This window comes from Microcebus murinus, chromosome 18 (genome assembly GCF_040939455.1).
Source record: "Microcebus murinus isolate Inina chromosome 18, M.murinus_Inina_mat1.0, whole genome shotgun sequence".
In the NCBI taxonomy this organism is placed as follows: Eukaryota; Metazoa; Chordata; class Mammalia; order Primates; family Cheirogaleidae; genus Microcebus; species Microcebus murinus.
Genome location: NC_134121.1, coordinates 58,847,325 through 58,987,816, shown reverse-complemented (window position 1 = coordinate 58,987,816; position 140,492 = coordinate 58,847,325). Strand labels below are relative to the sequence as shown.

General features: G+C 57.8%; 1 protein-coding gene across 2 annotated transcripts; it reads right to left on the bottom strand.

Annotated features, from left to right (window-relative positions):
• Nucleotides 1-72,683: 72,683 nt before the first annotated feature.
• Nucleotides 72,684-138,972, bottom strand: MGAT5B (alpha-1,6-mannosylglycoprotein 6-beta-N-acetylglucosaminyltransferase B). Of its 2 annotated transcripts, XM_012778919.3 has the most exons (18): nt 138,778-138,972; nt 134,543-134,655; nt 125,504-125,654; nt 113,824-113,939; nt 113,164-113,237; nt 112,136-112,306; nt 111,207-111,371; nt 110,477-110,646; nt 94,152-94,283; nt 92,677-92,810; nt 88,149-88,279; nt 87,659-87,664; nt 82,862-83,017; nt 81,677-81,823; nt 81,392-81,508; nt 76,458-76,532; nt 74,834-75,090; nt 72,684-74,315 (listed from the first exon to the last, which is right to left on the bottom strand). In XM_012778919.3, the coding sequence occupies exons 1-18, from the start codon at nt 138,843-138,845 to the stop codon at nt 74,117-74,119; spliced, it is 2,382 nt and encodes a 793-aa protein (XP_012634373.3). In that variant the 5' UTR covers nt 138,846-138,972; the 3' UTR covers nt 72,684-74,116. The 2 variants fall into 2 exon arrangements, with proteins under 2 accessions (XP_012634373.3, XP_075850904.1); XM_075994789.1 differs by lacking the exons at nt 87,659-87,664; nt 138,778-138,972 and having other exon boundaries at nt 134,543-134,699.
• Between the last annotated feature and the right edge of the window lie 1,520 nt (nt 138,973-140,492).

The following is a 140,492-nucleotide window of genomic DNA, read 5'->3' as shown; positions in this document are numbered from 1 at the left end:
CCTGATCTGAGGTTTGAAAGCTCAGGAGCATCTTAGCTGGCCCTGACTTGGGGGAAGCTGGCCCTGACTTGGGGGAGTCTACCTGGGCTCCCCACTTTGAAGCAGGCGGCTTTCCAGAGCCCCAGGTGTTCCTCATGGGGATTACCTGGCCAGAGGCTGCTTGGTCAGACTGTGCCCACCTGCGTGTCAGGCCAAGGAGACCCAGGGGGATGGCAGGGAGTCCCAGCGGCAGGTCTGAGTGGGTCCCCTGGGAGTGGGGGTGGGGGACGCTTAGGGGTTAGGTCAGCAGCCTGGGTGTCCCTTCCTCGGGCTGCTGTTTATCGTTCACACTCAATAAATGCTGAAAGAGAGAGGCGCTCTGGTAACTTTGAGCATAGTGCCTTCTATTCAGCCAGAATCCTTCTGGATTAGTTAGTTCATGCAGAGTTTTGGAGATTTTGGGAGAGAAGCATCAATTGTCACTTGCCTGCAAGCCTGGCCATGTCCAGTTTCCCTGAGTTGAAATCACAACCATCCTGCAAGACACTTCACAGGCAGCCCAGACCTGGTGTTGACAATGACCAAAAGGCAAAAGATGGGTTAGGGAAGACTTTTTAGCTCTTTAAAAAAAATTACTATAATAATAACTAAAATTTATCAAGTGTATATGATGGGCCAAGCATTTTGCGTGTGTTGCAACAAAAACCCTCTGAGATAAGAAACAAAATGAAGAAGAAACCAAGGTTCAGAGAGGCTCAGAGACTGACATGATATCACAAATCAGAAAGTCTTGGAGTTGGGGCTCAAAGCAGGGTCTGGCTCTGTGTCGCTCACTCTGTCTAAGAAAGATGATCCCCAAGAGAAAGAGTTTAGAAGAAAGACTGAAATGTTTAGGTTGCAGAGATTGCTCATGCTGCAGTTCCACTTTCCTGATGTATCTTTGGTGGAATCATAGGAAAGGGCTTTAAAAGGGTTCCATGGCTAAGACAGTTTGGGAAATGCTGGGTTACGTAAAGTGCACCAAGCTTCTTTGGGGCAGTCCTTCCTAGGTGTTCCTTAAAGCCCACGTGGCTCTGAGAGAGGAGGATGGGGAGGGATGACTCTTACAAAAGCTGTTTGACTACAGCACCCTCCTCCCCACCACCAGCTGGTGAGACCTGGGTTCCAAAGGACACACTTTGGGAAACGCTGCTCCATTAGAACTTGGAAGATTAACTCTTACCGTGGTTGGCAAAATAACACCCGCACCCCAAAGATGTCCATTCCCTAATCCCCGGAATCCCTGAGTATGTCAGTTAAACAGTGTGCAGTAAGACATTGACCTTGCCCAAAGAGAGGTTTGGCCCTGGCTCCCGGGAAGGAAACGCTAAGCCCTTGGAATGTCCTGCCTGATAAGAACATCTTTGTTTACCTGGGATCTTGGGCCACCCCAGTCTATGCTTCAATGTGACATGGTGGGGGCTCGGGCCAGGCTGACTCTGGAGGGCTGGAGACTGAGGTCAGTCCAGTCTACGTGACCCAGACCCAGTACAGCTTGGATGCCAAGGATTGTGTGAACTCCGTGGGCAACACCCGGTGTGTGTGGTCCTGCCTCATCCCTGGGACAGCAGGCACTGTTTGCACAGCTAGGAGGGGGCAGATGCAGCTCCACGCTGGTCTCTCCTGGACCCTGCCCTGTGTACCTCTTCCCATGGTGGGTTTTAACTCTTACACTTCCTGTAATAAACCATAATTGTGAGTATAACAAACTTTTTCTTATTAGGGTGAGTTTTTTTTTATTTTAGCGAATTATCAAAACTAAGAGTGATCTTGGGGACTCTAGAATTTTGCATATGGCAAAAGGGACTTTGCAGACATAATTAAGATCAGAGATCTTAAAATAGGGAGATTGTTTTGGATTAACTGGGGGCAGGGCGCAAGCTAATCACACGAGCAACCCTTAAAAGCAGGGAACTTTGTTCCAGTGAAGTCAAAAGACAAAGGCAGAGAGATGTGTAGTGTGACGGGGACTCAACCTGCCATTGGCGGAGGAGGGCCGTGGGCAGCCCTAGGGACAGAGCGGCCCCTGCTCACAGCCCCCAAGGAGGAGGAGCCTCAGTCCTACAACCTCCAGGGACTGAGTTTGGTGACAATGTGATGCTGGTGGGAATGGATTCTCACTAACCCCCTAGGAGAGTCCAACCTGGCTGACACTTTGCCTTTGACCTTGGAAAACCTGGGTCAGAGAAACCAGCTGAGCCAGCCTGGACTTCTGACCTGTGAGCTCATTAATATGTTTGTGGGGTTTTAAGCTGCTAAAGCTGGGGCGATCTGTGACAGCAGCAGGAAGTTCGCACACCCGCCCATCGCGGGTCCTCGTTCCTGGATAAAGCTGTGTGATCACTGGCCCTCCAGGTGCAGCGTCTCACCCCATCCCAGGTGTCCCCGGGGCAGTCACTCGCTGCCCAGGTGCAAAGGGGAGGCCCGAGGTCAAAGTTCAAAGGTCCTTTTTTAAAAATTTTAAATAACTTTATTGAGACTCAAAGGTCCTTTTGAAGATGTTGGTTCTCAGAGGTCTGAAAGTGTGAGGGAGGGAAGGAGGGAGAGAGGAAGGGAGACAGGCAAAGACGTGCTTGGCCAAACAAAAGCCATTTTGAATTCAACATAAAGATTCCAAACCTAGAAGCCTTCTCCAGGACACAGATTGCATGGAAAATTGAAGTCGCTTAAAAATAATTATTTGGCTTTATGCTGAGTTAAAGAAGCCAGACACAAAAGAGTACATTCTTTTCTTTTGCTTGAATCCCCTTTCAAGAAAAAACAAAAGAGGACATTCTGTGAAGTTCTAGAATAGGCAAGACTAATCTCTGTTGACAGAAACTGGAATAGCCATGGCTTCTGGGGAGGGTGATGGGGAAGGGATGGGGAACTTTCTGGAGCGAGGGAAGTGTTCTGGGTTTGGACAGCTGTGCGGGACGTGCATTTGTCAAAACTCATGAAATTGTATACTTAACGGATGTACATTTCAACGCACATTACACTTCATTTATAAATTAGAAAAAAATAAAAGTAATTGCTTAGAAAAAGGTAATTGGGTGTCATGACGACCATTTGCTGTTGTGGGGAAGGTGTGCCCGCTTTGCAGACAGAGAGTTTCTCCCCAGCGTCCCAGTGACACACTCCCACAGGGGGATTGGCCGTGGGGTCAGCAGAGGCTGACAGATACTGCTCCGTTTCTGCAGCGCTCAGTCCCCAGCGGGTCCTGGCCGTATAGGAAGTTCATCAATGTGTCGCTGGCTGAGAAAGGTGGGGGAAGGCCGGTATCCGATGCAGGCCTACCCGGAGAAGGGGGCTGGAACAGAGGACCTTCTGAGGCGCCCGTCAGGTGTCGACCTGTGGCACTCACCAAAGCCAACCGCCATTTGCGCACAGGAGGGACACTGGCCAGTAATGCAGGGTGACAGGTGCTCAGAGGGTTAGCCGAGTGTTGAGAAAACACTTCCTAGGCCACTGTGAGGCTTTCCCTGGGGCGCTGCAGTCCCGGATGCTGTCTGCCAGGATTAGCCAGTCGGGGATGGCTTTGCCAGCTCGCTGGGGGTGGGGTGGGGTCCCTGCAAGGGCGGGGAGCAGAGAGCTCTGGCGGCCCTGCAGCTCCTCTGGGCGCTGGCTCTAACTGCAGGAAGAGGGAAGGATGTATCTGACCTCCCTTGCCAGACATGCCTTTGGGCTCTGGCCCGGGCTGGGGTGGGGTTTTGATAAGAGCGTGTGGATGCTGGGGGATGGGGGTGGTGGCTCAAGGCTGCCAGACAGGGGGCCTGGCAGAATCCAAGACCCCAGAGAGACCAGGGTAGCGGGGCCATTGCTATCACCCATCCTAAGGGCTCGAGGTGGGGACTCGAAGTGCAGGGCGCACTGAGACAAGCAGAGGGGCTGAGGGCGGGAGGCCAAGTCGGGAAGAGTTCCCGAGCAGAGGGAGCCTTTGGGAGGAGCTGGGCAGCCGTGGGAGGGTGCAGGGGACTGGCGAGGGTGCTGTATCAGGTGCAGTCACACGTGAGGTCTCTGCTGAGAAGGCTTGGTTTCAACGTGGAGTCTCTGTTCCCGGTGAACCCAGCACTGGCATTTGACATTATTGTTTTTTTTAACCTTGAGACCCAAGGGTGTATTGGTAAATTTGAACAACTGGTTCTCGGGAGGAGGGGGCATGATTTCTAGCATTTACTGCTCTCGTGGTGAACACCCTGCCCACGACTGGTTTCAAGTTGCCTTGGTGACATCGCTGATCACAGAGTTCTCACACCATCATCTCATCTCCCCACCCTACAGACACAATCCAGTCAATGGCCTCAGGGCATAGGTAGCAACAAAATATAGTAAAATAATTAGGAAGTGATACATTTTGTGTATTTATTATCTTTTAATTTATGTATGCAACTGTAAGTTAATATTTTTTTATTTATTTTTATTTATTTATTTATTTATTTTTTTGTTTATTTATTTATTTATTTATTTTGAGACAGTCTCACTTTGTTGCCCAGGCTAGAGTGAGTGCCATGGTGTCAGCCTAGCTCACAGCAACCTCAATCTCCTGGCTCAAGCAATCCTGCCTCAGCCTCCCAAGTAGCTGGGACTACAGGCATGCGCCACCATGCCCGGCTAATTTTTATATATATATATTAGTTGGCCAATTAGTTTCTTTCTATTTATAGTAGAGACAGGGTCTCGCTCTTGCTCAGGCTGGTTTCAAACTCCTGACCTCGAGCAATCCGCCCGCCTCAGCCTCCCAGAGAGCTAGAATTACAGCCGTGAGCCACCACACCCAGCCCATTTTTTTATTTTTTTGAGACAGAGTCTTACTCTGTTGCCTGGACTAGAGCCTAGCTCACAGCAACGTCAAACTCCTGGGCTCAATTGATCCTCCTGCCTCAGCCTCCTGAGTAGCTGGGACTACAGGTATGTGCCACTGCGCCCAGCTAATTTGTTCTGTTTTTTTAGTTGTTTGGCTAATTTCTTTCTATTCTTAGTAGAGATGGGGTCTCACTCTTGCTCAGGATGGTCTTGAACCCCTGAGCTCAAGCAGTCCTCCTGCCTCGGCCTCCCAGAGTGCTAGGATTACAGGAGTGAGCCACCATGCCCGGCCATCGTAATTTATTTTTAATTAATGGTCCTATGTAACAATCGGGTTATCAAAGTCCTGAACTGTAAACAGTCTTGTGAGCTGGTGTGAGCTGGTGTGAGCTGGTGTGAGCAGGTGTGAACTGGTGTGAGCTCCAGAACCTCACTATTGAGACTGAGTCTGAGGGAGACAAAAGCCAGCGCAGCTCCGAGCCAAGGGCCCGGGGCAGTCGTGGGCCATGGAGAAGTCAAGTTGGAAGAAGACGATTTTTCTGTGTGATGCCCATCGCTAAGACAACACAGCCCCTGCGAGTGTCATGAACAGAATAGGCCCTTAGTAAGTGCTGGCCCAGGGGACAGGCACCAGCCCTTCATCAGCTCTGTCCCCACTGGTTCTTTGTGTGTGATCTCAGTATCTTGTGTCTTTATGCCCCGATTGACAGTTTCAGTCGATTTTCACATCTTTCCTGATGGTTTTGACCTGATTTCTGCGTCCTCTGCACGAAATTCAGTGTCTCAAGGCCAGTCTGAGATTTTCAGCTCCTAGATGTCCAGTTCTATTTGTCAGTGGTCCTCAACCCTGGCTGAACGCCAAGATCAGCTGGGAGGCTTTTAGAAATGCTGAGCCTGGCCCCGCCCCCGCCCTCGATTCAGAATTAAGTGCTTCAGGTGCAGCTGGCACAGGACCGTTCAAAAGCACCCCAGGTGACTCTAATAGCCCAGCTTGAGACGTGATTCCTACATCAGCCAATTCATTCATTCATTCATTCATTCATTCATCCATCCATCTAACACTGACTAGGTTTTGTTCATTCATTGAACACTGGCAAGATCCCTCCTATGTGCCAAGTCCTTGAGATGACCCCAGCATTGGAGAAACAGAGTGAAGAATGTTGTCCCAGCCCTTGAAGAGTATGCGGTGAAAGCCAGGTGGGGAAAATAAACAAGCCACCACATAGAACAGTCTTGGTGGCCGATTCCCCACATCCATTGCAAAACGTGGCCCTGCGTCCCTCCACCCTGCACATACATCCCATTGCCACATGGCCTTGCAAATCCTTCTGCCGAGAGACAGAATCTACTCTGCCCCTCTGGACATGGTCTGGCCTTGCCACTTGCTTTGGCCAATAGGTTGTGGCAGAAGTGACGCAGAAGGGAGTTCAGGCAAACTGCACAGGTTGAGGGCACAGTCCCCACGAGACAGCCCTCCCTTCAGACCAGCTGGCTACAGATTAGGGAACTCCCATGACCACCCTCAGGTTTGATAATTCTCTAGGAGGACTCACAGAACTCAGGACGGTGCTATACTTGCGACTGCAGTCATTATGGTGAAAGGACACAAATTAGAACCAGCCACGGGGTGAGTCGAATGGGGTGAAGTCTGGGGGGATCCGGACGTGCAGCCTCTGGTCATCTCCTCTCCTCATGGAGTCCTGGACGCCCTCACCTGGCCCATGACTCGTGATGACACTCAAGAGTGTGGCCAACCGGGGAACTTCTTCCAAGCCTTCGGTGCCCAGAGTTCCTCCCTAGGCTCTGTCACATACTGCCTGTGTCACCAGTCCCTCTGGAGGTCAAGACTGACGGGGAGTGTCCCAAAGCCCCCATCATAAACCACATTGCTAGACTGTCCAGTGACTAAGGCTCTTGTCAAGCAGGACACTGCGAAGGCCTAGAGATCAGGTCATCTCCCGGTAGCGGAGGGCAAAGGCCAGACCTCTCTTTGGGTCAGGTTGGTTCTTCACTCTACAGAGGTCATGTGACTTCTGAGCCCAGACCTCCAGGGCCCTTGCAGCTGCCACTCTCGCCTTCTGGGGTGCTCCTGTCACCATGTGAAGACGCCCAGGCAAATCTTGAGGATGAGAGACAATGAGGAGGAAGATGTCCCCTGACAGTCAACAGCCTCCTTGGGCTGTCCAGCACCTGTGGGGCCCCCTGGTGACCACAGCTGCGTGAGTCAGCGAGGCTGCCCGATAAAATCCAGGGTGCCCAGTTAAAATTGGATTTCAGATGATCAACAAATAATTTTTTAGTATCAATTATTGTCTAGGGTGTATTTATATTACAAACTTATTTCTTGTTTATTTGAAGTTAAAATTCAGCTGGATACCCTGTATTTTTATCTGCTAAACCTGGCAATCCCACTCTAGGTGAGGCTAGAACTGCCCAGCAGAGCCCAGCCCAGATTGTTCACTTACAGTCAGGAGCAAGTAAAGTCATTGCTACTTTAAACCACTAAGTCTGGGCTGGTTTATCTCACAGCAGTAGATAACGATGCATCATCCCAAATGATTAGTTTAAACCAACTGTTCTCAAACTTTACCATGCAACACAATCACCTGGAACACCTATTAACATGTAGTTTTAACAAAAAAAGCCAATAGCATTTCAGGCCTCACTTAGATAAACTGGTTTTTATATAAAATCACGTGCCTTTCCTTTTGTAAAATTTCCAATTGTAAAATTGGGCATTTCTATTTAGGAAATCTTCATTTTGCGTCATCTTAGGAATTTACATGAGCTCTTGTTCTGTTGAACAGTGGTTAAACCGTAGTAATTATTCTAGCTAAGAAAACACAACATAGTTTAGAAAATGCAGTTTGCTAAGGCCCATCCTCAGAATTTCTGATTCACTGGTTCTGGAGTGGGGTCAAAGAATTTGTATTTCTAGCAGGTTCTCAGCTGATACTGATGCTGCTGGTCTAGGTACCTTACTTTGAGAACCACCGGTGTACACTGATCCGGGGACCCTATCTCCACAGCCGGTGGCCGGTCAGGAATGGACCTGTGGCTCCCTCCTGACCAATGCGGGCTGAGGGGAGTCTGCTGGAGCACTCCTGGGAGCGGTCTTCACTACTCTTTCCTTCCTTCGGATGTTGCTGGGTCAGGGTTCGATGCCTGGCACAGCCTCCACCACCTGGAGACCCTGAGAGGAGCCAGCCGGGGGCCATGGCCAGCCCTGGGGTTAGGGGGCAGGGAGACACTGCAGGTCAGCGGACGCAGCCCTCCCTGCCCTTCCTGCACAGCCCTGCTCGGTGGGTATTGACAAAGCCGTGTGGATTCAGAGTCTCCACCATTGCGGCCAAAGGCACCTAAATGGGTCTACCAAGAAGCAGTGGCCCAAACAGTGTGACAGGTGCCCATCTGGTGCCACACTCGAGGCTCAGCCCGGCCCACTTTGTGCTGCAGGAACATGTGGGGGTGCAGATGCAGGGCGTGGGGGCAGGGGGAATGCAAACCTCTTTCCTGTGTCCCAGTCCCCTCCAGGTCAGAACGATGAGACGCAGGGACGACGGGACAGCCATATCTGCAGCCAGCGAGCCCCGGGCTGCGACACACCTGAAGGTTGCAGGGGTGAGTGTCCCCGGGGTAGGGGTGCCCCTGAGTAATGAGGAGACTGCAGGGGAGAGGAGTGGCGGGTGGGGGGGGCTCTCCAAGCTCCCATGAGCGCCCATGGAGTGGGGCGGATGAGTGAGGTTCCTGACCGATTTCATGAGAGGAGACTCCTTTACCGTCTTCGGGGAGAATTAAAAGGGATTTCCGTTGCTGGTTGTGGCTTAAGGAGACAAACAAATCCTCTGATATTGGATTAGCCTCACCGAGGAGCGACCGAGCCCCGTTTTTCCGGCACCGTGTGAGCAGGGCGGACGCTGGAGAGCTTGGCCGCTGTCCAGACCCTGCCTCGGGCCGCGTGGGCCTTTCGTTTCCTGTGGACACGGCCTGAAAGATGAAGTCCAACATCTTCAGCAAAGGCCATGCGGACCCCACATGGGGACGGAAGTCCTTTCTGTGACAGACACAGTCCCGGGCCCGAGTGTGGGGAGGAGCAGGAGGAGGATGACAGGAGGGGCCGCAGTGAGACTCGGGGCTGCGTCGTGCAAAGCCAGCGCCTCTGGTGCAGGCTCTGGGCGCTGGGCAGCGAGACCGGAGGAAGTGATTTGACCACAGAGGGATAATTTGTGTGAAAGCCTGGCTTGACAGGAGCCATTGGTATCTCTCTCTTGTTTTTTTTAATTGGAGTACAACTCACATAACATAAAATTAACCACCCTACAGCGAGCGAGGAAGTGGTGTTTGGTACATTCACAATGTCATGCGACCATCACCTCTCTCCGGTGCCAAAGCATCTTCCTGACCCCCAAAGCACACCTGCTGCACACTACGCAGTCGCGCCCCCTCCCCGCCGCCCCCAGTGGCCGCGGATCCCTATGGACCTGCCCACCCTGGATGCGTCATATGCAAAGTTCCTGGTTTCTTTCACTCACCATGATGCTTCCGAGGTTCATCCCTGCTGCAGCGTGTGTCAGTCAGCACCTCACTCCTTTTTATAGCTGAATAATCTCCCGTCTCATGCTCGTACCCCATTTTTTTTATCCTTTCTTCTGTTCATGGACATCTGGGCTGTTTCTGCCCTCGGCTACTGCGCATAGTGCGTGTGTTTGTTTCAGTTGTTTTCGATTCTCTTGCACAGATTCTTAGGGAGCTATGAGTTCTTACAGGGCAAGTCTAAACATTGGGGCACACACGCATGTTCACACATGTGCATGCACACACACATGCCTGAGACCCCCACAGGTGGGGGGTTTGGGAAACCACCACTGCTCTTACACCCTGTCGGTACACAAGCAGGCTACAGGGCCAGGGTCACAGGAGCCCCGTGAGGTCCCAGCACACAGGCTTTCTGTAGGAAAAGCAGAAAATTCCCCTGAGAATGGTCGAATAGATGATAGTACCTCTAGCAGGTGGAATACAATGCAGCCATTAAGAGTATTTTCCAAGACTAATGACCCTGCATCGTGAGGTTATATTAAGCCGGAAAGGCAGAAGTGTAATATGTGGTCTGGTCCTGTTTTGTTCACAATCCACACGCACAAATGAGCAACTGAGAGGAGATGCATGATGGGACTGTGGGCTTTATTTTCCGTCTTTGTAATTTCGTATTTTACCAATTTTCTACATTGAAAATGTCAGGAGGATTAAATGAGTTAATGTGTCTAATAGACCGGGAGCAGGGCTTGCTGCAGGGGGAGTGCCATGTTGGCATTTGCTCTCCTTACAATGATTTCTGCTTATAATCAGAATTTTTTTTTTGAGACAGAGTTTTACTTTGTTGCCCAGGCTAGAGTGAGTGCCGTGGCGTCAGCCTAGCTCACAGCCACCTCAAACTCCTGGGCTCAAGCCATCTTGCTGCCTCAGCCTCCCGAGTAGCTGGGACTACAGGCATGTGCCACCATGCCTGGCACATTTGTTTTCTATATACAGTAGTTGGCCAATTAATTTCCTTCTGTTTATAGTAGAGACGGGGTCTCGCTCTTGCTCAGGCTGGTTTTGAACTCCTGAGCTCAAGCAGTCCGCCCGCCTTGGCCTCCCAGAGTGCTGGGATTACAGGCGTGAGCCACCGCGCCCGGCCATAATCAGAAATGTTTTAGGGAAAAAAAACCTCTTTCTTTCTGTCCTTCCTCAAAATTGGCACATGCTGCCTCTGAGAGGGAGAGAGGGTCCAGCCGGGCCTGGAAGGGCAGGGGCTGGCCCCGTGGGTGGTGGGGTAGCCCTTCCCGTTCCTGGCGACTGCCCTGGACGTGGTGAGACACCCCCCCAATCCCCATCCATTCTAAACATTCTGCAAAGAGCGCTCAAAGTGCTCCCAGAGGATGGCTGCTATGACAGTTTTCCCTGAGGGCGGCACTGGTCCTGGGGGAGGTATCCTGTTTCCAGGTATCCGAGGGCCTCTGCTGGGTGGAGAGCATCCAAGTTCAGGCTTTTTCCCTCAGCACCGAGGACTCTGGAAGGAGGAGGAAGATCAGCCGGGACAGGAGGATATGGGCTTCTGTCCCCAACCTCCTTTCAGGTGTGGGGAAGGCACCTGGACCCCAGGTGTCCCAGCCGCCGTGTCCTCGGAGCTTGGCCACAAGGGGGCGCGCGGGGCACCGCTGGGAGCGTCCCTGTGCTGCTCCTTATGGAAAAGCAGGACAATGACGCTCTGGAGAGAGGCAGGGATCGCAGGGCTGGGAGGGGACGAGGAGCTAGCTGGTCTGGAGCAGTTGCTCTCTGCTGGGGCCAGGACAAGTCCTGGAGGGCGGTGGGGAGGACTGGCCCCTTCTGCAGAGGCCACTTGCTGTCCCTGCAGGAGCGGTAGCTGCTGGGGCCAGGGGAGGAGACGTGGGCCCCCAGCTCCCCCGCTGCACGGCCTGGGGGCTCCCGGGGGGCCACCAGCGAGCAGAGCAGCGCTGCAGGGGCTCTTGGGGAAGGCAGGGCGGGTGTCTGCTGGAATGGGGCCTGGGGCTGTGGCTGCGTGCCTCCTGCCCCATGGTGCGTGTGATGTGAGTGTGTGAATGCGTGTGACCCTGTGTGTCGTGCCACACGCGCTGTGTGTTCTGCCCGTCCACAGACGGCCTCGATGTGGGAGGCATGTTTCTATCCTGGGCTCTCTGAGGAGAGACTTGATCTCATCCCTGCCGAGACTCTCCGCCCGGAGCTTGTGAACACTTGCACACGCTTGTACACGTGCACACACATGCCTGCAGAGGCACATGCAAACACACACAGAGACGTGTGCACACATGCACAAGCATGCACACATAGACATGCACACCTGTACACGTGCATGTTCATACCCAGGTGCACACAGATGCACACACAAATGCACATAGACACACATAGGTGTGAGCACACAGACACACGCACACGTGCACACACGTACCCCTCTCCCAGTTAGAGATAACGTGACAAGACACTCCAGGATCAATAAGGCCATTTCGAGGATGGTACCAGCCAAGCCTCCAGCTTCCTGGTTAGCTGTAGTCACCTCACTGAGCGTGACTGAAGCAGAAAACCAGTGATTTGCAGGTTGACAGGAAGTGGCCCTCAGGTCTGCTGCTCCTAAGGGGCTGGTTGTGCTTTTCTGGTGGCTCAGCAAAGGCAGGGAAGCAGGGCCCTGGGAGGAGGGGTGGACCTGGGCTTGGCCAGGCTGAATGTGCTGGCACAGCCGAGGGCAATCCCAGTGGCCACCTGGGAGGTGGCAGAGACGGAGGGTGACATTACCCAGGTGACCAGCTGCCTGGAGCCCCACGCCTTCTGCTGGCCTGCACGCCCATGGCCTCCACCTGGCTCTGCTCAGGGCCTCGGAAAGGGCTGGGAGTTTTTATTTTCAGCTTGGGTGCTGTGGGGCCACCACCCCGCCCGGGGAAGCACTGTGCCATCCTCGGATTTGGAGACTGGTCTCCTCCGCATCTGGCAGTGCTGTCACCAGCCTGCGTCCCTGTGAACTTGCTGACTGAGTCCACTCTGCTCTGCAGCCCCTGAGCATACCTAGGCCCACCCTGCTCTTGGGCTTTGTCTGTGCACACGCGGGCACACGCACGCCCGCCCCACGCCCCCTCCCCCATCTCCCAGAATCTGCCCACCCTTGAACATGCTATCGTCTATCCCGGCAGTTCATACACTTTTTTTTTTAATAGGCCTTTTTTCTCACAAATTTTGCCCTTTCTTCTCTCTTTCTGCCCGCCCCATCCTGGGAGGGGCCCTCTGAACAGATAGAGCAGGGGGCCGCTTCCTTTGCACAAGTCTCTGTCCAGGGGCGGATGACTGTCTATTTGACAGAGTTGAGTCCCCAGAATGCCCTGCAGGAACTAGCAGCCTGCAGGATCTAACTGCAGGAGGGAGCTGGGAGCCTAGGAAGGGGAGAGTGGAGGAAGGGAAGGCAGAGAGAGAGAGAGAGAGAGAGAGAGAGAGACACGGAGGCCAGACAGGAGGGCCTCCCAGTATGACGCGGATGCAAGGGGACGGCAGGTGACAGATGGGGAAATGCAGGAATATTTGTGGTCTGGTCTCTGTGCATGCTGGGGGGGGGCGTCAATAGCAAGACTTTCTCCCCAGAGTGACTTCACACCACTCTGCCTGGATGCTACAGAGCTAAGCAGGGGTGAGACGCAGCTAGACTGGGGCCTGGCATCTGGGGCCTTGCTCACTTGGCCTCCTGAGTGTCCCAGCGTTACCTGGGGCTTCCCCAGTCCCAGACCTCTGCCTGGGGTTCCTTAGGTGCCCTCTGTCCCGGGGCAGGAGAAGGTGCAGACAGGTGATCCATGCCCATCGCAGGTGGAAAGGGAAGAATGGTGGGCAGAGCCCAGCCCGGGTGAGCAGGACAGCCCGGCCTCCGGAGACGTCCACTCCAGACAGCTGCTGTGGGTGCGAAGGTGCCCTGGCCGTCCAGTGAGAGGCCTCACAGCCCCTGGGAGGGTGGCCTGGACCTGCCCTGCTGATGGCCCTGAGCCACCGTTACCCAGTTCCCCTTTGGCACTCAGGAGGAAGCCCAGGTGCCTTGACACCAGGCTTGCTCCGAGATTGTCCCCTGTCAGGCTGGCCACTGAGCAGGCCCCGTGCTCAGTCCTGTGGCCAAGTCCACATGACAAGTGACAGCAGAGTTGGGATTTGAACACAGGCCTCCCTGACTCCAAGCTCCGTCCCTGCCATCGATACAATGCCAACTGTGCTGGTGGTGGTGGTGGCTGGGGGATGTGGGGTGATTCCCTGGGGCCCGCCTCTGCCACCTCTGTTCTAGATGCTTCCCCAGTATTGCACCTCTGGTCCGCGCACAACCAGCGAGCCAGGCGCTGTTTGTGTCACTGGTTTATGGACAAGGAAACTGAGTCAGATTTCCAGATGGAGGATTGGGAGACATGTATTTCAGGCAGGGGAGGAGCAAGGAGATGGTGAAGGCATTTGTGCAACGGACACCACCAGGTGCAGCAGCCGGGACCTGTGTCAGGTGTGGGGCCCAGGAAGGCAGAAGACACAGGGGGTCCCTGAGCCCGAGGAACTTCCGACACAGAAGTGCCATAGGGTGGCTGGCAGGGGTGACGGGGTGTGGGGAGGAGCTGCCAGCAGGGAGGACTCACAGGTCACACTGAGGAGTCTGGGCATTTGCTGTGAGCGCAGGAGCCATCAGAGCACGGGAGGGACGACCAGCAGATGGACCCCTTCTCCCCACGCCCCTCCCACCCCAGCACCTCGGAGACAGCTCGTTCCTTCTGCAGTGGGAAGAATAAAATTGACACTGAAAATAAACATTAAATGAAGCCCTGAGTGTCCCTGGAAGGAGGCGTAACCCATCCCTGGGGGGAGGGGCGGCTACATAAGGGCTAAGATTCTCGCCTGGTGCATGCGCTGCCATGGTGGCTGGAGCACCCTCCAACAGCTTCCATAGGAGTGAGTGGGAGGTGACTTTCTGGTGACTCTGCCATCCTCCGGCACACAGGGTCCTGCTCTGCCGAGGGCTCATCCCGGCTCCCTCCACCATCCAGAGGGACAAAGTCACCCAAAGCCACAGCCAGGCAGGATCTGAGTTGTGGGGTTCCAAGAGCCCCGAGAGGAGGACACACTGCAGGTTCTCAGCCTCCTGCACCTGCCTGGGGCTCGTCCTGGCTGTCCTTGCCTAACAGGTGACTCCCTGCCTTCCCAGCTACCCCGCCCAAGCGCTAAGCACCCATTTCGTGGTACATGACCCCCACAGGAACATCTGGGGGGGCTCCTGCCTTGGGCACTGGCCGGGGACGTCCAGCCTGGGGGAGCCTCACACTCACAGTGGCCACAGATTCCCCCAATCCCTGATGTTCTCTAACTGCAAAAGAAAATCCCACCCCTGCCCGCGTGCAGCCCGCTTCCCTCCCACACCTGCCTCAGGGCTGCGTCACGAGGCAGCTAAGGTGGAGAGGCCCTGAGCTGGGAGCCAGAGGCCGGGACTGGAATCCCCTGGCCTCCCCCAAACCCGGCAACCACGCGAGAGCCACTCAGCCCCATTTCACGGGGATCGATAGACACTTTCCATGGCGCTGTGATGCTCAAAGGAGAACCTGCACAAAAGGGTGTCTGTGGTGTCTGAAGACCACATAGAGTTTGGGGTTACTGTTACTCTTGAAGGGGTCAACTACAGAAAAAAAAGTTTCGAAAGAATTAAAGTCAGTTTTATTTAGAAGCCTTTTTGGTTATGTATTTAATTTTCTTAGAAATGGGGTCCCTGTTGTGCTGCCCAGGCTGGACTTGAACTCCTGGGCTCAGGGATCCTCCCGCCTTAGCCTTCTGAGCAGCTGGGACTGCAGGTGCATGACACTGTGCCCAAATTACCTACGAGTCTTACTGGGGACCACAGACTGAGCCTGCAGCTGGGTCGCAGCCCCTTAGAGAGGTGATATTGGACTGATCTGACCCGGTATTTTAACTCCATATTTATATATGGGCTGTGGGGGTTTGCACGTGTAAAATTATATTAAATTTGTTTAGAAACTGTATTAAAGTAGAAGTGCATTAAGGTTTGAGTGTAAGAGTGTATCTGGGTACAGACGACAGAGGGTCGTTATTAATCTGGAGCAGGGTCCTGGCGTCAGTGTTGTTTAAGCTCCCGGAGACTCCTGGCGTGTGGTCGGGGTCGAGAGACCCCTGCACTTAGGCGCCCCGAGGGGACGATTTTCTGCTCTGGCTGGGCATTCACGTTCCCCTGGGGGGCCGTCACGAAACACTGAGGTCAGAACCCCCACCCCCCCCAAGCTGGATTTACTCGCTCTGGGGCAGAAGCTGCCCAGGTGGCTCCACCGCGCAGGCGGGCCGAGGACACCTTCTCCACGGCCTGCACTGCCCTTCGCTGAGGTCCCCGGAAACGAGCTGTCGGGGCTGAGGGTGGGCAGCTTGCGACCCACGACCCACGGAGCTGTAGGATGGGAAACTCACCTCACCTGGAGGAGCCAAGGGGAGCTGATGTCGCCTCCTGGCTGCTGCTTCTGCCTCCAGCGCAGCTGCTGCTGCTGCGGTTCCCTCCCAGCCATCGCCTCCAGCGTCGCCCTGCCGCAGCAGAGCCCTCGCAGGCGCGGCTGGCAGAGCGCAGCCTTCCCGGCCAGCGGGAAAGTCGCAAAGCGGGGGGCGGGGTGGGCTGCAGGGTGCAGTTCCTGGACGGGAGTCTGCCGCCCCCCCCCCCCCCGAGGTTGAGGGGTCAGCCTGGAATTGGAATCTGGGGACATGAAGACTGAGCACAGAACGTCTTACCGCCCCACCCGTGAACAGACCACGATGATGGCGCGGTCACTCGGAGTGGAAGACACCTTTTCCCCGGAGGGAGATTAGGGAAAGGGGGTTTGTCCTCCTGCAGAGACCTTGCTGGCTGTTGGAGGTCGCTGGCCGACTGTGTCCAGGTGTACGAAGGGGTCGTAAATCCAGTCACTCTCCAGGTCCACAGAGGACCGCGGCCTGCAGCAGGGCAGCGGGGGCTGGGTGTTACTTCCTGACCATTTGGACGCCTGTATCCAGCATGGTCCTCCTTGTGAGCTACCGGATTTGCTCTCCCGGAATCAATGGCGTCAGCGCCAGGCCCCACTGAACCGTCTTCACAGTGCTGCCTTCAGGACCGACCTCCGACCCCTCCCCCCCCCCCGGCCCCCCAGGGCCATGCCAGCTGCAGCCCCGGCCAGAGGCTCAGAACGGAGGCGATGGACTCTGTGTGGCTTTTTCACTCACTGTTGACCCCAGACTTTGGACAGTGGCTTTCTAAACTGTCAAATGGGATGCATGATAGTTATCTGTTCTACTTAGGGTTTTCTGAGGCTCAAATATGATAATGTGAGCAAATTGGCTTTGAAAGGCATTTCCAAGGTGTCTAAATGAGAGTTTATATATAGGGCCAGGGCCTCCTGGCTCTCTGGTGCCGCGAAGCTGTGTGCGCAGCCATGCTCCCCTGTGGACTGGAGGACCGTGGAATTAATTGCCTGCAGAAGCTCGATCTGCTGTGTGCGCACTCGGCCAAGAGGAGCGGGGGAGCCCGGCCTTTGCCTTTTACGGCAGGCTGGGAACTTGAAACGCTCAAACCCATCGTTCTCCAAAAGCTTTTTATAGTCCTCAGAAGTGCACGTCTCTGCACAGCCACACATCACCAAGAGCTAGACGGGTGCAAGGCTAGACGCGGCTTATTAAATCATGAGCTAATGCAGGGGCTAATTAAATGCTTCTGACACTTGCTACCATCTGCTGAGGTTGGGGGGAAGTCGGAAAGTTCTGCGTGTTTTATGGAAGCCCGGGAGTCACCACCGCCCCGGGGTGCTGAGCGCTCCTGGTTTAAGCCCCAGAACCACGGAAACACTATTGAAGATGGATTCGGCCCTTAACGGATTTCCATTTTAAGACAGAAGCTGTGGGGATTATTACAAAATTACTTCAGTTAATTAAAAAAGAGAAAAGCTTCAAAGTAATTTACTAGCGTTTGTGCATTTTGTCTCGGAGTGGTCTCTGGGGACGTGCTCAGTTCCAGGACTGTGTGGCTTCCCTTATCGCTGGCTGCAACAAGGAGACTCTAAGATTAATTGTTGACTTTGATTTTTTTCATCATTGATGAAGTGCTTACCGACTCCGAAGAACCTCGGTTAGGCAGGCTTGGAAGACCCGTCTACTGGCCTCTCCAGAGTAGTGGAGTACTTCCCCAGTAAACACGGGAACGTTCACTTCCTCGGTTGAGGGGCCACTGACGTGTCACTTCGTTCCTCCCCATTCACTCGCTTTCCAAACGCCGGCTAAGCCTCCTCTGTTAATTGATTGTCTTTTCTTTTTCTTTTTTTCTTTTATTGAGACAGAGTCTCACTCTGTTGCCCAGGCTAGAGTGAGTGCCGTGGCGTCAGTCTAGCTCACAGCAACCTCAAACTCCTGGGCTCAAGTGATCCTGCTGCCTCGGCCTCCCGAGTAGCTGGGACTACAGGCATGCGCCACCATGCCCGGCTAATTTTTCTATCTATTTTTAGTTGGCCAATTAATTTCTTTCTATTTTAGGTAGAGACAGGGTCTCACTCTTGCTCAGGCTGGTTTTGAACTCCTGACCTTGAGTGATCCGCCCGCCTCGCCCTCCCAGAGTGCTAGGATCACAGGCGTGAGCCGCCGCGCCCGGCCTTGTTAATTGATTTTCATGTTCCGATTCAGTTCTAGGAGAAAGGGATTAGAAACTTTTTATTCAAAAGAAGTGGTTCGTCACCCCTGGTGGGGTGTTCACCTTTTCCCTTAATGATTCGTAAGGGTTCCTGATGCATTCCGGACACAAATCCCACGTGGAATACATGCATTGCATGTCTCCTTTGACTCTACAGGCTGCCAACTCCTAATAAACAATCATCACCAGCTGCCCACCTTGCGAAAAAGAGAGAGAATGGGGCATTGCAGACGAGTGGTGAAGACGACTGAGGAAGGTGTCACCAACACGTCACACTAACCGTGCTGCCTGCTCCAGCCTCCAAACCGCGGGGAGCTCGGGGGTGGAGGAACGTGGAAACCACACCACGGGTGTGAGCTCCAGGCTGCGGGACTCTCTGCAGAACAGATTATCCTCCTTTTCAACAAATAAGCTGCGAGGAAAACTGGCAGATTAAAAGACATTTAAGAAACATACCAACCAATTATAGTGTTTGAAACTTGTTTGGATCCTGATTAAAATAAAACTGTAAAAAAATTCAAGGCACTTAGAAAAATGTGAACACTGACTGGATATTGGATGTTACAGAAAAATTAAGACAGATTTCGTGAAAGTGTGATGATAGTGTCGTGTCTTTTGTTTCTCAAGCCTCCTTCTTTTTTTCAGAGCTGCGTCTACCTGTGGATGGTGTTGAGGATTCGCTTAAATATATAATCTGATGGGGGGCAGGGGGTGGGGGTTGGGATGAGACTGAATTCACCAAGGGTTGATAATTTTATTTTATTTTATTTTTTGAGACGGAGTCTCGATTTGTTGCCCAGGCTAGAGTGAGTGTCGTGGCGTCAGCCTAGCTCACAGCAACCTCAGACTCCTGGGCTCAAGCGATCCTCCTGCCTCAGCCTCCCGAGTAGCTGGGACTACAGGCATGCACCACCATGCCCGGCTAATTTTTTCTATATATATTAGTTGGCCAATTAATTTCTTTCTATTTATAGTAGAGACAGCGTCTTGCTCTTGCTCAGGCTAGTTTCGAACTCCTGACCTCGAGCAATCCGCCTACCTCGGCCTCCCAGAGTGCTAGGATCACAGGCGTGAGCCACCGCGCCCGGCCGATAATTTTATATTAAAGCTACGTGATGAGTATGTGGATCTTCATTATGTATCTTTCTGTGCAACTATTTGAAATTTCTACAATAAAAAGCACTTTTTAAAGCAAATGGTTAACTTGCTTAAATCTCAAACATCACTAAAGTCCCCAAAGCAGCAAGACCCTGTCCACCCCATGCATCCTCTTCACAAGCCACCAGTCCTTAGGAACCAGCCCTGCTATTTACGGGCACCTTCATTGAGGACGGTGTAAAAGTTTCTGGTTGCCTAGCGCTGGCTGGCAGCAGATCGATCTCCTGCTCTGCAGCACAGTAGTCGAATATTGATTATCTGGGTGATTTGAGGATTCAACTCTGTGGATGAACAAATTTTTTTTTTCCTGGGCAGTTGATCAGGACCGTGACAGGGGATGAGCTGAGGGAAGAGACATGGAAGAGAGGAGCTGGGATATGGGGATACAGGTGGAGGGAAAGAGAGGGGTCAGGAGAGGTGGGGAGGAGCAGCCTCTGGGTGTCTGCAAGGTCAGGGATGTCGCTGAGTACTCTCTCCAAGACCTTTCAGAGAGAGAGCGAGCCTGCTCTTGAGTCAGCACCTCCGCAGCTGGACAGCGCCTCGGGGAGACCAGGTTTCTAAGGCCCGGCCTCATACTGCAGTCCCGAGCAGGGGGATGGTCTCTGTCACCAGCTGGGTAGCACATGCTGTTAAGGAGGCCAAGGCCCCAGCCTTGAGCCAGGCATTGAGCAGTTGGCTTGAGCAGCTGAACTGGCTTTGCTCCACTTATGACCATATTGATAAGCACTGAGGGGTGGGGAGCCTGGGCAAGATCGTGGGTGTAGCTCCATGAAATGGGACTCCCCCCCCATTCCTGGCAAAGCCACTCCAAGTTTATGTTCTTCTTTAGGGAGGATCAGCAATGATACTTGCTTCCAAGTTAACAGTCAAAAGAACAGCTAGGGAGAATGTGGAAGAAGAGGAAGCCTGCCCCCTGGAATGAGTCATCTATTGCTGCTTAACAAACAATTCCAAAACTCAGTGGCCTGCAACAACGAGCATGTATTTCTCCCTCCTTTGTCTGGAGGTCAGTGAGGGTTTGGCTCGGCTAGAGTGGACTCCAGGCTGCAAGAGGGTGAAGGCTGATCCACGTGCTTTCATCCCAGTGGCACCCGGTTTACTCAGGGCACATGCTACTCACAGTGGAAGGCAGGTGGCAAGAACGTGAACTCATGCACACAAGCACGCTTCAACCCGCTGCTCATATCGTGTCTGCTAACGTTTCACTGGCCAAAGCAAGTCCCAAGGTTAAGCTCAATGTCAATGGGGCAGGGAAGCACAGGCCGCCCAGTGTACACAGGGCGCTGATGGGAGAAACTCTGACGGGCGGGGAGCAAAGCGACAGTGCACGCCTTCCAGCCACCACTGGTGCAGGCAGCGCCTGACCCTCCTGTGCCTCAACAGGTCCCTGGGGCGGTGGGAAGTAGGCGACTGGTGCTGGAACCCAGAAGCTGCTGGCTGCCATCGTGGGGGCCAAGGGAGCCCCTGGAGGCTGGGAAAATGCGCCTGCCGCTCGTGTAAGCTGGGCGGTTTTGCAGCATTGGAGGTTCTGCTCTGTGTGCGTGCGTGTGCGCCTCTCTCCCTCTATTTATAGACTCCGGAGGGGGCAGGGATAAGTAAGGTCTGCATGACCACCAGGCAAAGGAAGGCAAAGGGACTGTCGAGCCTGTCAAAGCTGCGTTGACGACGCGGCCGTGTTTGCACCAGACTCTGTGGCGTGTAATAAAGGCTGGGAAGAGCGAGGAGCCGGGCGAGAAAACACAGGCTGGCTGGTTACTAAATACACTGTTTGCTGGGAGGAGTTGGCAGCTGTTTGAATCCCAGAGCGTAGAATAGCTTGTGATTCTGTCTTACTGACGTGGCAACTACACAGAGCTTGGCTGGTTGCTGCCACCGTCCCTGGAAAGGCAAACGTGTCCGCAGAGTCCCAGGTTGTGCAAACAGCAGGTGGGCCCAGGGAGCAGTTGGCTGGTTCCCGAAGCTGAACATCAAAGGGCAGAGAGGCTCTCCCTCCTCCTTTCTGGAGGAAAGTGAGGATGATGCCCACAGGATGATGCCTGGCGCACAGGGGAGCCACGGGCCCCTTCTCTGCCAGACCCTCAGTGCCACGAGCCGTGCCCGGATCCGCACGGGCACTTGGGACACGAGTGCGGGATTGACCGAGACCTGTCTGGGCATTTGGGCATGGAATTCAGGGAGAGTCCTGGCCTGGGGTCAGGATTTGGGGTCACTGCAGTAGCTGGGGACCAACTTCTCCATGAGAGTCCTTCACGGACTGGCCTTTGTCACGGCCACTGCAGCCAGTGGTGGTTTTTCCATCTAAATATTTTCTTCCCCACGTTGGAGAGTCCCCATGTCTCCAGCGTGGCATCCCCGACCCTCTGCGATCTGTCCCCTTCTGCCTCCCCAGTGCCTGGAGGCCACCCCCTCCCTGCACCTTGTTCTTCTGCACAGGGGACTCTTGGCTTCGAAGCCCTCGCTGTCATTCTTATGTCCTGCAATACCATTCCCCCTCCAGGCCAGCCTCATTGCCTCACCCCCAAAGGAAGAGCTCGTCCACCCCACACCCCACCCCCTCATTCCCAGCTTGATTGCAGCTCCTGTATCGTGAGCTCCAGACCAAGAGCAAGAGTCAGTGCTGCTTCGACATCTCCGAGCTTCACGGGCCCCAGAGGCCTGGCTGTGTGTCCCCAGCTCTCTTCAGATGTGCCCCATGTGCTCCCACCTGGCTGGTCCCCGTGTCAGCCAGATCGGCTGCACCCCACCTGTCCTTAACCTCATGGTCCCTGTCCTGCCTGCCAGCCAGTAGGATCATTCAAACAAGCCAGTCCCATCTTCTTGCGGGAACCAGGAGGCAGCTCCTGGTTGTTGTTAGGACAAAGCGTCCTCCCACGTGCACCCCCACGTGGCCCCTCGTGGTCTGCGGTGTCTGCCTCCCCCGGAACGCCTGCTATTGATAAGCTGTTGCCAATCTCATGTGCCCAGTATTGGGTGTCATGGGTTTGGCCACCCCCTACTATTTAATGTGGGGGCTCCTCCCTCCCCAGGAGGTGACCAGGACGCGGTCAGAGCACCTCCCTTCCCGCCCTTGTCAGGCCTTGGCTTCGGTAGGTGCGTTTGCGCCCCACTCCATCTGTCCCTCAAGGTCAGAGGCTACGTGGCTTCGTCTCGGTGGCCTGCCTGGCTCATGGAAGGGCTCGGGGGCCGTGTTGCCAGATGGTTCCTTCTACTCCCCCCACCCCCGATGCCTCCCCACCTCCCCAGCGCCCCTCCCCCAAGCTCCCCACACCTCCTCCACGACTCATGGTGCGAAATACATGCTTGTGATTCTGGGCTATATCTTGCTTTCTGAGTCTTCTCTGTCCATGTCTAGACTGAGTCGGGGGATTTGGGGCAAACATTTCTAGACCACCAGGAGTCCCTGCAAAGATTTCCTCCGGAATCAATACCCCGAGGCCATTTGGGTATTGCCTGAAACCAAGCCAGTGCCCCGCTCGTCTCCCTTGCTCAGCTCCAAATGATGTTTAATTTTTCTATAAATTAACTTGCACAATGTCACACCACATTACTGCACCTTGGAACATTCCTATTCCGATCTGCGAGCAGCTGACACGCCGGGTGATGGCACGATTTCCTCCGGGGACATTTCCCTGTAATGTGACTGATTAAAATATAGCTGGCTGCGGGAGAAGCCGAGGCGCGCCAGCCGGCCGTGGGTGAGCCAGCGAAACCCAGAGATAATGAATAATGGTTTGTGGCAAAACTGATAATGCACCCGCTATTATATCGACTGAGGCTGCGGCTTCAGTTAATCGCGCTAAATTGCCAGGCTGGAGCCGTGTTCCGCCGAGCTTGGCCGCTGCCTTCCTCTTTTGAAAATTTCCATTTGTCTGAAGTTGGGTTCTTGCTGCTTCCTCCTGTAACTCCATTCAAATGAGCTGGCTATTTTTGCTGGCGGCTGCCCGTGGGAGTGTGAGCTTGGAATGCATGAGAGCCTGGACTCCATCTGTCGGCCTGCGTGCACACCTTCCCATCCGAGCGCACACGTGTGCCGCGCGCGCTGCGCGGGGATCTGGGGCTGGGCCGGTAGCTGTCGTGCCCCCCAGAAGCTGCTTGTCCAGGGGAGAGGCGGACGCTGCACCCCCAATTTCCGCACCGCCAGGCAAGGGCTCCGTGCCGGCCGCAGTCGGATGCAAGGAGTCTGCGCAAATCCCACCTCCTCTGCTTTCGAGCCACGTGACCTCGAGCCCCAGCTCCTGTCTGTACAGGTGATACTCAGGACCCTGTCCACAGTGTGGGGGTGCCCAATGGACCCCATGCGTGAACCGTCCACTAAACGGTCCTTGCCCTCGTGACAGAGGCCCGTGCAAAGGGCGGCAGGACGCAGAGGCAGGAGCGACCAGCGCACTGGAAGGTCAGGGCAGCTGCACAGAGGAGGTGGCTCAGGAGTCGGGAGCTGTAGGGGGCAGAGGAGCAGAAGGAAGGGCTGGGCGAAGGCGTGCAGGTCTGGTGTGTCCAGAGACGGCAGAGGGGCTGTGACTGAAGGTGGATGAAAAGGGGTAGCAAATGCCCGGCTGGCCTCTGATTTCAGCCCAGGCCGTGGGGACTGTGGTGCTGCCTGGGCCATCCCCTCCACCAGCCCACACACACTCAGAGCAGCCCCAAAGTGCAGAGGTGCCAACGTGCCCAGAGACAGCCCAGGAGCACAGGGGCCCGGACCTGCAGCCTCCAGTCCTGGGGTGGCCAACTGTGGGCCCATCCCACGCGGTTCCTGGGGCGTCCCCAGCAGGCCTGAGCCTCAGGCTCCTAGCACAGCCTTCGAGGGCTTGTCCGTCATTCCTGCTTCCTGGGTCACCCCCAAAAACGGATCCAAATCCACGTCCTTGCCTCGGGTCCTGCTTCCAGGGGATCCCGAGCAGGGTGACAGGCACACGCCTCCCCACCCCGCCCCACCAACGCTGCCCTCCCCCAGCCAAATCTTGAGAAGGGGAAATTCGGGACCCCAGGCCCTCTCCATGACACCCACAGCGGGTGGGCTGGTGCCCGAGAAGCCACATGGCAAAGGAGAGTGGAGCGATTCCTGCCCCCACCCTTCCTCTCTGTCCTGAAGGCAAAGCCTGGCAGGGGCTGTGAGCTGCCTGGGAGAGCAATGGGGGTCTCCCCACAGCTGCGGCTGTCTCAGCTCTGTCTCCCCGCAGACCTCAGCACCTGGCGCCCGGGGCCTTTCCTCAAAGTCAAACCCACCAGAAGGAGCCCGCGTGCAAGAGCCGCCTCGCTGCCGTTGGACCCGCTGGCTCCCCTGAGGCCAGCTCTGTTCAGATCCAGGTGCGCCCGCGACTCCTGCCCAGCGATGCTGAGTAACAACGCCGCCCTCGCAGCTCTCGGCACTGCACGTTTGCCTTTGCTCGCAGGGAGTCTGCGGTTGGCAGGGTGGTTCTGCGGATCCGGGCTGGGCTTGGCGAGACTCAGTGGGCTCTCGCGTGCGTTGCTGTCAGTCAGCAGGCTGGTGGGGACCCGCTGCCGGTCTAGGACAGCCACAGCTGGGGGCCGCATCTCGGCCATCCTCCCCCGTGATGCCTGGGCTCACTTTCTCCGTGGGGATGGGCTCCCAGGAGGGAGCGGAGGCCTAGGCTTGCCGGAATGCCGCCAGTATCGCCACAGCCTCTTAGCCAAAGCAAGCCAGGGGGCCAGCCCAGGCTCAAGGGGTGGGCGATGGACTCCACACGGGACACGCTGCATTGTCGCAGTGCAAAGGACGTGGGGAAAGGGGAGGGCAGAGGCCTGGGGCCATGCTTGCAGTCAATCTACCCCACTGAAGTGTAGAGCAGCTGCTTGTGGAGGGAAAGAACCAGGTCTGGTCCTGCTCCGCCCCTCCTGGCTGTGTGGCCTTGGGCTGGACGCCGGGACTCCTCTGAGCATCAGTTTTATCATCTGCAAAAGGAGAGCAAACCTGTCACCAGGGTTCTTGTGTGGGGCCGGGGCAATTCATTCATTTGCCCAGCGTGGATTGATCGATCCCAGGCGTGAAGCTACTGGGGACGTGAGCACGTGGATATCAGGAAAAGGCATCCGGACCGAGGGAACAGCCAGTGCAAAGGCCCCGGGGCAAGAGGTGGGCTGGAGCAGAGTTCGAAAGGGGGCATGGGAGGAGGTGACGGCCAGGAGGTGCAGAGCCTGGGGGCCACCATGAGGAGTCCCCGGAGGGCCCTGAGCCTGTGGCTGCTCGGTGTGGGGGCTCCTCTTGCTTCCCGGCCAGAAGGCACTGCGGGGAAGGGGTGGTAAGAACAACAGAAATGAGACCAGTTAGGAGGTGACAAGGTGGTCTGGGAGGGTGGGGGGGCAGTGGAGGGGGTGGCAGGGTGGCAGAGGGCTGGCTGCACTCTGGGCAAGTTCATAGAGAGAGGAAGCAGATGTTTGCAAAAGGCCTCAGTCTAGGACGGTGAGGCGACTGCCAGCATAGGCCTGAGTGCGAGTCCTCCTCCACTGCTCCCGAGCTGTGTGACCTTGGACAAGTCACGGCCCTCTCTGTGCCTCTTTGTAAAATGAGGGATTACAAGGGGCATCTTCCTCGCCAGGGTCTTATGCGCTCAAAAGGAGCTAAAGTCTGCGGCACCAAGAGCAGGACCCTCACCGGGTAAATGCTGGGAACGGCTGCACGGGAGCCGGGCCAGGGCCGGCGCTAGGAGTGAGGCTGTGGCCTGGTGCTGGGGGCCCGGCGGGTGCTGCCTGAACCCCTCAGCCTCCGCTGCCTCCATCTCTCCTGGCCCAGGGAGGCAGGGGCCTGGGCCAGGCCCCCGACAGAGCCCTGTCCTGGGGGAGCCCCTTAGAGGTCGCACGGGCTGGCGGTCAGTCTTGGCGTGAGACCCGTCTGCGGAGATGCCCGGTCTGTGGATGGTTTCTCACCTTCACGGCCAGCTCTGCGAGTCCCGACTCCACACTGCGCCTGCCGGAGCTGGCGCCTCAGGGGCTGCTCCTCCGCAGAGCCCTCCCCTGGCTCCCTTTGGGGACCCCCTCCCCCGCCCCTCCCTGAATGCCGCCCGTCCGGCTGGCGAGTGCCCTCAGCGGTCAGGGCCTCCTTCTGCTCCTCGGCGGCAATTCATTAAATGGACAATCAAATGTGAATTAATGTGCGCGCTTTCTGTAAGGCTTTTTATACAAGTAAATGGCTAAATCAGGAAAACATCTCTGGGCAGACCATCTGTCTCAATTTGAGCTTTGAAAAATCTGGTCACCTAGCAATGTTCCCGTGTCAGGCCCTGAAAACGAGAAAGCAGGCAGGCAAGCGAACATCGCTCGCGCTCTGCAAATGGGCTGCCTCCTGACCCCGGCGGCACTGACGCCTCCCTGCCGGCTGCCCGGGGGAGGGCTGGCCGGGGCAGGGGCCGGGGCAGGGGCCGGGGCAGGGGCCGGGCCGGGGCTGCTGAGCCTCGGTCTGCCCACGCGGCCGCACTCGCACATGCACACACGGTTGCAGCAGCGCTCTCGCCGTGGCCAAACGGGGCTGGCCTTTGGGGCACGTGGCGGGCCCCGGCCGAGCCGTCCCTAGGCAACAGCCCACCTCCTCGGCACCCCAGCCCTCGCGATGCAGAAATCTGGGTGCCACGGGGCAGCTCTGGAGAGGATGGAGGCAGCCCAGCACTAGGGGAGCCTGGAGGGCGGCGGAGGAGCGGTGAGCCTGGGGCGGAGGCGCAACGGCGCAGGGAGACGGCCGGGGTGAGAGCGTGTCCGGGAGATTCGACAGTGAAGCCCGGGCTGCACCCAGCACTCTTTTATAATGTTTTAACTCCTGTGACCTTTTTCTTTTGCTCATTATATTATTTGAGTATCCCTGAGGGTCCAGGCACTCTGGGTATTTAAATCAGAGGGAATTTGATAAGGGAAGGTGGGGCAAGCTGGACTCGGGGTGCAGTCTTGGGACCCCTGCAAGGTCACATAAGGACGGGCCTCGGGCCTGGGGCATTTCCTTACAAAGAAACAGAGACCTCTCCTCACGCCTGTGCCGGGCGTGTCTCTGGGGATACCTTTCCCTGTTGTGGACTCGACGCGTCATTTGTTTGCTTGAGGGTTCGCGTCCGGTGGCACCTGGCCGCCCACTGCCGTGTCGGTTCTGTGGGGAGGGGCGAGAGGGGTACGCGCAGACCCCCTCCCTGCGTCGGGCGATGGGGGCGGTCCCCATGGAAGCTGGTCTTGCTCTGTCTCTTCTCCATGTAGCAAAGCGTCGCTCCACCCAGCGCCTGCGGGAATCGCGCCTGTCTCGGTGACCCCAACACCTGCAAACCACGCAGGGGGTTGACACCCCAGGGCTGTTGCTCTCGGTGGTAAGACCCTCCACACGCAGGGCTCCCGTCCTGGAGCAGGTAACAGGTGCCACTTGCTCCACACTTGGTGATGGCGTGGATGACGGAAGAGTGAAGAACTTAGAGGGGGCCGTGGGGCAGCCTCGTGGTTGGCAGGGACAGGAAGCTGCCGTCACCTGGGGCGGGAGGGACAAAGGGGATAAGTGGAGCTACCAGGACCTCAGGCTGAGGGTCTCGGGTGGAGAGCCACCGGGGGAGACGCCCGGCCAGCAGAGACACCTCCCTGCTGAGGTGCAGCCCCAGGCAGAGAGGAAGAGGAGGGACTCCCAGAATTCCCACCGGTGTGTCCTGCGCACTGGAGCCAGTCGGAGCCGACGGACGTGGAAGCCGGGAAATAGCCCCTGGGCGTGGGTCAGCGCCCCAGAGCGTGGCCACGGAAGGGGAGGACCAGATCCGAGGACAAGGGGGCTCGGGATGGGCCTGGACACACACACGCCGTGGACTCAGGACAAAACTCGAAGGCGCTGAAATAGTCTCCTGGGGCTGCCGATTGTTCTCCCGCAGCTCTGGGGGCCAGACGCCCAAAATGAGCGTCCGCGGGCCGGCAGCAAGGTGTGGGCAGGTCGCGCTGCCTCCGAGGCTCTAGGAGAACCTGTGTTCTCGCCCTTTCTGCTTCTGGAGCTTCCGGTTCCGAGAAGCCCCTTCCTCCTCCACCGTGAGCCAGCAGGGCGGCATCGTCACCCCGCTCTGCCGTGGTCCTCATGTCACCTTCCCTGCTCCTTGCGGTTAGATCTCCCTCCGCCTCCCTCTTCTAAGGACGCCTGTGCCTACAAGTAGGGCCCGCCCAGGAAGGACAGGGTAATCCCTCCCTCCCAAGACCCTAACTCAGTCACCCCCTCCAGTTCCTCTCTCCGTGCAAGGCGGGTTCACAGGCTCTGCGGGCCGCTGTTCAGCCTTTCGTGGGAACACAAGTGTCTCCTTTCTGTAACGGCCATCTCTCACTGTGTAACAGATTAGCCCCAAATACAGCAGCGCAAACAACAAACATTTTTTTTTATCTCATGCAACTTCTGTGGATCAGATATTTTGGAACCACGCAGCCCTGTGGTTGTGCCTCAGGTCTCCCGTGACGTGGCAGCCAAAAGCGGCCGGCCAGGGCTGCAGCCACCCGAAGGCCGGGCGGGCCGGGGCTGGAGAACCACCCCCTCCACGGTGGCTGCTGGCAGGTGCTCCCGCCGTGGGCTGTCTCTCAGGCTGGTGCGTGTCCTCCCAGCAGGGCCGCCGGCCGGCCTCCCCTCGCTGTGTGTTTAGAGCACGAGAGCAGGCAGGGAGCCGCCCTGCCCGTCACGGCCCAGCCTGCGTTCGCTTGCTGGGGCCACCGTAACCAAGAACCACGGGCTGGGTGCTGACACAACAGAAATATCTTATCTCACCATTCTGGAAGCTATTGATAGAGGTCTGAGACCAAGGTTTCAGAGGACTGGTTTCTTCTGAGGCCTCGAAGACTTCCTGAGTCTTCCCTACAGGCAATTGCCTGCCTGAGCCTGCGCACAATCTTCCCTCTGCACGTGTCTGTGTCCTGGCTTCCTCTTCTCACAAGGACACCGGCTGAGATGGGTTGGGGCCCCTGCATGTGACCCCATATTACCTTAATTATAACTTCCGAGGCCTTGTCTCTGGATACAGTCACGTTTGACGTGTGAGTTTATGTGGGGACGTGATTCAGCCCACAGCGTAGCGTCAGAGCGATTTGCTTCCGCTCTGTGCTCCGGGCCACAGGGGCCAGTCCTGCTACAACGAGAGGGGGCACACACAGGGCGTGCGTGCCAGGAGGGGAGCTCACTGGGGACTTCTTGGAGGCCGCCCCCTCCCCCGTCACCCCAAGAGCAGTGCATGCTAGTTCTGGTGTATCTTTGTGGGGATACTCCACGTGTGTACAGCCGTGTGTGTGCGTGTGTGTCCTTTATGCACACGTGCAAGTGAAGTTTACCAACGCCGCATCCTCACCTTGCTGTCTTCACTGCGCAAGCCCTCACAGCTGCCTCGTTTTTATGGAGCAAACCTCCATGCACTTGTGTCCTTGCTCGTGTGTGCTGGGACATTTATAGGATAAGCACCTGCTGCGGAATTGCTGGGTCAGAGGCTACGAGCCTCCGATCGATGCCGGCGGACGGCAACGCGGCTCTCCCATCCGCACTCCTGTGAGCAGGTGCAGGGGACTGTCCCCGCAGCCTGGGGCCAGCACTTTCGCACTTGCCTATCTGATGAGTAAATGTGGCATCTCAGTGCAGTTTAAAAAATGTATATATTTTTAATTGAGGTGGAATTTACGTAACATAAAATTAACCATCTTAAAATGAACAATTCAGTGCCATTAAGCACATTCACAATGTTATGCAATCACCACCTCTATCTAGTTCCAACACATTTTTGTCATCCCCAAAATAGAACCCCACACCCATTAGGCATCACTGTCCACTTCCTTCTCCTCCCAGCCCCTGGCAACCACCAATCTGCTCTCTGTCTCTAGGCATTTGCCTGCTCTGGACATTTTACATAAACGGGATTCTGCAATAAGGGGCCCTCTGTAAATGCTTCTTTTGCTGGGCATAAGTGTTTGAGTTTCATCCGTGTTGTGGCATGCACAGTCCCTCCTTTTATGGCTGAGCAATAGCCCATTGCAGGGACACACCACGTGGTGTTTATGCAGTCACTTGCCCATGGACCTTTGGGCTGTCTCCATTTCAGGGTGGTTTTAATTTGCATTTCCCTAGTTATGCGTGAGGTTGAGGTGCTCTGTAGGGTCCCCTCCAAATCAGGGGCAGGATGAGTGAGAGACAGGATGATGCTGGGGGGGGGGATCAGAGCTGCATGGAAGTGTCCTGTTCCCATCCTCGGGGCTCCAGGGCATTCTGGGTGTCAGAGGAGAGCAGCTTCCCTCGGGATGGCCATGCCTGGGTGTCTGAATCTGATGGCAGAGGGAGCGCCCAGCGAGTGGACTGTAACAAGCCACGATTTATTATGCATTTGCTGTGTGCCTGGCCCTCCTGTAAGCACTGCATATATTATTATTACCTCCTTGAACCCCTACAGCAGCTCCAGGTTGATTTATGCCTCCCTTCTGTAGTTAAGGGAACTGACACCAGATGCGCATTTTGTAAGGTGCCCTTAAGCCGGGGCTGCAGAGCAGGTGCAGGTGCAGGACTCATCGGCAGGACTGCTTGCCATGCACCCCATGCACCTGCAAAGTCTCTCCCCAAAGGGTTGCCCAGGGTAACTCATCCTGCCTCTCCCTCCCCAGCACCCTCCAGGGAAACGGTGGGTCAGGAATCGGGGAGTGGCTCAGCTGGGGCAGTTTCTGGCTCAGGTTCTCTCCTGAGGTTGCAGTCGGGCTGTCAGCTGGAGCTCTAGTCATTTGAAGGTCCATGTGGGGCTGGAGGGTGCATTTCCAAGTTGGCTCCCTCGCACATCTGTCAACTGGAGGCCCCATTTCCACCCCGGCTGTGGGCAGGAGGCCTTAGCTCCTGGCCACAGGGATCTCTGCGTAGGGTTCATTGAGTGTCCTCACAACATGGCGGCTCTCTTCCCCAGAGTGAGTGATTCAAGAAAGAGAGCAAGGAGGAAGTTGCAGTGACTTTTGCGACTTATTCTCAGAAGTGACACACGATCATTTCTGCCGCATTCCATTTGTTAGAGGTCTCCCAGCCCATCCTACACTCAAAGGGAGGGAAGGAAGCTTCACCTCTTGAAGGGAGGCATATGGAAGCATTTGCATTTGTGTTCCTTTGTCTTGCTCTGGGTCCTGAGTCTGTTGGACAGGTGTCTGGGGTTTGGTTATAGGCAGAGGTGGTGGCCATAACCCAGGGGCTGGTGGATTGGGGTTTTGGACCCCATGATGGGGTAAGATAGGCAACCATTGCCTCACTTATCTGGAATCGGGATGGTTGGCAGGTCTTCCTCAGTCTCAACCATTCTCTTCCCTTAATTTGTTTTCTCTGGGCAAAAAGATGGAAGCCATTCCTGCTCCCCGCCCCCTCCCCTGAAGATAGTCTGGGGAGGGTCACAGCAGAGGGTGGCAGGCGGTTAACAGTGTAGAGGTGGGGTTTGGAACCTGGCATGCAAGGACCCCACAGGATTTTTGGAAAGAATTTTGGGAGTCCATGAACTTGGAATGGGAAAAAAAATTACTTCTTTGTTTACACAAACCTGTGCCTGATATTTCACATTTCCGTCAATTACAAATACAGTCTACAAAACCACAGTAATATCAGACATCCTTTGACTTTGTCACCAAAAACCAATTACAGATATTTTCATGTCCCCTCACAGCTGTTGCAGAAATCTTGAAATGATCACTTATGCGTGTCACTACTGCACAGGGACAGTGGCTGTGGGGCCGCCCCCGGGTCCTGCTACTGAACGTGTTGGTGACAATGTCCAGAGCTCTCTGCATCACAGATTTGGTTTTGTAAAACATTTTGATATCTGCATTCCAATATAGCTCCCCTTCTTGTGATTCTGCGTACTTACAAACAACGCTCTGAGAAGGGGCCGAAGGCTTCTCTAGACCGCAGGGGTCTACGGTATTGCTAAGGTCCCTGAACTGCTGGGTCGAGGGAGCGTTTGGGGGAAGACTGGAACCAATCAAATTCAGGAGATTTGCCCATTGAGAGCTGCTGGCGACCTTTGGCAGGGCAAGGGTGGCAGAGGGAATGGAGTGGTAGACTCTGGGGAACCACTGCCAGGAAAGGAACGTGAGGCTTCACCCCCACGGAAGGCTGTCTGCCTCTTGGGAGGCCAGTCATGAGCAGCTCCTTCCTACTGTCCCTCACTGTGGGCCCAGGAGTGCACCCGCCTACACCACCACCCCGTCCCTCTGTGGGCACAATGCCAGAGACAGTCAGCCCACCCTCCGCCACTCCACCACTCCGGGCTCACCCACTCCCTTCTGCAAACTCGCTGCACCTGTTTGCCCACCATTTCCTTTCCCAGCAACAAGCTCTTCCCCTGGCACCAGGCGACTCCTACTCCTACTCATCCTTCAAAACCTCGCACCCATTGCACTCACGACGCTCCCAGACCTCCATAGGCGCCTGTGATGGTCATTTCACAATTACATTTCCCTCAGGAGGCTGAGAGCTCGCCAGGTGCCTCAGTTTACCCAGTTTTGAAATTCCCATTCCTGGTACGTCATCTGATACTTAAGGAACAAATGTTCTAAAAGTGTGGAGTTTGAGTAGAAAATTAGCACAATACCTGTCTACACCAAAAGAGCGTGTGGAAGGCAGGCACCCGTCCCCTTACTCAGACAAATGTACCTTTTTAATTCATACAACACACACTTGGAGTTTGGGGAATTTGGGGCTAGTTTGGTAATTTCTCCGGAAGCATCCATGATGAATAGCCTAACTGCATTTTTTTTTTTTTTTTTTGAGACAGAGTCTCATTCTGTTACCCGTGCTAGAGTGAGTGCCATGGCGTCAGCCTAGCTCACAGCAACCTCAAACTCCTGGGCTCAACTTCAAATTCCTGCCTCAGCTTCCTGAGTAGCTGGGACTACAGGCATGAGCCACCATGCCCGGCTAATTTTTTTCTATATATTTTTAGTTGTCCGGCTAATTTCTTTTTATTTTTTAGTAGAGATGGGGTCTCGCTCTTGCTCAGGCTGGTCTTAAACTCCTGACCTTAAGCAATCCTCCTGCCTTGGCCTCCCAGAGTGCTAGGATTACAGGCGTGAGCCACCGCGCCCGGCAGACTTAACCTCCTTAATCCTTAGATTCTCCATCTGTTAACTCAGAGTGAGAACCGCCTACACAGAGTCGGTGTGAGGAGCAGAGGGGACGTGTGTGCAAAGTGCTTGGTGCAGTACGTGCTCAATACAGGGGAGCTGTGGGTCTTAATCCCACAAGGCTGCCAGAAATCACAATAAGGTGCTGTGGAAACATGACGGGGGCTGCCCGGTGGAGACAGGAAGGCCCTTTCCAGGGAGGGACAGGGCACGGCGGCGGGTCTGGGCTGCCGTGGACCGTACCAGCCGAATAAACATGAACTTTTTCATCTTCATCAAGCATTTCATTCAAACATCACAAAAATGTTGATTGCAAATTGTGTCTCTCCATTCATTCCAGAAGCTAGCAAGACATTTGACTAGGCAGATTCTATTTTGTTAGCTACATTGCTATGTGTATTTTTAAAGTTCTTTTAAAAATTGTCCAACCATCTATAATTCAGTCTTTTGCCTTAGTAAGACAGAGATGACCCCGATTAGTCTAAATTCGGTGAGGTTCAGAAGATGGAAGCCGACAGCCACTTTCGGGGATCGCCTACCGTCTCTGTTCTCTATTCGGAGATTACCCGAGTGGCATCTGGATGTCGCCAGCCTCTGCTCAGGTGTACACGCTCGGACTTCATGGAAAGCTCTGGCCTCTCCAGACAAACTGCTACTCCTAAGGCTCAGTTATGTGTCCTCATCCTTTTATAAACGTCTGTGAGCCAGCCGTGATTCCAGGTGCCAGGGGCACACAGGTGTTCCCAGTCTGGGCCATGCCCCCAAAGCTGGTGGCCTGTGGCTGGCCTCAGTCCTCAGTGTGATGGCCCTTCCCCCTCCCCCTTCGCCCACCACCTCTGTCCACATTTCCTCCTCCTGTTCTGCAAGCTCAGGCAATTTCATCTCGCATAGGGCCATGGGATGTGGTGGTTAAGAGGCAGCAGTGCAGGCCGGGCGTGGTGGCTCACGCCTGTAATCCTAGCACTCTGGGAGGCCGAGGCAGATAGATTGCTCAAGGTCAGGAGTTCGAAACCAGCCTGAGCAAGAGCAAGACCCTGTCTCTACTATAAGTAGAAAGAAATTCATTGGGCAACTAATATATATACAAAAAATCAGCCGGGCATGGTGGTGCATGCCCGTAGTCCCAGCTACTTGGGAGGCTGAGGCAAGAGGATTGCTTGAGCCCAGGAGTTTGAGGTTGCTATGAGCTAGGCTGACACCACGGCACTCACTCTAGCCTGGGCAACAAAGCAAGACTCTGTCTCAAAAAAAAAAAAAGGGTCAGCAGCCCGGTTCTAGTCCTAGCTTCTGTCCCCTATTGGATACGGGAGCTTGAACAGGTCTCTTAGCCCCTGTGCCTCAGCTTACCCATCTGTACAATGGATATAATCATGGTATCAGAAGTTTCACAAGGTTATTATGAGCATTTGTTAGATTCATAATTGTAAATTTTGTAGAACAGAGCCTGGGCCCGGGGAAGTTCTATCTAAATGTCTGTTAGATTATATTCATTTATTATTCATTCATCCATTCATTATTTATTAACATTACCCCACTCTTTCACTCTTATGATGTTTCCGCTTAGCATTCATTCAATTATTATTATTCATTTGTTCCACGGGCACCGAGCAGCTGCGGAAGGCCCCGCCCTGGCTTCACTAATAGGGACACAGAGATGAGCAGGGGCCGTGCGCACACCCCATCCGCACCACCTTGCAAGAAGTGCACCTGGGGGGCTCTGAGACGTCTGGCGCCCCATCTGGGCTGCCTGGGGCAGACGCCAGCCACAGGAGGAGTGGGGTCTTGGCGGGGGGTGACGGAGGGAGCTGTCTGGAGTCCGTCCTCAGGCCCCGGATTCCAGAGAGGCAGCTGGGGAAGCCAGGCGCGGGGCAAACTGCCGGAGCAGCCTGCAGGGCGTTACGGCAGAGACGCTGACCGCGTGCAGGATCAGCTGTCCCCTTGGCGCTCAACACTGTGACTGCGTTGCAGAGCCTTCACTCCGTGGAGAGCAGAGGGGCCAACGTCCATGAGAATGACGTCATGGGCTGGACGTTTGTGTTCCCCGAAATTCATGCCCTGAACCCTAGTCCTCAGGGTGACGGTGTCGGCAGGTGGGGCCCGTGGGGAGTGACGAGGTCTCTAGGCAGAGCCCTCGTAAACGGGGTGAGAGCCCAGGAGCCACCTAGGCCCTCCTGCCACCTGAGGACACAGTGAGGAGCTGCAGTCATTGGACCGGGAAGGTCCCCTCGCCCCTGTACTGGGTTGAATACTGCCCCGCCCCCAATTCTTGCCCACACGGAGCCTCAGAATGTGACCTTATTTGGACACAGGGTCTCTGCAGGTGTGATGGGAAGTGTAAGAGGAGGGCACACTGGATTAGAGAGGACCCCGATCCATTATGGCATGTGTCCCTGTAAGAAGAGGAGCGGACACCCAGAGACACACAGAAAAAGGCGGCAGAGGCGGAGGTCGGAGTGATGCTGCCATAAGCCCAGGGGTACCAGGGGTTGCCAGCAGCCCCCAGAGCTGGAACGGAGGCCTGGGACAGAGCCCCCTCAGGGCCTCCAGCAGGAATCTGAACCTTGATCTCAGACTTCCAGCCTCGAGCACCGGGAGAGCATAAACTTCTATTGTGTTAAGTCCTCCCAGTTTGTGGCACTTTGTTATGGCAGCCCCAGGACACTCAGAGGCCCTGCTCCACCTCAGCACACAGCGGGGCCAGTAGCGTTGGCCACAGAGGGACCTGTCTGTCCCATCCTTTGGATCCGCTGTGTCCCGCTGTCTACGCTGCCCGCCCATTCGTAACTTAGCGGCCATCTCAGTGATCAGATCAAGAGACCATAGCGTATGTGGGGTTGGATACTATTCACGGCGTCAGGCACCCACTGGGGATCTGGGGACGTCACCCCCTAGATAAGGTGGGGCTACTGTGCATTATTATTTTCTACATATTCCTCTATATGCACATGGTCTGCATGTTTTGATTTTTTTCTTTTATCTCCGGGCGCGTTCCAGCTTGCTAAAACACCAGTCAGTATTTGCTTAGCCGCAGCCCAGTTTGGGGCTAATGCTTTTGCCAAAGATCTTTCTGCATTGAGGGAACCAGAATTCCCGAGCAACAGGCACAAGGACAGTAGGACAGCAGCACCCCGTGGAAATGGGCCTGGGACTGTTTTAACTTGTTAGTGCCCAGAAAGCAGCTCCAGCGAGAACCGGCAAACCGATTTCAGGACAAACGTTGGCACACAATAGCGTCGCGGTCACCAAGCATGTGAATTAACTAGCTTGTGCTTCCCGCCCACGCTTGTTTCTGCATGTAGGTCTGGCATTTCTCAGCGTTGGGACTCAGCCTGCCCCAGCCCCCTGCCTTGCACGGGGGCTCCTCGGTCAGCGACGTGCAGCGAACGGCTAACAGGGGACTGGGCGGCGGGTCCGGCCTCCACTTCAGCCACCAGAGCATCAGAGGGTGCCCTTCCCCCACCAAGAGGTAAATGCCAACAGCCAGGACAAACAGCAGACCCCAGCAAGCGCGAGCTCCGGGAGGGCCTGCAGCAGCGGACAGGAGTGGGACCGTGTGAAATTTACATCCGTGGTCGGGAGAGGTCTGGGGGCTGCTCTGCACCACCTGGGGCTCAGCTGCTGGAGGGACCCAGGGCTGGTGCAGCCGACGACATGAGCCTCCTGAAATAGACATCCCCCCCAAGATCCCTTCTTTCTGCCCCCAAGGGGCTGAGGCGCCAACAGGTTCCGTGGCTTCCAGACACTCAGCGCCCCCTTCCCATGGCCAGCACTTCCGCTCGTGCAGCCGGACCTGCAGGCCTCCTGGGCCCGGGTGGGCGGGTCCCAAGCCTGGACACTCCCGACCTGGAGAGCCCGTCATGGCAACTGGCAACATAACTCACCCCTGCCTGTGAGCCGCAGCGGCCCAGGCCTGTGCCCCCAAATTCATGCGTGGCAGCCCTGACTCCCAAGGAGAAATGGGGCCTTTGGGAGGGGATTAGGGTGCACTGAGGTCATGAGGGTGGGATTAGCGCTTTTGTAAGAAAAGACACCACCTGTAATCCTAGCTCTCTGGGAGGCCGAGGCGGGCGGATTGCTCGAGGTCAGGAGTTCAAAACCAGCCTGAGCAAGAGGGAGAACCCGTCTCTACTATAAATAGAAAGAAATTAATTGGCCAACTAATATATATAGAAAAAATGAGCCGGGCATGGTGGCACATGCCTGTAGTCCCAGCTACTCAGGAGGCTGAGGCAGCAGGATTGCTTGAGCCCAGGAGTTTGAGGTTGCTGTAAGCTAGGCTGATGCCACAGCACTCACTCTAGCCTGGGCAACGAAGTGAGACTGTCTCAAAAAAAATAAATAAATAAAAATAAAAAATAAAAATAAAGAAAGAAAGAAAAGAAACCAGAAAAACCAAAAATAGCTGGTACCACGGGACGACATACCTTCACGGCACCACCTCCAGCAGTGTCCGATGACATCACTGGGCACTACAGCCCGGCCCGGGTGACCCATAAGACTGACTGGCACAGTGACCTGCTGTGAGCCCTTCTTCACAAGTGTGGGCTGGCGCTTTCTTACAAAAGCGCTAACAAAAAAAGACAAGACAGCACCGAGCCCGAGGCCCCCTCTCTGCCGAGTGAGAAGGCGGCAGGCTGCAAGCCAGGGGGCCCTCACCGGAACCCGACACGCGGCACCCTGAGCTTGGGCTTGCAGCCTCCAGAATTGCGAGAAATGAATGTCTGTCGTTTAGGCGGCCCGTCTGCGGCATTTTGTGATGGCAGCCCGAGCCAGGACACCCCCCAGCGTTAGGCAGGTGTTGTGGGCCGACTGGCGTCCCCCACCCCCACTCATATGTTGAAGTCTTAATCCCTGGGACCACAGAATTTGACTGTATCTGGAGATACAGCCTTTACAGAGGTAATTAAGATATGGGACAAATTAGGATGGAGAATCAGAATAAGAAAAAAATAAAGTAATTAATTTAAAAGAATTAACATTAAAAAAAACAAATTAAAAAAATTAAGACGAGGTCACCAGGATGGGCCCTAATCCAATACGACTGGTGTTCTCATAAGAAGAGATCAAGCCGGGGCGCGGTGGCTCACGCCTGTAATCCTAGCACTTTGGGAGGCCGAGGCGGGCGGATTGCTCGAGGTCAGGAGTCCGAGACCAGCCTGAGTGATACCCCATCTCTACCAAAAATAGAAAGAAATTAATTGACCAACTAAAAATATATATACAAAAAATTAGCCGGGCATGGTGGCGCATGCCTGTAGTCCCAGCTACTCGGGAGGCTGAGGCAGGAGGATCGCTTGAGCCCAGGAGATTGAGGTTGCTGTGAGCCAGGCTGACGCCACGGCACTCACTCTAGCCTGGGCAACAAAGCGAGACTCTGTCTCAGAAAAAAAAAAAAAAAAGAAGAAGAAGACATCAGGACACAGACGCACACCGAGAGACCATTATCCAGCCAAAGAGAGAGGACTCAAGAAACCAACCCTGGCGACTCCTTGATCTCGGACTTCAAGCCTCCAGACCCGTGAGAACACAGATTTCTGTTATTTGAACCTCCCAGGCTGCGGCGCTTTGCCGCGGCCACCCCAGGACACTGGGATGGCAGGGCCGCCTCCGGGCTGGCCTCCAACGACCCCGGTCCCACACCCATGGCTGTGCCGGGCAGGCGCCCCAGGCAGCAGAATCCACAGGGCGCACATGTGTATGCGGTAACAGGCTTATTTTAAGGAACCGGCTCACGCAGCCGCGGAGCTGGCAAGTCTGAGATCCGCAGGGCAGGCGGCCAGGCCGGAAACCCGGGCTGATGGGACTGCAGCTGGTACCACGGGACGACATACCTTCACGGCACCACCTCCAGCAGTGTCCGATGACATCACTGGGCACTACAGCCCGGCCCGGGTGACCCATAAGACTGACTGGCACAGTGACCTGCTGTGAGCCCTTCTTCACAAGTGTGGGCTGGACCTGGTGACTCACTTCCTCCTGGCGACCCCCCATCTACTCTGAGGGAAGCCACCTGCTGTGTTGTGAGGTCAGCGGTGGAGTGGCCCACGTGGCAGGGAGGACTCTGGCCACCACCAACAAAGACCTGGATCCTGCCCACAGCCACACGAGTGGCAGGTCCTCCCCGACCCAGGCCTGGAGGTGACTGTGGCCACACCAACACCCCGACTGCAGCCCACGAGAGACCCTGCAGCAGAGGGACCCAGCAGGGCTGCAGCGGGTTCCTGGCCACGGAAGCTGAGACAATACATGGGGCTGCTTTAAGCTGCAGAGAGGTGGGTGACAAGACAGCAACGGCCAACGGACCCACCACCCCAGGGCCCTTGGCATTCCTCTCCAGCTAAACCGAGCTGCTCGCCGGCCCTAGGTAACCAGAGCCTCTCCCTTCTCCACGCCTTCAGGGGCTGCTGTCTGCCTGGATGACCTGTCCCTGGTCCAGCCTTTTCCCACCTGGCGACAACTTTTCATTTTTTAAGACCCTGATGTTATCTCTGGGATAACAGATTTTTAAAGCTGTCTCCTCATCCCCACACTGAAGCCGGTCCCTCACCTGTCCCTTCTGCCCCTGCCTGGTTAGATGCAGCTCTACAAGCGCCCGGCCTCCCTGGCCTCCAGCCGGGGGAACCCGTGCTTGGCTCGATGCTCCGCTGTCACTGTCTTGGAATTCTTAGTGAATTTCGAGCATGGACCTGCATTTTCATTTTGCACCAGGGGCTGCAAATTGTGCAGCTGGTCCTGCTCCTTCCACGTTGCATTGTCTGTTTTCTGTCACCCCTGAGGATGGGGACTCTGCTTTACTCACGCCTGGGTGCCCAGGAGGAGCGTGCCGTGCAACAGGGACGCGTGACTGCGATGGAGCGAATGGTGTTTTCAAGCAGAGTCTGCGTGCAAAGCCAGGTCGGGCAGATTTAACCCTAACCCTAAGCTGGTGCTTTCCCTGGCTGGAGGCCAGAGAAGACCCCGTCTGTCCGCGGGCTCCGCGCGGCGTCTCTCACAGTGCTCTGGGGCGCTCGCTGCACGCCACGGCCACTGCTGTGAGTATCTGGTCTGGAGCTCCACTCCCGGGGGGCACGGGGGGTGGGGGGACTTAGCAGCTGGGTTGGCATTTGAATATTCCAAAACCACTACTACAGGATTAGCCTGGGGTAGATGTTCACACATACAAACGGAATGTGACTTGGCGCACGGAGAGAGCTTGGCGGCGAGCCGGGCGTGCGAGGCCCGTGGGCAGGAGACGCGGCTGCTCCAGAGCAGAGGGGCCCGTGGGGGGCGAGGGGCAGCCTCTTCTTTTCCATCGGATGAAGCAGGTGCAGGTGACGAACTAGCACCCGAGCATGCTCTGCTAGGACTTGGTGCCAGGTGCCAAAAATAAGGTACAAATAAAAATAAATCCTCGGTTTTGACACTTTAATTCCATCCTCTTCTCCTGAGGCTCCCGGCTGAGCAGCTGTTCACCGGGAAGCGGCAACAGCAAGGGTCGGGGGAGGGGTGTAACTGGGTTAACCATGTTTCTGGCTTCCGGGAACTTGGTGTTTTAACATCTGCTCGACGTGCTTGTGCTGGGCACGCCCCGCTCTGCACAGCCCCGGGATGTGCGTGAGTCACAGCCTCCGGTCTCCCTCCTCTCTCCCTGACTCCCCCTCCCAGGGGGAGTCCTACCCCCCTTCTTAAGCACAGACCCCCCAATCCAGAGCCCATGCCCCAGCTGCCTCCATGTACCATGTTTCCCCAAAAATAAGACCTACCCATAAAACAAGCCCTAGCAGGATTTCTAAGCATTTGCACAATATAAGCCCTACCCCAAAAATAAGGCCTAATGGTGGGCGTGGCTGCACAGCGTGTCTGCACAACCCATGCGTTTTTGTCGAGGAGCGGTAAAGAAGACGAGCAGCCCTTCTCATCTGCCCCGTTGTGACAGCTACTATCCCAGAGGTGACCAGAAAGGTGCGGGCAGCCCCACCAACAAGGTCAGCTCCCCCCACCAGGTCCCGGCCATCCTGTGCGTGCTGCAAGCTGAGGCTTTGAGGGGAAAATAACACATCCCCTGAAAATAAGCCCTAGGGTGTCTTCTTGAGGAAAAATAAACACAAGACCCTGTCTTATTTTCGGAGAAACATGGTACCACACAGCGAGGGCAGCCCCTGCGCCGCAGTGCACAGGATATAATTCCAACCGGTTTGTGTGAGCCTGCCGACCCTGCCTGGCCCATCCCTTCATGCAGAAACCACGATAAGGTGCTTTCCCACGGTCCCCTCCTCTCCCTCTGCCCCTGAATGACCCGGTGCCCCCCCAGGTGGCCGTCCATGGCACAACATGTACGTCCTCTCCCGGGACCTGTGAGTAATAAACTACCTTTTCACTGGCAGTTGTCTCCTGCTCTGTCGGCCTTATTAGACCTCAACTTTTATATTAGAAAATACCATATTTTAAAATAGTAACAAATACTCAGGCTTCCTCCCCATCGCCAGGATAGGCAGAAGAATTTAAAAAGTGCTTCCTTTTTCACTTGTGCATCCAACCATTTGTCCACCCAGGATGTATGAAACCATCCGGCAGTTTAAAAACACCTCCCAGAGTGCAGCTTGTCCTTTTAGTTTTTATATTGTCTTTTTAGTTTAGAAGTTTTAAATTCTATAATAGTCAAATATATTTATCCTAGTCCATATAGTGTGTGATTTTTGGATCTTAAGAAACCCTTCTTTGTTATAACATCATAAAAACATTCTCCTATATTTTCTCCTAAAAAGGTTTTAAATGTTTTTTTTTTTTTTGAAGTGTTGCTTTTTTTCTTTAATTCACCTGGAAGTTATTTTCATGTGTAGTATATGGCAAATAGTAATTATGTTTTCCTGTATGCATAGCTGGGTATCCTAACACCACTTACTGTATGGTTTTTCTTTGCCCCACTGATTTTGCACAGGTGTCTCTGTCATTTACCAAGTGTCCGCACTGGTCATCTGCTTCTGGTTCAGTGTTCTATCACGCTGCCTATTTGTCTTATATCCAAGCCACATTATTTTACTGCTAATGTAGTTTTTAAGTATTTACATCTGGAAGGGCAAGTCTCATTCATCTTTTTCAAAACTGTCTCGGCGATTCTTGGCCTCCTGCATTTTCACATGCACATAAGGGACTTTAAATGAAATTGCACTGAATTCATGCACTGATTTGGGGAGAGACAACATCTTTAGGATATTGAATCTTCTCATTTATAAATGTGGCATAGCCTCCATTTATTTAGAAATTTTTTTAAACGTAATTTTCACTATCAAGAGTTCTTTTACCCGATTAATTCCCAGGTACCTCATAATGTTGCGACCATCGTGAATGGAATTTCCTTTCTCTTTAATTTTACTTTCTAATTGGTGACTGCTGATATAGAGAAACACTTCTCATTTTTGTATATTATTCTTTTGTCTAGCAATCTTGCCGATCTCTTATTGAACAGTTTGTAAACTCTTTTTGGCTTTGAATAGTCACTTTTTCCCCTCCCCTTTTAGTCCTCTATAGCTCACATGGGATTCTCAGTTGTCCCTAGTATCCATTCTCCACTCTTTCTACGGTAATAGTCTGCGGTGTTTTCTGACGCCAACTGTGTCAGTTTCTCTGACACCAAACGTGTGGTGTCTTCTCCAACAACAAATATGTTGTTCCAACACCATCCAATTCTCTGATTTCCAACACCAACTGGCTGTGTGCTTTAGGCCCCTCGGGCTGCTACCCTAAGATACCGTAGACTGCATGGCTTCTAAACGACAGGAATTTATCTCTCACAGCTCTGGAGGCCGGGAAGTCCAAGAACAAGGAGCCAGCAGCGTTAGTGTCTGGTGAGGGCCCAGTTCCTGGTTCATAGATGGCTTCTTCTTGCTGCACCCTCACATGGGGGAAGAGGCGGGAGGTTTCTCTTAGGCCTCTTTTACAAGGGCATTAACCCCGTTCAAGAGGGTTCTGTCTTCTCCTTGATCATCTCCTCAAGGGGAAAAGGGTTCCAGTCAAGCTTCAGAGTACTCACCAGAGATGTCTTCCAGGTTCGGAAACCACTTCTCTGCCGTAGCCTCCACCAGCAAGGGAAGCTCCAGAGACCGCCTGATGCAGAGGAACCAGGCAGCCACCTGGGCCAGTCCCGGGTCGGCTACTCGGGAGGCTGAGGCAGGAGGATCACTTGAGCCCAGGAGTTGGAGGCTGCTGTGAGCTAGGCTGATGCCACGGCACTCTAGCTGGGGCAAGAGAGTGAGACTCTGTCTCAAAAAACATATAAATAAAAATAAATAAATAGACACACTTTTAAGTTATGTTCAGATGTTCTATTAATTTCAGGTAGTGGGGAGCTAATTCTCCTCTCATCACTTTTGATGTCTCTGTTTCAGGGTGTTTTGTTAATGTGTTGTCATATTTCTTGTCGGGGACTTATATTTGTAGTGTTTGCCACTGCCCCTGTGGGAGTCCAGTGTGCTCTGGTTTGTAAAATGGTCCCTTGGAGCAGTTTCACATTTGCTTCTGCGGAGGCTCAGGTGCGTAATCGGTTCTGGACCAGCTTTTATGTTGTTTTCATGACTCAGGCTTCCTGAACCTCTTAGACAGTGTAAAATCACCCTCTGCTCTATTTTTGGCCTGGAGTTTTGATTTCTGACACCTGCCTTTTTTTTTTTTTTTTTTTTTCTTCCCATCCAAGTCCTTACGTTTCTGGTCAAATAGGTGAAGGCTTTTTCCTAGCCCCTTCTGGGGCAGCAATCTGCAGTTCCAGGCTTTAAAGTGGGGGGCGGGAGCAGGGGAGGAGGCTCTACAACTCCACTACTTTCCCCGCACTAGAACCTCAGCCCCCATCCCAAACCTGGGGACTGTCAGGTGTCAGCCTCGGTCAGTCGTCCTGCTCCGGTCAGTGACTCTCCATTTCCCTGAGGATTTCCTTTTCCTTCTTTGGACCATGAACATTCATTTAAAGAGCCATTTGGTGGTGGGGGTTCCTGTCATTTTGTTCATCTTCGTGCTTGAAGGGGGGGAGAAAAGCCCAGGCCCACCTGGTCCGCCGTGTGCTGGAAGCGTTTCTCTCCTTCCGCGTCCCTGGGCTCACCTGGTGTGACAGAGACACGGACGGGTCTCAAAGGGCCTTACAGAGAAGAGGCCAGAGGGAGGGGCAAGACCAGCAAGGGAGCAGGAGGCTGCATACTGAGGGAGGGACCCGCGGCGAGTGGCCTTAGGGGCAGCCTCTTTGAGCTAGATTCGGGGAGACCTGCTTTGGTCAGAGAAGGACCTGCTTAAACTGGCGGCCAGTAGGGGGGAAGTGGTTTGAGAAGCAGCTCCAACGAGTAGACACCCTGTGTCTGACTCTCCTTCCAGCCGTAGCCTGACCTCACGGGAATCCAAACTACAGCGGGAGCTGTAGGTCGGTACCGTGGGCTGTCTGCAGAGCCACCTGCATGCAGCAGACGTCCAGCCTGCAGGCCCCCTGGGCCCCCCGGGGGAGGGCGCGGAGACCCACAGCTCTTTTTATCAGGACGGAAAGAGGACACCAGCAGGGAGTTTCGCGGACAGCCAGAAAGGCACCGGGCAGAGGCATCCATCTCTGGTGAGGCGGAGGCTGCCTGCTTCCGGTCACCAATCAACCAGCGGAGACAGAAGAGGTGGCTGTCACCAGGCTGCCACGCTCCGGAATCACTGCTGAGTAATCGCTCGGCCCTTCCAGTCCGGGGCGGGGGGCTCTCCAAACGATATTTCATGCGCGGGATATGGAGCCCTCATCGAGAGGAAGAAACACGGCTGCTGAACAGGCAGCTAATGGCACGCCGTCCATCTGATGGCAAGTCCTCGAGGCTCATTAAGCAGGCCAGCCCGCCTCAAAGAGGAAAGCGACATTAGCCGAGGAGGGAATGCGAGAAGGAAATTAAGGGGAGGAGGGGGAGGGGGAGCTTATCCTACAAATCAGGGGTTCTGAAACATCGAAGGGGCGGAATCTGGAATTCGCCTCCCTCCCCGCCCCTTATAAGGAGGGCTTGACTCTGCAGCACAGGCTCGGAAAGGAATGCCCAGTCAGTGCATCCGAGCCTCCCCCAGGTTCAGCAACTTCCACTGTTAAATTCCCACCCAGCGTCACCTCCAGAAGCCAGAAAGCTACTCTGCAAAACTTTGCACAATCAACCCAGCCTCTGGGTGGTCAGAAAATCAAGAATAACCTCGCCCTCATCAGGAAAGAGCTGGGGACCGACCTGCCCTGGGAAATCTGTACGTAAATGCAGACGGATTTGCAGTCTTCCCGAGTGGAGTGCGGCGATTTTGGTCTCCAGCCAGGCCCTGCCGTGCTGGGGGGACACAGCGCTGGCGGCAGGTTGCGGTTCAGAGCTGGGAACCATAAGGATGGGGCGTTTCTGTCCAGGTGGAGCCGGTGAGGGGGTGTCCAGGCTGCTTCTGCAAGCGACAGGACACCAGATGGCCTCTGCTTTGTCCTAGAGAGCCCCAATGTATATAGCTCACATTCCGATTCTTAAAATCGAAATTGACACTGAAAAAAAAAAAAAGGAGAATGCTGGTGGGGAAATCAAACCGTTTCGAATTATTCCGAAGCAAACGTCTCTACAGCCTCCTCATCTGGGCACTTCGGGTCCTGGTGCGTCTAAGGCGACCTGGTCCCTGTCCTCACCTGCCTCACACAGGCACAGCGTGCAGCCTGCCTGCCTTGCTGTAGCCTCACATTTAGCATCTCGGGGTATATAGGCTGCATTGTGCCCTGGTGCAGGGGACCCCGCGTCCCCGTGGCTCTCGGTGGGCAAGGCTGCGTTTGGCTCATGCTGAGTGTCCCTGTGGAGGTGGAGGTGGAGCTGGGAGGGATGCAGCCACCAGCCTGGGAACACCCAGGGTCGCAGGAGCCACCAGGAGCTGGAAGGGGCAGGTGAGGATCCTACCCCCCAGAACCTTGGGAGGGGGCCGCGGCCGACACCTGGGTCTGGGACTCTGGCCTGCAGAACTGTGAGAGAGTAACTGTTGCTGTCTTAAGCTGTCCACCCTGTGGCACTTTGTTGCCACAGCCTATCAACCTATCCAGCCTATCCAATAATCAGAAGGACCAGAATCCAGTTGGGAAGCCTTTGTTGGTGCAGGAAGCTGAGCACAGCCGCCCGGGTGCACAGACTCCAGCCGAAGGGGGCCAGCGCTCTGAAGTTCAAGGCTAACGTCTGGCTTATATAGGCAGAGAACAAAGAAACTTGATAGGATTATAACATTTTCTGTACAAGCTTGGTGTATGAGTTACAACAATTTAATTAGACACTGTTTTCTTTTCCATGCAGCTTGTTTTCATTTCCTTTCCAATTTAAAAGAGAGTATTTAACGTTCAGTCTTAGTGTGATAGCCTTGAAGCCTGTGTGGGAGAGGAGGAGGGAAGTCTCGCTTTGTTGTCCAGGCTAGAGTGAGTGCCGTGGCGTCAGCCTAGCTCACAGCAACCTCTAACTCCTGGGCTCGAGTGATCCTTCTGCCTCAGCCTCCCGGGTAGCTGGGACTACAGGCATGCGCCACCATGCCCGGCTAATTTTTTATATATATATCAGTTGGCCAATTAATTTCTTTCTATTTATAGTAGAGACGGGGTCTCGCTCTTGCTCAGGCTGGTTTCGAACTCCTGACCTTGAGCAATCCGCCCGCCTCGGCCTCCCAAGAGCTAGGATTACAGGCGTGAGCCACAGCGCCCGGCCTAGCTGCGTGTTTTTAAGGGACTCGGGTCCTGCAATCACATTCCCCTAAGGCTCAAAATATTTTAAAGTTCCAACTGCTTAGATTTTGAATTACTTATTTTCACATTTAGCCCTAGGACGCTAATACAGACGGGCCCCCAATTTACAATGGCTTGTCGTATGATTTTTCCAGTTTATGATGGCGTGAAAGTGGTATGCATTCAGTAGACGCTGCACTTTGAATACATCCTGTTTTTCACTTTCAGTACAAGATTCAATAAATTACAGGAGATATTCAACGCTGTATTATAAAACAGGCTTTGTGGCAGGTTAATTTGGCCGACTGTAGGCTGATGTAAAATATTCAGAGCATATATAAGGTAGGCTCGGCTGCACTACAATGTTCACTAGGTTTGTCTGTATTAAATGCATCTTTGACCTACAATGTTTTCAACTCAGGATGGGTTTGTGGGGACATCAGCCTTCGTAAGTTGGGGAGCATCTGCAGAGACTTTGTGCTCCGGGACCCGGGCTGAAGGAACAGCCTCTCCTTAGACCCCTGGGGCTTTCCTGGAAGGAACAGAAAACAACGCACAAAGTCCAAGCTTTTAAGGCTTCCACATGAAGGTGACTCCCGTGGCTCTGCTAACCTGTCGCTAGTTAAAGCAGGCCACCTGAACACCTCTGAGTTGAAAAAGGGAAACCTGGCCTCTCTGCCACAGAGGTCAGCAAAGTCCTGTAATGGGCTAGATGGTAAATATTTTAGACTTCTAGGGCTGCACGGTTTGTCACAGCTACTCAGTTCTGCTGTTTTAATGAGAAAACAGCCATAAGATAATATGTAAACAAATATGTGTTACAATAAAACTTTATTTACAAAGCCAAGTAGTGGGCCAGATCCTGCTGACCCTTGCTCTACCGGATATTGGTGAGGAGTGGACGTCTGGCACCCATGCATTTGTGCTCCTCACCTCCTCTGTTGATTGTCTGTTGCTGCACAGCGAGTCACCCCAAAACGTAGTGGCTTAAAACAACGACTATATTTAGCACTGTCTGTCACAGTCCTAGGGTTTGACTGGGCTCAGCCAGGTGCCTCTGACTGAGCAGGGACCTCCCTGAGCAAAGCTTTATACCCCTTCCGCCCTCATGGATCCAGCCCATGTCTGAGAACTGATGCTGGCCTTTGCAGGATGTGAGGTGTGGACCAGTGGTCACCCCTGGAAACCTAGAAGAATCTTCCTCACTCTGCCCTAGGGGAGGAGGTGTGGTTGTGGAAGGGACCCCAATCTGCAGCCTGTACCCTCCTCTTCTCCCCATTCTCCCCGGTTAGGTCTAGACTCGTAGGAAATGCTGCTCAGGGTCACTGTGGCCCATGGATTTAGGGTTAAGTTTTGAAATTACAGATTACATATGAGTTTGTGCAGTCTGCCTGGCCTTTGGTGGGTCACCGAACCACCTCTGCACCCACTTCCCTGTCCGAAAAGCAGAGATCGTGCTGGCATCTGCTGCGAGTTCTGAATATTGCGTAGTCAAAGGGCGCAGTCCCCACAGGACGGCCCTCACGCTAGACACCAGCCACAAGCTCGAGGGTCCCAGGACCACCCCAACTACAGCCCAGCAGGCTGTGAATTCGGGGTCCCCACGACCACCCTCACATGTGACAGCTCCCTGGAGGACTCGCAGAGCTCAGGACGGCGCTATACTTGGCGACTGCAGTTACTGTGTGAAAGGACACAAATTACAACCTGCCAGCGAGCGAGTCGAACGGGGGGAAGCCTGGGTGGGATCCGGACGTGCAGCTTCTGGCCACCCTCTGTCCACCGAGTCCTGGACGCCCTCGGCTCCCCGGCCGTGGCTCCAGACGGCACTCAGGATCTCGGCCAGGCGGGGGAGCCCATCCAAGCCTCGGTGTCCAGGGTTTTTGCTGGGACTCACGCTGCCTGCGCGGCTGACCTTCAGTCCCCAGTCCCTCCAGAGGTCAGAACAGGTGTGACGTGGTCCCACGGCCCGCGTCATAAACCACACTGCCAGACTGTCCGGGGGCCGGAGCCCGCAGACAAGCGAAGACACCCCGGTCAGGCCGGACGTCGCGAGGGCCTGGCGATTAGCGCCCGGCAGCCGAAGGCAGAGCCAGCCCTCTCCCTGGGTCGGCTAATTCTTCTCTACACGCTATCTAATTCCTGGGGCTGTGAGGATTCAGCGAGCTAATCCCCGTAAAGTGCTTATCGCGGCGAACACTCAATAAATGTGAGTTACCATTTTGTCCCAGTTTTATATTTGGAAAGGACGCTGCCAGAGGCTGTGAGAAGGCAGCTCTCCCTGCCCGAGTTCTGGCGGGAGAGATGCTGCCGGGGCCCGGCCCGCCATGGCAGGACGACGCGGTGGGATGAAGGACAGCTCGTCCCTGGAGGCCCCCGCCCCTCCCAGAGTGTTGGAAGGGGAGTGAGCAAGAGCACAGGGCCGGGGGACAGGAGGAGGTGGCTGTCATCCGCTGCGAGCCCAACACCCCTCTCCCGGTTGGCGGGGAGAGGAGATCTAGTCCCAAGCACTATGAGAATTGATGGGACCCTAAGGGAGCTTTGAAATGTGTCCCCTGCCGTGGAAAGAAGCCTGGCACAGCCTGGAAAGGTGTGAGCAAATGGGGCCAGGGTCTCCCCCCCCCCCCAGACATCCCCACTGCAGGAAGTGGCTGTGGCTGCTCGCATGGTGGAGCCAGGAAAGGGCTGGGGGTGGGGTGGAGAATGGCCCCCAGGACCAGGTGTCTCTGTCAGAGACAGGAGGTGGTAGTGTGTGTTCCTTGTGGACCAGAGAGAGAACCACAGGGGCCGCCCTGTCCAACAGGCCAGGCCATCCGGACCAGGAGGGCAGTGCCCAGAAGGACGCTGGATGGGGGTGGGGGTGGGGCAGCTTCCAGGGTCATTGGAACCCAGAGCCCAGCAGGGACCCTTCCAGGAGCGGTGACAGGCAGGAGAGGAAGCCGCCCAGGTGAGTGGGAACCGTCCTGCCAGGAGCCATCCTTCTGCTGTGCCCCTTCTTCCGTTTCTGCCAGGGATGCAGCAGATCCTCCGCCCCTGCCCTCCTCACTCCACAGCCTCCGACCAGAGTAGGCTGAGCAGGGCGAGGGAGGAGATTCAACCCAAGTCCCCTTGGAGGATGTGATGGAATGTCATGCGCTTGTACGGGTGGAGAACTACTTTTTTCCCTCAACCCTCCCAGGTTCTTAGCTGGGGTGGGTTCCTGGAACAAAAGGTGGATTAACAGGAGAAAAACAGAAGTCCATCAACATGTGCATTTCATATGCACACGGGAGACACCCGGGGAGTCAGTCGTTCTCAAAGAGGTGGCTCTAGATTCCAGCTTATGTCGCATCTCCTGCAAAGAACAGTGAATTTTTAGGAAGTGACAAGACAAAGGGAAAGGACTCTGAGTCTCCAGGGCAGCAGCTGGGGGAAGGCCAACAGCTGGCAGGTAAGGGCTGGTTAGGGAAGCTTGTCCGTGTGGGCACCGTCCCACAGGGGTCCAAGTTGTCCCCAGGGGTGGCCTCCGATCTCCCTGCTGGACGGGAGTGGAGATGCCTTCTGCCTTTGGGAACCGTGCCCTGCTTTTAGGCAAACACAGGGAGGGCAGAGCTTTCCTGCTTCTGCTGCTTCTTAACTGCCTTCAGCTCAACCATCCGTGTGCCACAAGCTGCCTATCTCGGGGTGCCGTATTTCTGGTCCCCCACAGGCTGAATATTCTGAGGACCAAATTCACACTGTGTTTGCATCCAAATGCCCATGGAGCTGTTACCCAAGAGAAGGAGCTGAGAAGCCATGCGTCTGCTGGCATTTTCATCCAGGGCTGAGGCTGAGGAGCCTCCTGCCCCGGCACACTGGAGTGGGAGGAGAGACCAAGCGGGCGCTGTCGATGTCAGCCAGCCGTCAGCGAGGCCGTCGCCCGGAGCAGGGTCACACCCAAACTGTAATGGTGGGTATTTGGGTGTGGGCTGGGATTATAATTGGCCTTAACCTTATTCCTTGTGTTTTTCCCTATTTCCTAATCTTTCTACTGCGGATCTGATCTTTTATAACTGGAAAAAATGCTGAGCTTTTGTTTTTGTTTTTGCATACGAAGGTGTGCGTGCAGAATAAGGTGTTTTCTTTTGCACGTGGATCCCGGAGTCTCAGTTTGTCATCCTGCTGCTTGGGGAGGCTTCTCTGTGTGAGCCCCTCAAGGCGGCCTCTGGTTTGGGGATTCTAGAACTTTCTGGTTTTGAGCTGGGTTTGTCCCCTGCACATGGCGTCTCTTGCAGAGATGGGAACTGGAAGCAGGAAGCCCAGGGTGGTGGGAGAGCAGGAGAGAAACAAACCTCCTTGTCGCTGACATTCCCGGAAGGCTCTGGGCTCACTGCAGCGCCCGGAACCGTGTGGGCGGCCGGCGCACCTCTGGAATAACTCTTTAATTGTAATAATAGCTGTCCTTTCCACGGTGGCTTTGCGTCTCTCATCAGGCTGATTGAACCGTTCGCCTGGAAACAAAGACCCGTTCAGAGGTGCTGGAGCTTCTGGTAATTTCCTTCCCCGGTCTGTTTGTGGGAGAAGAGTTAACTGAAAAGCACTTCCAGTGAATTCCATTTCATGATCACAGAAGTAATGGGGACGGGGGGGAAGGGGGGGACAGTTGTCATAGAGACCAGGGATAGGACACTCTATTAATTTGTGGAGGAGCAATGATGGATGTCTTGACCCTCGGCAGGAAGCCTGAGGTTGGAATGACCGCTATTCTCGAATTCTCCTCCCATCGTCTCCAGAGCGAGGGAGGCAGGCACCTGTGTGGTCAGTGCAAGCGGGAACAAGAAAATTGCCCGAGACCCCTGGGGGGCCCTGGTCTGGCGATGCCCCCCCACCCCCGCTCTGGCTTCTTTCCAAATATGCTCGTGGGGCGCACCCCGTCTCCAGCTCTCCCGGGAGACGGTGCACAGGTGTCCGCTGTGCTGCTGTGCATTTAAGCAAGTCCATCTCCTACCCCAAAGAGCAGGTCGGGAGTTTCCTGGGAAGGAAAGAGTCCCCAAGGCCAGGGCAGAGGGCGGGGTGGGGCTGAGAGGCCTCCAGGGCTCCTTCACACCATGTGCCCGGCCATAGGAAAAGCAGGGGAGCAGGGTTGGGCTCAGGAAGACGTCTGGCCTGGGACTGCCACCAGGAGCTGGAAGGATGAGCCTAGGGAGAGTGGGGGACACCCTCCCATGAGGTGCCCAAGGACAGAAGAGCAAGGGGAGTAGACATCACTCCCCTCGTCTGCAAAACCTCCCGTGGGAGCCCCCATTCCTGGTGCAGTATGAAACCGACAGCTGTCCCTCAACCGGGAAGCTGAGGCCACCAGAGACCAAGGAAGCACCCCAGGCCTTGGAGAGGAGGGAGAGGCAAGGGCAGGGCCACCTCCCTCACCCCAATCCCAGCTTGTCCTCTCTTTCTTTCTGGGCACTTTCCCAGGCGGAACAGAGCCGTGCACTCGATTAACCCTCCATGCCAGAGAAATTGATTTTCAGCTAGAAAAATATAAATAACAGCGGCCCCAGAGTGAGTGGCCGGGCAGCCTGTACAGCACCAGGCCGCGCAGTCTCTCTCAATCTGCAAAACAGTCCCATGGGCTAGGACAGGTGCGAGTGTCAACAGAAAAACCAAATTCCGCCAAAATATTTAAAGAGGTTTATCCTGAGCCAACAGGAGTGACCGTGACCTGGGGAACATGGTCTCAGAAGGTCCTGAGAGCCCAAGGCTCTGCTAACCTTTCACACGGGGCAACCTGGGGTCTTTGGGCAAAGGTCTGTGTGCAAAGTAGCCAGGGGGTTCCCTTGAGAGGGCTTAGGGGATCTCAAGGCCCTTGCAGCCTCTTCCCTGCAGAAGTGCACAGTGGCCGAGTTCTCTCCAGGTCCCCTGTGCTGCTGCCTGGGGCCCTAGAGCATTCAGCGGGACCCCGGCTTATGGGGGCTTCCTGGTGGCCTCTCTCCTGCCTGGATCACAGACGAAGCTCTTCCCAGCCCTGAGCACAGAGGGAAATTGCAAATCACATTTGCCAAGAAAGGATGGCGAGGAGAGGGCTGATTTGCATTATAATGATTTTTTGTTGTTGCTACACATAAATCTCTTCCTTTAAATAGCAAGCGCCCCCCCCCATTGGAAATAGAATTTACCTTACACAGGCACCTTCACTCCCAGGTTTCAGGGCCCCCTGTGGCTGCGGTGGGCAAAGCCACCCTGGACTCTGAGGATCTCGCTTTGGAGGTGGAGAAGGAAGGCATATTTGTCCCTTACCCATCAGACAGTGACCCTGTCAGCGTCTGACAGACGTCATTGTTCCCAGGCTTTTAAAACCCCTGCAATTTCAACCATTCTATTATAATAGTACAAATATTTTTGCAGTATTTTCTATTTCTGCTCATGAAATTTTATTCTTTTCAATAAAGGAGAGTTGTTCAGTGCATAACAGAACGTGACTCAATGTCGCTGGCTGTTTGGTGACGCTCCAGAGCTGCGCTGGGGTTACCTCAAGTCCAGAGGGGGGGTAGTTATTAGGCGGAATCACGTGCCTGCCAAGGAGCCCCCAGTCGCTGAGCCCCAGGCTGGGATGAGCTGGAACGAGGCAGGACACGCGTGCAGACATAGCTCTTGTCACGCTTTCTACCTAAATGCGTCCTCACGTTGGAGGAGGGGATCCAGGGTTTGGGTTCAGAAAATACAGAGATTTCTTTTCTGTTTGTTTTGTTTCTCTTTTTCCCTTCCCTTCCCCAAGATGGACCTGTCTTCACTTCTCTTCGCAGCGGCTCCAGTGGGGATCAAATCGTCCCCCTGCCCTCGGGGATCCCGGTTGCTTTTGTCCCTCACTGCGCCCCTGAAGGTCCAGACACTGTCCCTCCGCTACCTGGTCACTGCAGGGCCCTGCTGTCCCTGCACCCATGAGCAAGGAGGGCCTTTGTCCCTGCCTCCTAGGAAGGTCTTGGCTGTTTGCAAAAGCATGTCTGGCGCTTCTTTAACAAGAACTGCTCTAGGCCGGGCGCGGTGGCTCACGCCTGTGATCCTACCACTCTGGGAGGCCGAGGCGGGAGGATCACTCAAGCTCAGGAGTTCAAAACCAGCCTGAGCAAGAGTGAGATCCCGTCTCTACTATAAATAGAAAGAAATTAATTGGCCAACTAAAATATATTCAAAAAATTAGCCGGGCAAGGTGGCGCATGCCTGTACTCCCAGCTACTCGGGAGGCTGAGGCAGGAGGATCGCTTGAGCCCAGGAGTTTGAGGTTGCTGTGAGCTAGGCTGACGCCACGGCACTCTAGCCTGGGCAACAGAGTGAGACTCTGTCTCAAAGGAAAGAAAGAGCTGCTCCAGAAGAAAACCCTCTGACCACCGAGCTGTGGGCACATACCTGGGGTGAGAGGGTCGCGTCCAGGTCTTGCTCCTCTGAGCGGAAGTGCAGATGTGGCTGAGTGCAGGGCAGGGCTGTCCTCTTAGCTTGGGCCGGGGTCATCCAGCCAATGTGGGCGGGAGTTTGCCTCTGAGGTTTTTCAGACCTGTGGTCACCGCAGGGCTGGGTGTGAGTGTGAATGTGACAGTGGGGACAGACAGCTGAAGGGTGGAGGCAACTCCGGGCAGCATCTATGTCCCGTGTGCGCACCGTGCACCTGCCAGCCGGTGTGCATGACACCAGGTGCCCACGAGCTGCCCCTGCCCCCCGGGGCCACGGTGAGCAACACACACACCAGCATGCGTGATGTGACGAGTGTTCTGGGGACAACAGGACACATTGTTTAGATGGAGTCCCGCCTGGCGTGTGCTCTCGGGCAGCCCCCTGCGTGTCAAGGTCGAAGGGCACGCCCTCCCGCCCCGGAGAGTGGCCCCACACGCCTCCTCCCGGCTGACCCCGTCAGGTGAGGCTGTTCGTGGTGGCCTGAAGTCCTGGGTCCTGGGAAGTGCCTCTAGCCTGGCCAGGGGCTCTGCCACCCTGGGCAGCCATGGGGGGTGGGGGCCTGCCCTCCCAGGGAGGAGCGGACACCAGGAGGACTCCCGGGGGACGGTGAGGGGAGTGGCCGCGTCCCCTGGAACTGCAGCCAGTGGGAAGAGCAGTGGCAGACTGGACATTCTCCTTAGCCTCCTGGGGAAGGGGCATCCCCACGGCTGCAGGGAGAAGGAGTCCGGGCCTCAGAGTCCTCCAAGTCCCGCCTGGGGCCGGTGGGGGGAGATGTGCTGAACAAATGCGTGACTGTTGCGTGCGATTTCCATCCCAGAGTCTGGGCACAGCAGGTGAGCAAACCCTTCGTCGCCCCCGGCGAGCCTCAAGGTAAGCGATGGCGAGACGTCTGCACCTGGGGTCCCAGACGGAACCTCGCAGCCCGGCTCCTGACGCCCAGAGGCAGCCCCTCCGCATTCCAGAATCCTCTCCGAGTGGGGCTCCCGCCTAGCAATGGACGCCCCAGCTGGCAATGACAATGACGGTGGCTCGGGGAGGGGTGTTTCACCCCAGCAGGGTTCAGGGAGCTCTCCAGCCCTTCTGTCCCATCCCTGCAAGGAGGAAGCGTGTGAGGAATGAGCCTCCCCATGCAGAAGGGGCGACTGCCCACTGGGATGCCATCGGATGGAGGGGCACAAAGTCTCAGGGCCCAGAGGAGGGTCACTCCCGCTGAGAGGTTGGAGGGTGTAACCCCTCCCTGGCTCCCACATGTGCACATGAGTGTGCGTGTGTATGTGTGTGTGTATGTGCGTGTGCTGTGGGCCAAATGTTTGTGTCCCTCCACAATTTCCCATGTTGAAACCCTGATCCCCACTGCGATGGGATCAGGAGAAGGGGTCTCTGGGGGGTTATTAGGTCAGAGGTGCAGCCCTCGTGTGGGATTAGTGCCTGAATAAGAAGAGTCAGGAGAAAGAGTGCTCCCTCCCTCCCTCCCTCCCACTCTCTCTGTCTCTCTTTCTCTCTGTCATGTGAGGGAAGGCAAGAAGGTGGCCGTCTGCCAACCAGGAAGAGAGCCCTCCCCAGAAGCCAGCAGGACAGATCCTGCTCTTGTACTTCCTGGCTCCGGAACTGTGAGAAGTATAGATGCCTGCTGCTTAAGCTGCCCGGTCTCTGGTCCTTGCTGTGGCAGCCCGAGCTGGCCACGTGTTCGGGATGCTGGGATATAACAGGAAATGCATAATTGGTCTTTGCCACCCCCCCCCCCCCCGTTCCTGGCAGGCACAGAGCTTCTAAATCTCCTGGAATCCCCCGGGTGGCAGGAGCATCTTTGTTGCAATAGGGCAACTCTTGGTGGGACCAAGGCAGGGCCAGAGGTGGACAGGCAGTGGAGGGACAGAGGGTGCAGGGAGGGGGTGCTAGGTGAGCAACGCTGCTGCAGGAACAACCAAGTGCTGTCCCTGTTCCACCACAGACACGGGAAGCCACCGGTGGCGAGAGCCTCTGTCCCCAGGGCCGGGCTGTGGTGGGTGGGGAAGGTGACATCTCTGTCCAGGGTCCGCTGGGCGGCTCCTTGCAGAGCAGACAAGCTGGCCTCTGACCCACCTGGGCCTTACGTCAGTCCCCGAGAGCTGCTAACCTGCCGCGTGTGCTCTCTGTTTGACAATAACCAGAGGGGCTTCAGCGAAGGAAGCCCCCAAGATCCGAGCCAGGCTCCATGGTGGAATTCCGGCTGGGACAGTCCGCGTGGGTGGGGAGGGGACGCCGCCCCTCTCGGATGCCGGGGCTCGTCTGCCTCTGGCCTTTGCACAAAACGAGCACCCTCTGGGTCCCGAGCCAGCGTGGACAGGGGCGGGTGGGGCTGTTTGTGGCAGCTCTCGACCTGCCCATCAGGCCAGCTGCAGTCCTGACCACCTCGAGCCCCTTCTCTGGCCTCGGCCCCTGGAGCTGCTGGCCTCTTCCCCGCAGCGCGCTCTGAGCGAGTTGTCACACGGGGACCACGTCTGCCGTCCATCCTCTGATCCCCGCACCAGAACCTGAGCTCCTCAAGGGCAGCCCTCCTCCTGCGTCCACTGCTGCGTCTCCAGAGTAGCCCCTGGCCAGAGGTTCCGCAGAGCGGCACCTGCGAGTGAGCACTGGCCCAGGAGTGGGGCTTGGCCAGGCGACCCCGGGGAGCCCGTGGGCCGGCGTCTCCGGCCGGTGCCCCTCTCCTTGGACAGGGAACGAGGGCTCGGATTGAGCCAAGCTGCCCATCTCCGTCCCCTGCCACCTTGGCCGCCTCTCTGCCTAGCGTGCCCCAGGTTCCCTGCTGGGCTGGCAAATGGCGATTATCCCTCCAGCACCTCCCCGCTGAGCCCGGGAGAAACCGGGGAGGTCTACAGCTGTTTCCATGGCAACGGGATCCGGACCCGGTGTTGACCGAGCTGGTGAGGAGGGGGCGGCCCCCTCCCTCCGGGCGAGGGTCGTGTCGGACCTAAGTGGGCGTGGGGTGGGTGTGGGTGGGCACCGTCGGGTGGCCCCGCGTCATGAGGTGGAAACCGTCCAGACATGGTGGACCTGGATTTTTAGCCTGGATTCATCACCTTCTGCACTTCTCTAAACCTCACCCTCCACCTGTCTAACACAGGGGTGAAAAGGCTGTTTGGGTGTCACTGAGACGGCAGCTGTAAGGCACCCAGCATGGCCCCTGTGCAGAGCGGGCTCGGTGGATGGGACCCGTGTGGCACCCAGAGCCCTGCCGGGCTGCAGGGGCACATGGGGAGGCCGGGGCTGCCACTGCGCAGGGTCAGGGGAGCTCAGGACAGTTTCCTGCTGCTCTCGATGAAATCCGCCCCCAGTCTGCCAGCTGGCAGCATCCCCCACCCCAACTCCAGAGCCTTTCGGCACCCAGTCGCATCCCAGCAGCCAAGCTCCACGGAGATACTTTATGTTCTTGCTCCCATCTCGAATCCGCGCAGGGCTCCGTTCTCTCAGGGGCTGGCGCTGAGCTGGAGACAATGCAGGTGCGGGTAATCAAGGCACCTGGGTCCCTGCCAGGCGGTCCCCAAACGGCATCTTGCCTTTCCTGGCGACACCATGCTTTCCGCACATGTCCGCACAGATGGCTCTGAGGGGTGACTCCAAGGGCAGAGATTCCAGGCTCCTGGGCAGCCCCAGGGGCAGAGCTCTGCGCAGGCGGGGCTGGACCCCGAGGTAAGCCGGCCAGATAGCTGCTACAAATGTCGGATTAGCCTAACGGGGGCTGCCTTCTAATCCCTCCCACGCGGCGTAATTAGCCGCGGAAATGTCAGTGCTGGAAAGGCCGGGAGAACCCGCCGTGTCCTGGGTTTATGCACCTGTCTGGGGGCCACGTGGGTGGTGGGAGTGGTGGGGCATGTCACGGGCATGAAGGAGCCTGTGGCACACACCGAAGAGCACGTGACCCTGCTCTCGGGGGCAGCCACGGCATGGTCTTCTCTGCTCACAAGTCCTCTCTCCAAACCCTGGCCAGGCCTCCGGGGAGAGGCGCGAACTTCCCACCCAGAGGCGCCAGCCTGCTCTAGCTGCTGGGCCATGAGCGGAGGCGACAGATGCGCGAGTGGTCCGACCCCTGCACCCCTGTGGTCACGACGAGACGCACCTGCCCCAGGTAGCACTGCCCCTCCACGCCCACGCAGCTGGGACTACAGGTGTGCCCTACCATGCCCGGCTAATGTCTCCATTTTTAGTAGCGATGATGGGGTCTCGCTCTTGCTCAGGCTGGTCTCCAACTCCTGGCCTTAAGTAATCCTCCTGCCTCAGCCTCCCAGAGTGCTAGGATTATAGGCCTGAGCCACCTTGCCTGGCTGATAAAATATTTAAAAATCTATGTATAGGTAAGTGATCGCACGAAGGAACCCTCGGAGGCCCCAAATGAACAAGAGCGCAAGTCCAGAGCATGCCCTGGTGTCAAAGGCAGAAGCTGCCCCTCCACAGCTGTATTTCTGGTCCCCGTGACCTGGCATCTGGGTTTCAGTGGCCACGTGGGAGCTAACAGATAGGCCTTTGGTCCAAGTAGGTTGAGGAATTGGAATGGAGACCCCTAAATAGAGTGGGGACTCCCAGAGGGATAGATAGACTCTCTGTAGAACTGCGGATGTGTGGATGGATGGATGGACAGATGGATGGATGGACAGATGGATGGCTGCATGACCCTAAAAAGGGAGAACTCAAAAATGCTCAGAATTCCTAACTCCAGGCAGCTGCTCCCACGTTTGGAGCTCAGATTCGTGTTCCCCACTTGGTCCAGGGAATCCCCAGATGAGAAATGAATTTAACAAGATCCTGGGTTAAACTATACCCAAGAACGCAATTAGAAAAAAAGTCAGACTGTGGGAAAATCTACTGGGTGAACAAAACAAATAACACCCCACCACCACCACCACCATCACTGTCCTAAACCAAAGTCTGTTTTTTCAACAAATATATTGCAAAGATGAAAAGGAGAATGGAGAGGGAGTATGTGAGTAAAAGAGGCTTAAAGTACATGCAGGAGGTCCTCCTTATTTGCAGTTTTGTTTTCAGTTACCCACAGTACAACGCTATGAAATATTTTAGAGAGACAGAGAGACCACATTCAGGTAACTTTTATTACATTGTTACAGTTTTATTTTATTATTGTTATTGTTGTTCATCTCTTACTGTGCCTAATTTTTAAATTACACTTTATCATAGGTAGGCGTGTATAGGAAAGACATCTTGCCCATGAACCATTTCTGCTTCCCCCGGGCCAGCGTTTGGTTGTGCTGGTGGCCTGGCCCTCCAGCGCCCGGGCGGGCGGTCACAGCTCGCTCCTGTGTAGGAGAGAAGGGGGGGCAGGTTGGTGTTCCCTCTGCTGGACAGTAAATGGCCCCCAGGCGGGCAGGGCTTTTCTCTGGGGCATCAGTATCCTCGAAAGTGCCACAGCCACAGCTCAGAGGCCTTAGCGGTCCCCGAAGGCTGTCACTGCTTCTTCAGCAAGGAGTCTTCCAGGGTATGGTTGGGTGACCTGCCCGGGCGTGGGAGGGGGAGCCATTACGTGTGCAGGTGTTTCCTGCACATGCTGTCAATGACTCCTCTGTCCCCTGCAACCCCATTTTGCATTACAATGTCTGTCGCCCCTGAGCTCTCTGGGGGCTCTGTCTGCGGCTGGCTGCCACCCCTCTGTCTGCAGGTGTGTCTCGGCCTGTCCCAGGCTGCAGCTCCCTTCACCTGCCCAGCCGACCACGGCACTCCCCACGCCCCCACCCCGCCGCTACCTCCCTGTGCTGTCTTGTTCGCCTGCATTTCGGTGGGACTTGAAAGATACTCTCGTGCACAGCCCTCGAAAGAGAAACTTTGCCCCAAGATTGAACTGAGGCTTGGCGGGAAATAGAGCCTCTCGTAGCACAAATACAAGTGGACATTTATGGACGCCTGTAACCCTCCAGGCCCCGCCTTTCACGTGCTCCTGTCTCGCTCATTTCTTCTTGTTACTATCCCCATCTTACAGTTTAAAACTAAGATGTGTAAAAATTAAGCAACTTGTTCCAAATCCCATGACTAATAAAAGGCGGAGGCAGAATTCTAGCCCCCGTACCTGTGACACGAAAGTGCAGATGCTCCTCCCTGCGGCCCTGCAGAACGTCATCCTCGGGGCAGGGCGGCGCCAGTCCTTGGAAACCAGCCAGGCCCACGCCACGCAGCAGGGGCCACGTTCCCGCAGGTCCAGGCCCAGCTGCTCCAATGCCCACCCGCGCTTGTGTTACAGGAAAACTGCAAAGACCAGGCTTCCTTCCTCTGAGCGCCTTGCTGCCCCCTGAGAGCAGTGGCCCCGGGAGCCATCTGACCCAGCCTGGGGCAACCGCAGGGCCACGTCCTGCCCCTTCCGTGCTATTAATGGGGTTCACTTGGAGCCTCCCCTGGGACCGCCTCCTGCTCTGGCCGCTGTAGGCGGAGAGAGATGAGACCTCCTCCAGGGGTAGGTGGGCGCCTGGTTTGGCCCTGGGGTACCTGAGCCTGAGGCAGCACTGTTCCCCATCATTCGCTCACCTGGGCTGCCGGCGACACCCCTGGTGAGTGTCTGCAGCAATAGCCACTGTGTGCCGAAGGCCCACCTGCGAGAATACATCAGCTCTGCTTCTCCAACTGCCCTCAGCTAGAGCCCATCATCCCCAGGCTCAAAGGTCAAGGGCCTTGCCCAAGACCACCCAGCTGGTCAGTGCAGAGCCACCCTTCAGCCTGGGTCTGAAAGTTGCTCCCGGCAGCGTGCCCCACGGACACGATGGGACGCCCAGCTGCACCACAGCCTGGCGTGGCCCTACGGGGCAGCTGCCAGGACCTGCAGCCCGGGCGGGCTCCGGCTCAAGAGGACCCTACCCTGGCGCCTCCAAGGCCACCAGGGGACCCTGGGCAGCAACCCCTACCCCAGTACCCATTGCCTGGGGAAAACTGCCACCTCGTTGTTGGTCAAGATTCTGGATAATCCTCCCTCCGGGTGCCTGGGCCCAGGGGCCGTCTGAGCCAGCGCTGCTGCCCCGGCCAAGAAGGCGGCCTCCGCAGCGGCCAGCAGGGCTTCATTCTGCATCTAATCCCATTTGCAGCTGACTCAGAGCAGCAGGCCTGGCAAGTGCAGCTGCTGAGAAGGTGGGAAAAAAACCGTGGCGTCCAGAGAGGGGGAGGGGGTGTGGCTGGGCAGGACTGGAAAGGAACAGGATGTGAGGTCTGCCTTTAAGGGGGAAATGTCACAAAAATTGGAGGTCGGAGAGAAAACTTCTGCAAATGTCTCCATCCCCCTTCCCAGTCGGTGCCAGAGACCAAGGAGGCGGGAGGAGGTCTTGGTTCAGCGTGGGCACCAGGAGCGGCTGGAGGGGGCTGGAGATTTCTAGCGAGGAGGGGTCGGCTGGAACCGAGAGCTCCTGCTACCCGCCTGGCCCTTAGCAAGCTGAGCTCTCCCAAGCCCAGGACTGGAGGTCTCACAGCCTCCCCTTCCTGCCAGCCTTGCTTCTAGGAATTTCCATCCCCACTGCCCGCCCAGGGGGGTGGACCCTGCCCTCGGGGGACCCTCCCCAACCCCCCTCCTCCTTCCCAGCCAGAAGGAGAGGGCGGGGCGGGTGAGGGGAGGAGGGTCCCTGGGCGCAGCTCCTCATGCATAAAACAGGAGGGACCTTTTCCACCGCAGCTAATCAAAACCTCCAGGCTGCAAGATTGCAAATGAAAGGCCCGTCAAGTCATTTCCCTTGCAAATGAAGCTGCCGCGTGGGCGCTCTTTCCTCTTTAATAACTCATCAACACAGCAGGCGACCCGGAGCTGCTCTGCGCTCCCGGCCCAGGCAGCTGCTGGGCACATTCCAATTAGCCTGGCGAGTCCCTGGTAAGCAGCTGAGGCCGGCTGCGGGCACCTGGGATCCCCGACCACCCCCTGTGGGAGGCCAGGCCCCGGCCCTGCGGTCATTAGTAGGATTCCACGGCCCAGTGCCCCAAATCCAAAGCTCAGGCCTGCAGGGCTGCGGCGCCCACCCCCTGCCAGCCTCTCAGAAGCCCAGGGACCGAGCCTTCGGGGTGCAAGTGGGATTGGGGAGGCCTGGCGGGGTGCGGGGGGTGTTTGGACCGTCCCACCAGGTCTTGGGGACACTGCCACGGGGCCTGGGTGGCACCACATTGCGCAGCAGAGCTCAGCCCCAGAATGAACCAAGAGGTGCAGAAAAACAAGTCACCCCTCTGGGTGCCTCAAAGAATGTCTGTAAAATAGGATAAGAAAATTGTCAGCCTTGTAGGGCCGTAGGAGATGATCTGGGTATAGCCTTTGCCGCAGTATCTGTCACTTGGAAAGTGCACCACGGATGTCAGCCACGATCTGTTAATAGTCTATCGGCGCTTTCCCCAGCGCCGACGACCACGTAGACTATATACAGCGGCGACAGTCCTGGGGCGGAAGTGGCCACTTACTAACTGCAAGCGCTCGGATAAGCTACTTAACCGCTCAGCGCTTCCCTGTTCTCCATCGTAAATACTGGACCTGTTTTGTGGGGACTGACTGAGATGACAGAGCTCAAGTACTCGTGGAGGCCACGTGGCACTGTAAACTGCAGCCAGATTCCCGCACGCACCCAAATCCTGGCTCCACCCCACTGGGCTGTGTGACCTCAGGCAAATGACTTAACTTCTCTGTGCCTCGTGTTCTTCAACTAACTGCAGCAGAGGGACCATAATAGCTACCCCCACTAGGATTGTGAGACACTGCTAAAGGATCATTTTTTTTAAGTAAAATAATGGCTCAATCAGATATAACATGGACACGTGTCAAAGATGTTACTTAATTCATTAATTCAGGAGAGAGCCAGCAAGATGTTACAAGCAGTTCCAAGGAGGCAGTCGGAATGACTAAGTGAATTTGCAGGTAGCTGCAGGACTGGCCACGCGGCAGTAATCGGTTGCATGCCCTCCGGAGCTTCAGCCCTGGTGCTCGGCGCTCAGCTTGGGGGTGGGGCCCCCTTTGCCAGGGCTCCCCAGGCCAGAGCTCTTGGGATCCACATGGCCTCCTCGGCCATCCCGTTTGAGGGCTTGTCCCCTAATGAGGGCCCTCCTAAGATGGAACACAGGTTTCCACGCCCTCAGAATTATCAAAGCTCCCAGCCTCTTCCTTCCTGGGAGGCTCCTCTCCCCATCTCCACGCCCCTATCTTCTGGACTCAAAGCCCTCCACCCCCCTAGCCCTTGGGGGTGGACAAAAGAAAAAGAGAGCCCTCTGAATTCCGATTCTGTAACAGGGAGGACAGATCACACATCGCCACACTGGCAAACTATCCTGCCCTAAGTGGCCACCAGGACCTACACATGCTTCTTCTGTTCAAAGGGGGGCTTCTGAGTTCACCCAGGAGGGAGAGACCCTCAGAACCCTGCCAGGAGTCATGCTCCCCCCGCCCCCCGGCCCCAGCACCCCTGCTCTTGTGGCCGGACACCAGGGATCCGCTCTGGTCCTACATCGGGGGTCTGTCCCCCCACAGACCGTGAGCTCCCTGAGGGCAGGGCTGGGTCTCATTCACCTCCCTAAGACCTGGTGTAGCTCCTGGCGTAGTGGAGTCAACACGTCCCCCAGCCCGGCCCCCAGATGAGTGAGCAAACCCCAAGTCCTGGCTGGAGCAGGGGGTCCCCGCCTTTGGAAAGCTCACGGGCCAGCAGGGCTAGGAGAGGGGGGGCTTTGGCGCCGCTCGCCGCACTCTCCTCGACTCCACTTTGCCACTCTCCCCTCCCCAGGGCTCACCCACCACCGCTGTTGGAGAGGCTCCTTGGAGAGTCCTCTTACATTTTCATTAATTTCTATTGAATAATTAAAACCAGGAAATGAATACTTTCATCCTAAACCCGAATTGCAGTGTGTGTGTTTTTCATAATTGTAGTTCCACCGGAGCATTAAACATCAGAGTGAGCCCTCCCTCTCCAGGGGCGCAGGGGGCAAACCTGCGTTTGGGGGCTTAAGCACAGTGCTCGGCTCAGGGTGTGCACTTGGTCATTACTTTCTGATGGGTGGATGGACAGATGGATGGATGGATGGATAGATGGATGGATGGACAGATAGATGAGTGGGTGGATGGATGGATGGATGGGTAGGTGGATGGATGGACGGACGGACGAACGGACGGATGGATGGATGGACAGATGCTAGGATTACAGGCGTGAGCCACCGCGCCCGGCCAACACATGAGTTTTTAAGGCTTCGATGCACATCGCTTAACTAATCTCAGGAGAAATAGTGATGAATTATACCCAGGGATGGATATTTAGGGGGACCACTCTAATCTTTATACACAGGGTCTAGAACAACACAAAATGCAAATAAAAAATAAAAAGGCCTGAATTAAAGCACTTGCCAATTTCTGTGCTGTCACTACTCCTCCCATGGCCAGTCAGAAGACACTAACAATTTATTTATAATGACTGGCTTACAAAATTCCTGAAATCTAACCACCATCTCTGCGGGATGTGGGGAGCCAGCCCCAGGCTGCCAGTGTGTGTGATGGGATTTCATACCCTCCTGAAGGGAGGTTGCGGTGGGTAATTTTATGTGTCAAATTGACTGGGCCACAGGGTGCCCAGATAGTTGGTCAAATATTATTCTGGGTTTCCTGCGAGGGTGTTTCTGGATTAACAGGTGACTCGGAAGACTGAGCAAAGTAGACGGCCCTCCCGAGTAGCTGAAGGCCTGAGCAGAACAAGCAGGTGGACTCTCCAGCACGTCAGGGGGCCGCCTCCTGCCCGACTGCCCTGAGCTGGGATGTTCGTACGTCTCTGCCTTCGCATTCGAACTGAAACCTCAGCTCTTCCTGGGTCTCGAGCCGGCTGCCTTTCAGACTGGAGCCGGACGGTCCACTCCCCTGCTTCTCGGGCCTCAGACTCGGACTGAAACTATCAACATGCCGGCAGCTCTTAGTGTCCCCAGCTGCCACTGCAGAGCCTGGAGCTGCTCAGTGTCCACAGTCAAGTGAGGAAGCTCCTTATAATAAATCCGTGTGCTTGTACATGTGTGCGTGTGTGTACATGTATGCACCTATGTGAGTGCGCGTGTGTGTGTTCTATTGGTTCTGCTACCCCGGAGAACCCTGACTAACACAGAGGTAGCTGTGGTGCCAGAATAATGGCACCCCCGCACCCTCCCAAGATATCCACGCTGTAATGCCCGGGACTTGTGAACGCGCCTCGTTACACGGTGTGAGTTATTTTTGCGTCAACTTGGCTGGGCCGCGGTGCCAAGATGTGTGGCCAAACACTATTCTGGATGTCTCTGTGAGGGTGTTTCTGTGTGAGATTAGTATTTAAACAGGTGGACTCTGATAGAGCAGGTCCCAGTGTGGATGGACGGTCTCCAACCAGTTGCAGGCCCGGACAGCACGGAAGACCGATGTCCTCTGAGGAAGAGGAAATTCTGCCAGCGGACGGCCTTGGACCTGAACTGCAGCCTCAGCGCTTCCTGCGTGTCCGGGCTGCGGCCCACTCTGCAGATTTTGGACTTACAAGTCTCCATAATTGCATGAGACAGTCCCTTAAAATAGGTCTCTTTCTACATAAATATACATCCTATATATATATATATATATATATATATGTATAGAGAGAGAGAGAGAGAGAGAGAGAGAGAGACATCTCTGTTTCTCAGGAAAACCCTGCCTGCCTAATACACATGGCAAAGGGAATTAAGGTTGCAGGTGGAATTAAATTTGCTAATCAGTCAACTTCAAGGAGGGAGATTACCCTGGATTCCCCAGGTGGGCACAGGTATCCTCCAAAGCGAAGGAGGAGGCAGGAGAGCCAGGGTCAGAGGGACCGGTGGGAGGAAGACGCAACTGGCCGTTGCTGGATTTGAAGATGGAGGAAGGGGCCGAGAGCCACGGAATACGGGCGGCCTCTAGAAAGTATTATAGAAAAGGCAAGAAAACAGAGCCTCCCCTAGAGCCCCCAAAGAACACAGCCCTGCTGATGCCATGATCGTAGCCCCGGGAGGCCCATTCCAGACTTCTGCCCTCCAGGGCGGTAAGATAATACATTTGTGTTGTTTTTATGCCATTAAGTCTGTAGTCATTTGTCACAGCAGCGACAGGAAACTAATACAGTAGCATTGCCCTGGTTTAACTAGATGATGGGTCAAAATCTCAGAGAAGTGAGTGGTGTAGGTCACAGCTAGTGATTCGTGCCCCAAACAGGGTTTGAACCTGAATCTGGTTCCACTGGAAGCACCTGGGAAGGGTAACAGCCTGGTCCTGCTTCAGGCTCGGAAACTGGAAAGCTTTCTTTACAAAAGACCAGGAAATTAAAATAAACCACCACAGGCCAGGCCTGTAATCCCAGCACTCTGGGAGGCGGAGGCAGGAGGATCGCTCAAGGTCAGGAGTTCCAAACCAGCCTTAGCAAGAGCCAGACCCCCGTCTCTACTAAAAATAGAAAGAAATTAATTGGCCAACTGATATATATATATAGAAAAAATTAGCTGGGCATGGTGGCGCATGCCTGTAGTCCCAGCTAGTCGGGAGGCTGAGGCAGGAGGATTGCTTGAGCCCAGGAGTTTGAGGTTGCTGTGAGCTAGGCTGACGCCCCGGCACTCTAGCCCAGGCAACAGAGTGAGACTCTGTTTCAAAAAATAAATAATAAATAAATAAACCACCACAAACAACATTTAGCCTGAGGCCGACTGAGCTTGCAGGAAGAAGGGAAACCCCCAGGGGCGCTCAATCAAGGGGCTTGGACTTTGACCCCCCCCCCCAAGGAGACAGGAGGTGTGGCCTTGGCTTGGAGGCCAGCATGAAGCTGCTTGGGGGCTACAGCCTCTGAGGAAGGACAAGCAGAAACCCCTCCCCGGGAGGCAGACAGGCTGGTCTTCCTCTGCTCTGTGGCAGAGTTGAAATGGGAGGCGCTACCGACTGAGCGGTCTCTAGAATCGATGCAAACCAAGCGCCATCGGATTCCGGACACCTGGCGAGTCTCCAGCTGGCGCGGGCCCTGCACGCTGGTGCCAGGACACAGCCATCAGATGGGGACCCTGGAGTCTCTGGCCTCGCGCCTGACCAGGCACCGGGCCGGCGGATGTTTGTTGAATGAATGGGTGATGGGGGGACGAGGGTGGCCGGAAGAGATGGGCAGGGGAGGAGGCCCCAGTCCAGCTTGAGACAAGGCTGAGAAATTCAGTCTCCGCCCACCCTCGGTGGACCCCAGGAGGGAACAGCTCACACAGGCGGGGGGGGGGGGGGGGGGGGGGCTGAGGGAGCAAGGGGGTCCCCGGGCAAGGGGCACAGAGCATCCAAGGTGTCTCACGGGGTCCTGGGGAGCCCTGGCACAGTGAGGCCCCAGCCCAGACTGCTCTCAGCGCTCCCAAAGCCAGATGCCCGACCCTGCCCAGCTCCACGGGATCCTGTGCAGGAGAAGACCACCCCGCCAAGGGTCTCGGAGGCCAAGGCACTGGCCGCCGCGGGAGCTGAGAGTCTCGGGGAACGATGTTCTGTGTGCTGCTGGCCCAGCGTCAGTGGGAGTCGGCTGCTCTCTTTTTCCAGAGCCAGGTCTCTGGAGCCCAATATTCAAATATATGCAGAAGTCGGGCCTGGACTATTTTGGGCAGACTCCGAGGGAGGTGATCTGAGGCTGGCAACGCCTGGATTCTGCTCCCAGGAGCCCCGAGGGCCTGTGTCGTGGGTGCTGGTTATTTGGGGTGGGGGCCTCATTCTTTTTCCTTTGGGGCTTTTAATGAGCTGCTCCTCGCTTTTCTTTTTTTTTTTTTTTTTTTTTTTTTTTTTTTTTTTAGAGACGGGGTCTCGCTCTTGCTCAGGCTGGTTTTGAACTCCTGACCTTGAGCAATCCGCCCGCCTCGGCCTCCCAAGAGCTAGGATTACAGGCGTGAGCCACAGCGCCCGGCCTGCTCCTCGCTTTTCTGAGAAAAGGTAAACCGCTGCGAGGGGAGCCCCCGGCCTGGCCCCGGGCCGTTCCAGTCCTGCTCTGAGGCTGCCCAGCCTAGGCCTCTGTTACTATCTTTAAAGGGAGCAGGATTCTGACCCTCTCTCTGTTGCTTTCCTGTGGCTGCCGGAATAACATCAACCACGAACTGTGACTTGCTTCAAAACAACAGAAATTTATTTGCAGAGTCAAGGTGTGGGCAAGGCTGAGCTCTCTCTGGCCCTCGGGGGAGGATCCTTCTCTGTCTCTCCCAGCCCCTGTGGCCCGTGGTCGCCGGCAGTCCTCGGTGTGTCTCGGTTTGTCGCTGCCTCCCTCCAATCTCTGCCTCCATCTCCACGTGGTGGCTTCTTCCCTGGGTGTCTGTGTCCTCTTCTCGTAAGGACGCCTGTCCTCGGATTTAGGGCCCACCCTACCGTTCCCGCCTCATCTCCAGTTGATGAGGTCTGCAGAGCCCCTACCTCCACGTGGGGCCACTCGCACAGGCTCCAGGGGGGAGGACTTCAGTGTGCCTTTGGGGGAGGCACAGCTCAACCCCAACACCTTCTATCTTGTTCTGCCCAAGGACATCCCCCCGCAGCTGTGGCTGGGAGGAGGTTTGGGGTTTCCAGTCTTGGGTAGCAGCAGGCTGGGGGCCCCTCCAGCCTCCCTTTTCTCCTTGCGCCAGGTGGTGGCCGAGCCTCTCGCGTCAACCACGTCACCCCAGACGTCCCGCCCGGAGCCTTCCCTGCCTTACCCCTGTAATCCCCAGCCCCGTGTCCTCGGATTATTTTCCGTGTTTTACAGCGGCGGAAACTGAAGTGCAGAATGGGGGTGGGGTTCCCGAGGTGCAGGCTGGGGTGCAGGGCACCAGCGTGACAGGGCTGTCTCTCCCGTCTTCACTTCCCAGCCGAGCTTGTCAGGAGCAGGGGTGGCGGGGGCTCTCCCAGCACTGCCCAGAAAAGAGCCCTCTCCCCTTTAAGGGAATATGTCGGTACCCTCTTAGAGACTTCTGGAGAAGGCAGGGCAATGCATGGGAGGAACCTGCATGACACCAAGGCAGAGCAGCGATGGGTAAGACCTAGGACCTCCTTTTTCTGAGCCCCCTAACCTGCCCTGGCCTCTTTCCCCCAGGAGGTCAGACCTTCGCTTGGGTGGGTGGGAGGAGGGAACGCACGGGTCTGCGGGGGGCCTGCAAAGTCAGCCAAGGGGAAGGTAATTGCTCCAGGTTCAGGCTGCTCGGCCTCAGCACCCCCGCGGGCCCTGGCCACCAGGGAAGAACCCGGAGGTGGGAACATGGCAGAGGCTCCCACAGGCTGCAGAGACCAAAGGAGACCCAGGCTCCTGGGCTGCCCTCCAGCTTCCCTGGCTGTAAGGAATGGAACTTGTTAGCCTCCCACCCACGCTATCTCTCCTGCCCTTGAACTTGAGATTCTGTCTTGGAGCCAGCCGAAGCCTGTTTACATTCCTTGCCCCAGGCTCAGGCTGAACCTACAGCCTTTTCATCTGCCATGCTCAGCCTGTGCCCTGGGCTGCTGGGAGCCGCTGCCTGGGGCCTGGGGGCTGGGGGCTGGGTGGGGGCTGAGGTTTTAAATGAGCCTCCTGCTGCAGGTCCTCAACCTCCTCCCTACACCCAGGGCAAAGCCAGGAGGGGAGCAGAGAGGAGCTGGCCAGGCACTTGGGTAAGTGCAGAGGTTCCCAGCAGATGTGCACTAGAAACTATGGTGACTGCGCCCTGCCCAGAGGTTTTGGTTTGATTGGTCTGCGTGCAGCCCAGGTGTCTGGTGGCTGACACTCCCCAGGTGATTCCACAGGCAGCAGAGGGGCTTCCTCAGACCTGTCCCCTCGCCTGTAAGCCTTGCAGCAGCGAGGTGGATATGCTGCCCCGGCCCGTGATTTCCTCCACTGCTCAGGGGTGGCCGGGGCTGAGGAAGGGGTGGCCACCCTTGGTTTAGGGAGGAAGGGCTGGCGTCTCTCTGGTCTTGCACCTGGGCTGCAAGTTCTGTCCAGTCTCCAAATCCTCTCTCCCTGCTGCCCCGTTGGAAGGTTAAGATAGGATTTAAAAGTGGGCTGATATACCCAGACCTCTTAAAACTCAGCAGTAAGAAAAACAAACAACCCAACTAAAAAATGGGCAAAAGACCTGAACAGACACATCACCAAAGAAGATACACAGATGGCAAACATATGAAAAAATTGCTCCACGTCATATGTCGCCCGGGAAATTCAAATGAGAACGATGAGAGCGACCACTACACACCAATTAGAATGGCCGAAATCCAAAACACCGACAACACCCAATGCTGGCGAGGATGTGGAAGAACAGGAGCCCTCGCTGAGTGTGAGGGTGGGAACGCGAGATGGGACAGCCACTTCGGAAGACAGCTTGGCAGTCACAAAACTAAACAATCACACTCTCACCATATGATTCAGCACTCGTGCTCCTTGGTATCTGCCCAAATGAGCTGGAAATGTGTGTCCACACAAAAACTTGTATGTGAGTGTTTATAGCAGCTTTATTCATAATTGCCCAAACTTGGAAGCAACCAGGAATGCCTTCAGTAGGGAATGGATTAAAAACAAACTGTGGTACATCCAGACAATGGAGTATTATTCAGTGCTAAAAAGAAATGAGCTATCCAGGCTGGGCGCAGTGGCTCACGCCTGTGATCCTAACACTCTGGGAGGCCGAGGCAGGAGGATCGGCTGAGCTCAGGAGTCCGAGACCGGCCTGAGCAAGAGCAAGACCCCGTCCCTACAAAAAATAGAGAAATTAGCCGGGCACGGTGGCACATGCCTGTAGTCCCACCTACTCGGGAGGCCAAGGCAGGAGGATCACTTGAGCCCAGGGATTGGAGGCTTCAATGAGCTATGATCACATTACTGCACTCTAGCCAGGGAGAGAGAGAGACCCTGCCTCAAAAAAAAAAAAAAAAAAAAAAGAAATGAGCTATCCCGCCATGAGAACATGTGGAGCAAACGTAGATGCATCTTGCTAAGTGAAGGACGCCCATCTGAAAAGGCTGTATGCTGTGCGATCCCAACTATATGACATTCTGGAAAAGGTGCAGCTAGGGAGAGACTGATGAGATCCGAGGCTGTCAGGGATGGGGTGGGGGAGGAACAGGAGAGCATGGAAGATTGCTAGGGCCTGAGCATACTCTGCGTGGTGCTGTGACAGTGGCTGCAAACACCTGTCAAAGCACACAGACTGTGCACGCCGAGAACGAACCCTGATGTGAGCCGTGGACTCTGGGTGACAGCAATGTGTCAGCGAGGGGTCACGGACTGTCACGAGCGTGCTGCGCTGGTCGGGGAGGCCGTGCACCTGGGGGAGGGGCACATGGAAAATCTCTGTACCTTCCTCTCAGTTTTGCTGTGAACCTAACACCGCTCAAAAGAATAAAGTTCATTTATCTTTTTTAAAGCAGGCTCAGTTCCCAAAAGAAGGCCTTGGCCAGGTTTCTGAGCCCCGCCCCTCCTGGTGGACGTGACCACGGAAAATACTTAGCTGCGCTGTTCTTCTCTTGGCTCCTTCAGACAGGCGGTGACACAACAGAAGGGGACAGAGACAGAGAGGGGCTGGGACCTGGGCTCTCCCTGCACCTGCCTGTGTCCTACGGGCAGGACCCTGGTCTGTTTGGGCCTCCACCCACAAACTGAGGGGACAGCAGCACTTCTGACTGCCCATATTAAAAGTCTGTGGCACCTGGTTATTTACATGCTTGACTTTGAAACACCTACCTTGTTAATCTCAGCACGTCTGGCACTTTGGGCTGGCTCATTGCACGTGGCTGGGGCTGTCTTGTGCACTGCAGGATGTTGACTGGACTGTGCCCACCAGGCGCCCGTGGCCTGCCACCCTGCCGCAAGTCCTGACGGCGCCAGGTGTTCTCTGGGGAGCAAGACCACCCCCAGCCGAGAACCCCTGGCAGCAGGAACGCCCTGACCACGGAGCGCGTCAATCGCAGGATCATGCAGAGCAGACCGAGCTCGGGCACCGTGGTGGGCTGTCACTCCATCCAGGCAATTGCTCCTCTCAGAAACTTTGAAATGACCCCCATTTTGCAGCAAATCCCACCTGCCTGCTTAAGAGCTGTAAGCTATTTAAACTCTCCGTGCCTTCCCCGCTGTGAAATGGAAATATATTAATAACAGTGGCACTTCCTTGATGGGAGAATGAACGACAAACTCCGGGCCCAGGGCCGGAGGCACAGCAAGGGCTGTGAACATCCGCTCATGTGGTCCCACCGTCCGCTCAGGCCCTTGTCACAATGCATCTGTGTTCTCCCACCTCACGGCTGCGGCTGCTGAGGCCCGAGGTGAGCATGGGCAGGCGCGACTCCGCTTGTCGGGGCCCCTGCAGTCACAGCACGGGGCAGCCGGGAGAGGCGTCCTCCCTGCGTGCCCGCAGCAACCGGAACAGGCTCTGGGGGCTCCAGACTCCGCCCCGCCTCCCCCGTGTCCCAGGAAAAGACGAGCAGCAGCACGGTTCCTCTTCTGCATCTCACATCCCAATAAAATATTTATTATTTCAAGAAATAAATCTTTAAAAAAAGAGAGAGAAAAGAGTGTCTCTATTGCTTTCCCCACGGGTCAGTCCTTGGGAACCGCCGAGTTCTCGCAGTCCTGGCTTCGTGCGCGGGGCCAGCCTGGCCTGGAGGGGCTCGTCGTGGGGTGTCCAGCCTCGAGCCCCGCCCGGGGACCTGGCCCCCTCCACTACTCTCAGCGCCCTGGGGCTGCCTCCCTGGCAGGGCAGGGGGTGGTGGGTGGGTCGCCCGGGCAGGGAGTGGGGTTATAAAACTGGGGGGTGGCAGTGTTGGGAGCCAACCAGAGAGTCAGGCCTGGCTCTGGGCACGGGGTGGAGGGGAAGGGGCGTCCTGGGGCCGGGGCAGGCATGCCACACAGAGAGGGGCAGTTGGATCTGGAGGTGGTTTGAGGCTGCGTCGTGGGTGCAACACTGATGGGGTGGTGGGGACCTGGGGAATAGTGGCCGGACAGCTGGGAACTGGGCTGGGCGTGCCATGGGCTGAAGCTCTGTCCCAAACCCTTATCTGCAAACAATCTGGGGGCTGGGGCAGTCGGCACCTGCGGGGGGGGGGCATGAAGGACACCCTCAGGCAGGGGTCCCACAGCCTGTTCTCAGAGGCTGGGGTGGAAACCGGCCCCTTGGAAACAAATCCAGGGTCTGGAATCGCAGGTCATGCCGGGATGGGTTTTGGGAGAAGCCCAAATGAAGAGAGTTGGAACAAGCAGGAGAGGGAAACAATTCAACCAGGGTTGAGGTGGCCCCCCCACCCCTAACTGTGACCCCCCAAGTGCAGAGCCAGGGTGGGGGAATCGGGAAATCAGGAGGGAGAGGGAACAGAGAGGGTGGGGCTGACAGGAGACATGGGCAGGGGCCCCCGGCCCGGCCCCCCTGTCCACACCCCAGCAACTCCAGAGGGCCAGCCCCGTGCACGGCTTCCCTCACAGGACCCCACCCAGAGCAAAGGCCCAGGTCTGCTCCCCAGGGCTATGGGGTGTCCTTCCTTGGGCCCTTCATGGAAATGGGGCAGCAGCCCCTCCTCTCCCTGCCTGTCGCTGCAAGCCAGCAGGCCCTGTCCGGGGCCCTCTCTCCATCTGCTCCAGATCTCGCCTTACGCAAAGCCAGGGGCCTCTGACCACCGCTCCTGGGCCAAGGGGACCCTCTGACCAGCCCACCGTCTGCTTGGCCATGATGCTGCCACGAGTCCCCAGGATGGGAGCAAGGAGCCTGCCTGGCGGTGCCAGGGGCTCAGCGGTGCTCCCCGCGTTCTGCTCCCACGCACGGCTCTCCTCTGTCGAGGGAGGGCAAGTGGCCGGAGCGCGGCATCTGCTGGTGCTTTCTCCTGCGGCCGGGGAGGCTCGGCGTGGGCGCCCGGCAGGGTGGCCTCACAGGCAGCCCTGGCACAAGGCCACCTGGCCCTTGCGGAAGTCGCGGCAGGGGCAGAGCCGGTGGTACTTGGTGCTGGAGCCGGCGCAGCTGAAGAGCAGCGGCTCCTTCTGCAGGTAGCACTCCTGGCCGGGCTGCGCGAAGGCCGGGTACAGGTGGTTCATCTCCGACTCGGTGCTGTCGCAGGGCACCTGCAGCCTGGCGGGTACCACACGGTGTCATCGCTTGGGATAGAGGTCCCGGGCAGGATGGAGTAGGGGCTGCCCCCAGCCTGCTCCCGGCGCCCTGGCCAGTCCCCACCCCGGACCAGGGAAGGAGATGGGTTACACCTGCGGTCCAGGGACCCTTGGTGAGGACGGGAGGGGCCTGGCCTGCAGGGGCTGGGGTCCCAGGCTGACCCAGCAGGAGGAACACCTGGGTGGCCTTCGTGGTCTGGGGCTAGAGCCTGCCCAAGCAACCAGGTGGGGGCTGAGCGGGAGCGGGAGAGAGCAGAGGTGGAAGGAGTGTCCCCCTGGTGGTTTTGGGCTTTGCCAAGACTCTGCAAACCTGGTGGGTTTTGCAGCCGTGACCAGGACAACAACCTGGAGGGTCCCGGTGGATCCTTCCTGACTCACTGGAAAGTAGCACCCCCCTACCCCCCAGTGCTGGCAGGGCTCCGGGAGGGAGGGCTCAGGTGAGCCGGGCCGGGCCGGCAGCGGGCAGGGGCTGGCACTCACTTGAGGAAGGCGTCCCGGCCGTTGAGGAAGGGGAAGAAGGCGGGCTCACACACCAGCCCGTGGTCCAGGCAGGCGTCGGTGCAGGCCCTCCCGGGGGCAGCCAACCAGGCCCGCAGGGAGTGTGCCGGGGGCCAGGCCCCGGGGGCCACGCTGGCGTTCCGGGCCCACTCCAGGTGGGTGGCGTTTGGGGCCAAGACGAAGGGGCTCTGCGGGGCGTGGGCGCCTGGCGGGGCGGGGCCTGGAGCTGCGCAGAACTCCTGTAGGGAGGAGCGTGGTGGTAGGGAGGGGACACGGGCACAGAAGCCCCTGGGTGACACCGTGGGCAGGGCCCTTCAGGTGCAGTGAGAGCCCCCACTGTTGGGCGCCTGCTGAATACCAGGTAGCCTCACATGCCTTGCTCATCTATTCCAACGCGCACTGGGCTCTCTGCAGGGAGGAGTGGGGGCTGCAGTCAAGGACCCTGCCCATGGCCTGGAGGCCGGATGGCGGAGGGGGGATTTGGACTTGGGCCATCTGCTGGCTGTGGCCCCCGCGCTGCCTTGCCGCTCGGGTCAGGCTCTGGGTGTCTAGTGGGGCCTGCAGCCCCACCCACAGTGGGGACAGGGCCCCAGGCCCCCCGTGGGGGTCTTCCTGCAGCGTCAGCTCCAGGTGCCACAGGGCCCAGCAAACAGTTTTCTTCGAGCCTCATGACAGACGTCCCCACAGGCCACAGAGCCCTGGGTGCTGGCCCCGGCCCTGGCCCCTCACACTACGGCCCAACGTGCCCTCCCATCTGGGGGTCTCCGCATTCCTGTCCGTAAAGCAACAGGGCAGAACCAGCCTCTCTCAGCCCCTAACATTCATGGGGTCGGGTGCAAGGTAGGAAGGGAGGCCATGTACCATCTGTCGAAATATCTAGTAGCTACAGGACAGCCTGCCCAAGACCCCGAGGCCCAGGGGCGTCCTTGTAGGCATCCCGCTGGAGACCTGGAGCCTGACGGGCGCGCCCTGCCTGGGCCACCTGCGACCCTCCTGCCAGCTCAGATGCGCTGGGCAGGCGGGGTGGGGGGGTACTCCTGGGTCGAGGCACCTGGCAGGACGCCCCCCCTATCCCGCCCACCACCCACAACTTCCAGGAACTCTGAGGCCCCCACCTCCACCAGGCGGAGAAGGGAGTGCAACTTCTGGGACACCTGCCTGCCCGGACACTCACTCGGGGGTTAGGGTGGCCGAGCTTTCGCGGCAGTGGGCTGTCCCCCGGTTTCTCAGGGCAGAGATCTGAACCCCCCACCCCAGTCTCACCAACCATCTGGGGAGAGGGGTAAGGAGGCTGCTGCACTTCCCATTCGCCCAGTCGAGTCACCAAGCCTTCCAACGGCTCTTTTATAAGAACAAAAGTCTTTGTGTTTCCCTGTTTGTGCTAAAGGCTTGGGGGCTCTAAAGCTGGGCCCGGGGGCAGCGCCGCTTCCCACTGACACCCAGACAGCCGCTCCAGCCCCGAGGCAGCCGTGAGAAAGGGTCCCCGAAAGCCTGAGAATAGGGGGCTGGACGGTCTGATGGGCGCAGGGCCCTGGGCAAATGGCAAAGCAGCTCATCAGCCCCTCCTTGGGTCTGACGGGGTTGGGGTCCCCGAAGGCTCACCTACCTGGTGCTGGATGTAGGCGTGGATTCGCTCCAGCATCCCCTCACAGGTGTACTCGTAGGGTAGGTAGGGGTCTACCTGTGGGAGAGACGGCAGACACTGGGGAAGCCGCCCGGCCCTCTGGCCTTCCACTCAGCCCAGAGCACGCCCTCTAGCGGCCCCCAGAGACTCAGGCCCCCAGAGACTCTCCCTGCCCCCTCCCCACCGACTGAGCACAGAGCTCAGCCCCCATCCTCTCCCCTGCTCTGACACCTGCTCTTCCTGTGCCCCCGCCCTTAGACGTCTCCTACCCCAGGGGGCGGGGAGCCCCACCCCTCCTGTCACAGGACCACTTTCCTTGGTGGCTCCTGGCACCCCAGACTTCCCCCCCACCCCCCACATAGGACTAGCACCTGCGTTATCATCTCCCATTTATTCCTGGTCTCTCTCATGAGCTCACGGTCCCCTGGAAGGTGGGGACTACGGCTTGTTCACTACTGAATGAATCCCCGGTGCCTGGCACAGTGCCTGGCACACAGTAGGTGCTCAGAAAATAGTCGTGGAATTTCCCCAGCTCTGCCTACATCCTGCCCAAGACATGGAATGTTCACGCAAAGGAACGCGGGGGCATCTGCCAGTCGGATGGAATGAGACGACATGTGAAAAGTGCCCCGGCCGGGCACTCGGGAGCTGGTGAGATACACACACCCCCACACACGCCCCCAAACGGAGGCCATGCCCTCTGACCCCCTCACTGGTGAGGAAACCACTGACCTGCATGGGCAGAGACCAAGGTCAGGACACAGGAATGACGCACCCCAGCCGCAGAGAAAGGTCTGTTTTAGCTTTCGACCTCCCCACCCCAACACACCTGGTGGCACCCCCACCCCCACCCCCCCGGCCCAGCCCACCTAGTGATGCCGTTTTCCTGCCAGCCACTCCAGAAACCCATGTCTGGCCCGGGGGTGAACTCCGACGGTCTTGCTCAAGCCTGCAACCACCGCTCTGTTCCCCGTCGGGATGGGGAACGTCAGGAAGTCCAATTGGGCCACACCGGGTCCTGCTGCCTGGGACCCCACCCCTCAGGGGTCCTGTCCTAGGCCTTCTGGCCAAGGGGACATCCCTGACCCTCGAGGGTCCCAGGGAAGAAACAGACTTTGATCCCCCTGGAGCTAGCTGGTCCCGGCCAGCTGAGCTGATTTGGGGGATTTGACCTTGTCCCTGGGCTGATGTCACCCGGCACTGTGAGTGGGTGTTCTCCATCCTGGAGCAGTCCCCGAGTCCCAGAGAATCCCGGGGTCCTGCTGCAGCCACCACCCACATCCTGCCCTCTGCTCCGCACAGGCCGGCCCCAGCCTGCCCTCCTTCCCGAGCCCATGGCCCCAGAGGGCCCTGGCAGCCAACTGCTGCCCCAGCCACGTCCCCAGACACACAGGACAGAGTCCGGGGGGGCCTCCGGGCCCCCACACACCTCTGGGGGTCTCGTGGGGACAAGGCATGAAACCCAGGCTGTAAATAAAGCCCAGAGACGAGATCTTCCCCTCCAAATATCGCTGCCCTACTCCATGACAGCAAGTCTCCGAGCGCATTTGGAGCCTTGTCACAAGGTAGTTCAAGGCCCCATGTGGGGGGTGGCTCCCAGCCCGCAGCACAGCCCGCCATGCATCTCCTGTGGGGAGCCAGCCTGCCTGGCCTGGCCGTCACCCCATTAGGTCTAATTACGGGTGTGCGCTGTAATCAGTCTCGACAGAATGACAGGTGCGGGTGCTGGCAGCCTGCGGGATGACAGTGGGGAAGGCATGGCGGGGCGGGCGTTGGCATCACCTTGAAGGACTTGCTGTGGACAGGAGGTGTCACGGGCAAACCCCAGGGGGCCCAGAGATAGTGGGAAGGGCACCCGCCCCTGGTCCTCCCCAGTTGTCGGGCTGGGGGCCGGCTGGGCTGGGTGTCGTAAGCTTTTCTCTTCCCACCTTTCTCCCTCTCCCTGTAAAAGGCCTCGTGACTTGCAGAACCAGCCACTGTCCCTGACGGTGGCCCTCATTCGCTCTCAGGCTACACTAGCTGTCCCTAAATCTGTCTTTTAAAATAGGATTCTTAGAATTACCCAGAGTGTTTGTTTAAGATGCAGATTTCCAGGCAAACCCAGTCCCAGTAAATCAGAAGATGGAGGAATGGCCCGGGAATCTGCATTTAAGCAACGTCCTGCTGGATTCTTGGGCACTCAGATGTCTTGAGCCTCTCTGAGCTAAAAGGAGATGAACTGAGAGGGGTGGGGTCACAGAAGGGAGGGGCCTTGAAGGCAGAGCTCAGCTTGTGGGATTTGCAACACCTTGGTTCCTTGATCCTTTTGTTATTGTTATTTTTTAATTAACTAATTAACAAAATTAAACAGATGTTCATGTAAAAAAAAAAAAAGGGAAAATAATGAAAAGGAAGTTTCCTCCCACCCCAGACACTCAGCCCCTTCCCCAGGGCAGCCACGGTTATTAATTTCTTGTGTTTCCAACCAGGAGTAGCCGTGACTGTCCGGGCACCTTCGCCTGCACGGCCTCCCCTACACCCCAGCCCGTGACAGAGGACACGTTATCCACAGGGTGGGGTCTCCCTCATGCAGCTTCGCACTGTGTCCTGGCGGTTCGGCCAGGGCCCTGGGGATGGGGACAAGTGTCTGGGTCTCCAGCCCTGAGCCAGCCCCTGAGCACGAGGAGACCTGGAGGGTGGGTGGCTTTGCAATGGGAGGGGGAAGAGGAAGGGGAGGGGTGAGAGCAGAGGGAGGGAGGTTGAGAAGTGGGGAGAAGGAGCCAGATGAGAGCAGTATGGGGGGAGGGCTTCCCGGGGCCCCTGTCCCTCTGTCCCACCCCTGTGCCTGGCCCCCCACGTAGCATCCACCTGGGAGGCAGCCAGCTGGGACTAGTCAGTTTCCAGCAGTGACACTGAGCAGAGTTAACCCCACTGGCTTGTCTTCCCTTGGCGCCCAGGCCCCTCCCCGAGGTCTCTTTCCCGGCACTGGGATTATACCTCTAGCCCCATTTTAGCCCATAAACCGGTAACAAATCAAATGCCTGGCCCGTGACCTGGGCCGAGGGGCCAAGTTCCTAGTTACCTGTGCTTCCCAAGGCCTTGCCAGAAGCCCCCAGCCCAGGACAGGGCCACACTGGGCTGAGGCCCCCTCCCGATCTCCATCCAAACCCACATCTCGCCAGTGCTTCGCTAGGGCCCAGCATTACAAGGTCAAAGTCAAATAGCCCCTCGCGGCGGCAGGTGTCATCACCTGTGACTCTCCACCTCTGGCCTGCTCGGTCCGTGCAAGGGGCAGGCCAGCAGTACTAGGAGCTGGCGTGCCCTGACACAGGCCTCAGCCACGCCCGGTGGGCAGGGCAGCTCTGGGACGGGACCCACCCCATCCCCAGGGGCAGCGGTGAGCTCCGCCTGCTTGGTGACATGCCCAGCTCCTTCCTGGGGTCACTGCCCAAATAAACTCCTTGTGCTGAAACCCTAGTCTTCGGGTCCCCTCCTGGAGGAATCCGCTCTCAGACAGTCCATGACCTTGAGGAACAACTCACAGTGGAGGAGATCTGCTCAAGCTCATGCTTGAGGGGACGGTGGAGGGACCCTCACTGCCGAAGCTGCGTCCGGGGTGTGGCCACTGTGCGGACACCCGGCTGTGCCCGTCACAACTAAAGACGAGTGCTGTGACCCCGTGACATTCTTCTTGGCACTTTCACGGGAGAAATACTCACCCAGACACAGGAGGGCAGGACGGGGCTGTGTCTATCAGTAAAGGAGCGGACGGAGGGACTTCCTGGAGCCATTTGCCAGAGGGGTGGGTAGGCTAAGGCACCGGGTCCTGATGCATGGAACGCAGGCAGGTGGCTTTTAAAACGCACCCCTGCCTCGTGCTAGGGACAGCCAGGCAGGACTCCGGGCCCAGAGCCAAGCCTTAAGACCCCGTGGAGGCATCTGCCCCTGCCAGCCTCCGCCTGAGAGCTCCCCTGGGGCAGCAGACACAGGACGCAGCGCCGTGTCCTCCCTGGGCCTGGCTCTCCTGCAGAAGGAACCTGGCTATCATGTCCCTCACGTGCGGTGGCCACTGCTGCAGTCAACGGTCTGCCGTAGACCCCGAGTTCACCCATTGGCACGCCCTCTCAGGCACACTCTGGACAGTGGTGTTGGGCAGGGAAGGGGAGTGGAGTTTTTGCCCAGTGGCGTCTGGTCTACAGCAAGAGTGGGTCCGGGAGCATCATGGTGAAGGGAGTATGATTCGCCAAGTCTCACGCCTGCCCAGAATGCAGGCACCAGCTTCACACAAGGTGCCATCAAAGCCACAGTGGTGCCCACCTGGGACATGAGCCCCTCCTCCATCTCACCCAGCCCACACGCGTGCACCTACGCACACAGACACGCGCCCTCGCTGAAGACTCAAAGTGTTCTACTGCCTTGCTACTCACAGGGTGGCCCCAGGGCCAGCACCATTGGCACCACCCCGGAACTCTAGAAATGCGAGCGCGTAGCCCCACCCAGGACTGGCTAAATCAGACCTTGCATTTTAACAAGATCCGAAGGGTCTGGTACACACTCTAGTGTGACATGTGCTGTGAAAGGCTGCAGGCCCACACCTGAAGCACAAAGAACCTCCACACATACTCATCCTGAAAACATCCACTCAGCACCTGGCCCTCGAAGGTGTTCAGTAAATGATTCCAGATCCAGGGCTGCCATGGAAGGTTGTACAGGTTGCCCACTGCACAAAGGCATTCCCCGCACGTACACGCCCGAGCTGATGAATGGGGGCTCCTGTCTCACTCCTCGATCCATATGCTCCGGCCCAGCGCTGTATCTTACCAGGGAAGGGGTGGGTGCCTTTGCCAACCCAGGCCTGCAAGCCTGAACTCACCCAGACGGGCACTGCTTCCTAATTATAAAGACACACTGAATGGACTGGACCCGAATGGTCTCACCTGAGTTCTCATGATGGCCTTGATGGCTGCTTCAAACTCCTCTGAGTTGTTGTAGTCGACGGTCCACACGTGGGGCTTGCCAATGAAGTTCTCCGCGTAGGGATGCTGGGAGAACACCTGGCCGGGCGCAGAGACAGCTGCTCCCCGTGCCTGCGGCTGGGCTGGGCGGCTGCCCCGCCCACGTCCCCTCTCTCCCTCTGCCCCGTCCCCAGCCCCCCTCCTCCGGGAACTGCAGGGGCTGTGTCCTGGACCCTCCTCATCGGCTGGCGGCGTTCTCCCACTCACCTCCCTGGAGGTGGGCTTGCCCCGGAAGAACTCGTGGTTGAGCGAGCTGTGGGGCGGGCTGAAGCGGGACTGCAGGAAGACGCAGCCGTTGGCGATGGCCTCCAGGGGCGCGGGGCCCTCGTAGGGGAAGCCAAACCCTATGAAGAGCTGAAGAAGTCAAGGGGCGCAGTGGTCAGGGGAGGCGGGGCCACCACTGCCCAGGAGCCCCAGGACACCAGGGGCAAGGTTAGGGGCTGGGACATTCACAGGAGGCAGCTGGGCCAGTAAAGACAGCCCAGACCCTCTTGTGTCCTGGGCAAGCGCCTCTCCTCTCTGGGCCTCAGTTTCCCCTTATGTGAAATGCGGGAATGACGATGTTATCCATGGCCCCTTCCTGCTCTGGCAGGCCACGGTTCTGGGGTGGGGGAGGGAAGAGCGATGGTTTCAAGCCTAGAAGGTTGCAGACCCACACCTGCAACAGACCCCAAAGAACCTCCCTCCCTCACCCTAAAAACATTTATGCAGCATATAACTTGTGCTGGGAGCACTCACAGGGCTGGCCCCTGGAAGGCAGTTAATAAATTGTTCTGCATCTAGGGCTGCTATGTGAGGTTGTGCATGTTGTGCACTGTGCAAAGGCGTTCCCCACCCCAACACACACACATATCCAAGAGGCCCGAGGAAAGAAGCTATGAGGAGACCAGGAGCAGGCTTGGAAACGGGCTAGAGACCCTCCAGCCTTAGCTGATACTGCAGGGCCCAGCAGTGGGTTATGCCCAGTGTGGCAGTGGCCGCTCAGAGACACAGCTCAGGGCCACCCAGAAGCAGTTGGTCAGGACTAGTGGCCCAATGGAACTCTAGCCAGGACCCTTCCCTCAGCCTCAGTGGCTCTCGAAGCTGGGCCTGGCCCCTTTGGGCTGGACTGGTACTGAAAGGGGACAGGTGGGCAGCCCATCCCCCTACCCCATCTCTGAGCCATGGCTCTGCCAGCCCTGCCAGGTCCCTCTCACTGCAGGGCCTCCTCTGCCCGGTGGGCACCCCTGTCTGTGCCCCTGGGTGCCGGCCGCCCCCAGGAGGACCAACATGGGACTCAGGGCAGCAGAGCATGCTGGGGTACGCCCACATGTGGAAAGTGCCACCAGTGGCGGCAGCAGCCTGGCGTCTGCGGGCAGGAGCGGGGAGCATGGAGCGGGGAAGGGGCGCCACCTTGGCCTTGCGCAGCAGCTGCTGGAACTCGGGCTGCGGCAGGAGGCCATGGTTCTTCACGAAGGCTGGGACCTCGGGGGGCCGCTGGCTCTCGTAGTACACGGTGCCGTGGACCTCCATGTACTTGCTCAGGATGCCCAGGAACTTCTCCTTGCCCTGCAAGAAGGGGAGGGAGGTGGGAGCCGCACCCCAGTTGTGGAAGGCAGAGTCAGCAAAGGACGTGCCCTTGGCCCGGAGGTCAGAAGATGTGGGGCGGGTCTCAGGCTGGCCATTAACTAGCTGTGGGTCCCGGGTGCCAGGCCCCGCTCCTCTCTGACCCTCCGTCTCTTCATCTGTGAGTTGCGGAGGTTGGACTAGAGCAGAGGCTTCAGGATGGCTTTCAGCCATGGAACTGTTTTCTTTCAAGAAACCCTACGGGGACCAACATTTAAATGGACCCAGGTGGAGCCACTTGGCCTCCCCTGAACCTTAATGACCTCTGATAAGTTGTGGAGTTCTCTGGAGCCCAGACTGTCCACCCATCCCTCACTCATCCCTCCACCCACCCATCCGCATATCCCTCTATCCCTCCACACATCCTCCTTCCATCCATCCATCCCTCCTTCCATCCCAAGAGGGGGAACCCTATAGAAACTCATGTTTTGGTTGGAACTCAGAGGAATTAAACCCTGGAAAAGAGGGTGGAATAGAACTAGACCAGCTATTGTAGGACCTGAATTCATTTTAAATCATCTCAACCGCTATGCTGATTACAGTAATCCAGGATTGCCAGAGCCCCCAGCTACAAGCCAAGAGTAAAAGCAAATGCTTTCTGGAAGAAAACAGTGTCATCCTTGACCTTAAATTATTTCTATAATTTTTCATATCCATTTTCTAGAACTCAAAAAAAAAAAAAAAAAAAAAGTAACCAATGAAATGCCACTCAAAATCCCAGCAGGTTGGTTTGGTTTTTTGTTTTTTGTAGAAATTGATAAGCTAATTCTAAAATGCATTTGGAAATGCAAAGGACCTAGAATAGACAAAACAACTGGAAAAAAGAAGAACAAAGTTAGCAGATTTATATCACCTAATTGCAAGACTTACTATAAAGCCGGAGTAATCAAGACAGCAGGGTATTGGCACCAAGATAGACAAATAGATCAATGGAACAGAATATAGAGTCCAGAAATAGACACACACGCATGGTCAATTGATTCTTGACAGAGGTGCACAAACATTTCGGTGGAGGATGAACAGTTTTCTCAACAAATGGTCCTGAAAGATTGGATATCCATACACACAAAAAAGAGAAAGAACCTCAATCTATACTTCATGTTCTATGTACAGGTTAATTCGAAATGGATCAAAGACTGAAATGCAAAACCTAAAACTATAAAACTTACACAAGAAAACAAGAGAAAAATCTTTGTGACCTTGGGTTAGACAAAGATTGCTTAGACACAACACCAAAAGCACGATCCATAAAAGAGAACACTGGACTTCATTAAAACTAATAACTTTTACTCTTTGAAATACACTGTTAAGAGAAGACAAGCCACAGACTGTGAGAAAATATTTGCCAAGCATATACTTAATAAAAGACTTGTATTGAGATTATATAAGGAACTCTAACAACTCACAGTAAGAAAATAACCCAGTTTTTTTTTTTTTTTTTTGAGACAGAGTCTTGCTTTGTTGTTGCCCAGGCTAGAGTGAGTGCCGTGGCGTCAGCCTAGCTCACAGCAACCTCAAACTCCTGGGCTTGAGTGATCCTTCTGCCTCAGCCTCCCGGGTAGCTGGGACTACAGGCATGCGCCACCATGCCCGGCTAATTTTTTATATATATATCAGTTGGCCAATTAATTTCTTTCTATTTGTAGTAGAGACGGGGTCTCACTCTTGCTCAGGCTGGTTTTGAACTCCTGACCTTGAGCAATCCGCCCGCCTCGGCCTCCCAAGAGCTAGGATTACAGGCGTGAGCCACAGCGCCCGGCCCAATTAATTTCTTTTTATTTATAGTAGAGACGGGGTCTCTCTCTTGCTCAGGCTGGTTTCAAACTCCTGACCTCGAGCGATCCGCCCCCCTCAGCCTCCCAGAGTGTTAGGATTACAGGCGTGAGCCACTGCGCCCAGCCACCCCAGTTTTTTAAATGCAATTAATTTTAATTTTAAAGGCAAATTAATTTTAATTTTAAGGCAATTTAATTTTAAATGCAATTAATTTTAATTTTTAATTTTTTTTTTTGAGACAGACTCTCACTCTGTTGCCCAGGCTAGAGTGCCATGGCGTCAGCCTAGCTCACAGCAACCTCAAACTCCTGGGCTCAGGCGATCCTCCTGCCTCAGCCTCCCGAGTAGCTGGGACTACAGGCATGCGCCACCATGCCCGGCCTAATTTTGTCTATATATTTTTAGTTGGCCAATTAATTTGTTTCTACTTTTAGTAGAGACGGGGGTCTCGCTCTTGCTCAGGCTGGTTTCGAACTCCTGACCTTGAGCGATCCTCCCGCCTTGGGCTCCCAGAGTGCTAGGAGGCAACATTTTTTGAAAAGACACTTCGCCAGAAAAGATATCTGGAGACAAGCAAGCACACAGAAACACCTAAAACACCTTCCACGTCCTCAGTCATTAGGACATGCGAATCGGAACTCCAGTGAGATGCCATTCCACGCCGGCCACGGAGGCTGGAAAGCAAAAGACTGACCACACCACGCACGGGCGAGTCTATACAGGACTGTGAACTCCCACACGTTGAGGGTCCGACCGTGAAACGCAACGACCGCTTTTCTTAAACAATAGGCCCGGCCATTCCACTCCCGCGCATTCACGGAGAGAAATGGAAGCAGACTTCCGCACGAAGCTTTGCTCCCGAACCTAGAAAAGCTCGGCAGGACCCCCTGAGTCGCAGTTTATCTGCGGGTTGCCGCCTGGAGCTGGGGAGCTACGCGGTGGCTCACCCAGAAGACGCTGGGAAGGCCTGGAATGTTCCCTCCGGTGGTGAGGACGGGTTTGCCCTGGACTTGAACCAGCTGCTTCCCCCTCCGTACTGCGTTCCCTCTGTCCCCCACCCCACGCCCTGGGACGACACTCTAATCAAACAGCATCTAAGTCCCAGACCCAGAATGAGACGGGCCTGCCAAGCACAGAATCACCAAACACCTCGCCGCCCGGCTCTGCGCCTGCTCCCCGTGAAGATGACGAACGGCCTCCCCTTCTCCCGCCTCCGCCCCTCTGCCACCTGGTCCCCTGAACTCTGGGCGGCACTTGTCTCAGGATGCTGCTCTCATTTTTTTCTCTTCACCAGGTCGCCTCCCACCGACATAGGTTACAAACACCAGAGCAAAGTTGTCTTTTTCTGGAGGCAGCTTCTTTGAGGTCTCCTGCTGAGCAGAGTTGCTCCGGGCTGTCACAGAAGTTCCCGGGCCAGAGACAAGACCTTTCTCTTCCCAGACTTCACACCCTCTCATGCTCCCAGGGCAGTTTCTTACTTAAGAGGGTTTTCTGGTAAAAGCAGACACCGTGTTGCTCGGTCACCCTCCAACCCTGCCCTCCCCTCCCCCCACGCCCGTGCACAGGGCTTCCCGGGCCTCCCCGGCAGCCAGCCGTGGCCATGGGCACGCGGTGAGCATCACCCCCAGCACCCCTGCACCCTCCATGAGCTCCGGTGTCTCAGCAGAGGTCTGGGACCTTTGTCCCTGCTGCCAAGGCTGCTCTCTGCCACTGTCCGAGGCTTCGTGACCCTGGGGGGCTACGCAGCGTGGGGCCTGGGCGTCGGGCTCTGCACTTGCACGGACGGGGCAGGAATGCCAGCGGTGCACTCACGCGCCATGGGCTCGCCCGCGCACCTGCCGGGCCTTGGCGTCCTCGTCGGTGGGCGTGATCGCGGGTGGTTCCCACCTCGCGGTGTGCAGGTGACATGGGAAGATGCATGTGCTGCCATGTCACAGCGCAGACTGTGAGGTGTCCCCCCCCTCGCGTCTCTCTCCTCAGTTGCAGAACCCAGAACTGAGCTGAGCACAGCTGAGCCGAGCCTCGTGGAACAGCCACTTCTCAGCGCCCTCACGTGACCGACATAGAGCCGGCCCTGAGTGCCGCGCCCGGCTCTGCCCCTCCTTCTCCTTGCTGGCAGGAATGTAGACGTAGTGACTTATATGACGGTGGCCGTCTGGAACACTGTGGCCAGACGGGACAGGAGCTAACCGCGGCAGGTCAGCAGGGTAGGATGACCCTGCGAGCTCCACACCAGCCCTGGACAGGCCACCTCCAGAATTTGCAAACAGGAAGAAAAACATACTCCTGCCTTGTTGGAGTCACTATTATTCTGAGTTTGCCCACGACAGCTGGACCCAGTGCTAACCGGCACAGCTGCAAGGTTTACGGGATACGACGACCACACACCAGGCTTGATGCAGGGTACGGACGCCACCCAGTACACGCTTCCCATGACCAGCATGCTTACTAGGACCTTGACCTCGTGCCACCTGCCTCTTGCCAACGACCTGTCCTGCTCTGGTCCCGCTCGTCCCCGGGAGCCGCCCTGTGGCCATGCCAAGTGGGACCTCAACCTCCAGGGTCCTGCCTGCCCTCACAGAGGGACCCGGGAAAGACTGTGCCTTGGATCCTGCTGTCCCCACCACCCCCCTCCCCACCTTGGTCCACCCACAGGAGCCACAAACCCCAGAGAGCCCAAATCAGGGGAACATGGCCAAGGGAGACTCCCGCCCCCGCACCCCGCCCCAGGTGGCTGCTGGGGAGGGGAAGGAAGGGGCAGGGAGGGGAGGGGAGGCCCAGGGAGCGAGAGGCAAACACTTTCCATACCTGGAGCTGCCTCGTGGCCAAGGAGAGCAGGGAACAGAGGAGAGAGAGCAGGTTAGTGACCGGTTAGCAGGCAACGTCCCACGCAGGCAGCTCTCAGGACCCCCAGCCCCAAAGATGAGCTTCTAATCGCTAAGCCCTGCCGGCCTCCCTCTGCCCCTCACCCCACAGAACCCCCAGTCCGGCCTAAGCCCCCTTGCTGGGCTGGCACCGTTTACTGATCCGCTCCTTGGGAGGGTGGAGGCTTTAGGCCGAGTCCTCCCCCCATTGAGTCATCCCTTGAGTTTACCGCAGCGTCTGGGCAGAGGGGGGCAAGCCGTCCGTCAGCCCCCAGGCTGGGTATCTATGAATGGCGGTCAGGGACTTTCTTCCGGAACCATCAGCGGGAGACATTTCCCACCACCCATCACTGGGGGCTGCCGAGGGCGCCGCGCCCGGAAGGGCCAGGGCCAGGGCGTGGCGGGCGCCAGGGAGGCGTGGGCGGCGGGCTCACCTTCCAGATGCTCGCCTCCTTGCCGTACACCACGGCCATGTTGCTGGCCTTGCCGCCCTTGATGAGCTGCTTCTCCGTCTCGTTGAGCTCCTCGGACACGAAGCCCATGAAGGAGTTGTCCGGGGTGTGGGCTGCAGCCGACACGCGGAAGGGAAGGGGTTACCGAACAGCCGGGGACACGCCCCGGCCCCCCTGAACCGGCCCCTCCGAGGGGTCCCCCTGTGCAGGGGGGCGGGGAAGGGGTGGGACACAGGGGTCTGGTGGGGAGAGAGTGTCCTTTCCCAGAGACCGTCACAAAGCTCGGAGCGGAAGGAAACCCGAGAGGTCATCTCGTCCCCCGGCTCATTTTCAGGTGAGGAGGCTGAGGCCGACTCTGCCCCGCCCACGGCCCCAGGGCCCCAAGCTTCCGCTGCACCTGTGACTCTGCTCCTCTCGCCCTCCACGTGCACCTGTCGCAGAGCCTGCCATCCGGGGGAAGGGATCTTTCCATCTTCTCCACCCCGCACCCTGGCCTGGCGCCGGCTGCCTCCCGTCCCTGTGGCTCTCTTGGGCTAGCCTTTTCTCCCGAGAGGTCCTTCCACATCGAGGCCCTATCCGGTCCCTCCCCTGCACAAAACCCCGCAAGCTGCGTCCCTGCCACAACCTCCAGGCCCCGCGCCCACTTTCCGCCCACCCAGACCCCTGCCTCCATGCAGGTCTCTCCCGACCCGGTCACTTGCTGTCCCCTTGCCTGCTTTATTTTCCGTCACAGCACTCGCCGACCAGATATAAACGCATTTGGTCATTTATAATTGTCAGAACACAAGTCCCCGAGGCAGCAGCTCTGTTCTGTTCACTCCTGTGGCCCCTGCACCTGACACAGCCCGGGCCGGCGGAATGAACTTAAGAAGGAGACGTCTCCCATTCCAGGCCTCTGAGCTTCCGCTCCTGCCGTTCCCTCCCCTGGACTGCCCTCGGGCCTTTTCTTGGTGAGAAAATCCTATTCAGCCTTCAGGGCTCTGCTCACACATCACCTCCTCCCAGAAGTCCTCCCTGGGCCCACGTGCCGCCTCCCCCCACTCCACCACCCACCCCCGTGGCCCCATCTGCTGTGGCCGGGTCTCTGTCAGAGCACAGACCGCACCGGGACTTCCTCGCCCCCCAGAGCCCCACACGCCAGGGCAGGGGATGCGTTTTATCTTGTGCTCCAATTCGGTGGCCATGCTTGGGGCACCGTGACCGATTAGCTCTGCCTGCCGGGGAGGGCGGAGGGCAGCATAGGAGCCATCCATCTGCAAGGCACACGGTCCCGCCCTCTGTGCACTAGGGTCTCCAATCGAACGTTTATTGAATCCAATTATATTTAATCTGCCTTCCTGGTGGAAGAGGCTACAGCGAGAGAGGAGCGTGGTGGCAGCCGCATCATCCTTGACTTCCCGGAACAGTCTGATTCCAAATACCATGTTTCTTCATTTCAGATGCACGTTTTCTACATTTTTAACATGTCCCAAATCGGGATGTGTGTTTTAATCAAATGTATAGTTGTTTTTTGGGCTTGCTGGCTTTCTCTCTCTCTCTCTCTCTCTCTCTCTCTCTCTCTCTCTCTCTCTCTCTCTCTCCTTTCTTTCTTTTTGAGACAGAATCTCTCTCGTTGCCCCAGGTAGAGTGCAGTGGTGTCATCAAAGCTCACAGCAGCCTCAAACTCCTGGGCTCAAGCAATCCTCCTGCCTCAGCCTCCCAAGTAGCTGGGACTACAGGCATGCACCTCCATGCCCGGCTAATCTTTTGTATTTTTGGTCACCCAGCTATTTTTTTTTTCTGTTTTTAGTAGAGATGGGGTCTCACTGTTGCTCAGGCTGGTCTTGAACTCCTGAGCTCAAGCAACCTCCCAGAGTGCTAGAGTTACAGGCGTGAGCCACAGCACCCAGCCAAATGTACAGACTTAAGGTGGTATTTCTAACCACCCCTCACGGCCCACAAAATAATCTGTACCTGGTGCATCTTAGAGGAGATGATGGTTTCCTGTCCAAGTGGCCCTGAAGGCTCACAAATTCTTGTGTCTGAGAATCTGACCACCGTTCGCACCGGCCTTTGCAGGTTGCGGAACAAAACACTCTCCTCTAGAGCTCTGGGGGGCTAGCCAGCTCTTTCTGCAGTGGTCAGGGTCGGGACAGTGCTCCGTCTCAGGAGGCTCTGCCCCAGCCGGGAGAGGCCCCAGGAAGGCAGAGCAGACCCTCCCTGGCCCTGTTTGCCGACAGCACCGGTCCCCTCTCCCGGACTCTGGCTGCTGCTGGGGCTGTCACCCGGCCTCTCCCTCTCCCTGCCTGTCCCAGTCTCTGCAGCTGAAGAATCCTTCACTCAACTGCCCTTCACTCCAGCACCCTCCCACCAGAAGGGACAGATTTAGAACACAATTAGCTAAGCCAGTGGGAGGGGGACAGGGAAGTATTGCAACCAATTAAAATAACAGCGGTCATTAAGCAAAGAGCTCCTGGGGGCAGAGCCCGGGAAAGGCCAAGAGGGCCAGCCCCTGTTAGCTCCCTGGGGAATCGGCTGCTAGACAGGAAGCACCCCTCCCGGGCTCTGCGCATCATAGAACCGCCAGCCGCCCTCTTCCTTTCCGTCTGCCCTGTCTGCCATTTCTCACATCAGTTAACATTTTCTGAGGCCCTAGGTTGGCTCCAGAGGGAGTGAGATAAATCAGTCAGGGGCCCCTTTTTGCATAGTTCATAATCTATCAGGGCAAAGAAATGTATAAGCAAATAACCCTTCAATATAGGCTTTTACACAGTTAGGTGTAAATTTATAAAAGTAAGAGCAAAGAGGCCAGACCTTCTGTCTAGAGTAGGAGATGAGGGGGGTCGGTGAGAGTGATGGTAGAGAGAGGAGACATTTGACTTCGGGGTTTTGGAGGATGAGTAGGAGTTTGCCAGTCTGGGAATTCCACATCCAGTGGGCTCCAGCCTGGGACGAGCCCCCATTTTCTCAGTGCAGGTTACGGCAGAGCCTCTTCGGCTCCCCCTCCTCCCCCGGCACCCCCCCGGCCATCCGCGCTCTGCCAGGATAACGCGCCTCAATGAGGATTCTTCTCCGTGACGTGCAAGAACGTCAAGAACCGACGGTAGGTCTCAGATGTGAACTCGGGCACCTTCACTGAAAGACACCTCCCACTCTTCTGCTCCCCAGCCCCTGGGGTCCCTTCCGCCAGCCTCAGATCTGTCTGCTTCCCTGCAAGCTGGCTAATTACACCAGGCTCCCAGCTCCCAGCGTTTCCTCTTCCCCAGCCTGGAACACCGGCACCCCCACTTCCTTCCCCTCCAGAAATCCGCTCCGTGTCGCTCTTCGCCCGAGAGGACAATGAGGAATCTCACGTCACCTTGAAAGGGGCCTTGCGGAAGAAGCCTGGGCCCCCACAGAGCTGTGTGACCTCAGGTGGGCCGCTCTACCTCTCTGGGCCTCCGTTTTCTCATCTGGACCCCGTGGGCGCCAGGCACTTTCCCACCTTCCCACCCTTCTGGAATTTAATCAAGCCATCAGTTATTTATTCAAAAACTGCATTTGCTCCTAATGCAGCCCAGACCCTGGAGAATAAGGAAGGAAGGAAGCTCTGAGCACCCGGAAGAGCTGCCGCGAGTTTGACGGGCTAAATAAAGATCACACACTTCACTTACCCCAATGCCCCCGGGACGTTGCTCAGAACCCATTTTGCTCTTAATTTAGACTCGGCCCTAACAAGGCCGCTCATCCGCCTTTTTGGCCTGGAGCCTTCAAAGAGCGTGCAAGGTGCCGCCGGAGGCAGAGGTACTGACGGTAGTTAATAGTGACAGCAAGAGTGTCCCCACAAGGAGGAAAAAGAAGGGGACGCGGCTCCGCACACCTCTGCCGTCCCGGAGGGCCGTGAGACCGAGACCCGACCCGGAGCTGTCCGGGAAAGGCTCAACTGTTTTCAGCGTGCTGCGTTCAGGAGGGTTGGTCGCTGTGTGCATGGGTTTTAGAGCCTCGTTGTAAAAAGCTAAAGCTCGGCTCTGGTGGCGTCCCCGGGCTCCGCCCTCTGCGCCCAGATGTCCACCGAGGGCCCGGCCGCACCTGCGCCTCCCTGCCCGCTGTCCCCAGTGGCGGCGCCTGACCCCTCTCTAGCGTTTCCAGAGTCTCCCGGCTCTGCCCAGCCCGTCTGTCCTGCGCTGTTCTCTCCGCGGGGAAAGGCCTGCCGCCTGCCCTGGCCACCCGCGGACGGACGTGCTCAGCCCCTCGGGAAGGCCCCGGACGTCCCTCCGCTCCGGAGCCGTGCGCCCCGCTGCGTTCCTGGAAGGCGAAGGCCGCGTCCTCTGGCGTTGGGTAGGTCGCCCGCCCAGGTCACTCCTCCGTGCTTCCTGCCCCCCAAAGCCCACAGAGGCTTCCTCTGTCTGCAGCTCCCACACTTGCAGAAAGGGAGAAGGCGGGGCTGAGGGCGTCCCAGTCCGCCCACCGGCGCAGGAAGGAAGGAGAGGGAGGGACGAGCACCCCGACGCATCCTTCCCCCGCCCGACCCCCGCGCCCGCTGGGCACTCACGGAACATGGTCATGAACTGCTTGGGGTTGAGGTTCCAGTAGCCCCAGTTGGTGCGGTAGCCGTGCAGCGTGGCGTACTCCTCGTGGTTGTACGCGGGTTCTGTCCCGAAGGTGTCGATGACCCGGATTCGGCACCTGCCACCCCCCAGCAGGGACCGGGAACCAGGGTCAGCAACCTCCCTGTGTGTCCCTGGGCGGGGGTGTCCCAGCCACGAGCATGGTCACCGTGCAGTGGCCGGGGCAGGCACTGCTGTGTGACCACAGGCAAGCGCCTTCACCTCTCTGCCTCGGCTTCCCCACCTGCCCAGTGGGGATGACAGCAGCCCAGTTATCGCAAGGCCACGGGGGGGGGGTCTTGGCCCGTGGTCCGTGGCTAGTGCTCAGGGACTGTTGGCCATTACCACCACCTGGAGAGAGCCCAGGGAGGGGGTGCTGCTTGGAGTGGGGGGTCCCCAGGGTCACCTATACACCTATACTCCTGGGTGGGGAGTCCACAGCTCCTCTGCTCAGGAGCCTGGCACCCTGGATGTGCCTGGCCTATTGGGACCGGGTGCAGGAAGGCTACTGCCTGCGGGGCTATCTTTGGGGAGCCAGCACCTGCTCTGCAAGGCAGGGGAGACTTCCCAGCTGGGCAGAGGCTTTGAGGTCGAAGCCCAGAGGGGCCTTGTCCCTCTAGCATCAGCCAGCCACGGGTGGAACAACTCTGAGGCCACTCCCGATGGGCCACAGAACCTGCCCCTCCGCCCAGCCCACGCCCGGGAAGACGCCCCTGCAGGAAGGCGCTGAGACTCAGGCAGCTCCACAAGAGCTCCCTCACCCCATGTCCCTCCTGGTGACCCAGAATTGTCTGCAGAGTGCTGAAGTCAGCACTGTTCCCCGCCTTGCCCCCCCACGAGGTGCCGGGGGAGGGAGGAGAGATCGCCCAGTGCATAGAGAACGCGCATTAATAATAAAAGCAATAACACTGCCTGTCACTTTTTTCCCTAATAAAATCACGCGGGAGAGTCAATGGGACCAGAGCCCGCGTAATAAATAGCAGGGCGCTCGGTGCTAAATTAAACCCTGCGCCCGCCGGCTGCGGAGAGACAGGGAGCGATGGCATGGCCTTCCTCCAGACCACGAGGCGGTGGGGTTGGGGCAGGGGAGGTGGGGAGTGCGGAGCCAGGCCCCCAGGCCCCCACGGCAGAGGTCACACCCTGCTCCCTGCAATTCCTCGGCCCCCTCCATCTAGGCTACCTCTGACCCCTGCCCCCAGCCTCAGTGCAGCGGGAGGGCAATGGAGCGACGCTCGGCGGTTTGTTAACTATCAGCCGAGCCGGCCGAGATGGAAGTGGCGGGGGAGAGGAAGGGCAGAAGGCAGGAGGACACAGGACAGTGAGTCCTCCCACCCTGGGCCCAGCTGGCAGCCAGGACATGGGGGCTGGGCCTGAGGCTGGGGGCAGGGGCCACGCCACCACCCTCCCGCCGCACTCTCACCGGTACTTCTTGAAGGAGAGCCCCATGTGCTGCTTCATCTGCTGCAGGCCGTGGTAGTCCGTGTAGATGAGGTCGAAGGGCAGGGGCATGGTGAGCGGGCAGCTCCCCCGGCCTGGCGGCACCCCTAAGTTACTGAGAGAAGAGCCCTTCAGTGTCTGAGCCCAGAGAAACCACCATCCCAGCCAGCCACCCCAGTTCCCAGGATGAACGGGCCGGGGGTGGGGGATAGGGGTAGGGGCATCTGTAACAGTGCAGTGCGCTCAGCAAAGACTCCTGAAAAGGAGGTGAGCAGGATGGTTCTGTACAGTTGTGTAGGTTTTTCACCGCACAAGGGAGTCCAGCAAGGGCCCAGCGGGACTAGAGCCGGCCTGGGCTAGCCTGCCGAGCCCTGCACCTGGCCCGGGCTACCTGCCAGGAGGAAGGGGCACCTTTTGTAATCGCCACAAACGTGCTTGCTGCAGGCTGTGTCTGACCAGAGAGAGGGAGGCATTCCCTAGCTGTCACAAATGCCATAAGTGCTGGTGGCAGTCCTGTTTGTTTGGAGCGGAAGAGTCCCAAATCTCCTGCCCCAGAAGAGTAAGATCCCACTCTGCTGACAGGGCTCCGGCCACCCAGGGCTGGCCCGGGCAGTGAGCTCCTGGAGACTCTGGTGACCTGCTCCGGCCACCGCACAGACTTGAGGGTCCCTGGGACGGGCGTGGGGTGGGGGTGCCCTGCCACTGCCTGTGGGTCATTTACACGCAGGTTTTTATCTAGAACAGGGTGGCCTCTGGTGACCCGGAAGATGCAGCTCGGCCAGAGTGGGGGTGGCTGCCCCTCTGCTCCTTGCCGGGGCCTTTGGGTCATCCCGTCTCACTGGGGCCTGACGGGCACGGCCACGGCCTCGTGGCGTCCTCTAGAATCACATCTGCTCGGTGGCCTCTGGAGAACGGCTCAAGGCTCCCCGTCCCGGCAACCACAGCTGCCAACTTAAACTCCTTTGCGCCCCTGTCCCCTGAATCCATAGGAACCAGCACCTCCTGCCAGCACCCCTGCTCAGCCCGACCGCCCAGCCCCTGTTCCTCCCTGCAGAGGGTGGAGGCTCTGGGTCACCCGTTCAGTGAGTCTGTGCTGAGCCCCGGCAGGTGGGGAGGGGGCGCCTGCCGCAGAGAGGGCCCCTCCCACCTTCCTGTCCCCACCACCCCACCAGAGGAGGAAGCGGGGGGCTCAGAACTGACCAGTTCTGGGTCCAGCGCCTACTCCCCAAACACACCCCCACCCCGCCCCCATCCTCACGTTCGTTGGTTCTGTTTAACACGTGTTTCCTGAGCACCTACTGGGCACCAGGCCCTGTGCCCCACACTGGGGACATGGAGACACACGGGAGGTAGCCCCAGCCCCAGGAGCACGAGAGCGGGGTGAAGAGTGTGTGCCCCGGGTGCTGCCATGGTGACGTGACCTCCAAGTCTCCCTTCGGGGGCAGGTGGCATGCAGGACGCAACCTGAGAGGTGTGACCCGCTGAGCGGTGGGCACAGAGGGGCGAGGAGCCAGGCGGCCAGCAGAGAAAGCAGCGAGCCCAGCCTCATCTTCCTCTCTCATCAGCTCTTGGCGGGCAGAAAGTGTCACCTACGGGGCTGCCGTGCCCACCTGTGCTTCTGGCCCAGAGGGGAGGCACCGGGCCATCAGGCCCCCCACACCTGCGGGCTTTGTGGTTCAGACGCCAGCGCGGGAAGAGGTCCAAGAGACCTCCCAGCGAGCCCCTCCTGGGACCCGCATGATAAACAAACTCAGCCCACAGAGGTGACAGCTTTGACGAGGCACCAGCTCGTTAATGGCAAAGGGCCACGATCGATCTGTTCTCTGGGTAACGTCTCAGGCTCCCTGAAACCGCCGAAGCCAGGGGGAAAAGCTCCTGCCTGAAGGGCTCAAGCTCCCCTCGCCCGCTCAGAAGCTCAGGGGAGGGGTCTGTGCACGCTGTCCCCTCAGCGCACCGTCCAAAGTGGCACCTTTCCCACCAGGCTCATGGTCACCTATGGGCAGGGCTGCGATGCCAAGAGGGCGGGGAGCTGCAGGACAGGGGCCACCAGTGACCTGCAGAGAAGGGAGGTGAGAGTGGTGGCGGCACCATGGGGGGGTTCTCCGTGCTAGCCCCCCGCGGCCACTGTCCCCAACCTCACCGAGCCGCCCCCACCACGCCAGAGCCTGTGCTGCTGAGTGTGGAGAGGGGAATGCGAAAATCTGATAACCGTTTCCTCCTCCTTCCTTGTTTATAAACTTAAAAATGGCCCCAGGCTCCCCCGCCCTCCCAGCCAGGGCTTCAGGGGTGGCGCCTCTCCGCTCGCTCTTCTGCTGGAACACGAGCAGCGGGCAGCGAGCACAGACTGGGGTCTGCAGCATCTCCAGCCCCCCGCCTGGAGCCACTCCATGAAATATTTGGTGGTGTTTCCAAGGGTCGAGCGCATTATGCGTTCTACCCCGCAGACACGGCAGCGGTTCTCTCTGCAGATTGAGAGCCACAAAAAAAGGACAAAAGTGGACTCCTCTATCCCTCCTTGCAGAGACGGGAGAGGGGGAGGCTGCTCCCCCCACATGGAATCGGGATCGGGTAAAATTAAGACGATTCTGAAAATCTAACTGTAGGTGGGTCTCGGAGCTGCCACCTACACCGGGAACAGGATTGCCTTTCCTGCACGTCCCGGTCGGTTTCCAGGCAACGTGTCATCCCTGGGTCCCAGGGGCTTCCTTCTGTCACCCCACCGCTGCCCACACCCCTGACCCTAGCTGCAGACGCCAGGGCCACCGAGAGGGAGGACCCTGCATTGACGGCTGAGCCCACCCTGTGCGGGGCCCATCTGGGCAGCCAGGCCCCGCTGCGACGAACACCCCTAAACCTGAGCTTGGGGGCGCCCTGCTGGGCAGTGGCTTCGCACGCCACACCCCTGCTCAGTGCAAAGTCAAAGTCTTGACGAAACCAGAAGAAAAGGGAAGAATATTAACGGGCAGGGGATAAGGAAGCCACCTCGTGATGGCAGGTGTCACCAGCATCCGGCTACAACAGGTGAGACGGGACGCCGCCAGTGCCCATCACAGGGAGGCCAGGTGCAGCAGAAGCCACCCTCGCCAAACCCTCCTCGGTCCCACCACACTTTGCACGATACGGCGCCTTGCCGTGACGGAAACTGTCCCTGAGCCTAGAAGACGCTCCTCACCCCCAGATCCCTGAGGGAGCCTTACCTGAGACCCCCCTCCCCTGCGCTCCCTGCCCGCCTGGACACACCTGGTGACTGTCCCGAGTGACCTCCTCCCAACTGGGGCCCCTTGAGGCCAGTGTGAGCTCATCTGTAAAATTTCAGGGCCGCGGACAGGATGTGGCCTCGTAAACGTCTGTCGTGTTCATGAAGGAATAAACGCACCAACAGATCGGGCGAACCCCTCAGAAAGAATTGGTTTAAACGTGTAACATTCGGTCAGGAAAAGCGTATCTGGAGAGAGAACGTGGGTGGGTGCAGAAAGCCCAGGGGCGAGGGTGCTGTCACGGCCCCTCGGGCTCTGGGTGCTTCGGTCACTGGCCTGCCCTCGGGGCTTGGGCGCAGGGGCATCACATGACTGGAAAGGACACTGCAGCGGGAAGGAGGTAGGAGACAGACAGGCCGAGACAGCAGCATCCGCCTTCCAGGGGGAGCTAATGAGAAGCCCGGGGTCTCCCACCCCAGGAAACAGGGACTGCCAGCTTGAGGGCAGGACTCCACTGGAGACAGCATCCACAGCCGCCTCTTGTCGGAAGGAATCTGAGCTTCGCCCCGGGGACAGCAGAGGGGGTCAGCCACAGGGGAGAGTGGGCTGCAGTTTTATCACCTGTAATTCAAGTTTACTTTATGGGCAATTTTACACTAAGTGGGTGGTTGGAGCAGTGACATGAATTGGAAACGCCGCCTCCCGGCGACCTTCAGCCAAAGGTGCCCGGGGAGGCTCGGCTGTGCAATTCCACCTTTCCTGCTGACTCCTCAAAAGGCTCCTGCCCAGGCGTTCCGCACTTCCAATGCCAAGTTCTCGTTTCTCCTGGACTCTTGGCTCAGGGCCGCTCAGCATCCTCCACGGACGGGGGAGGGGGAGGGCGACGGGGTCTCAGCAGCTGGAGGCACCTGAAATGCCTGCACCGAGCACCCCCATCCGCCCACTGCCCATGCCCAGTGTCCGGGAAGGGGACTGCAGAACTGGGTGGCCAGAATACATTTCTGCATGTCCTCAGGCCGTGGCAGCGGGAGTCCAAACACCAGGATGAAAGGAGTAGGGGGCAGGTGGTCCAGGGAAATGAGGCATTTCTACAGGTCGCCTGGCTATAGTCTCCCCGAATTAATCCACACAGAAAAGCCACCTTCTAGGGGAGGGAGCAAGAGGGAGTTATTGGCTAATGGGGACAGGTTTTCGTTTTGCAAGAAGAGTTCTGGAGGTGGATGGTGCTGGTGGTGACACAACAATGTGAATGCACTTTGCTGCCGAACTGTGCTCTTAAAAATGGCTAAGATGGCAAATTTTATGTGCATCTTATGACAACTTAAAAAAAACAGCCAACCCATCCACGGTCCTGGCTCCCCTGCCCAGCGCTCCGCCTCCCCTGCCTCCCCACCCAGGCGCTGAGGTCCGTCTTCTGCAGCCGCTCCGCCCCCACAGTCACCTGGGACTTGCACAGACAACCTAGGGGCTCTGCGAGTATCTGGGAAAGGATCGACTCAGTCACTCTCTGCTCAAAGATCAAAGAGTAGGATGGGTAGATGGGATGGAGGAGGAGGAAAAAAATTCTATGCTCAAGAGAAAAAACCTGCAGCTAGGAGTCAAAATGCTGAATTCTGGTGCAAGGAAAACGTCCCCGGGCGTGAGCTCCCGCACGGATTTGCCGGGTAGCCGTGCACCAAGCAGAACGCGCTCTGGCATCTGCTCCGCATGTGCGACACGTGCTCGGGCCAATCCACACGGTCTCTTCTCAGCTAAAAATTCTCCGGTTTTATTTCTCTCTGTGCCTTTGGCCTGTGGCTAGAAATAATCTCTCCAGGTAGTGTTCAGAGTCTGGAACAAACTCTTCTCTCTCCTTCTCTGTGTGGGAAGGACCTAATTAAAAAGAACCCCTACAAAGTGCTCACAGATCTTTGGCGGCAGGTGCTGGGTGCACACGGGGTCTCCCGCTTCACCGGACGCCTCTCGTAAGGGGCACGTGGCCGGGGCAGCCTGGGTCTGTCTCCCCGGGGGCCTCAGGGCCCTCTGAACCCACCCAGCGCCTCCCTCCTGAGCGTCAGGGGCAGTGACCCGCTCTCTCCCGTGGCCCGAGACCAGGGCAGCCCCCTGTCTCCTCCCTGGAACACCAGGTGGCAGAAAGAAGAGACCCGGAGGTTTAACTGGGCACCTAATGAGCCGCTTTAGGAAGCAGAGGTGAGGCCAGCTAACGAGGAAGGAATTGCACTCCTGCAGCGTCTCCTCCTTGCCCAGGACGGACCGACCTTCCTGTGCCCGACAGAAGCAGCCGCGCGATGCCCTCGCGACGGGCCCACCCTCTGCCTCCCCCTCCCGAACAGGCAGGTGTCCTCGAACCTGCCGGCACACACCCTGCCGCCCTGGGGGGTCCAGGGCCACAGCCGGGGAGGCCGCCAGGTCCCCTCAGAGCCAGCAGCTCAGACGAAAGGGGAGATGGGAGCTCACGCCGGCAGCTCCTTAGCCAAAGTAACCGTGAAGCATGGGGAGGGGGCCCAAAAGGGAAACTGAGGAAGCAGCACATTTCCCCCATACGAAGCAGCCCACGCTGGGACTGCCATCCAAAGCTGACACTTTCCTCCACGGCGATCTTTCCTAGTAAGTGAACCCGGGGCTGAGAACAGGGCCGCGCCTCCCAGGAGAGCCGGTGGAAACCGCAGACGCACTCCGGCCGCAGCGGCAGGAAGACACGCGGGAATGGGGACTGGGCCCCGGCTGCCCCCAGCTGCCACCGGCTGCTCCCTTGCGGACGGTCTCTGGTTATGTAACAAACGCCTGGAAATGCTGGGCCCTGATAGAGGCTTTGAATGGACAAGGCGGTTCCACGGCTCCTGGTGGCCCGGCCGGCCGAGTGCCCACCCGTGTGCCCGCGTGGGGCGGGCCTGGGCACCGGGGTTTCCTCAGTCCCTCTTCAGTTGCTCCGCACCAGGGGCGCTTGCTGTCCTACCCAGTTCCACAAACCTTCCTTGAGATCCCACCGGTGCAGAGGCCTTGGGGTAAGACTCTGCTTTCAAGCCCATTAAAACAAGCCCCAGGGGCGATCTGGGCTGAGAGGAAAGTGGCAGCCGGCACCCTGGAGCCAGGGAAGAGGAGCCGGCTCCCAGAAGAGGCATCCCCACACCAAAGCCAAGCCGCTCTGAGTCCGGGGACAGCTAGACACAGCGCAAGGGTTATTTGTACCATTCTATGCCGCCTCCACTGGGAATAAACAAGCCCAGACGGGCTCTGCAGCCTGTCCCTAGAGCCACAGCAGCGGCGGGGTTTGACCCTCACTGTGGGGTCACTTTCCAGTGTCCCTGAATGATTGTTCCAGAAGCTCGCCCACCGCCCACCTCCCTCCTCTCCAGCCGCCATCTGACAAGAGCATGTCTCGGTCTGTACTTGGTGGAGGTAGAGCCCACGGCCCTGGGACTGGCAGAGGCCCCGATGCCGCCTCCTCCCCAGGGACGATCCCCCCCTCGGGAGCATCCCAAAGCCAGCCCTTCTCCCCGGTTCTTGTCCCACTCTCCCCGAGTCCTCCCCACCCCACTCGGGTTGCGCGTGCAGCGGGCCGGAGCTGGGAAAGGTGGCGTGGCCGCAGCAAGTCATGAGTACTGGCCAATGTTAAGACTCGGTCAGGGGCCTTGACCTGCAAGAAACAGACACACGGTGGCTCCAGAGCGGCGTGGAGTGGGAGGTGGGGGCGGCCTTTGCAAGGGCTCGTGTCTCCTGGACCCCGAGGAAAGATGGAGGGCAGGGACCGGAGCAGCCCCAGGCCCCAGCAGCAGAGGTCCGAGAATTCCTATGGCATTTGGCTAGGATGACCGTGACCCTGGGACGCTCCCCACACCTGTACCTGCTGCTTCTCTGTCTTCTCCCACTGCCCAATTCCAAATGCCTGGGGAAAGGTTCTGGTGGCCAGCCAGCTTGGGTCAGGTGTCTCAGCTGGGAGGGGTGGCTCATGTGTTCGCTCCCTGCTCAGCCAGGGTCCCCAAGCAGGGAGTGTGTGTGCGGGTCCGGCCAAGGGGATACTTCCTGCAGCACTATGGCCTTGGGGGCCCCTAACCAGAGGAACACATTGGGCAGGAGATGAGCTGCCTCCTTGGAACTCAAAGAACCAGGAGATGGGAGGGGGTGGGAGATTTGTGGTGCAAATAAATCAGTCATCTGCCTCTCGGAACAGCCAGGGAGAAGAGCGGCTACTGACAAGAGCTCGCCAAGTGCCATTCTTCCTTCCCTTTTCCTACTCTGTGTGCTTACATATTATGAAATATTTCAAGCACCCAGAAAATTATAGAAAATAATATAATGATCTCATGGATACTTCCCTCCTACTTCCCAGCTTTGTCAAGTCTTAACATTTTACCATATTTGGTTCAAATAGTTTTTGTTTTAAGGGACAACACGTTGCCAATCAGAGTGGAGCCCGAGGGCCGTGTTCCAGCGTCTCAGTCTTGTCCACGCTCCTCATCCTCCCCGCCCCCCACCGCCTCCACCTTACTTCCGGCAAATGCCCTCCCTCCCGAGTCAGAGGTAAAACAGAAACCAGCAGAGGGAATGCCCCCGCCCGGTGCCCATCTGCGACCCTAACACACCCTGCTCTCTTCCCCGTCTCTCCTGTCGAGGGGCAGAGAGCCTGTCCCTCCCCCTGGGGCCATCTCCTTGGGCCACTGTGCACGGTGCTCTCTCCCGCCTGCACCCTCTACCTGGTCTGGCCCCTTCGCATCAGCATTCAAACAAGCTTAAAACCTTCCCGTCTTGAAAAACAAACAAGCGGACCTTGCACTGCGGGCTGAGCTGCGTCCCCCCAAAAGAGGCCGCGGTCCCAGCCCCAGCTCCTGTGAGCGTGCGCTCATTTGGAAGCAGGGTCTTTGCACATACCATGGAGCTAAGAGGCGGTCATTAGGGCGGGCCCTCACCCGGTACCACTGGTGTCCTCAGACACAGAGGGGATTTGGAAACAGAGACACGCGCAGAGGGAAGAGGACGTGAAGACAGAGAGACAACATCGTGTGCAAGGCAAGGAACGGCTGCGGCTACCAGCAGAGAGTGGAAAGCCCCGGAACAGGTTCTTCCTCGCAGTTGTTCAGGCCGCCCAGTGTATGGTCTTGTGACTTGGCAGCCCCGGGGGACTCACACACCTGCCTGCGAGTCCATCACCCCGGCCCTGCCCTTCCCCCACCCCCACAGCCCAGCTCCCTGAAGCACCGACACACACAGCCACAACTCCCGCATAGCCCACAAATCCCCGAAAGTGGCTCTTTCCAGTGTCAACAGTGACCTCCATGTGGCCCAATCCTTCAGTCATTTCTCAGTCCTCTTCTTTTTTTTTTTTCGACACAGAGTCTCACTCTGTTGCCCCAGCTAGAGTACCATGGCATCAGCCTAGCTCACAGCAACCTCAAACTCCTGGGCTCAAGCGATCCTCCTGCCTCAGCCTCCCGAGTAGCTGGGACTACAGGCATGCGCCACCATGCCCGGCTCATTTTTATATATATTTTTTTTTAGTTGGACAATTAATTTCTTTCTATTTATAGTAGAGACGGGGTCTCGCTCTTGCTCAGGCTGGTTTCAAACTCCTGACCTTGAGCGATCCTCCCATCCTCGGCCTCCCAGAGTGCTAGGATTACAGGCGCGAGCCACCGCGCCTGGCCTCAGTCCCCTTCTTACTTGACTTTGTAATGGGCATTTGACATCGCTGCACACACCATCCTTCTAGAAGCATCTTCCCACTGGCACCTGTGACTCCACACCTTCCAGGTTTCCGCTCTGCCACGCCTTCTCCGCACCCCTTCCTCCCTGAGGCCCGTGGTGCATGTTGGCGTTTCCCAGGCCTTTGCCATCCGAGCTGTCTTCCTGCCCCTTGATGATTTTACCCACAAGATGCCGCCTCTACCCCACACCTCTCCTCGCCCACCACCAGGTGCCTCCGTGGGGGCACCTCTCAGCATGTGTGAACCCAAATGCAAGGTCTTCCCTGTGTGCCCCCAAACCCTGTGCTGTTCTCTTCTCCCCACCCCCCCAGAACGGCAGCATCCTCCACCCAGCAGCCGGTTTGAGCTGCCTAGTTCAGCCTGGTTCCCGTCGGTTCCGACTGGTTTCGAGCAGCTGGGCCCAGTTTGCATTGGTTCAGACCAGTTTGAGCCAGTCATAGCCAGATCTGAACAGGTTCAAACCCTGAGACCTGCCTCGGCCGATCTGGCTGGGCTAGAGGGACTGAGGGCATTTAAGTGCGGCGACAGCCCTCCCAGCCTGAAAAACAAGCGAGCACACCTTCCGCTGTGCTCTGCACTGCGTCCCCCAAAAGGAGTTGAAGTCCTGCCCCCAGTCCCTGTGCATGCGACCTTAGTTAGAAAGAGGGTCTTTGCAGGTGACATCCAGTTACGATGAGGTCATGAGGGTGGCCCCTAACCCAGTGTGACTTCGTCATTCTCAGGGGGGCACTCCCTAGTCCTTCCCCTGAACACACGTCCCCAGGTGGGGGACGGTTTCAGGCTGGCCGCGTTGCTTGGCAGCCAGCAGCCCCCCCACCCCCCAACCCCGTCCTCCCTATTTGAGCATGCTCCTCTCTCAGGCTTCCATCATTTGCCAGTTAAGACAACTAATTTTCTACTAAACCCAATTTCACTCATGGATGGAGGAAGAGCTCGGTCATTTTTCCTCGTGCCATGTACTACTAATGGTGCTTGAAATCATGCAAATAAAATTGACGAGCACAGTGACTCTGGGCAGGCAGTGGGGAGAGGCTTGGCTTCAAAACGCCCACCGCGGGGCCAGACACGCATGGACGTCTCGCGGTGCAGGGGACGGGCGGGGGCTCCGGCGTGGCATCTCCTCCCCTCCACACTCAGGGGGGCATGGGTGGGGACTGCCTTACTCGCCGAGCGCCTTGTCCCCGCACGCCACCCCCCTCGCCCTGGAAACATCTTGCAGCAGCAAAGCCAGATGTGGGTCCCGTGCACGGCCCCAACATCACTCTCCAGTGAGCTGGCTAATTAAAACACCAAAACACGAGGTGCGGAGAAAAGCCGGCTCATCCGTCCAGCCTCGTTTCGTAGTCAGTGGCCGAGACATCTGCCGCGAACATCTGCGAATGAGCCACAACAACCGCGCACAGCGCCTCGGTCCTGCCGCCTCCCGCACGGGTCGTTCCGCCAGCCCAGGGAGACGGTTCTGTCGCAGCTCCGGAGACTCTCAGAATTCAGATGACCTTCACATCCTACTGGCCGGCTTTCAGACTAACCCGCTGCTGCTCTCGGGAGGCGGCCGCCCAGGCTGAGAGCTGAGGTCCCGGCAGCTCCTGCCTCCGCCCCCAACACTGTGTATTCAGTGGCATCTCTGCCCAGGACCCCTTTCCAGGCTGAAATGGGCGCCACCTTGTCATGGGTTTATGTTGCGTCGCCCCCGAAATTCACATGTTGATGTCCTAACCCCCCAATTCCTCAGAATACGACCTTATTTTGAGACGGGGTCTGTACACAGGTCTTCAAGTTAAAGCGAGGTCACCAAGGTGGCCCCCAATCCAGTACGACTGGTGTCCTTGTAAGAAGGGGAAATTTGCGCACAGAAACGCGCACAGGGAGGAGGCCACACAAAGGTGACGGCAGAGACGAGCGCGGGGATGCTTCTACGAGACGAGGAACGCCGAAGATCACCCGCCAACCACCAGAAGCCAGGAGAAAGACCTAGAATAGTCTTCTTCACAGCCTCAGGACCTTCCTCACAACCCTGCCGGCACCCCGGTCTCAGACATCGGCCTCCAGAGACATGGGACAGTGAATCTCTGCTGTAGGAGCCCCAGAGTGTGGGCCCTCGTCACGGCAGCACTAGGACCAGGACACGCACACGCAACTCGGGCTGCAAAGCTGCGTTCACGCAGCATCAGGGCGGCCCCGGCAGGGAACGTGCTGAGGAGCCCACGGCTCTGCCTTCACCTTGGCCTCAACTTCTGCCTCCCCTCCAACTATGCCGACCAGCTTTACAAAGGAAGGAGGAAGAAAAGTACATCCAAGAAAGGGTGTGGCACAAAGTGTGATCCAGGCCAGCGGGCCCCCACCTGATGCCCGGGAAGGACGCCAGAGGACCCGTCATCTGGGCCACCTCCAGCGGGCGCCTCCTTGGCCCAACCCTCCACTTGGCCGACTCGTGTAACCAAGACTGCCTGGGTGCTCTCAGGAGTGCAAAGCAGATGGGGGAGGAGCCTCACATTCTTTCTACAATCTTCTAGGGCCTGGAGCCCCCACCCCCAGCCCTAATCCCACCCTCAGGACTGCGCTGGGGACACTGAGGACTGGTATTTTGAAGAAGCCATGAAGAATTCGCACATTGCACAATGCTCCAGACCCCTGTGTGTGTGTGTGTGGTGGGGGGGGGGGGCGCTTAGAAAGCCACAGCCTCAAGCGTGTCCCCTTCTCAGCCCTTGATGTTCACTAGAACCACTTAGGGAGCTTCGAGCACTTGGTCCTTGGGCCCCCACCCCAGATGGATTAAATCAGAGCCACCAAAAGCAGGGCCCACGAGCTGGTGCATTTCCAAGGTTCTTCGGGTGGTCCTGCTGCACCAGGGTTCAGCCCCTCCACCCAGAACCTGTTCCGCCCACCACTGATGCTGTTAATTTTATAGACATGACTGGGGAATTCTAGGGAAGGTGGTTTTGTTTTTATTTTTACTTTTAGTTGTTGTTACATTGTATCTGGTAAGGATATCCCTAGGCGGCTGAGCTGTTCGCACCATTCTGCCCAATCTGAGCAAGATCGTTCATTCACACGTTCATTCACACATACAGCCTGCAAGGGACCGAGGGCCAGAGCATCTGACCATGGCCCTGGGCCTGCCCATTTAACGAACTGAAAATCAGAGATGCAGCGACATCCCCGGAACACCTGAGTCTGGAAATTTCAGATCTGTAGGAGCCGGGCAGGAAGTAAAGCCTTGGTAGAAAGACAGTGATTCTCTGTAGGGTGTGTGGGGCACAGGTGTGTGCAAGGGGGTGTGCATGAGGTCATGCATGTGTGTGTGTATGTATAGGTGCACTGTGTCTGCATGTGCAGGGGCACGCATTTGCGTGTGCCAACGGGGTGCGTGTGAACATTCATGCAGGCACATGTGCATGTGGGTGTGCATGCAGAAGCCGCATGAGCATGTGCAAATGTTTGCGTGTATGTGAATGGGTGTGCACTGTGTGCATGTGTGCATGCATGTGGGTCTGTATGTGTGCATGTGTGCATATATATGCATGCACATGTATGAATGCATGTGAGTAGTGAAGGAGATGGCAGCAGAGGGGCATTTTCCAAACTTGACACTTTTCACCAGGGCCTCACCTTTAGGGCCTCCCTCATCACTGCCCTGAGAGGGGCAATGGCAGGCGTGCTGCCCACAGGCCAGGGCAGTGGCCAGAGGAGGAGGCAGTGCTCTGGCCAAGAACTCAGGGTGAGGCTGAGAGAGGAGAAACCCAGCCTGGGCTGAGAAGCAGAATGATCAAGTTACACTCCCACCTCCCAAAGAGCCTTGTCAAATTTCTGCTCCTCACTGAGGAAGGACAATTCTCCTAAGCGCCGTGTTGGGCTGTCACGAATGTGTGGAAGAAGCCTGCCCATCGCTTGAGGGTGCATAGAGGAAGGACGTCCTCACCTCCCTGGTCCCAGATCTTGCACGGTCAGAAGGGAGGAACCGAGCTGAGCTCTGTTGGATAAATGAGACTTCGCCTAACCGTGCAGTGGAGCGAGGTGTCTGAGATCCTGACAGAGGGAGGTTCCATACTCACAAGGGATGTTATGTGTAGCAGAGCCCAGGATGAGGGGAGGACAGCTCCCTCCCCCAGAATTCTTCCTGCTGCACCTTAGGGTCTCTGAGGACCCACGAGTCAAGGGCCACCAGACCCTCACTTAGTGCTCTGCCTGAGGCAGGTCTGGCCCATGGTGAGCTATAGCCACTGGCTGTGCCACCCACACACAGCTCAAGACCTCTTCAGCTTCCCTGGCCAGGTCCCTTTTCCTCTCCCTCCTCCTCATCTCTGTCCCATCTGATTTCCTGTAGGAAGCTTCCAGGCCAGGGAAAGACTGCATCTTTTCATGATCTAGCTGCAAACGCTAGCTGTCTCTGCAGGGTTCTGCTCCGCAGACGATGTGGCTGCGTCTCCCGAGCTCTCTGCTCGGATAGCAAGGCGAGTAGCAGTGGGCGCTGGGAGGTGGCAGGTGGGCGCACTTCAGCCCCAGAGTGGCCTGCACGACGACGCAAACAGCTGGATCTGACAACCAAATGTCACCAGAGCGAAAGCCGGAGTGAGGCACCTGCTGTTTCCTTCTCCCAGCTTTGGGAGCGAGTCTGTGGGTTCAGCACCAGCGCTTGGGGACAGCTCCCAGCCTGGCGGGAGCTCTGCTACTGCAAGGTGGGCACCTCCTCCGCTAGAGACGCTCCCTGCCTGGACTGGACTTCCCAAGGTTGCCACAAGCGCGCGGCCTCTTCATTAGCCCCTGTCACCAACCTGCCCCTGTTCTATATCCTCACATGTGCCGTTCCCTCTAGAGACACTTTTTTTAAAATCAATACTGGAGACAAGTGCATTACCCTAAAAGAATGATTCCAGCAGTGTGAATTTCAGGTCTTGAGGACGAAACCTTTGAAATCACTAGGTACTTTAGTGGCCTCCTGAGCCACCCAACCCAGGCACAGCCTCCTCCTTCCCTATTCATTACAACTGGCCCGGGTTCCTCCCTCTGACCGGGTCACAGGGCAGTCTCCGGGTCGCAGGAAAGAACTGCAGAGGCTGAGTAGCTGCCCGGGCCCTAGGGACCTGGGATTGTGGATGGCCCCGTCCCTGGCAGCGTCCTCCTCCCTCTAACACTCCTGTACTGCAGGGCACCAGCGCTGGCAGCCAGGAGGAAAACGCCGATCAGAAATAGAGACAACTAGAACAAACAGTCCAGCGAGGTAGCGGGCAGGCTCTGGGGGTGGGGCTCACATATCCGCTTGAAAACCACCTGAGAGTAAGCTCACGGGCTGACGAAGAAGTTTTTTCACAAGCGAGCAACTCGGAGGCCTTTCTCAGTTATGCCCTGAGGAGCAAACTCATCACACGTGGGCGCGGGGAGAGAGGCTGGGGAGTCGGTGCAAACGCACCCTTAGACAGAAGGAGCAAGTTCCTTCCAACGTTCCGTGGCAGAGCAGGACGACTGCAGTTAACAGCGGTGCATTGTGTATTTCAACACGGCTAGAGGAGAGGACGGGAAACGCTCCCAACACATAGAAATGATACATACTCGAGGGGATGGACACCCCAAATACCCTGACTTGATCACTACCTAGTCTATGCACGTCGAGAAACATCACAGGTACCCAATAAGTATGTACAAATATCATGTATCAATAAAAACTTTTTAAAAAGCCAATGAAAAGGAGGAATAGAATTCCACTAAGCACAAAATTGCTCTTAATAACCATAAAGAAATTTAAAAAGGCAAGCCACAAATTAGGAGATTTTTAAAATTCATATGTCTCACACAGGATTTATACCATACTATACAAAGAACCCTTGCAACTCAGCGTGGAGATGATAACTCAGCAGAAAGACGGGCAAAGGACACGAATGGGGGTCTCACCAGGATGACAGACAGCACGACATGCCAGGATGCGCAGCCTCGCCAGTTGCCAGGAAATGCGAGTTAAACCCATAACAAGATCGTAAGGCCATGTGACACCCTCAATCAGGATGTCCGATAACCCTAGAGCAGGCGAGAACGTGGACCCGGGGGACCCACACAGTGCGGGGAGTGGAATTGGTGCAATCACTCTGGAAAACAATTTGGCATTATCTCGTAAAGCTGAATTTTCACACACCCTAAGAACCAACAACTGTGCACCTAATTCTACACCCAGAGAAACATAGGCAGGTACACCAGGTGACATGTACAAGAATGGCCACCACAGCATTGTTCAAAATCCTTTTTAAAAACAGGAAAAAAATATCCACAGATGGGAAAACCAATAAAGAATTATGGCATTCGCACAATGGAATATTATACAGCAATGAAAATGAACACGCTATAGCCACATGCAACAACATGGCTGAGTCTTTGAAACACAGTGAGTTTGAAAGATGCAAGTCCAGAGATATCAAACAGTACATGCCATGCTTCCAAAGCTCAAAACTAAAACCAAGCTAAACCATGTATTTTTTTATGGATAAACACTTAACTTTAAAAAAAAAAAAGCAAAGGAATTATATATAGAGAGACACAAAATTCAAGTTACAGGTTTCCTCTGGGGAGGGGGCAGGCAGGGTTGGGGGAGGCACAGCCTAGGCAGCCCCAGGTCCCTGATGACATTCTGGATCATAAGTGGGAGGTCATACGCACAGGGGAGCGTTTTATTCTTGTGCTTCAGAGCATAGTTTACACATATTTTTATGAATCAAATACCACATAATAAATATTAATAGATGAAGGAAGAAAAATCTTTTGTATTTCTACAAAAAATCTTTTGTATTTCCACAGATATAGGTTAAAAATAAGCCAAATCTCACACACACACACACACACACACACACACACACACACACACACACATTCCTACCCTCTCAACATCAGCCTTAGCTCCCCACACACCCCCAAGGGAGCCCCTCACCACCCCTCTTCCACCTCCAGCAGCATCAGAGGGACCTCAGAAGCCCAGCACCAGGGACAGGGAGGGCATCACCGACCCTCCCACCACCCTCCAGGTCTTTGGACCCCAGAATAGACCCAGGAAGGAGCCAGTTCCAGAGAAGAAGCCGAGTCCCCCAGGACAGCAGGCAGAGGAACCCCACGTGGCTCAATTCCACAAGCCAAAATGTGTCAGCCCCGGAGCAAAGACACGAGGGTTCACTGGCCGTGTTCGAACAGCGCTGGGCAGACGCGCTTCCCCGGTGCATCCCAAGCCTGAACCGGCATCAGCGCGGAGCAGGTGGGAGGCAGACGGGCAGGTGGAGAGGGAAGGAGGGACGGCAGTATCCCACAGAACGCCAGGCAGCCTCCCAGGGTCTGGCGACATGGACCTGCAGGTGGGGCAGGGGCTCGGGGGGACGGGTTCCCCTTCATCCCTTCCCTGCCCCCGGCTTGCGGCCGTGGCTTTCCCCAGCACTCACCTCTGCAGCTCCTTCAGGGAGACGGTGACCCGCAGACCGTGGCCCAGGACGTAGAGCGCGGCCAGGATGTCCGCCCACTGCACCATCTCGCCCAGGGGCCCGCCCTTCAGGACCCGCGGGCTGAACACGTCCCCGGACTCCTCTGTCAGGAAGCCGATGTGGACCAGGATCTGGGGCGGCAGGACACAGAGGGTCAGCCGCTCAGTCCTGCCCCGCGCACCAGCCGGGGGACAGCCAGCAGCACACACTGTCCCCAGGCTGGGCCTGGGCAGGTGCTTTCTGGCACCAGAGTGACCACGCCGGGCATCGGGGACACAGATGAGAAAGACAGTCGCGTGCCTGCCCTCTCGGAGCTATGCTCAGATGGGAGAGGTAGACAACAGTACACAGACAGACATCATATCGTGAAACGCTAAGGGCTCTGAAAGAAATAAAGGGGCGACGTGAGAGAGCCGTGTAAATATGGAGGGAGGGAAGGATGAGCCAACAAACCTCCCAGACGGGCCACATTACTCCCAACCTGCCACCGCTGTCGTGGCTCTTCTGCCGGACAGGCACCGGGTGTCCCCGGAAGGCACGAGCCCTCGGGGGCCTGTCACTCTCCCCAGCCTTGAGAAGGGCCGGGGCCACCACAGCATCTATCTAGACTCCGCCACCTGACCCCTCTCTCCCCGAGCACGCCGCCCTGGCTCCCTGAGCTCAGCCCCCCGAGTGTGCAGAGGACCCGCACCTGCTTGTGGTCCCGCCGGGTGTCCCCCAGCTTCTGTGCCAGGCGCTGGGCGGCCAGCGCCCACTGGGCCGAGAGCCGCTTGGTCCGCTTCTTCATGAAGATCAGGGACTCCTTCCCGCTGCCCATCAGCTCCAGGAGGTGGGACAGGTTGCTTCGGAAGACTGCCTGGAGGGGACGGGACCTCAGTTCTCCCAGCCCCAAGACCCGCGGCCCTACCACCACCATGCCCGCTGGCCTGGGTCCAGGGGCTGTGGCACTGTCCCGTGAGGCCAGGGCCTGCTCCAGCTCCCTCCACATGCCAGCCCCCGAAATCAAGGAGCCCCACTGTCACCCTGCAACGCCCCCCCCCCCGACCATCCAACGGCCACCCGCCAGCCCAGCTCCAACCAACCCCGTGCCCCGAGCCCTTCCAGGGAGGTGGCCAGCAGTGGCAGTCCCCAGGGAGCCCAGCCGCTACAGTGAGGACAATGGGCAGATCCTGGGCTCCAAAGGCCAGGGTGGGGCTGAGCCGGCGCCATGGTAACTGTGTGCCTTGAACCCGTTAACTCAGCCTGCAGCCTCAGCTTCCTCCTCCATGAAGCTCGGTCTCGGGCGCATGGCCGGGAGATTAAGTACAAATAAAGTGTCTGGTGCACAGAAAGCCCTCAGTAGTGACAGCTATTGTTACTATTATTCTAGCCCATTAAGGGGGTCCTGGGCGGAGGCCTGGCTTGGCAGCATCGGCAGAGGGCAGAAGGGCACTACAAGGCTGGCCTCCCGTCTGTCCAACAGGACGGGCTGGGACCCGCCCGGCCACCTAGCAGAGCTGGTCGGTCTCATTCCGCCCACAGCAGAGGCTTCCTGCCTCGGTTCCCCGAGAACGTCCAGCCTGGGAGTCCAGCTGGCACGCCCACCAGCCCCTCACGGGCTCCCCTGCCTCCCAGGCCTACCTGGACTTTGGGGAGGGGCTTGGGGGCCGCGCGGGCAGCCGTCTGGTTCCTCCAGGGCAGCGGGGGGCAGAACCACTCGACCTCGCTGAGGTAGATGAGGAAGGAGCACTCGGTGCCATCCACCCCGAAGAAGGCGTAGCAGGGGTCGGAGGTCCAGCGGGCACGCATCCACTGCGGAGACGCCAGGCCTGGGCGGGCAGCCAGCGCCAGCCCCCCACTCCCCGGCAGGCTCCCTCTGCATGCGTGTCCCCAGGGCCCTGGGGTCCCCCAGGTTGCGGCCCACGTGGCACCCTAATGGTGCAGCAGCAAGGGCCAGAGCAGAGAAGCTGAGCCAGGACCCCAGAGCAGGAGCGGCAAGACCACCATCCCAGGCCCGGAGGGAGGAGGACCTGGAGACAGGGCCAGGTTGAGGTTCTGGGGCAAAGAGCTAGAAGGCGCAGCACCTCGGGGCTGGCTGTCTCCCTTGTCCTTCCCCGTTTCTCCTCCCCAAGCAGGGTTCAGCTAGAGGTCAAAGGCAGGGGGCAGCCTCCAAGGGGGCAAAGGCTGGGGCCAGGGCAGGACCCACCCAGGAAGGGTCTGCAGTGCCACTGCGCCCCTTAGGGAGCTCAGGACCAGTGAGGAGCTAGTGTTTTGGCTGCGACTGGCTCCCGCAGGGACAGACTTCATGCATGAGGTGGGCCAGGGGGCTCTGTCCAGCTGCTGGCTGGGCCGGGAGAAGTGAGGACAGAGGGCTGGTGGTGGCGTGCATATATTTAATAGTTCATCTGCTGTAAAAAGGCACTCCAGGCCCCGAGAGAGGCTCACCCCGCCCGAGAGTCTGGGCTGATGGGCCGGGCGGACGGGCTGAGCAGAGAAGCTATTTCCCTGGGCCCGGCCTCTGCCCGGCTGGCGCCTGGGGCAGGGTCGGGGCTGGGCAGAGAGCCCTCCACAGTGATGTCCCAGCCGGGAGCAGAGCCCTGGAGTGAGCCCGGGACACAGCCCGGCAGGGGAGCCGCCCGCTCCTGCCCAGCCCCTGCCCCAGGCCTCACCTCCACCTTCGCGGAGCAGTCAGGGAACTTGGGGTCGCTGGGCGCCTCGCACTGGTCCCGCCGGCTTTCTGACACTGTAGGGAGAGGTCAACTTGCCAACCGGGGCCAGGGAGGAGCCGGGGAGACAGGCATGAGGATTGCACTGGCCTGGGCGGAGGAGCAGGGGCAGTGGCCCACATGACCCTGTGCCCGCGTTTTCTCACTAGCTGCACAGCCCACGTGCAAGGGAGTCCCCGGGCCTGTGTGGCCTCTTCCACGCGCCCAGCCTCCTTGGGGAGTTGAGAACCAGCCAGGAGCTGGTGTGAACAGACCTCGTGCACCCACCCACACGCACCCCCAACTCTTCCCAAGCAGAGCAGAAGAGCAGAGATGAGGCTTGCACCCCACATCACGGGGAACCCGGGGGCTGCCTGGGGCCCTGGAACTGTTGACCCCAGCAGCTGAGGCTCCAGGGGCCTCCTCTGTCCTCAGCACCCACATGCCAGGTCGGGTGGGGTGAACCCCAAGTCCCCCTGCCAAAAGTGGGGCTCCAGAGAGCCAGGAGAGCTGCTGTCAGGAGGGGCTGGGTCCCACCCCAGGTGTCCCGCCTCCCCAAGGCCCACCCAGTCCCCAGTACATCGGCTTGCTGGGGACAGCGGGTGGCCCGGGCCGGGCACGCACCCTTGCTGTGCAGGAGCAGGCTGTGCCGCAGGATCTGGTCCACCTTCACGGCGATGTCGGACACGTTCTGGGCAATGGCCTGGATCCGCTCCATGAGGCCAGCCCCGAGGGCCAACCTGGGTGGGGAGAAGCCGGAGGTGAGGCTTGGACCCTGCCTGGGTGACCTTCCCAGGAGCGCCCGCCAGTAAGGTCGGAGGGCAAAGGCAGCAGGACCTGCAGTGTTCCAGGCACCCGGACCCACCCCAGGGGACGGAGGGGCGGGAGATGGAGCTGGCTGCCCGCCCCGTCCAGTGCACACGAGTTTGCAAGCAGGGGAAGCACCCACATCTGCAGGTGTAGGGCATGTCTGCACGTGTGCCCACATCTGCATGTGTCCATATCTACATGTGTGCCCATATTTACATGTGTGCACATCTGCACATGTGCCCATATCTGCACGTGTCAGACATGTCTGTACGTGTCACACACGTGTCAAGGTTGGTGACTGGGGCTGGAACGGGCAGAGGAATTCTATTCAAGAGCCCAGACAGGACCTGTCCGGGGACAACCCCCCCAGGTGACAGAGTCTGTTTTCCCCGGCACGTGGCTGCCCTGCGTCTGTCTCTCTGTCTCCTCCCAAGGGGCTGTCTCGTGCCAGGACAAATCCACCCACGGAAGCCCGTGGGAAATTGCCAAATATCGAAACTCTAGTGAATTATTGCTGGCTGCTGGAGAACGAGTTCTTCCCGGGATCTTAAGCGAGTCGACCGCCACCACCGTCACAGCACCAGCCTTGTTCTCACTTTTGGAGAATTCACTTCCCTGTGTTGATTGCTACCCAACTCTCAGGGAAGTTTACTAGACATCGCAGGCAGTATTTATCTCACTGCAGAAACTTCTATTGAGATAGATTCCGCCATGCCGGGGAGTTTCTCGGTGCCAGGACCGCCCCGTCCCCGGGCCTCTCTCCGGGAAGCTCTTGCCTTCTGTAAGACATCAATCCCGGTCCCCACCTCTCCCCTGGCTGTGCGGCCCAGTTTAAGCTCCATTTATCCCCATACGAGGCGCTGGGTGTTTATTGCCTCGTATAATGGGGATTAAAGGAAGGATTTTTCCAACCTGGGCTCTGCTTGGGTCTGCAAACCCCACCCACCCTCCTCTCTGGGCTGGTGAGCTGCCCACCAGGGAAGGCGCAGTGGGGACCCCCGGCGCCCACCTGCCCTCCCGGCCCCCCTCCTGCCCCACCCCTGCTTTCTGTAAGCAGATGAAGGGCAGGGGCCCCACCCACGAGGGGCCAGGCAGATGCAAAGATGGGGTGGGGCGGGGCAAAAGGCAGATGACAGGGGAGGGGAACGAGCCCCCCATGTATACATATGCACATCCACACACGCGTGCACACATGTACGTGTACATACGTGTATTCACACGCACACACACAATCCAGTCCATCTTCTTGCCCTTTAGCCCATGCCCCAGTGCCAACTTTGGGAAAAACAAACCAGGGACTCTGAAAATGGAACCGGCACAGCTTTTGTGTTGGTTTCCTCGGGCTGCCGCCACCAATCACCACGAACTGGGTGGCTTAAAGCCACACGCATTTATCCTCTCTCAGTTCTGGGGGTGAAGTCAGAGAGCAGGGTGCCGGCGGGGCTGGTCCCTTCCTCGCCTCTCCCAGCTCCGGCGGCAGCTGCCGATTGTGCCGGTCCTTGGTCGGCAGCCGTGTAATCCCAACCTCTGCCCGTCTTCCCACGGCCTTCTCCCGCCCTGCGTCTGTGTCCAAGTTCCTGCCTCAGTGACACCGGCCATGGAACGAGGGCCCACGCTAAGCCAGCAGGGCCTCATCTTAATCTGATGACGTCTGCAAAAACCCTGTATCCAAATGAGGTCACTGTCACAGGCCCTACAGGTTGGGACGTGGACACGCCTTTTTAGAGGACACCGTCCGCCCCGCACAGCCTCCTGTGTGATCACAGAGAAGACTGAGAAGAGACTCAGAAGCCAGGTGCTTCTTTTGCTCACGAAGTCCTCAGGCAGAAGGCAGCGGGGCTCTTTCTCTTTGGTCTTCGGATCACCAGCCTTCAACTCACAGCAGTGAGTGCAAGGAGGTGAAGCTCAGCCCTCGTGAGCTGTGTGACCCTGGGCAGGTCACTTAGCCTCTCTGTGCTCAGTGTTCTCGCCTTTTACGACAGAGACGTGAACGGCAGCTACCTGGTGGAGCGGCGAGGGCTGAATGAGGAACGGTGCCAGGTGCCCAGCGCTGGGCTGTCTGCATTAACAGCGCTGTCCCTGCCGTGGCTGAAACTGCGCTAATGGGCTTGGGTTAGAGCAGGGGTCTCAACCTCTTTGCATCCTTGTCCAGCCCAGGAGTCCTCCGGACATCTTTTCCCCTCCTCGCCCTCCCTCCACGAAACCTCAGCACCGCACGCACCGTGTGTCTGTTCACGCCCCGAGAAGGGCCACACGCCACCGTGACACCAAGATCGCTTCGCCGTCCCGAAGCAACATTCGTGCACTGAGGGCGCCTGGGTTAGACCAGGGAAGGGACAGGCCGATTGACGTCCCCAGGGCCCCGACACCAGTTCCCAATGACGCCTGGGGACTGCCTTCCACACCAGCCCACAGGGCCAGGACAGCCACTCCTCTGACGGGAATGCAAGTTCAGGTGACCGAAGGCGGTGGCCGCAGCGCGGGGGCCAATGGGAAGCCTCGGATGCCTCTGGGTCAGCCCAGACGGGGCTCTGGGCTCCCGTCGCGATGGGGGCGCTCGGGCGGGGAAAGGCTGGGTGCCTGTCCCAGCTGTGACCACACAACCCCGGGACACACACAACCCGGGTCAGCGACCAGCCTGGGGAGCCTTCCGGGGGTCACTGGAGACCGTGGGACCCCAACCCGTTTCCACCCTTCCTGAAGGCAGCCAGACCACTTCTCTGAACCCCCCACGCGGTGGGGTGCAGCTGTGATGGCTGCCCCGAAACCCCAAATGGAGCCTCAGGGACAGAGACGTGCTGGGCGCCTGGCACTGCCCAGCAAGGGCCGCAAGCTCAGGGCTCCACCGCTGCAGAACGAACACCGTCCCCCAAAATCCACATCCACCTGCCATCTCAGAATGTGGCCCTGTACGGAAATAAGGTCTTTGCGGATGTCGTTAGTTAAGATGAGCTCGTACTGCATCAGGCTGGTCCTAAGTCCCATCACCGGGGTCCTTATATAAAGGCCGTGTGACAATGGAGACAGAGGCTGCAGTGACGGGTCTACAAGCCCCAGGACCCCAGGCATTTCCGCCGCCACCACCGGCAGCCAGGAGAGGCGAGAAAGATTCTCCCCTGGAGCCCGTGGAGGGATCATGGCCCTGCTGACACTGTAACTTCAGACTTGCAGCCTTAGAGCTTCGGGAAGACACATTTCTGCTGTTTAGGGCACCCAGTGCGCCGTGACTTTTTAACTACAACCCTAGGAAACTAATACAGTCACCGTCTGCATCATGGAGGGAGAACGGATCTTAACACGTCACAGAGAGAGAGTCTGGGTTGTCCCGGCCGGCCCTGCTGTCGGGAAGTCCCCTCCTCCACCCATCTTCCTCCCTCTGAGGGCCGAGCTTCGATTCTGCTGCTCTCACGGGGCAGGGAGAAATCGAGGGATGCCCCTGGTCTTCAAGCCCCGGGTCAGTGACTGTCCACGTCATTCAGAGATTTATTGGAAAGAGTGGGAGCCTTGAAGTCGGAGGGCCTGGATTCAAATCCTGACTCTACTCCACAGCTGCGTGACCTTGGACAGGTTACCAAACCTCTCCGAACTCAGGTTTGAACTCCTACAAAATCTGAATAACAGAGTTTTGTGGGGAAGAGAGAGGAGGCTGAAGGTAGAGCACCCGGCATACAGCAGGTGCTCAATACGTGCTTGATGTGCTTCTGCTGCCCACTTACAGCAGCCATCCCATTCCCCAGAGCTCTAGAGCAAAGCACTTTACTGTTTTGGGGGACTCAGCACTTTCCCTAGGATACGTGCTTCTGCATGAAACACCCCACTAGCACTGGTTTTAAATAGTGCAGATGGCATCTGTCTGATTTAACAAGTTCTACTTGTTCAAAACAGAATTACTTGGTGTCACTATTATTATACTGGACTTAGCATTTGCACAGCACTTTCTATTTCCAAATAATATATGATTAGGCTTCGCTCCCTGTGAAGCTTTGCTAAAAATGACAATAAAAGTAGATGTCGTGAAGCCTCAAACCACAGCAGATCCGTGACCTGGGAAATGCATGGGTGGGGAAGAGAACAGGGCGGGGCCGGCAGGGGGATGGCGGCCTCCCCCCGATGGGGCCCGGGGAGCACAGCATCCAGTGCCATCAACAGGGGGTGGTGGCACCGGGGTTGCCTTCTCCACCCAGGCCAGGAGGGGCAAGCTGGGGTTCACAATGCTTTCAGGGACCCTTGAAAAGGTTTGGCTTTCTTTAAAAATTGGGGTGGGGGCCGAACGCGGTGGCTCACACTTGTAATCCTAGCACTCTGGGAGGCCGAGGCAGGTGGATTGCTCAAGGTCAGGAGTTCGAAACCAGCCTGAGCAAGAGTGAGACCCCGTCTCTACTATAAATAGAAAGAAATTAATTGGCCAACTAATATATATAGAAAAAATTAGCCAGGCATGGTGGCGCATGCCTGTAGTCCCAGCTACTCGGGAGGCTGAGGCAGGAGGATCGCTTGAGCCCAGGAGTTTGAGGTTGCTGTGAGCTAGGCTGACGCCACGGCACTCACTCTAGCCTGGGCAACAAAGTGAGACTCTGTCTTCCAAAAAAAAAAAAAGTGGGAAAATCAGGCTCCAGCCAGGCAAGCTGGCTGCAAAGCCTGCCCGGCCCGGCCTGGCCCAGGGTGCTGCTGAACCAGCCCCGTGGCTGGGGAGGGGCGGTGCGGAGGCTGCTCCTGGGGGCGCTGGGGCAGCAGGGGCCGGGGAGGACAGGGAGCGGGGCCTCCCTGACGCAGGTCTGGACGCACGTTCGGTCCCTACACGGGCGTTGTCCTCAGGAAAGGAAGCAGCCTGGAGACACGGGACGAACTCTGGATTCAATTAATCAGAAAGGCCGCCCTGAGCCGCAGCTGGTTTGCATGAAGAAAGTCCATTTCCCGTCCCTTACACGCCGGGCAGACGGTGCCAAGAAGTGGGCTTTGAGACAGCAGAACGCGCCATTTCCCCTGGAAGGGGTCCAGGTGGCTCAGGGTGGGCAAGAGGCAGGACATTGGTCCAAGGCCATGACCGGGCAAAAGGCCTGCCTCTCCAGCCCCAGTCTAGGGAGTGACATCCTTGGGGCTGGGACCCTCAGGGCTGCTTCTACCCCGGCAGGAGGCAAAGGCTGAAACTGCTCCGGCGGGAGGAGTTTCCTGGGCAACAACCACCCCACCCGTGCAGGACCCAGGACCAGGGTACAAACCTTCATTGTGTCCACCCGGGCAGGAAGAACACGGGGACAGCGGCCCCGGCCCCACTCCCACCAGCGAATGCACCCGTGTTCTTCCAACTGGCACCGACGACCGAGAGCCCTTTAGTCCTACTTGTAGTATATTTGGGTTTCTTTCCTTTTAAATCTCAGTCCGTGCATTTGAAATAGGGAGGGTTGTTAGCCCAGATGAGCCTACCCCGCTTCCGGCAGAGCAGCGTGGACATCAGCGCCAGACTCCCCAGCCCGTGTTGGGGAGAGGAGGGGCGGGGGAGGCTGAGAGCTCAGAAGAGGGGTCCCCGGAGGTCCCGCCATCTGTGTGCCTCCCACACATGTCTACTGCTCAGGGCCAGGCTCTGGGCTCGGAGGACAAGCAGATGCCCCGGAGCCGGGCCCAGCCTCGGGGACGCCCCGAAAGGGCATATCAGAGGGAAGGGCTGGGGGTGAGGGCAATCAATCGGGGCATGTCTGTGTGGGGTGACCCTCTGGCACACTGCAGGGTGTCACTGCACCACACAGGGCGGGAGGGAGCAACATGCAGGTGCCCGAGAGCCCAGGCTGTGTGCAGGAGAGCATGGCGTGGAGAAATACACGACACAGGCAGTCGCTCCTGCCTGCTGTTCCAAACACCTGCGTCCCCCAAACCTTGCGTGTTGAAATCCTAACCCCAAGGCGGTGGTGTTAGGAGGCGGGGCCCTTGGAAGGTGATCAGGTCCTGAAGGCGGAGCCCTGCAGAGACCACACTCACAATCCGGGGACTTTCTCACACCCCACATGAAACAACCACGGCTATTCCCTGGGTGCCCCGGCTCCTTGTGTGCAGGCAACACAGGCTTGGCTGGGTCCCAGGTTCTGTCACCAGGGCCCCTCCTTTCCCTGCCTGAGCCCCGGTCCCGCATCTGCAAAGTCCTTTGGAAGCCAGAACATGCCCCAGGGGACTGTGGGCTGCTCTGGAGGTGGCACCAGCTAGAAAAAGCCACAGGCCTGCCAACCAGACCCCTCTCTCCCAGGGCAGGTGCCGGCGGTGGCTGGAGCCAGCCTCTGAGACGTGAGGGATTTGCAGACTGCCCTTGGGGTTGGGGAGACAGTGACTTCCCAGGCTAACAGATGTCCTCCCTGGGAGGCCTTCCTCTCCTGCCTAGAGGAGCCCAAACCCATCACCGTGAAGTCTCGTGGACACTGTGACCTCAATGTCCGGCCAGTCCCCTAAATAGGCAGGAAGGGAAGGCTCCCAGCCCCACGAGTGATCACTGACTCCAGCCCAGTCCCCCTGCCCCAAGAACGAGCTCTCCAGGCGGCCTTGGGAAGGAAGCTTAATTCCACGTTCCGCCCCTGTTTCATGCGGGTTGCATTCAATTAGCGGGGGTATTGATTGCCCCGCAGCTGGCAGGGTGCTTGCTGGGAGTTGTTATTTTATTGTGAAACTGATCGTTTGCCTTTTAAAACACAGAGACATGCACACAGGTGCCCGCAGACACGCGTACCAGGAGACACACACACACACACGCACACACACACACACACACACACACACACACACACACACACCCGCCCACAGCCAGAAACAGGAGCCCAGGAGACTCGTGCTCCCTGTGACTCTCACACGCACCCCCTGGGACATGGGGACCCCCCCAGGGTCCAGCCTCACCTGCATTTCACTGATCTGTTTCAGCCCCCCAGACCCACCCAGAGCCTCTACTGGAGCTGGGGAGGCCTCTGAACAGAGGGCCAGGGTCTGGGCCCTTTCCCAAATGGGAACAGAGAGGACCCCTCTCTCCAGAACCACAAGCGAATACATCAATACACACATGCACACACACATGCACACGCGTGCACTGTCCCACTGCAAGGCTGGGGTGGCCGTGTGTGGCATCACTATTCCCTACCAGCAGACCGAAGCTGGGGTGTTGAAGCCAGGCTGGGGGAGCAAAGGCCCTGTGGCCAGCAGGGGATCAGTGTGCTCCAGGAGCTGCGAGCAGGCTGGGAACAACTGAGGCCAGGCACGCCAGGGCCTCTGGAAGAACTTTAGCTCTCGCCTGAGTGAGCCGGGGAGCCACGGAGGAGAGACTTGATCTAACTGATCCCACTGGCTGCTGAGTGGGGAACAGCTGGGAGGGTGGGTGAGAAGGGGTGGGATTCTAGGCATATTCAGGAGGTGGGGAGAATCTGCTGCCAGACTGCACACAAGTGTGAGAAAGAAAATGGCCGAGGGTGACTGCAAGGTCAGGGTCCGAGCCGTGGAAGTACAGGAGCTGACGTGGCCTGGGGGGGGCGTCTTGGGTGCACTCAGGAGACACGGAGTTTGAGCTGCTCCCAGGACGTCCAGCTGGGTGGGCAGGTGGGCATTCGAGAGTGGAGTCCAGGGCCATGGCCCCCGCTTAAGTCATAAACTAGGGAGTCTGGAGTCCACGAGTGGCTTTTCGTTCGAGGTTCGTGCCCACCACTGCCCCTCGCTCACCAGGTCCCCATCCGCACAGTGTGACGCGGCAGCGCCTGCTCCCTAGTCCCCCAGACCCCTCCCCCGGCCTCAGCCAGGTCTGCGGGTGGATCTGCTCACTCCCTCTGTCCAGACCTCTGGCTGCCCCTCTTGTCGAAATGTCCCTCCTTCGAGGCTCATCCCACGACGCCGCAGAGACGTTAAGTGCTTGCGGCCGCCCTGCGGTGAGCGGCCGATTCACCCTCGGGGCCGGGGCCAGGCTGGGGCAGATGTGTCCATTGCTCTCCAGGCTGCACAGGGAGGGGCGTGCATTCCCTCTCCCCAGGTGTCCCCAAACCCTCCAAGGGCACGGCCCCAATTCCACCTCCGTTGCACCCCCCTGCCCCCAGCTATACTCGGATCTCCCGCCCAGACCCCACACGGTAGGCAGCTGGCGAACAGGACCGACTCGAAAACAGCCTCAACTCTCTATGGTTTTATGGCCTCGTGGAAAATTCAAAGATCATTACTATTTGGCTTTAGGATACATAACACGATGCCATTTGCGGCGAATCTGCCTCCCTAATTATGTTTTCAGAAGCTAAAAAAGCAAATTTGCTTTCCCCGAGGACAACCAGCCATGAGTAGAAGGCGGCAGCCCAGAAGCTTCCAGAAGGGCAGATGGAGGATGGCAGGGGCTTTATTTTAAGCCACAGACGATTGCAGAGTGGGACGCCCCAGGGCGGGTGCCTGCGCCGGAGACACCGCAGCCCCGGGCTGCCGCGTGCGGGTCCTTGCCTGCCGGGCTCCAGGTCGGCTCGGCTGGGGTCGGGCTGAGGGTGGGCAGGGGCCGCGTGTCTGTGCACAGGGGACGTGCACACGCGGCTCTCGCGCGCCCCGAGACACCCCGCTTCTCCCCCGGGAACCAGAAGCAACAGTGTCCCCGAGATTTACGGCTCTGTCTGTGGGTTTGACGGCTCCGCTCGTCATGATGGATCGTTGCTATTTCCCGGGATGGAGCAGGGAGGTGGCGCGGGCTCCCCACCCCCACCCCGCTCCCTCCTTCCCCTGGAGGAGAGGAAGGGCAAGGGGGGCGAGGGAGGGACAGGCCGGGAAGGGAAGAAGCCAGAGAGCCACTGACTGTGCTGGCAGCGGCACCCCAGCCCAGGAAGGCAGGCCCGGACCCTCAACGCTGGTGCCCACGGCAGGGTCCTCGGCAGGGGGCCAGCTGGGTCTGGACTTGTGGATGGCGGCTGCACCGGCAGCGCGGCTGGGGTGGACGGGAACGTGGGCAGAAGGAGAGGGGCGGATCCGAGGGGACACAGCGGCATCGGAGGAGACGGAGCTATGCACGCGGAGAGGGAATTCCAGGGGAGCCCCAACACCTCTGCCTCTATTTCCCCATCTCCACCACTGGCCTCTCTGCTTCCCCTCTTGCCATCCCACTAATGCAGCTTTTACAGACTGGCCAGAGTGATCTTTTTAAAATACAAACCCACCGGTTTCCCGTGGCCCTCAGAATAGGTCCCACGGCCAGCAAAGCCCCGCGTGATCTGGCACGGTTGACCCTCTCCCGCCCCTCCCCAGGCTCTGCAATACTGGCCTTCACATTGGCTCCTCCCCTCCAACACACCCCAGGGCCTTTGCACCTGCTGCTCTCTCTGCCTCAAATTCTCTCCAGGCAGCTCCCGCGTGGCCGGCCCGGCCCATCATTCAGAGTCAGGCTCCAACATCACAGACTCAGAAGGGCCTTCCCGGAGCGCCCAGTCCGCATGGCCCCTTCCTTAGTCTTTGATCTTTGGAGCACGTGTCAGCGTCTGCGATGATCTCGTTTATTTCTTCCTCCTGGTTATTCCCTGCCTCCCTTCCAGGCATGAGGACACAGCTTTCTTGTGCTCATCACTGTGTCCCCAGCACTTGGTGCTTAGCAGGCCCCCAACACACAGTTCCTAATAGTCTACCAGATGCTAAGTGCCAGTGGCCGAAACGGCACCTAACTGGGGACCCAGCACAAGGCAGGGGCGGCCCGACCTCCCGGGCAATGAGCACCTGCCACCAACCAGGCTCTGTGCAGACACTGCACCTCAGTGTCACCGGCACTCCCGGTTCCAGGACTGTAATTTTCCAGGACTACCTACATTTTCCAAACCCAAAACATCAGAGCACGAGGCGTAACGGGATTTTTTTTTTTTGATCTATGAATTAATTGCCATGAAAAGTCTTACAAACTGAACCACACGTCGCCGCACAGTTAACAAATGGCCAGAAAGAGCAGGATGGGCAGGAACGTTCTCGGAGCCCGTCGGCCGGACCCAACGCCAGCCCAGCCCTGTACCGCTGTGCCACTTTGGGCCAGTTTCTGAACTTCTCTGCGCCTCAGTTTCCTCCTCTGGAGATCCCAGCCCCCCATAGGATGGCCGTGGGATGGACGAGATCGTGGGGGTAACGCAGTAAGGACGATGCCAGGTGCTCAGGGCACTTTCTGTAAATGTCACCTGGGATGAGGACAATGACACTGACACTAGGCTGGCCCTGCCTGGTACCCAGGATGCTCACTCAGTGGCGAGGCCAGCTAGAGGCTGGCTCCTGGCCAGCAGCCCAGCGCGGGCAGACCATGCGGCAAAGGATCCCACGCCAGCCCGCAGGGGACTGGGGGGGTCCCTCCAGCACCTCCTCCTCTCTCAGGCTGGCCAGGACTTGGTGCTACTATTTCCTTCAATTCACCCGACTCTAGAAACGCCTGGGGCTTCAGCTGTTATGTCACGCACACTGGCTGAGGCAGAGCTTTTCTGCAAATTGTCTAAAAGTGTGGGTTTCAAATTTATTTTTTAGCAGCTAGAACACATTTAGCAAATCAATCTCCTAAAGTACCCCAGCACCGTAAAGAGGAGAAGTGAGCCAGGCGTGGTGGCTCACACCTGTAGGCCCACCAGCTACGTGGGAGGTGGAGGTGGGAGGACCACCTGAGCCCAGGAGTTCAAATCCAGCCAGGCCAACAAGCAAGAGCTCACGGCAAAACAAAGAAAAAAGAAGAGGGAGAGTGGAGCTCGTCTTGCAGAGTGGGGTGGCGCCGGAGCCCCTCCATCCATACCCACATCTGGGGCTGGGTCTCCCCGGTCGGGACGGCCCAACTTCACACACGCCTGTTCTCCAAGGTACCGGAGATTTCTTACATGCCTAAGACACGTGACTTGGGTTTTGCACCGCCGGGTTCCTGCAGGGATATGGGACCACAGACTGTCGGGCACGCTGGCCTCAGTAGGGGAATAGATAGAATAAATAAGCCAGGAAATTCTACCTGGCACAGATGGCCCGGAGTCCATTAGTGGCCACACATGCCCCTTAGCATGACACAGCTCAAAAAAAAAAAAAAAATCGGCGACGAAAGCCAGGCTGCAGAGCATGAACTGTGAGATGCCACTTACGTGAAATGTGTTGAAGTCACACCGCATGCATTTGTACGTGTGTGTGCACGTGCAAAACGTGTGTGCAAAAGTGCTTAGGACTCACGCCCAGCACCAAGCTCGGAAGAGCCCTTGTCTCTAGGGAGAAGTTATTATAGGGCCCTTCCGTTTTCATCTGTGATATTTTATTTAAAAAGGAAAAAAAGAAAGGAAGGCCACAACCGTGACAAGACGTTAACAGTGGCTAAACTGGGTGGTGGAGGTGGGCCGGGCCGCGTTACCTTGTGGTTTTCTGTATTAAGGTTTTCCCCAGGTTCACGATACAGGGACGAGAGGCCGCACCGGGTGGAGCCCTGCAGCGCATCTGCAGGCTGTGCCCCCCGCCACAGCCCCCGACCCCGGGCACCTCCCCAGCCCTGCCCCGTGCATCTCGCTCCACGCCCCCTCACCTGTCTGCTGCAAAGTTCGCGCTGTCACCGGCGGCCCGGCGCGGCTCGCTGCTGTTCTCCAGCCTGGCCAGCGTGTCCATGCGCTTCCCCATCAGCTCCAGCAGGTCGCTCATCTTGCGGAGGACGCCGCGGGACTCAGGGCCACCCATCACTGCGGGCACAGCGTGGGCACAGTCAGGGGAGGCCCCAGCAACCCGGCTCCTTTTAAACCCCATCCTCCCAGGCCCTCCTCGGCCCCTGCAAGGGAGGGGTCTGGCGAGGGAGCCTGCACCACCCCACCATCACCCCTGCAGGCAGGACGCCCCGCTGCCCTTGTCGCCTTGTGGTGCAGGGCACAGCTTCAGGGTAGAGCAGAGAGCGCTGGGCCAACCCTGCTCCCTACTGCTGGGCAAGGCTAGGGTAGTTGTTAACCTCTCTGGGCCTCAGTTTTTACACACAGCCGGGCCCCAGCGACGCTCGCCCCATGGGATGGCACGGAAATCCCCCGGGCCCCAGATAGAACTCCCAGGTCAGGGTTTCCGACAGCGGAGTCCGTTATCCCCCGCACCTCAATCTCCTGGCCGGGCGGTTAAATTCAGATTCTGGGCCCTGGCCTGGATTTGCCAGCTCGCCCCTCCGGAGCATCCACGCTCTGCTCGCTCCCCACATGATCCCGACGCGCGGGAGGCTGGCAGCCGTGCTCTAGGGTCCAGGCCCCTCCTGCCCCCCAACCACCTTCTCCGGCCCAGGCTCTGGGCACTGACCCCTTCCCTATCCCGCTCCCCGGACCCCACTGAACGCGTTTGTCCTCAACCTCAAGTTGGGCTGTGGGTTCCCAAAGGTTAAAGGTCAACTGGCAGCACAGGCCCCTCTAGGGCCGAGGGGGCAGCCCTGTCCTCTGTCCCCAGCCTGGGCAGGGAGACCTTGTGAAGAGCAGAATGGACCAAAAGCAAAGTGCATCAGCCGGGACCCCATTAACCGGCCTGGGACCCTCACGGCTTCCGTCCCAATCATCCTGGTCACCGGTGGGCAGGTGCCAGCGTGAGCGAGGCTCCTGCCCTCCTTCCTGATTGAATCTTCCGGAGGTTTCACACCAGCCCCTCCACCCCGTCCGCAGGGTGCTCAGCTCTGGGCGCCAAAACCCCCGACTCAACTTCTTGGAACCCCACAGTCAGGCTCTAAGTCACTCGTAACAAACGAGCCAAGTCACATGGAGACACAAACCCTCCTGTGCCTCGGGCTGCCGGGCCAGAGGTGGGGCAGGGAACGCAGTGGGTGGGGTTCCCCAGAAGCAGAGCCAGGGACAAGGCTTTGGGAAGGGGCAGGAACCCCGCAGGGGTGAGGGAGACAGGGCAGGGGAGGCCGCCACGCCAGGCACACTCGGAGCTTGGCCGTGCCGGGAGCCGGAGCCCGTGTGCGCATGCCTCAGAGCTGCCCCAGCTGGGGAGGGGGCCAGGGCGCTGGGGCATTTGCACACCATGTCCCGCCAGTCCCTGGGGCAGGGCTGCTCCCAGGGACAGTCACGTTCTGGCACTTTCTGCCCGCTGCGGGGTGGCCAAAGGAAGCTCTCAGCAAAGCCACACGGGTGCAAGTCTGGTCCGTGTGCATCAGAATCGAGCTGTAAGGGCCAAGGGGTGTGAGCAACGGCATCTGCTTCTCGGGACCCCAACAACCCGGCAGGCTCAGAGGGACAGACATGGCTGCGACGCGGACCGACCCCGAGTGACCACGGGGAGACGTGGAACCGCTCTCGGCCCCCTGCAGCCCCAGCTCCAGGAGAGAATAGCAGCCCCCTGAAGCCCCATGTCACAGCACTGCAGAGGCGGCAGCAGAGGCCACTGAGAACAGGGGGCAGAGGAGGGAGGGGCGGCCGCCACTGAGCTGAGAAAGGCCCTCGTTGTCAGGGCTGCTCTGACACCTCTGCTGCGCTTTCCCCTCTGCCCTGGCTCTGGCCGGTCCAGCAGCTGCTGCCTTCCCACGTGATGCCTGAGGCCAGGGGGAGGGCCCGGGAGCTGGGGAGGGATCACTCGTGTGCCTTGGAAATGCCAGCAGGACACCGGCCCCAGAGACAAGGCCCAGGCCGGCTGGAATAACATGAATGAGGGAGCAGGAGGGGCCAGGAGAGCAGGGAGTGGAGGAGGAGGAGGAAGAGGGAGGGGCAGAGCTGCAGGAGCAGGCCCCCCTGGTCAGGTCGAATGTTGGAGAAAACGGCACAGAAAGGAAGGAAGGAAAAACACCATCTCTATTCCCTCCTCAGCCCAAGAGCTGAAATAGCAAATGACCTTCCCACACTTCCCTTTCAGAACACTGAGCGGATTTTTGAAAAATCAGTTAAATGGAACAAACTCAGGCCTGTCTGGCCACCCAGCCCCTCCCCACGCTCTCACCCACTCAATCGGCTCATCCATCACACAGGCAGGAACGGCTCCCGTCCCTTTCAACTTCACAGAGTTGTGGGCCACGGGTCACCCTTCAGATCACGCTCATCTCTGAGAGCCTGCCCGGGCCCATCCGCCGAACGCAGCGCCCAGCTGCCACCAACGCCGGGACAGAGGAAACAAGAGGCAGTTTCCCGTCCTTTCAGCTAGAAGAACGGGAGGACATCAGATGACCTGGCCTGGCTGTTACTCTGCACAACCCCCTGGAGGCACCCCCGTCTTGTGGCCGCCACATTGGCCGCCTCAATGGGCATCATGGAGTCGTGCAGTGTGCAGCCTGGCTGGCCTCCCTGGGCGGCCCTGCTCCTAGTTTGGGCTGGGGTGAGCCTTTCCCCAAAGGAGTGGAATGAACAAAGGAAGGCAAGACCATGGCTGGGATGCCCTAGAATCAGGGCCTGCCGTCTGAGTCCCCCAGCCACGCCCTGGCCAGGGCACTCAGGCCCGAGTGACCACAGGGCCCGGTCAGCAGCTTGTTCCTGCAGGGGCAGCACCCCAGCAGTGCTGAGCCCACACCGCGGTTTCTGGGGTGACACTGTGTTCCTGGGAACCTGGCACCCTGCCCGTGACTCTGCTGGCCCGGCTCTCCGAGCCCATCCCAAGCTCCCTTTGCCCGTCCTCACCGCCTGCGCCCCTGCCTGCGGCCTCAGCGTCACAGGACGCCCGACCACGCTCCAGCCCCGTTCCCCAGGCTGCTAAATAGCTGATGGGGCAGAAACTCCATGCTCGGATCCAGAGCTGCAGGGCCCCGAGAGCCGACAGAGCAGAGGCCACGGCAGCTGCTGGGTGGCCCGGGCCAGGCTGGAGGGGAAGCAGGTCACTTTCCTTCTCCTGGCCTCAGTTTCCCCTCATGTACAATGAGGGGGCTGGACTCACTGAGCTCTGAGGTTCTACAGCCTGACTCCTGTCTCTGCATCTACCCCCAGTTGCCCCTGGAGAGCAGGGTACGGGGAAAGGAAAGAATCCATAAACCCTCTCAGGGAGCGGGTTGGGTTGTTTTCTGCCACACTCCTGGGTGGGCAGAGTGGCGTCCAGCTGCCCGGAGCAGACCCAGCGAGAGCTCAGTGACCCTCATAGTCCCACAAGACGCCTGGGAGAGAAGGGGAGAGGGAGGCCGGTGCGATGGCTCACACCTGTGATCCCGGCACTCTGGGAGGCCAAGCGGGAGCATCACTCGAGGTCAGGAGTTCGAGACCAGCCTGAGCCAAGAATGAAACCCCATCTCCACTAAAAATAGAAAAATCAGCCCAGGAGTTTGAGGTTGCAGGGAGCTTCGATGATGCCACCACACTCTACCCAGGGTGAGACTCTTGTCTCAAAAAAAAAAGGAGAGAGAAGAAGGCGCAGGGACAGGGTGGCAGGAGTGGGTGGAGGGGCTAAGCAGGATGGGGAAACCCCTGCAGGGGCGACCAGGGGCTCTTGGTGGCAGGTGTGCAAGCGGAAATCTGAATCCGTTAGCTGCGCTGGGCAGTGGTCTGAAACCCCCACCTCTGCGCAGGTGGCTACACCCCTGGCCACATGTTAGTCGGCTTTAGGGTGGGGGGGTTAGGGGAAAACAGGTGCCCTTCCCACTAGGTCAGTGTGCGAAAGACTGAGGACGCAGGAGAGATGCCAACATGGGGTAGCTCGGCAGAGGCAAGAAATCAGAACAAGAGGTGACCAGGGACACATAGGCCCCTCCTCCCCAAGAATCTTGGAGATCTGGGGGGTTCTGGATTCCCCTTCCTAGGAGGGATTAAGCCAATTCTTTTTTTTTTTTTTTTTTTGAGACAGAGTCTTGCTTTGTTGTCCAGGCTAGAGTGAGTGCCGTGGCGTCAGCCTAGCTCACAGCAACCTCAAACTCCTGGGCTCAAGCGATCCTACTGCCTCAGCCTCCCGAGTAGCTGGGACTACAGGCATGTGCCACCATGCCTGGCTAATTTTATATATGTATCAGTTGGCCAATTAATTTCTTTCTATTTATAGTAGAGACGGGGTCTTGCTCTTGCTCAGGCTGGTTTTGAACTCCTGACCTTGAGCAATCCACCCGCCTCGGCCTCCCAGAGAGCTAGGATTACAGGCGTGAGCCACCGCGCCCGGCCTGCCAATTCTTAAAAGATGTCAAAGACAGCATCACCCCAAAAGACAGGAGGACTTCTGGAGGTGGGAGTGGCCGCAGCCCAGAGTTCACCGTGGCCGTGCCTAAGGACACAGGTTCCCCTTGAGTGGTCCTGTAAGCCCCCTCAACAGACCAGACCAAAAAACGGCAGGACACCCCCCACCCAACCCCGCCCTCTGGAGCTGCCCCGCCTTCTGTGTGTGGTGAGAACTCCCCATGCCCTGAGACCGGGAGACAGCCCCCACTCCCTCCCTCCCAAGGGGCCCCCAGCACCAAGCACATCTTCTGCCCAGGAGATACCCAAGACAAGGCCAGGGATGGCACCCAGGAGGGGGGCAGGTCACTCGCCCCCTCGGATGCCGCCACCAGCCCCAGGACTGTCAGCAGAGCAGCTGACACCCTTCCCCATACTTGGCGTCAGCTAAATTGAAATGTATTTAATGGGAGGCCCCAGCAATACATCTCAGAACTAACATGTGTTCCCTCCATATTTCCATATAAATAAGGAAAGCTAGGACGCAGAGAGACACAAATGCATCCTCATATTTATAGACAGCGTGTTTTTATTACCCACCGAGGCCCCATCCCCTCCCTAGATGCTCTCTCTGTTTCTCTCTGTCCCTCCCAGCCTCCCCTGTTCCCCCTTCCGGGGGGGGGGTCCCCACCCCTACCCTTTACTGCCGGAAACTGAACGAGCCCCCACCTCGCTGGGTAACAAAGACCTCCCTGGCACCGTGTGCACGGCTGGAGGAATGAGAACATTTGTCTCTCTGTACTCGGCCGCCACAGAACCAGCTGAGGCCACGGGAGCGCCGGGCTCCGGGCAGCGGAGGAGACAAGGACAGGTCCCGGGAGGCCAGATGCAGCTCTCCCTCGGGCCTCCGGGCCTGGCCCCCCACCCAGCCCCGCCTCTGCGAGAAGAGCCCCAGAGCCCCCTAGCACCAGGGTCCAGGGCCAGAGCCGACCACAGAGCCAGGAAGCGTCCCAGGTTCAACTCCAGCCAGGGCCTGGGGGGTCCTGGCAGACACAGGCAGCTGCACCAAGGACCTCCAGCCTGCAGACCCCAGAGACAGCCTCCTGCAGCCACTTCTTCAAGACGGAAAGCAGGGAACAGCCCTGCACGAGGCAGTGAGGCTGCAGCCACGCTGGGAAGGAGGCTGCAGACAGCACTTCCTCAAGAGGGAAGCAGGTCCCTCCCCAGGGGAACAGGAGAGTCCTGGGCGGGGAGGGGTGCAGAGCTGCCTGGTGGGGGGCCCAGGCCCAGGCCAGGCCCTGCAGCAGGAGGGAACGAAGTCAGACCTCAGAGTTATAATTCCCACCCAGCCTCCTCTCCTGAATCTTCAAGACGAGTGTGCAGAATAGGGAATGAGATGTCTGTCATATTTTTAGCCCCAAACTAGCGGACTTTATCATGAAATATAAACTTGCAGAGAGGAGAGCTCGGAGCCCCCACGAGCTGCGTCCACAGGAGGCTGCGCTGGCCTCTCGTACTCTCCCTTCAGAGAAAACCCACCTCCTCCCCTCCACCTTCCCGGCCACCGTCCTCGTCCTCAGGGACCCACTCCTGTCCTCGCTGGTTTGACAGGCGAGGAGATTGCTTTTCCCATTTGTGCTCAGATTGTTTTGTTGACCAATGCAAGGGTTTTTTGTTTTTTGGTTTTTTTTTCCTAAATGGCTGGGCCTTAGTGGGTTTCCTTCTCCTGATTCTGCTGTCAGCTTGCTTAGACCCCGCAGAATTCTGTTGGGTAATAGAATGTGTCATCTCACAACTCAACACTGGCCCTTGACACGCGGGTCCCTCCCCGGGGCTGATTCAGCCGAGCAACTTACCAAGCACCCCCTGCAGCCTCAGTCCTGCCCCTGGGCACCTCCTGGGCTTCCTGCAGGGCTGCCCCAGGTGCGGTGCGGGGCTGCGGTCTGAGGAGCTTCTCTTGCTGGACCAGGATTTTAAACCCACAGTGCAAAGGGCTCCCCAGGCCCGAGCCCCTGCCGTGGGTCTGTCCAAGCAAATTAGCTTGCTCCAAGGGCCAAAGAGAGAAATCACAGGGGACAATGAGAACTGGGATATAAGGGATCAGTTCTCTTGGTTCTCAGGGGCCTCTTTCTTTGTCCATCTCCTCCTTCTCCTGGACTTGAGTTCCGTATTCCAGGCACTCAGCTCCCAGCCCAGGGGCCTGGGAAAGGTGAAAGTCTCTGACTTGGACAAAGTTGGTCTGAGAACTAATGACAACACATAGAAAATGCACTCCCGGGCACACCCAACAGAGATGCCCATGTGTTTGCCAAAAGGCACGCACCAGAATAGCACCGTTCACAAAAGCCCAAAACTGGAACAACCAAATGCCCAGCAATGGCAGGAGGGATAAAAATATGGTGGTGCAACCACAAGGGAAGGCGTGCGGCAGTGGGGACAAGTGCCCGCCGGCATACACGACAGGACGGGAGAAGCTCACGAATGTATTATTCAGAGAAAGCAGCCACACCCGAAAGAACCCCCCTGCGTGACTCCATCCTCAAATATCCAAAAGCCAGGCAGAACTCTCCTGCACTACCGGAAGTCAGGGTCGTGACTATCCTTGGGAGGTGGCCTGGGGACACTTTGGGCACTGACCATGTTCTGTTCTTTGATCTGAGTTGCTGGTTGCATGGATTGTTCACTTTTGTGTATTTTTCGTTGATGAAAAGTTTAAGCACATGCACACGCGCGCACACGCCTCTACTCTAAGCACATGACCTTGGGCAAGTCCCTCCCATCTGTGGATCCACCCACCCCTAAGACACAGACCTGAGGCAGGAGTTATCCCTGCTCCCAGGCAAAGCCTCACAGTGAAGAGCAGGCAGCCCTCCCACAGCCCCTTGTACCCTGGGCCACTGTGCCCAACCTCGCCGGGACGGGGCAGGAGCCGTGGGGTAGCCGAGTTGCCTTGACACCCAGCCCCCTAGGACAGACAGGCAGAAAAGCCAGAGCCAGCCACGCAGCCCTCCTCCCCACCCCCAACACCCGTCTCTTAGACCTCCACCCTTTCCGGGGGTCCCGCTTCCTCACGCCCTTCATAGCAGCCCACCCAACAGGCACAGCCCCTTTTGAGAGGTGGCACCCAGGTAGCATGAGCACCTCCTACACCCCATCTCCCCACAAACCACTTCCTTCTCCATCCCGCCCCCGAGGACCTTCCAGGGCACCGTCACAACTGCCCCACCCCCTCCGCCAACCTCGATCCCCAGTGTCTCCTGTGCAGAAATTCTGGCACCTCCCTGGTCCTCCCCTGCAAACATCCCGCCTGCAGTGGCCCCCTTTCAGACCCCACGTGTCTGTCACACACGTACGGGGCTCTCACCGTTCTCCAGATGCCGCCTAGAACCCTCCCCCTGTGTTTCATCCTGGCACGTCCCTTGGCGACCCTGGGGAAGCAGGTGTCATTACCCCCACCCGCCAGGAGACAAATAAGAGCCTAAGAGACGGAGGCATCTCTGCGAGTAGAGACGGGATAAACTCACTTACGCCCGGGCTTGAAGGACTAATAAGTGTGATATTTCTTCCAAGAGCGTTTGCAAGTTTAAAGAAGTGCATGTTGAATCAAAGGAATGGGTCTATGATGAGACACCAGATGGTGTACTAAGAGCCCCTCGGAGCACCCATCCCTGATGACAACCTAATCCACTTGGGATGCCTGTGATCGTTGTCGCAGGGGAGCCAGATAGCTGAGCCCTGAGAGTCCCAGAAGGTGGACTTCAAAGAGAGACTTCCCCAGGGGCAGCCCCCGAACAGCTCCTCCTTGTTCCTCCCTCCCACGAGTGACACACCGGGCAGGACCCTGCTCTGTCCCCCTGCCCCTCCGTGGGTGAGATGAGGGGGCAAGGCCCGGCTGTAGGAGAAGGGCCCCCAGTTTGTCACACCCGTGCCCCGTGGCACCAACCGTGCCAAGTAATTCCCAGGTGAGGGCCCATTCGACCCAACCTCTGAAGAAGGTCGTCGCTTTCCTTCTTTGTAGGTGGGTTAGGTGACCTGGCCAACAGCACAGAGCAGGTATGTGACGAAGCAGGATGCCAACCCAGACCCACTCGGTCCTCAAAGCCCATGCTTGGAACCTCCATCCCACTGCCTTGCAAGTGTCCTGTGGGCAAGGGACAAAGAGGGACTGGACAGATCTATGTCCCCAGAGCTCAGAGATAAGACACGTGAGCTCATGGCTGGGGCTGTGCCCCACTGTGGCCACAGCCTGGGCCAAAGGTGAGGAGGATACGCGTGTCTCAAAGAGACAGGTGTCGTATCTAGAGACCCTCCACCCCTGACACCCAGCTAGAAGCAACACAGGCAGCCTCTTCCAATGCCCGGGAGCCCCTGGCTCAAAAGCCCTTGCCTGGCCTGAGCATCCAGACCAGAGGAAGCCTGTTGACCACAGCCAGGACCAGCGTCAAGGCAGCAAGCTGGGTCACAGAATCCCTGGAGTGCTCGACTCAAGGCTCCTCCTCTTTGACCCACAAACACTGCACTCATTTCCGACTCCCTTTGCCCCACCAACATACCTTCTGTGCGGATGGTGAAGGGCGAGTCCCCCAGGCGCCGGGCGGAGAACTGGCCTCCCAGAGATGTCATCAGGAAGCAGAGAGTGAAGAAGCCGATTCCCAGGACAAACAGCCTGCAGAGAGGAACAGGGTGGGTCAGCAGGGAGGCCAGTGCCATGGCTCCCCGGGACTCCACCTAGTAGGGGCTGTACAAGTGCTTTAAGAATGAATGAATGGGGCTGGGTGCAATGGCTCATGCCTGTAATCCTAGCACTCTGGGAGGCCGAGGCAGAAGGATTGCTTGAGCTCAGGAGTTCGAGACCAGCCTGAGCAAGACCAAGACCCTGTCTCTACTATAAATAGAAAGAAATTAGCCAAACAACTAAAAATAGAAAAAAAAATTAGCCGGGCATGGTAGCGCATGCCTGTAGTCCCAGCTACTCAGGAGGATCGCTTGAGCCCAGGAGTTGCTGTGAGCTAGGCTGATGCCATGGCACTCTAGCCAGGGCAACAGAGTGAGCCTCTGTCTCAAAAAAAAAAAAAAATGAATGAATGAATGGGTAAAGGAAGCAAGGGATGGATGGGAGAATGAAAAGACAGGGGGCTGAGCTCCTGGCCTGGGAGCGCTCCCACCACCATAGGATGAAGAGAGCCCGGCTGCAAGAAGCCAGCCACAAGCCACGTGGAAACCAGGAGGGAGGACAATGCACGTTGATCGGCACAAGGCTGGGCAAGTTCTGGCCTGGGGTGGAGCTGGCTTGTTAGTGGTAGGGATCCCCAAAATGTGGTCCCCAGGCCAGCAGCATCTGCATCACCTGAGAATTTTTAGAAATGCAAATTCTGGGTCCAACCCCAGATTTACTGAGGCAGACACTCTGGGGTAGGGCAAACAATCTGCTTTAACAGGCTCTCCCGGGGGCTCTGATCCATGCTCAAGTATGAGAACCACTGGTGGACACAGCAGGGCCTGACGCCAGCCAGAGGGCAAGTAACTGGGCCAGATGGTACCCACCTGGATCCATCAATCCCTGGGGCCACCCTCAGCACTTGTGCACACAGGCCTCACTGTAGCAGTCAGTCATGAGCTCGCCCAGACACCTCCTCATCCGTGCTCATGGGGAGGGGTCCCCTTTCACTACTAGATGGTACGATCTCAAGGGCAGAGCCACTCGGCCCCCCTCGGCACCCAGACTCTCCCTAGGCAGGCACACATAGGGTTGTCACCTGCACCACCGACTGGCCAGGGTGTACCCACACCTGTGCATGGGGTGCCACACAGCTGTGTGTGCTGTCATACTGGGTGGGAGGGCTGGCCAAAGCAGGACTCGTGTTCAGTCCTTCAAGACATAGTTATTGATTATCCAACGGTGCCAGGCACTGGGGTAGCCCTAGGGGACAGCAGAGAACAAGGCACAGAACACCCTGATTCTAGTCCAGCCCCAGGGTCCTGCTGCTTCCGTCTCTGGTCCTGGGCCCCAAACAGGAGACCTGACCTCACCGGCACAGCCTCGGGGGTGGCCAGAGATGGTGGCTCTTCTGGGACCTTGAATCTATCAGAGGACTAGATGAACTGGCAGAGCTGAAAGGGGAGCTCCCCCTCACCAGGTCAGGGTGAGGAACCCCATCTGGTGTGGAGCCAGGCTCACCGGGGAGAGCCCCACAAGTCACCTCCACCTCCCATCCCCAGAGCCTGTGATTGTTTGTGTCTTTATGCAAGACTTGCTTTATGCATTTTAATCTTCATTATTTGAAACTGGCAGAGCAGTATTTAATTAAAATTTGGTCCATTAAAGAAAACACATAATTGCAGAAGAAAATAAAAAGCACAACAAAATTCCCAGCCCATATTTAAGGGAAGCTGTTAGAGATTAAGTCAGAGAGGGGCAGAGCCCACAGCAGAGCGGAGGTCGGGAGCTTCTCTGGGGAGAAGACTCTCTCAAAGACCACGCCACTGACAGGGAGGACAGGGGATGGGATTCGGTGGGCAGGATGGCACTAGGGACACTTCTCCCTCACCTCAGAGGGACCCCTCCTGGAATTCCAGCAAGCCTGGGGGTGGGGCTCAGACCCTGGGAGTCCCCAGATGAAGGCAGGCTGGTCTCAGGACAGCAGCCAGAGCGACAGCACGGGGGAGGTGCCGTCACACACCCAGGGATCCCAGGGGAAATTAGCTCTTTGTCCTCCCAGGCTGAGGACAAGGACAGACTTACCCCAGCTCCTTCCCCCTCCCCCACCCTCTCCCTGAGCCATGGAGTTGTATCTAGAGCTGGGGCCCCAGGCTGCCTGCCAGGGTCCACAGACCTGCCATCAGAAAGGCGTGTCTGTCCGGAAACCTGAAGCCCACAACACACCTCACCCCCATCTCCGCCTGCTGGGGTCCAGCGTCCCCCAGAGCATCCGGGGCCATTCGCAGTGGATTCCAGTGGAAATGTTCTCGCCCATGCACATACTCGCCAAGCTACACTCGGGAGCACCCAGAGAACACAGGCCCTGCCAGAGCTCTGGGGAAATCGAGCGACAGTATTCATGGCCCGTCCTTGAGGACTAACAGGTTGGGTGGTGAGATCCCAGGCCTGCCCCACATCTGAAAAGGACATGAGACTGCACTGGTGACTGTGGGTCTCCAGGCTGCCTAGGGAGACCCTGAGATGAGGTTAAGCAATGGGGGGGTGAGGGGCGGGGGCGGTGGTGGGGGACTATACAGCCCCACCCCAATCTTGCCTTCACATAAAAGCCTAAAAACAAAACAAAAAGGGACAGAGCCTTAGAGGGAAGGCGCACTGGGGCATGAGCGCTGTCCATGGTGCTGGGGTCCCGCGGACGCCTCCAATTGAGCCAGAAAAATTGCAGTGACCTGGAGGGCGGGCCGGCATGGGGTGATGAGAGACGCGGCAAGACCCTCTCAGTGGTCCTCGTGGGGCCGGGAGTCGCGGATTTCCCCGGAGGAGCAAGGCCCCCCAGGAGGACGCCCGCTTCCCGCCCCCTTCCCATGGGCACCATAGGGGGTGCTCCTACCCCGCCAACCCGTCCTGCTCAAGACCCTGCCCCAGCTCTCCGATCCTCCCGCGTCCTCTGGACCACGGTGGTCCAGACTGACCCCTGCCGGCCCCGACGCCTCCACAGCCCCGCACAATTGGCCGGGCGGGTGGGAGGAGGGAGCCCGGTGTCCCCACTCCCACCCTGTCTGGAGCAGCGAGGGAGACCAGAGCAGGCCTGGGAGGGGTTGGGGGCTCAGGCCAGGCGCCTGGAGGGCGGGGGCTCAAGTCTGGCCCCTCCTGCAACCCAGGCCTGCCAGCTGCTGCCCCCGCCCGCCCCGTCCTGCGCCCGGACTCCACCTGTGGCCGCGTCTTGAGTCCAGCCCGCGCCTGGGCCCGCCACTTCCTCAGTGCCCTCCTCGGCCCACTCCAGGCACCCATCGGGCGGGCGGCGCCTCCTCCCCATCTTGGGCTGCGGGAGGGCGCCTGAGAGGAGAGGGAGCTGCCCGGGCACCGCTGGGCTCTGGGGCCCCTAAGGGGAGACCAGCAGAGTCCGGTGAGTCCTGCGTGGCCCAGCCCTGTCTGGCCGGGGCCACCCTAGGAGTGGGGCGGGGAGGGTCATCTTCGCCACCGTCTGCCCTCCCCGCCCCTGCCCCAGCCCCAATCCCCAGCTCCCGCCAGCCCGCCGCCCCGCAGCGCCGCCCCTGCCCCGCCTCTCCGAGGCCCTTGGTCTGGAGACGCATCCCTGGCTGCGGGGTCCTTGCCCCCAGTCTCGGAGACCCTCCCGTCACAGACAGGCGCGCCCGGCTGGGAGGAGGACAGTGCCGCCTGGGTGGGGGGCGGGGGTGGGCTGGCAGAGGGGTGGGCGACGGCACAGGAGGGGGCGCCCCTGGACGGCGCAATAACTTTGCCGCCCGGTTGGGACCGTCCTCGAGGTGGGGAAGGACCCTGAGGGGCAGGGAAGGGGCGCGCTGGCCCAGGCGACGTCCGGGGCCCAGGACCACGACCCGGGTGCTTTCTGCCCCCATCCCCACCTCTGCACTCGGGTCCTCCCCAACCCAGACCAAGGCGGGACAGGTCCCAGAATTACACCGCGCTCCCCACCGCACCCGGACCCCAACCCCGCCACTTCCCCAGCCCCGCCGGTCATCACCAAGGGTTGAAGCGCGACCGCCCCCCTGCCACCAACACTGGCAGGCTCGCAGGGGCCGACCAAGCCCACCTCTACCCCGCGCCCCCTTGGAGAAAAGACCTCCCGCGCCAGCCCGGAGAGAACTTTACCGAAAGGGTCTCAGGGTGACCAGGCATCTTCTGACCATTATCTTCCCATCGGGGTTGACTGTGATCATTGTTCAAACTTGTCTGGGCGAGCAGCCGCGGGGAGGCCGGACGCACCGTCCTGGGCCCGGTTCCCGCCGCGTCCGGGCTGCGAACCCTCTGCGGGCCGGAGCCGGGTGGAGCGAGGTGGGGCGCGGGGCTCGGGGCTGGCTGGCGGCGGGGTGGCGCGGCCTCGGCGGGCAGGCAAGGGGGGCGGCGCGGCTGCCGGAGGGCGGCGAGGGCGCCCGGCCGGGCCGTCTCTGCGTCTCCGCCCTCCCCGCTTCACATTTTGGGGGCCGGGAGGCGGCGCGCCCCCAGACCGCCGGCCGCGCGTCTGCCTGCTCGGGCTCGCTCGCTGGGCGGGACGGCGCCGCGGCGCGCAGACGGGCTCCCCGCGGCGGGCGCCCTCATCCCCGGCCCCGCGCCCTCGGTGCCGGCTAGAGGCGGCCCCGGGCCCGCGCCCCGGCCCCCCGCGCCTCTGGGCCGCGCCGAGCCCCGGCCCCGCGCCGCGCCGCGCCCATGGCTGTCGACGAGGGCGCCCCGCGCCCGCCCGCTCGCCCGCTCGCCCGCTCGCCCGCCCGCGCCCGGAGTCCGGCGTCCGGCCCGGCGCGCGCTACGCCCGGAGGCGCCGCATTGTTTCCTCGGAGGCGGCGGCCGCGCGGCGGCTGGGGCGGCCCGGGAGCGGCCGCGGCGCTTCCTCGGCGCGCCGGCGCCACCTAGCGGCCGCGGCCCGGCGGTGCGCCTCCCCCGGCGGTGCGGGGCCGGCGCCGTGGACCGCGTCCCCGCGGGACTGGCGGGCGGGGGTCCCTGCTCCTCCCCGTGGGCCGTGCCACTTCCTAGGGCGCCACCAGCCCGAGGGCCGAGGGCTGCTTCGGTTCCTGCAGGACACCAAGGAGGTGCGCGCCTGGAGGAGACCCCTCCCCCACGCCGGGTGCCAGGGAGTCCCCTGGGCCTCGTCTCTGCTGCCCCCACGGGATCCTGCACCAGCTGCTTCACACCCGCTCCGACTTTGCTTGGCTACACTCGCCCATCTTCTGTCCTTCCCTGGTTGGAAACTCCAGTGGCCACTCTTGGGGGCGCTCAAGCCCTTCCACCGAGCCAGACGCGGGGCACACTGTGTGGGCCTGAGGTCTAGCCTCAGACCCTCCGTTCCGCAGGGGGTGATCGCCTGTCCAAGTCACGGAGTGTCCACTATAAAATGAGAGGGACCAGAAGCTGGATAAGCCTCCTTGCAACCCTGAAACATGCAGGCTCTCATGCAGTCTTTCAGAATCCAGCTGCCCTCTCCGCCCCCTCCCCGACTTTCTGGCTTTGGAGATGAGCCTGCAGTTGCAAAGGTGGGCGGAGGCTGCAGGGCCAGCCTGGAGAAAGCTCTCAGGTGCCAACGGCACTTCCCTGGGCGGACCTTGGGCTGCAGCAGACATGACCACCCACCCCACACCGGGAAGCCCCCAAAGCTCCGGTAGCGTGTAAAATGACTCTGGGGGTCTTTCCCAGCTCAGGCTGGGACTCTGCAGCCCGGCTTGTGCGGAGAGAAAGCCTCCACTCTCCTCCACCTGACCCTGCTCGTGTCCAACCAGCTTCGTTGGGCCCATGGCCTCTGCTGCCTGCCCAGCCACCTCCGTGGCCCTCCGAGCCATTCCTCACTAGCGGCGACTCGCGCTCCCTGCTTTCCGGCT

Coding starts and splice junctions, on each gene's coding strand:
- MGAT5B (XM_012778919.3), bottom strand. CDS start 138,845: ATGATCACAGTCAACCCCGATGGGAAGATAATGGTCAGAAGATGCCTG. Junction 94,284..110,476: donor TCCCTGAAGGAGCTGCAGAG/GTGAGTGCTGGG, acceptor CTCTTCTCTCAG/TAACTTAGGGGTGCCGCCAG. Junction 75,091..76,457: donor ACGCCTACATCCAGCACCAG/GTAGGTGAGCCT, acceptor TCCTCCCTACAG/GAGTTCTGCGCAGCTCCAGG.